Source organism: Dermacentor andersoni, chromosome 7 (assembly GCF_023375885.2).
Source record: "Dermacentor andersoni chromosome 7, qqDerAnde1_hic_scaffold, whole genome shotgun sequence".
NCBI classification, from domain to species: domain Eukaryota; kingdom Metazoa; phylum Arthropoda; class Arachnida; order Ixodida; family Ixodidae; genus Dermacentor; species Dermacentor andersoni.
In genome coordinates this window covers 160989631-161133475 of record NC_092820.1, presented here as the reverse complement: position 1 = coordinate 161133475, position 143845 = coordinate 160989631, and the positions used below count along the sequence as shown (strand labels likewise).

At 46.4% G+C, this 143845-nt stretch overlaps 6 protein-coding genes across 10 annotated transcripts in view; 2 read left to right on the top strand and 4 right to left on the bottom strand.

The window, feature by feature from the left end:
* Positions 1-40628: 40628 nt before the first annotated feature.
* On the bottom strand, positions 40629-78925 carry LOC126533170 (uncharacterized). Its single transcript, XM_055071622.2, has 17 exons — positions 78483-78925; positions 78300-78345; positions 70222-70403; positions 68944-68991; positions 66849-66989; positions 65006-65044; positions 60274-60402; positions 58568-58633; positions 55701-56024; positions 54845-54934; positions 50529-50666; positions 48711-48952; positions 46089-46186; positions 44890-45019; positions 42643-42810; positions 42250-42360; positions 40629-41298 (listed from the first exon to the last, which is right to left on the bottom strand). The coding sequence occupies exons 1-17, from the start codon at positions 78709-78711 to the stop codon at positions 41161-41163; spliced, it is 2319 nt and encodes a 772-aa protein (XP_054927597.1). The 5' UTR covers positions 78712-78925; the 3' UTR covers positions 40629-41160.
* A 428-nt stretch (positions 78926-79353) lies between these two features.
* Ccdc85 (coiled-coil domain-containing protein 85) lies at positions 79354-105189 on the top strand. Of its 4 annotated transcripts, none has more exons than XM_050180435.3 (9): positions 79356-79504; positions 82590-82890; positions 83771-84022; positions 85562-85904; positions 87918-87997; positions 89155-89325; positions 92177-92227; positions 93828-93929; positions 97862-105189. In XM_050180435.3, exons 2-9 carry the CDS (start codon positions 82639-82641, stop codon positions 97895-97897), a joined length of 1287 nt encoding a protein of 428 aa, XP_050036392.1. In that variant the 5' UTR covers positions 79356-79504; positions 82590-82638; the 3' UTR covers positions 97898-105189. The 4 variants fall into 4 exon arrangements, with proteins under 4 accessions (XP_054927852.1, XP_050036392.1, XP_054927851.1 ...); XM_055071876.2 differs by lacking the exon at positions 79356-79504 and adding an exon at positions 79878-80276; XM_055071875.2 differs by lacking the exon at positions 79356-79504 and having other exon boundaries at positions 80563-82890.
* LOC126533175 (uncharacterized) lies at positions 104349-108344 on the bottom strand. Its single transcript, XM_050180441.3, has 3 exons — positions 108027-108344; positions 107238-107366; positions 104349-105411 (listed from the first exon to the last, which is right to left on the bottom strand). Exons 1-3 carry the CDS (start codon positions 108102-108104, stop codon positions 105295-105297), a joined length of 324 nt encoding a protein of 107 aa, XP_050036398.1. The 5' UTR covers positions 108105-108344; the 3' UTR covers positions 104349-105294.
* Positions 108345-108397: 53 nt separating this feature from the next.
* Positions 108398-113705, top strand: LOC126533174 (protein dpy-30 homolog). Its single transcript, XM_050180440.3, has 4 exons — positions 108398-108493; positions 110485-110573; positions 110701-110849; positions 113056-113705. The coding sequence occupies exons 1-4, from the start codon at positions 108484-108486 to the stop codon at positions 113147-113149; spliced, it is 342 nt and encodes a 113-aa protein (XP_050036397.1). The 5' UTR covers positions 108398-108483; the 3' UTR covers positions 113150-113705.
* Positions 113706-129665, bottom strand: Polr3F (RNA polymerase III subunit F). The gene is made up of 11 exons (XM_055071878.2): positions 129573-129665; positions 129415-129490; positions 129196-129313; positions 129030-129100; positions 128898-128965; positions 128688-128800; positions 126020-126163; positions 124661-124768; positions 122394-122603; positions 118695-118800; positions 113706-113775 (listed from the first exon to the last, which is right to left on the bottom strand). The coding sequence occupies exons 1-11, from the start codon at positions 129595-129597 to the stop codon at positions 113768-113770; spliced, it is 1047 nt and encodes a 348-aa protein (XP_054927853.1). The 5' UTR covers positions 129598-129665; the 3' UTR covers positions 113706-113767.
* Positions 129666-142293: 12628 nt separating this feature from the next.
* Positions 142294-143845, bottom strand: part of LOC126533321 (uncharacterized) — a 5339-nt gene continuing 3787 nt past the window's right edge. The window contains exons 5-7 of one of the 2 annotated variants that reach the window (XM_055071595.2): positions 143376-143516; positions 142973-143155; positions 142294-142807 (exon numbers count right to left, since the gene is read on the bottom strand). In XM_055071595.2, coding sequence (XP_054927570.1) covers positions 142606-142807; positions 142973-143155; positions 143376-143516 — 526 coding nt within the window. In that variant the 3' untranslated portion in view covers positions 142294-142605. The remainder of the gene's footprint in view (positions 142808-142972; positions 143156-143375; positions 143517-143845) is intronic. The other variant, XM_072289133.1, reaches the window with a different exon arrangement.

Below are 143845 nucleotides of genomic sequence, written 5' to 3'. Positions count from 1 at the left end.
ATGGGGTACATCTCAGAAAAATTCGATTTTCAAATATCATTGCTCTGTTTAGCAACGTTGAAGGTGACTTGCAGATGATTAAGGACTTTAACCGACGAAGTGTACAAGAAAGGTAGGAGATTAATATACTGAAGACTAATGTAACGTTTAACGGAGTGGCAAGAGAACAATAATTCATGCTGTGCAATCAGCCGCTTGAATTTGTGCAAGAGTACGTTTATCTAGGTCAACTACTCACAGGGGACCCTGATCGTGAGAGCGAAATACAGAAAACTAAAAATTGTTTCAATCGCGTACGACAACTAGGCATTGTCGAGTCATGGTCGGCCGCTTACAGCTATCCTTAAAACGAAGAGTATACAATCACTGCATTCTACCGGTACTAACATATGGCGCAGAAGCCTGGCGGTTAACAAACCAGCTTCATAAGAGGCTAAGCACTGCACAACGAGCGGAGGAACGAAAAATGTTAGGCGCAACTTTAAGAGAAAAGGAGACAGCGGTGAGGAACGGAAAGCTAAAAGGGGTGGTTGCGATATTATAATAGAGATCAAAAGGAATAAATTGAGTTTGACCGGCCATGTGAGTACATTGCTACAGTAAGTATATAACCGGTGAGCCTCTATAGAGTTACAGAATATCACCTGGGATAATGTAAACGCAGTCGTGGACGACCGAACAATCAGTGCGACGAAATTGGGAAATTTGCTGGTGTATATATACATGAAGTCCGCTGGGGCAAGACAGGATTTTTGTATCTATTGTAGGAATTAAGGAAGGGTTGTTGATGATAATGACGATAACGCATAAAATAAGGAAGGTAGACACAAAAGGATAGGCAGACGGCTGCCAGCTTTGAAAGCTTGCACTGGGTGAAGGGATCAGGGCGATAAATTATAGGAGGCAAAAAAAAGTACAAGAACACCAAGGAAAGAACTACACTAGGAGTGAAACAGTGCATGCTGAAGTGCTACAGATGTTTGCGAACGCCAGTTCTTAGAAGCGAGCACTCCGTTGCATGAACGTCCACGGTTATAAATACGCTCAAAACTAAACATTTCCTGTAACGTACTGGTAATTAAATATTCGGTATTAACAGGAAAAAAAAAGCTAGGACAGAACGCAGTTATTGACTGAGGCTTCCTCTGGTGACACAGGAATGAGCCAACCGAACTACGTAGAAGTTTGTTGCGAACAATTGTTAGTTCATATATGCATGCATGAAGCAACTGCTAGTCGGCTACAAAGTATTCCCGCTCGAAGCTGAGCTATACGCGGGTATATGGAACACAGGCAACGACAACAGGGCTACCATCGTTCTTTTTTTTCGTCGCGTCTCGGGGTATGTTCGATATAACAGTATCGAAATTTAAACATCCAAGTTGAACAAACCGCTAAGAGAGGCGGACTGCAAGCTCGCACGGGAGCTTAAGCGGAGAAAGATTACCCGGCAGCGCGGGTGGATATACGAAGAACCTTCACGCCACTTTCGACGAAAGACCTTCAAGACGTTCCGCCGCACACCAGGTCCGCGGGAGAACTTCCAAAACACGCGCGCGCATACATAATGAGTTAATCCAAAGTGCCCAGCGCACTCTTAGATGGCGGTACTTCGAAGTCGAACGCCGTTCCCATGCTCAATTAATCCGGAAGGTACCATGCAAAGGAAGTAGCGTTATTCCTATAGCTTCGCCTGGCTTGCATGCGTGTAAGGTCTCAACACATTAGCGCGCGGATAATAGATTAAACAATTTATGCGCGCCCGCCCGTGTGCTTGGACCTCCGGCGAGCACGCACCACGAGGAACACCGCGGAGGCACGTGCTGTAATTACGCGCTAAAAACCTCGAAGCTCCAATCTCCGCGTCGTGATCCATCATCGCACCAGCCTATCTATCTATCTAAAAAAAATATGGCGCCAGACACGCCGGTTTGTGGTCGACGAAGGACTGCGTAGCGCGCAACGGAACTTCGACGACTAAACATAACAGAAAACAAAAGGGGGGGTAGAACAGATTATACGTTCCGCACCTCGAAGACCTACAAGCCCGCCAATGCACCTAGCGGGCGGCGGAGCTGAGAATTGGACGCATTTCGTGTCACACAGGGAGCAATAAAGAATACAACCGCAACGGGCTTACAAACCAATGGTTGCGCCTATGGATTTTATCCTCCGTGGAACGAAATCGCTTGCAGCAGGCATGGTTTGTTCGACAGTTCGAGGACGCGCGCAGCGCGAAGAGCAAATTTCGAAACATGGCCCGCGGTCGGGCCATGCAGAATCGATTTGGCCGCGTTTGAGAGACGCTCATTCACGCGTCCTTCGTTCCGGATGAAAGAAACAATTCACGTGTATTACGAGGCACGAATAACCTGATCTTGATCTATACCTTCGAGCGTCTACACCGGACCAGGAAGAGCGCTGATTATGCGTTGATTCGGCTCGCACGAACTTCTCCGGAAGCGTCGATTAGACTCCCTCTGCTCTACGAGTGCTTAAGTTTTGTAAATCACCGTCGAATCGCGCTCAGAACACAAGGCACCGCTACAGCCTTCCGTAAAGGTAACAGAGACCTGCGTTGTTTAGGTCCTTCCGGTTTTGAAATCGTGCTATATTTTGCCTTTCGGCACCAAATATTGAAATTTTCGATTCGCCGATTTGATGTGGTAGGCGCTCGTACGTTGAAGTGTTTGAATGACCGATTCTTTCAAAATTAATGAGGCGAGCTTGGTGCTCCCCTGTAGCAAGTAGTAGATGACATCCTGCGTTCACGTTCAACACAGCTCAAGATCGCAATTGATTACTGCCCACCGACGAATGGCCTTACACAGAGCGGCTTAATAGAACGCTCACAGGCATGCTGTATACAGTCATGCACGTTTCGTCTGATCACTGCGATTGGGACTTCGTCTTGCCTTACGTCACCTTCGCATACAATTTGTCACGGCACAGTTATGCACCGTTTTGCCTCTTGTTCTGTCGCCACCCTGCTTTGCCATTTGATACGTTGCCACCCTTTCTCCCGCCTCCTACAGGTACTCTTATGCAGAATATAGGACCGGGCTCCGGGCTCGCGCTGCTCATCTCAAGCTTCGTGGAAAGCTCGGCACGACAGCCAACGCAGATACGTGAGTTATACTACAAGTTCTCTGGACGCCATGCCGCCACTTAAATAAGCCGTTTCGAGAAGCTTTTCCTCGCTCTAGACCAGTTCTTACAAGGTTTTAATAGGGGTCAAGTCGGTGATGGGATTAACCCGCTAGACCATGTCTCACCCTCTGCCGCGCCTCCAATCGATGTAGTTCACTTTTTTTTGGACTCGCACAGCATTCCTGCGCTAATTTCTCAGTGTCCTAGCAAGCGTCGTGACCGCGCGTCCGGAGCCAGAGGGCGATGTTACGAACGACATGATAAATTAGCTAATCGTTAAAGAACAGCGTTCTGCCAACGCTAGCCGTTCACCATGCGTTCCTTTTTTCCTGCGTACTTGTTATACTATTATGTAGATAGCCTCGAATGCATTTCTCTTTACACCCGCCGCGGATGGGTTGACGGCTATGGTGCTGCGCTGCTATAAGTATGAGGTCGCGAAATCATACCACGGCCCCGACAGCTGCGTTTCCATGGGGACGAAATGCGAAAACGCCCGTGTCCTGTGCATTGGGGGCACATTAAGGATCCCTAATTAGTGGTCAAATATAGTGCGGAGTCCCCCCACTACGGCGTGCCTCATAATCAAAATCGCGGTATTGGCACGTAAATCCCCAGAATTCAATTTTTCTTCTATTTTAGCTTTTGTTTATTTACTAACAATACCGTGTGTTAGACGCGGCCACATGCAATCACACGCTGGCTTACGTGGACATGTTTCTCATGCCGCGTTCTTGTTGGCGACATATTTTTTAAAAACGTCAACCGTGCAGCGTGAGAGCGAAGGGAGTGCTTGGGATTCCTCTTTTTTTTTTTTGCAGGGGCACAAAACTGCCGATTCCCTATTTATCTGACTCTTTCGAGTGTTCTCGTAAACTCTCAAGTGAAAGCTCGGTGTATACGGAGCGAAAGTGCTCACTCTTGCAAGGAATGCCACAGCATCTCTGTCTCAATACGTGCTGCATCATTGCCATGTGCACTGTAACAGGCACACCCTTAAAAGAAAATAAGGGTGTAAAATTCACCATAATCCGCATCCTTACACCCTTTTTCGATATAAGGGTATGAGTTATAGATCGACTTACACCCTTATTCACGTTTACGGGTGTACACTATTTTACAGTGTGCTGCGTACTGCAGTGCGCACTGGTGGAGCACGTTCACTCTGATGGGTACAAGCGAAGTAAAGCGTCCGTGCGGCGCTGCGTAACTGAAAGCGCCACCACGCACCTAAAGAAAAAGTCTAATTCTCGAAAAAATGAAGTTATCAATTCGTATTTGATTGATAATTCAGAAAGACCCCTTTGGGAACATATTCGAAAAGTTTGAGCAGCGTGGTTTAATAACACTCATCGCTCCGATTGTTTCAGTGATACGTCCCCACGGAAATAATCAAATTGCTCGGGAACCAGGAACCATAATGTGGGCCCATATTCACGAACAAAAAAAAAGGCATTGCTCTACAGCTCTTCGTAAGAACAGATACCTACTAATGGTGATGTAACGGCTATTACGAAGTGAAAATTATTCGAACTCGGCCCCTGGGGGCGAATTCATGAAGATTGTATTTTGTAATTGCTGCTTTCCATTGGTCGGCCGCTTTCGCTAATGATATGCCCAGCGTTTGGATTACCCGCCGTGGTTGCTCAGTGGCTATGGTGTTAGGCTGCTGAGCACGAGGTCGCGGGATCGAATCCCGGCCACGGCGGCCGCATTTCGATGGGGGCGAAATGCGAAAACACCCGTGTACTTAGATTTAGGTGCACGTTAAAGAACCCCTGGTGGTCGAAATTTCCGGAGTCCCCCACTACGGCGTGCCTCATAATCAGAAAGTGGTTTTGGCACGTAAAACCCCACAATTTTTTATTTAGCGTTTGGATCGGCTGGAATTTGCTCTTACGAACGACTCTATAGCCTACAACTCTATAGCAAAATGCTATTAGCCTTTTGCGAATAGTTTTCCCTGAAGTATAGTCGTCGCTATAGGCGAGCAGTACGCGCACGGAGAATGGCAACAAGGCGGTCTGCGGAAACCGAGCCATGGGCAATCGAGGCCGCGCGCGTGGTGCTTGATAAACAAGCTTCCGCAAACGAAAGGAGCAGCATAATTGGGAGGGAAACACCTCGCGCTGCCTGGGCGAGGCGCTTACTTAATGTCCAAATTAATGAGCCGCGCATAGTTCACGCGCCTCCGCGGCTTACAGAACGAAGAAGGGCAGCCAGAATGCGCCGGGGGCAATCTGGCGACGGCATATATCGCGCGCGGTAGCCCAAACCCATTAACACTCGCGCACACGCATACACAGCACACCGCCGCGGCAAGCCCTAATTCGAGCAGGGGCCGCCGTGCGTTCCGTTTATTTCATCTTTGCAATGTAGCGCGGCTCCGAAGGTGCGGTCGCTTTCCTCCGCGAGGAAATGTAGTCCGACGTGGCAAACGCTATTACCGCAGCGCTTCTCAGTGCGCGAGACGGTATCGGAGACGTCATTTTGGATGACCAATCACAACTAGCCTGTCGATCTTTTCTCTGTTGTTCTAGCTGCGTGTGAAGAAAATGACGAGATACGTTGCCTCAACATTCCCCTGGTTGAAGAAATAGTCGGGGGCGCTCCTAGCTCCGCGAGGGAATGTAGTTCGCCGCCGCAAACACTATTACCGTGGCGAGCGCGTGAGACAGTCTCGGACACGTGCCTCTCGAAGACCAATCACAACGAGCCTGTCAATTTCTTCTTTGATGTTCTGAGTGGGAAGAAAATTACGAGTAACGTTGCCTCAATATTTTCCTAGTTGACAAAGTTCGGGGCGCATTTTGAATATGTGGTGTAAGTACAATGTAGTACACTCGGTAACAACTTACGAATTAAGTAGAAGCTCCACCCACAAAACGGCATTGCACCTATTCCTCTGTGTCCTTCCGCGTTCCCAAACATAGTTCCTCGAGCACTGATCATATTGAAAAAAGTAAGCTGCCCTCCACCATGACGTACGTCATGGAAATCAGCGAACGTAATTGACTGGCGCATCTATACTAACTATTTGAGCTGAAAAGTGGTGCATTCACCCGTGCATTAATTCTTAGGTTGCCTCCGCCAATAGATGTGTTTACAGACTCCGAGTCCTTGAAAATTTGCAAACCCTGCTTTGTTTGCACAGTGCTTTCCTCGTCTCCTTGTGTCTGTGGGCAATAGTGTAAGCTTAGTCATGTATTCTCTCTTGTTTTTCAACCGTCTTGTGATAATTGACCTGATCATATATTTATTTTCTATTGATGAATGTAATCATTCATTATGTTAGCTTGCTTCCTACGATGTGTTGTTTTTAATGGAACTTACTTGTTTGTACTGGCTGCTGAGTTCTAATTGGTTCCTGTGATTTATGACGCCACACCATTGGTATTCATCATGGTCATTCATTTCTTCGCAGTGCGCATTTTTTTTTTTTTTTTTGTCGACCACTGCAAGCTGCCAGAATAAATGTGTGTTTAGAGCTCATGAACCTCAAGAGCAATGAACTACTAATGAACCTCACTGAGCAAGCGACTTTCATCTTTCACTAGTTGTAAGAGCTCTTCAATTGTAGCAGTTCTGCAACGCAGCCTTATACTTCAAACTTGCTCGGGTATCTTCCTCTGGAGCGAGGCACTTGACCGGCACGCTACCAGTTACTGACGCTATGAAACTCATCGTCCCCCGTCGCCTGCTAAAATTCGCTCAGAATGTGCTACTCTGATTGAAAACGAAATGGCCGACATAAAATACTGTTTACTCGCCTTCGCTAGAAACCCATGCCGAGATCTTAGTTTGTTGGGCTGGAAACGTGACGTTTTATAGTTAGTTTTGTTATCCACAGGTGACGTGACAGTCGACGGACCCCCACGTTGTTCGCCAATCACTGCTCAAGGCCTCTGAAACGTGCAGCCTTACGGGGAGGGGTTTCTCAAGCCTTATGATTGAGGAGCTCCGGTCGGAACCGTGAGAAACTCGCGTGCAAACGATCTGCCCGAGCGAATCGCCCAAGACGTAAAGCAGTGGCTCTGCGGCCCGCGCTAAATGCGGTTGCAAAGCGATACAAACGCACCACCGTATACATTCTACGCGTAATCTGGTCGGCTGGCTCGGACAAGAGCAATTTGCATCCGGGACACGGTAGCACTAAGCTGCTACTGCAGGCTGCGCCGATTCATTTTACCCGAGTGCCCCGCGAAACGGTGGCGTAGCGGCTACTGAGGAAGGGCGGGATTTATTGGCAGCGTCCGCCCTTGCGGCGGCTTCTTTGATCTCGTGCGATCATTAGTCCATAGGTCTGATTCATGCATGCCCTGCCGGGTGCGCAGACGAGCCGCTACATCTGGACCTCGTGAGTGCCTTATGTTACTTGCCCGAATCTGTCATAACACAGGATCGAATTAACCCCACAGAGCCCAAACACCATTCCAGATCAAGGAAAATTAGAACGACTTGATCACCCCCTTATTCTGATCACGAAGAGCACACTGCCATCAAAAACAAAACAAAACAAAAAAAGCAACATATGAGGTATAAATTAGTACAGTAAATAAATTATTAGCAACTCGTTTGCTAAGCTCTTCACTATGAAAGCTTTCCTCCAGCGTGTCATAAACGCTACTATGAATTTTTGCGCTGTTTCCAGTGCTCACCTTAGAATTTTGATGCATCAAACTCAGCCACCGTCGCATGATCTAACTCATAGTGGAATACATATACTCAAGGCACTGCAGAACTGCAGACTCCATTCAAAGATAGCCGAGGTGCTAGGATGGCACTTCCTGCATATTCTAGTGGGTCCTCATAATTACAGAATAATTAAAAATTGATTTATGAACATTTTCTCATAAGAATGAGGTGACCAGCTCTAATGACATGAACAAGTTAGTTATTGGCTGCAAGCGTTGCGAGAAGGAAAAACAAACTTCGTTTGCCATTGCTACCGGAGCGCAGCACATCGAACACGCCGTCAAACGTGGTAGCGCCTTCACTGAAATGGTCGTGTCAAACATAAGTAAAAATGCAGTCACATTGAACATATGCAGGCGTTTCATTTTACCCTCAGAATAATGTCCGGGCTTTTTCTTTTTCCATATAAACTATGAGGAAGTTTGAGGAGCGTTCGAACCGTCGCCGTTGGCGCCGCCGCCGCCGACGTGCTGACACGGTATCGACCCACATGCGCGGCCCGCGCGCGGAATATCTATTTATTATGTATTTATTACATAAACCCGCATTCGCTCCAAGAGCATTATAGCGAGGGGAAACATACACATATTTTACACACTTGCATATGTAAAATACAAAACAAAGTGTCGCACAAAGCGAACAAGGGTTGATAAGCAGGTAAACAAAAGCAAAATATCGCTAGTATCGAGGTATCATACCCGTATAAAACAAAAGAAGTACAGGATCAGGTAAAAGCAGCGCTATAGAGCTTGAACAGACATATAAAACTGATAATTCGATGCCATGCTTACAACGGTTTCAAGAAGCTTGTTCCATTCAGGTGTTGTTCGCTGAAAGAATGAATACTTGAGCTAATTGCTTCTGGGCAGTTGTCTCCCGAACTTTGAAACCAGAGTCACGGCGATTTGAAATGTAATGTGGTACAAGCATGTCGCTCGTTTTATCTATGCCAGACTGCGCATGAAAAATATAATGTAAGAACTTCAGCTTAAGATAACGCCTACGATCGTTCAAAGTCTGCAGTTGTAACCGAGTTTTTATAGTGGTGACGCTACTTTTGCGACGATAGTCACTGACGATCTACCTTGCTGCTCGATTTTGCACGCGCTCCGGCAAATTTATAATCTTCTATTGATAAGGATGCCACGGTACACACGCGTACTCGAGGATAGGACGAACGCATGACATGTAGAACAACTTGTTGATGCTTTCAGGGCACGCGTGCAAAGCGCGAGCCAAGAAAAGCAAAGGTTCCTGTTCGCGTTATTTGCGGTTTTCTTTATGTGCTCATTCCATAAAAGGCTATCCGTAAAGTATACACCAAGGTACTTTGCCTCTTTTACATTTGATAGACTGACATTGTTGATAACATAGGAACTTGGGGAGTCTAGCTTTTTCCTCGAGAATGCATTTAGTTATGTTTAGAGCCCTGCGCCAGGTACTACACCACTCAGAAATCTTGTTCAGGCCAGACTAAAGAATTTTTAAAGCATATGGAGTGTTAATTGGGCGTTCAACAATGCAGGGATCTGTATATAACCGGATTTTGGAAGTAATTCCTTTTGACATGTCACTGATGAGAATAAAAAAAGCATCAAAGGGCCTAACATTGATCCCTGCGATATGCCAGACGTGACCGGAACTGATGACGATTTCGAACCGTTAACAATGGTAAGCTGACTACGAGAAGAAAGGTAGCTTTCCATCCATTTAAACACATGTTCAGGAAGACCAAGGTGAGCTATAGCATTGCTAGTTTGTAAGTTAAGCAACAATGACTAACTAACGAACGCTCTTCTGGAGTATAAGAATACACAATCCGCCCCCAATCTTTTGTCAGTTGTAGACACAAGGGCGAAGTGGAATTCAACCAGTTGTGTGTCACAGGAGAAGCCCTGGAGAAATCCATGCTGGTTCTGGAAAAGATACCCGTGCTCACTGAGATGTTTAGCTATGTTGTTAGACCAAAAAATTATGGCTCTCCCGTAATCGACAGTAGATCCATGTAAGCATGAAATGGCTACCGGCAAAGCAGACTGGTTGGAGGTGATACTAGCCACAATCTTAAAATGGGTGCAGTGCATGTTCACAACGGCACACCCTACCCCACCACAGCATACGAACTTGTTTTGAACCGAACCTCGTTGCGAGTGACCTCTCGGCCAAACGGCCATCCGCGGCGTGCCGGACGCTGCCGGCTTGGTCACGCAGCGTGGCGCCATCTCTCAAGCCGCGGAACTCACGGACCGCTGGCGTTGAACAGGCAACACTGTCTCATGTTTTATTAACCCTCTGTCAAAGTGAACCTGTGGTGCTCTCATTGTCTTTATCAAAGGGAATGAATCAATCGATTCGTTGATTTGCTCCTATAGTCATCGCCATTATCGTCATTATCTCCATTTCCTTTTGCCCCACCTTAACCGAATGCAGAGTAGCTGGCACTGGTTGAGGACCACCTCTCAGTTTTTCCTTACAATAACACCCCTTTCTCTCTCTCCCCCATAAGCGTAAGACAAAGCTACAAGGATACAACAGGGAAGAAGACGGTGCCAAACCAAATGAAATCAAACTACAATAAAACCCTCGTTGCACCAAAGTTATATTATAGAAATTTAATTCGTCATAAGCGATAGCTTGCTAAAGTTACGAAGTTATAAGTTACAAAGTTACACGTAAAAAAGCTATAAGAGAGTCACAGTAACGCACGACGGCACACTCCAAAAGCGCGGGAGTTCAAAAAATGTATATTGAAACAAAGCTGCACACGAAATTGGCGGCACTGACAAAGGCGAAATTCTGATGACGCCAGCAAACAGTTGCCTCGTGTATAAATTATATTTGTCGGATATATTTAGTCCTTAGATACTGCCGCAACGTGGTGGGGTGGCCTCCGCAGCATTCATTGTCTCAGTATAGGTTAGATCGAACAAATGCACCTAACCATCGCATTTTGTGCACCTAGTGGTCCCATGCGAATTTCACGCTTTGCACTTCGTACTAAGCGGAGTGCCGGTGCAACCGCACTCCGCATGATCCGGTCGAAAACGCGTGCACTGCGGTCAAGACCGCGAAAAATTTCCAATAAATCAATATTTCGAGTAAAGCAATACTTTGATTAAGGTGATTTCATTATAACGAGGATATACTGCGTTGGGTTTAACCTCCCAAAAGCAACCCACGGGCAATGAAGGATTCCGCACAGTGGGGGCGGCTACAAATTTATTTCAGCCACTCGGGGTTGTTTATCGCAGACCTAAATTGAAGTTTACACGAGCGTTTTCCTTCTTGTTTTCATCCAGTCCTTATCGCAATACGACCGCAACGGCAGGGGATCGAATCCGCGACCTCGCGCTCAGCAACACAACGCCACTGCGGCGGGCAATACGGTGTCCCCCGCGCGTGAAATTCGAGCAATGTTTCATGTAACGGGTTCAGGCAGGATACCTGCAGTGCAACTCTTGGCCTACGGCGAATGCGCTGGTGCAGTACAACGAATGACTTCGCAATAGCGCGTCGTTAGGGAGGACGCCGGAGAAGGTGGTGCCATTAATTACTACCTCGCGCCGTAACTGATAGCCTAAACACGTTCGCACAATATACGCGAAGAGCGAGTACTTCGCGCGCGGCCTGCGTGCATGGCTCTGCTTGCGTAGAAGGGCCGCCGGCGGCCAATTCGAAGGCGAGCAGTTTCTCATTAAGTTGGCGAAAATTGAAACCGCGAGATAATTACAAGGTGTAACCAGACACACCTTCGGAGACGCCGGGACATTTTTGTCGGCGACGTCGTGAATCGTTAATAACGCGCGTCACGCGCCGACGATGTCGTGCGTGTATACACACGTGCGTGTACTCGACGCCGCCGCGATGATGTGGACCGGGGACGATGCGGGCGCGCGCGCGTTCTGTAAATATGTGCGCAAGCGCCGAGGATATCGCTTGGCACGGGCGGCGATGCGTAATTATATTGCAGTCCAAACACTTGCCATTTGTTATCGCGCTTTTGTGCCCGTGTGTTTGTGCTTGCGTACGCGCGTGCGTGTGCGTGTCTGTTTGCGCGTGAGTGCGTTTGAGATGCCAGTATTACGCACGAATAATATAATTTGTTATTAAAGCGCACGTCCTCGAGTATCTTCGCGTGGCACATAGAACATAGCCTATAGAGCCTCTTAATGGACTACTGACACTGATATTTGATTACTGACATACGATACTGACATATGATTACCGACATCACATTCGTTACTTTTCATGCATTTTATCACGTTAGGTGAACGTCCTGGACCTCTAAAATCGCATACAAAATACTGGCAAACGCGCGAGCGTCCTATAAGATTCACTGCAACGGCTTTTCTGCGAAGCAGTTTTGCTTTAGTTTCCCTCAATGTATATGTTTTGTGACGTCACGACTCAGAAGGTGGTCACGTGGGAGCAGGACGTCGCGACGTTTTGGCGTTCGCTCCGGCTCGCTATAGGTCTTTTGTTATGATGCTGCTGCCTTGCACCACCCGATGTAGCAGCACAACGTATATCCCTGCAACGAATATTCAAGTTGACACCAGTTTCGAGATACTCATCCCCAAAGGGTCTGAACGAAATACATAGGAGTTCTCGTTATTTTTGCGACAGAGTGCTTGAAACGGCGTCCTGATAAGACAGTAAGTGAAGCAGCGGCGCATATTCTGAAACCCGCGCGAACCTTAGAATTCGGTCTAAGTAGACATGCCTTGTAAACTCACCGGCTACAATTCGTAATTTTAAATATCTGATGTGAAGTAATTACTCGTAAAATTAATTAGTGATCTTTTTATTTGCCGATTATACATTTTGATTTCTCGTGCGACGAATGTCCGCTGCTTCGAGTAGTCCAGCTCAAGGAGTCCAATCCCGCTATCAGCCACGCGCGATATTGAGAAATTTTACTTTCATGCGCGTACGATCATATGAGACTTTTCCCGCTTGACGTGTGGGAGCACATGGGTTTTCATTTGAGACCCCCATATGTTAATATGGTTTTATTTTATATCTGGTTAGTAGTGTTTTCTTTTTTCGTTTTTTTTTTTTCTTTGCTATATGGAGTTTCGGCCCTTGCGCGATAACTTGTGCGGGGTTATGCGTCCCCGCACAGAATCCAAGAGTTTGAAGCTGTTTATGAGAAGATGGTGGCGTCAGCTGTCAAGCCTACATCTGTGAACTTCTTTTTCGTGTGTCTCTTTTTTTTTTTGTATTTCCTGCGATGACGAGTATGAGCGTGACGAAAGTGCTTCGAAGGTCGACTACACAAATTTCTGGCCTGCGTTACACGGACGAGAGTGAAATCCGGATATTACTATAGACGCACGCGATGGCTATATAGGCGTCGTAATTAACGACACGCGAGGCAGTCCAAGCTAACGCCATTGTATGGGACCGGTCCAGCGCGGGCGTGGTTACGAGGACAGGCGTCGAGCTTACGAATAGCGCAACTTTTGAGGCGAAGGCTACCCCACGCCGCTACAAACATTAATAACGCAAACACGCCTTCTACGCACGTTGGCGCACTCGCACACTTAACGTCGTTATTGTCAAGGCTATAACAGTTACCGAAGAAAAATGTTCGATCACATGTAAGAAACATAGCTGCTTACAGTGCTCCGTCTCACCAAATCCTTGCATTGGAGTGCAAAGCCTCAGGTTGCGTCAGCCAATTGGGAAAACAGCAAATAAAAATTGGCGAGAACCTTGATCAATAATATATATCAACAAAAGAGAGAGGGGGAAAGGAGGGAAAGGCAAGGATGTTAACTGTACTTCGTTCGGTTTGCTCCTGTACATGTGGGGAGGGGACAGGGCAAGGAAATTGAGACAGAAAATCAGAGTTCAGATCAATCGCACCCGCTATAGACAAGATGTAGCCTATCTAGCGAAATGAGCAAATTGAGATCGAGGCCCCCTTTTTTCGCGTTAAGAAAAAACGGCAGTTTCGCACTAAAGGCAATGAATTAGCACTGACACCGATAGCAAGGTGTAGCGTTGCGCGTTCAACTCCTCGGATGGTGCTTAAAGTATACACGCAGGTGTGACCATATGAGGATGGTACAAATGAGGGTAGCGCCGAAATTCTCGACAGCATTAAAGGCTTTAAAATGCAGTGTCTGTAATGGAAGCGCACAGGCGCCAATACGCAGCCCGTAAGGAGCTGCGCCGGTGAAACGACATGCTTTTTTTTTTTTTTTCAGATTGTGAGCACTAAAACTGTTTCATGCTTTTAATACTCTGACAATATTTAAGATAAAAGGCATGTGCTGTGAATGAAATGTTTTAAGATAATTGTTTTCGCGCTACGATATTAAAACATTCTGAGAAATAATTCAGCCCCATTTGAGCAGCTTTGGCGGGTGAATGAAATAGCAGCAATTTTGCATATATGGCATAGGTAAACATGCCTGGAAAGAGACAAGCCCACTTGTCGAAACGTTGGCTCGTTTCGCTAATAGGTAAGCATATACAGGATGTTCCAGCGAACACTTTCAAAATTTGTTAAAGGTTGCCTGTGGCAGATAGCTCAATTCTAGTTTATGAGTCGGTCTACTCGAAGCGGCGGAACTATTTGCACAAAAAATTGAAATGAAAAATAGACTAATTAACAATAATTCACTCATTAATGTTTTGGTTAACTATCTTATGACCCATATCGCAATTTACAAATTCTATCCGTGGACTTCGCAAGGCGCATCCACTTGGAACGAATTTTAAAGGTGACACCAGTTTCGAGATATAAGTTCCCGAATTTCGCGGAGAAATGCCCTGGTGTTCTAGTTACTTGTGCGCTTCAATGCATGAAACGACATTTTGTTAACAAATTAACTGGAACGCCAATGCATTTCTCTGCCGTATGCAAATAGCCGCATGCAAATAGCGTGTTTAGCCCGGCGATGAAGGTCGGTAGTAGCGCCTCCTGAGCGTCTCGACCTTTGAACATTACTGCGGTATCTCACCACATGTCAATCAAACCAGTCTTCCTTAAGAAATGCAAGAAGAAGACTTGAGGCTTTTTTGCAGGCTATATACTGACGCTTGCACATTACAAGGTGCTGCAGGCATGCGTGCGGAAGGTCATTCTCTTGAAGGTTCTCAAGCGGAACGTCCTTTTCCTCTCGGTATTTTAGGGAAGACCACAGACATTGTTGAACGTCCCCCGTCTCTTCGCACGCAGTGCAGTTAGGAGAGAGAGAGATAAAGCTTTATTATGTCCTTAATGGGGTCCAGGGGTGGCGAGAGTCGGGAGACTAACCGGCATTGCAGTTCGGAGTATCGACACACTCCATCTCGAGTAACCATGCTGGTGCATTAGCAAATCCTATCTTGTGAGCAAAGTGTTCGTACGTTACAAAACAGCCCTTCTCTCCAGCGCGCACATCGAGCGAGTTATCAGCGTCGCTACAAGATGTCTTCACAAGAAAACGAGGAAAGATGACGGAAGAGAATGTTGAAAATCAATTCTTAGTTAACATAAACAATGTGTAAAAGCCCTGCAGAGGACGCATCGAAAGAGCCAGTCCAGCTCGTTTTATTTGCTGTACTTGTGCAATGTTAACTAAGGTAGGGTGAAAAGTAACGTTAAATTAATCGATTAATTCTTCGTAATTGCTCGGTATACTTTCCTTGGGCTGTTATTACTAACGGCAATCAAATACGTTCCTTACAGAAGTAATTTTAACTGTAATCGGTTGCTTTTCTTTTTTTTTTTCTGTCACGTGCGCATGTCTGAAGCGTCCATATAATTCCTATCGCAATAAAAATTAAGGCTGCTTGATATCTTAAGACCGTGGTTGGCGCGGCTGTTGAGCGCTACAGGAAAAGCGAAATGGTCGCATAAAACTACCCCGCTTTGCACACATTCGTGGCTAAAAGTGCAAACTGAAAAAAAAAGAACTGCCTTTTTTTTTTCGCGCGGGAAGCCGAACCAGCAGTCCCCCGCAGTCCGAAAACATCTCCCAGTTCAAGGCGTGCAGTTCAGATCCGAGAGGGTGTTCTCTCACACCAACTAAGAGGTCCATTTACGCGCGACGCTTTTGCACTGCCCTAGGAGCACGCGCAACAATTCGCACCGACGCCCCTGTCAGGCACAATCAACGTCTTCACACGGATACGGCGCAGACCGACTCTTTCGGCTCGAAAGAGCCCGCGCGCCTCCAGGAAGAGACGTCTTGTGCCGATAGAGGGCCCACTGCGTTATGGGTATCCTAACAATTTATGATAACTCAAAGGAAAGCTCAGTACTTTTCGAAGCGAGATCTGGATGCCTTAGAACACGCACCTATAAAGCGAGATATAAGAAGGAAGAAGAAGCATGTGCTTGCTGCTGTGAAGCTGGGGAGACGATGGAGCATGTTTTATCAGAATGTGAAGACGTCTGCCCAGCGGTCGATTTAGGCACCACTGGCCTCCCTGAAGCCCTTGGGTTCAGCGAGAGCACGGGAAAAGTAAACGTGTCCGCAATAGAGATTAGTACGAGGCGACTGGAAGACTGGGGGAAGAAAAGTAGGGAAACGACAAAAAAAAACGGAGACGTACAAAGGCAAAGTTCACAATAGCGGGTCAGGAAATTTGGTTGTGGGAGCTCATCGTGTTTTTCTTTTTCCTTCTTCTTCTTTATTTTTTTGTCCTAGATAGGACATTAGGCAGTATAATAGCAAGAGCTTGGTGGCGCAACCCACCGCCCCGTCCCAAAGGGGACGCTCATAACATCCATCCATCCATCCATCCATCCATCCATCCATCCATCCATCCATCCATCCATCCATCCATCCATCCATTGATCCATCCATCCATCCTGTGTGGACTGTTACCACTGCTCTCCCCCCTTGTGAGTAGCCAGACAGTTACTCGGTGTTCAAGGTAGCCTGGCGGCTAGACTGACTGCGCTTCGCCGGGCGGGCGCGCACCGTCAGAGGTCCTTCGCGCCGAGCCGCTCGAATGGCGACGATCCATTAACGCGTCCGGGGCGCCGAAGGTGTTCGAGCACTTGCACGCTCGGCTGCGCGCATACACAGCCCAGGTCGGGCGCCCCGAACCGATGTCGGCCCCAGCGCAACCGGGCCCCCACCGACCGGTCGACGATATTAAGTGCGCGTCGTTCCGTCTCCGCGGTGCACCTGTAGCAGGCGTGCTTGAGCGTTGCCGGGCCACCGTAATTAGACGCCGTGGCCTTATAGTGCGGCAGAGTTCATTAAGTTTGAAGCATGGCTCGCCGAGCATTTTCTTTTTCTTCTTTTCCCCCTGCACGCTGCCGCAGAAGAATAAAAAATAAAACAAGACAAGAAGGGGAAAAGAAGCTGAGAAGGGGTAGGATCGAGGCCCGAATGCGAAGGCGAGGAGGAGGGTACGTGAACGTGGAGAATTTCGTCCGCAAACACACCCGCAATGGTCGGTGCTGCGGTACCTCAGGAGGGGCTATACCCCTTGCAAACACGAAGAATCCGGTGCTGCCCGCCAGGCTGGAGAGGGGGGGGGGGGGGGGCAGGCTGGGCCCCCTTCGTGTACGCACATAGAAGGACCGGACACCCGAAGCGAAGCACCGGCGCTGCCGCCGGGCTTGTTTAATTAAGAGCGCGCCGAGAGCCTGTACAATATACGCTACACGCGATGGTTCTAGGGCTTCGGGTCTCCTATATGAAAGGCCCGCCGCGCACGGCGGCACGTCGTTGGGACCTTACGAGCCCTACAGGGTTCATAAATCGTCGTCATTGACGCGTGCGCCAAACAAGCAGGGTGGCGTGCCAAGAGCTTCCGGATCGCGTGAACCGATGGTTAAGGGCCTGCGGGATATCCTGCGATAGAAGACGCACTGTTTACGGCGCCGCTGATACCAATTGACTGTAGGGTCTGGGGCTTCCTTTGTAAATTCTGGTGCGAAAACATGTTCCAAGCTTTACGGCCTCTAATAGCTACGCGTATTGGCTTCCGCTATCTTCCTATTCTCACCTACCGATGCATCTCAAGGTTACCAGAATCGAGGCAACGCGGCTGTCGCAGCACCTGAACGATGGGAACTGTGATATTTATATTTCAAAGAAGCAGCAATACCAAAATCGGGACTCGCTTCAATTGCTTTAGCGCGCCTGGCGCCTAAAACAGATACCTGAAGCCTAGTTTTAGGCACGATAGCGGCCAAAATAAGCACTATAATGTGTTCGCGATGCAAGACTTATTTTATGCATTGAATTCGTACAGCCCATCTTTATAGTAAGAAACATGATATACGAGAGGCCGCTTTTTCTTCTTCATCTTTCTTTTTGTCAATCCGCACACTGTTTCCAACATGCTTTATAGATTTGTTCCGACACTATGAACACGTATAGCGTATATTTAATATCCAAGCTTTTCTACTTACAATGGCGCCTCAAGTGTTGCTCGAGCAAGCACGAAAAGAATGGCAGTTTGGGTGAAATCCACAACACGATAGCAAGGTCTACATCGTCGCGCTCGAGTTCCTCCGGCGGTGTTCTAATCACAGTGGGCGAAACGTTGCCAAGATTCAACACGCCATAAAACTGCCAAGCAAGTGCTGCCACGCCGCAGAAACAGCTCCCTGGCTTCTACCAGGCGCCTCACAACGCTGTCGGGATGACGAGCGGCGGCGCTGCAGGCGTCCCATCACGACAGAGCACAATACATGGAGCCTTCATATATGTATACATTGCCGCTCAAGCATGGTGCATTTTGCCTGCGCATGGGGCTGGTATGGGGCAAGTAGCTTGGTAAGAAGGTTCCCTGGAGCGCGAGATAGGACCGACGAAAAACAGCGCATTGGCGTTTGTCGGCGCCCTGTGAAAGGACTGATACTTACTAGCGCGACACGGGAAGCAGAGAACGCAAAGAGAAGGAACACGAAGAAAGCTTTCAAACAAGCACGTTCCCTCTCTTCGTGTTGTCTGTTTCCCGTTTCGCTCCGCATGTAGCAGTCTCTAATAACGAACCAACCATAGGCCCGCAAGATGTACTGCTCAAAGAAATGATCAGGTACGCCTTCAACTTGAGGTTTGCAGTCCATCCTGCTCGGACTATGAAGTACATCCACCACGGCATGGTGTGCACAAAGCTGATCAGCATGAACGCTATGTAGCGTTTGTGCGCACAGAGCTCATGCCGGCAGCGGGAGGCAGAAGGCTGCTACCCCGGCTGCCGCTGCGAAGCCTACGAAGCGAAACTTGACGGCGAGTCCAGGGTCGGCTTTTTTTTTTTTTATTTTTTTTTTTTTGCAGCCAGACGCGCTGCGCTTAGTTCGCGTTTCTGGAGACCCCCGAAAACTCCGAGCTCGCGGCGTGACAGCACGACGGCGGCGAAAATTTACCCCGCGGGCGTATCTAGGGCATTGTAACACAAACTAGGCCACGAAATCTGAAGAAAGGTTAGTCCAGGAACTAAAATCCGTGCCTAATGGATTCCCGTCATCCATTGTTCCACTCAGAATACAGAAGAATTAAATGCTGCACATTTACTGATCTTTTAAAAGCTATAAGTACAGTAACGCATGATTGGCTTTCGAGGCCCTTTGGGTCAAAATAAAATTGTGAGCTGAAAACGAGCACTGAACATCGAGGGTAGTGTTGTATGGAGCATTGCTTTATTTTACTCTCTTTTTCTTTCTTCCTTTCTTTCTTTCTTTCTTTCCTTCCTTCTTTCTTTCTTTCTTTCTTTTTGTACTTTCGTATGATCGAAGGCTTCACGCACTCAGATTCTTGACTCTTCCGCTGTCCCCGTCTTTATTTGCGGTCAATATGATATGCAGTAAACGCCAACTAGCCCAAACTGAAGTTCTTCTGGAGAGATTCTTGCGTATTCGTGTTTAAGAATCCCCAAAATGTCAGTGAGCCAAAGCAAAAGAAATAAATGTTTTTCCGAGCGTGAGAAAAGCCCGCCAGTACACGCAATGTGCCTGGAGCGGCCAGTCGCGCGGCAATTTTACAAGTATATGCGGGCTTCTTTCACGCTCGGAAAAACGCTTTTATGCAGCGCGAATTGAGCAGCAGAAAGCTGTATCGGGAGTTTTTCATGTCGCTCTACAATTTTCTCATTGACACTTTTAATCTCGTAATTATAATATTTGAGAAGTTAATTATTATCTAATTAGGCGGAATGAAAAAATAATTTGAGTATCTCCAAGCGACGGCAAACAACATTACCTTTGTTTTGTCGAGCTACGTGGCATTTGTATATATTTAAACTCTGGCTAAGCTTAGCTGGGACACCCTGTATACACAACGAAGATAGGGACAGTGTTTATTGCTCATGTATGTATTGCCGATTTTAGATGATCCGCCAATTGTGGCTCGCGTATCAGTACAACCCACCACATTGCCTCAGTGGTCACGGCGCTACGATGCTAAGCACGAGGTCTCGGGTACGATTCCTGTGCACGGCGGCTGCACATCGATAGCACCGATGTGAAAAAAAAAATGAAAAAAAACGCTCGCTCACTTAGATTTAAGTGAACGTCAAAGAACCCCAGGTGGTCTAAATTATTTCAATGTCATCCGCTAAGGCCTACTTCATAATGACATCGTGATTTTCGTGCGTAAAAGCCCCGAATCTGGCGCTTCGTGATCAGCACAACCACCAAACGATAGGAGGTGCCGAAAAAAAATGGGACTGTGCAACTGCAGTCGACTTTTAGCGGACCTTGCAAGCACGCAGCGCCATCTACAGTCAAGTGTTTGTGGTACGTTACTGTCTACAGTGCATCTAATTCTGCGTCTTTCCCTCTGAAATCCCCGCCTGCAGTGTAATATGTAGTAGTATGCCCACAGTCGGAGGATACCTTTCGTCATCTTTTCCTTCGGCAGCACTAACGAGTGTCAGTCAGCCAGTTTACCGAGAGACCCTCGAAAGCCCAACCAACGTTCCCCGCGTATGCGCTTCTTTCCTAGGTCACTTTGCCAGGTGCATTTACACTAGCAACAGCGTCCGCCAGTGCTGCCAGGTCTTCTGGAAAGAAGCGAATGTGCTTTCGGAACACAGAGCCCTATAAAAAGCATTTTCACGTGCTATAAAAGCAAACAAAGGCATATGTAGATACAAAGGACCAAAATAGGCATTTACATGTATTATGAAGTCGTTGCTAAACCATGTGACCGTTATTTCGTGCTTATAAGTGTGGGACGCTGGTTGGCGTAAGCTAACAGGCATTTGCCTATAATCCAGCCTCTAGAGATCATTCATAAGACAGAACCAAAGAAAAAAGAAGCTTTAATAAACGTTGGTTACAGCACACACAAGGAAAAGGAAAAAGTGAGAAGAAAAAAACCCAAGTGGGCAAAAAGACTTCGAGCCAAGCAATGAAGAGCCCAAGGAAGGCTGGCACAACGGCGGCGGCGGCGGCGGCGGTGGTAGGGTCTCAGAAAACATCCGCTCGGAGGAGCCACAGAAGAAGACACGGACTGTCCAGGAGAGGTGGACCTCGCACGTCATCTGTCTTGGCGATCCGGCCGTAGCATGTGCACGCCCCGCTATCTTGAATGGGAAGCTGCGACGAGCTGTGCCGCCACACGTTGGCCCTCCTCGGTGACTGGCAGGCGGGCGCTGCCGGTCCATCACATGGAGTGGGTCACCTGCTGGACAATGAAAGCTGCCACGACGCCGGCCAGCACGCTGAACAGGACCACGTTGACGGCGAGACAGAGATGCTCCATCTTGTCCTTGGTCGCAGTGCGTCCGGATCGCTCGGGCAGCAGGGGCCGCAGCAGCGGCGTCACCATGTTCGTGTTGCTCGACAGTAGGCTGCGGTTGTCCTCGACGCTGACCTCGCCGGTTCCAACGTCCCCGCTGGTTCGCGACTGGAACGAGCGGATGCTGGAGCCTTCACCCGGAACACGAACGGCCATCTCGCCCGCGCCCTCGTTGCTCGCGCCGGCGAAGTACACGGATTTTTTCTTCTCTGGCAGTGCACCGCGAGGGTCCAACTGCTGTTGCTGATAAAACTGCTGCTGACTCTTCTGCTGCTGCAGCTGCTGCTGCTGAAGCTGTTGCTGAAGCTGCTGCTGTTGCAGTTGCTGATGGGACTGTTGCTGGAACTGGTTCTGCTGTTGGATCTGCTGCTGCTGCTGTTGCTGCTGTTGCTGCTGAGGTTGTTGGCGATGCTGTTGCTGCTGCATCATCAGCTGCTGTTGCTGCTGCTGTTGCTGCTGCTGTTGCTGCTGCTGCAGCTGCTGGCAGTAGTTTTCGTAGATTCGCAAGGCTTCCTGATAATCCGAGTACTCCTGCTGAGTCATGTTCATCAGCTGCTGCTGGTGTTGCAGCTGAAGCTGCTGCAGGTGTTGGGCGATCATTCGCTGCTTGACAACTTCGGGAGCCATGTACTCCTCGGCGCTGCCAGCTTTGTTCACAGGTGTGGCCGAGCGAGACGTCGACTCCGAGCTCGACGATGATTCTTCTTCTTCTTCTTCTTCATCCTCACTCGACGAAGACGACGACGAAGAACCCGAAGCCTCCTGGTTCTGCCGAGCGGCGACTTCGCCGAGCAAGGGCATCTCGGCTGCTTTCGAAGGCGGAGGAGATTCGTCAACATCCACTGTCGCGGGCAGCGGAGTGTCGGTGCCCGTCTGAGCGTCGCGAACGATGACGTACATCGAGTTAACGTCTTCGGGCGTCAGCTTCTGCTGAGACATGGTGGCGTACTTCGAGACTTCACCGCCAGAGTCTCCGGACGACTTGACGACCACGGTGTCTCCGGCCTCGCGACAGGCATCGTTGCCGCCGGCTTCCTGCATCATGTGCACCGCGTACTGTTGGTGGTGCGCCTGGTAGCGATTGTACATCCAGCGCTGGTCCCCGGTGTAAGCCGCCAGCTTCTTGCGATACTCGAGGTCGTCGTAGGCAACCATCGGGTGCATAAGCCCAGCCGAGTACGGGGCGTAGTAGCGCTGCTCGGCCTGCCGATCGTCCACGACGCGCTTGGGCTTGAAGGAGGACGAACTCGAGACCCTTCCGCCGGGGTCAGCTTTGCGGAGCATGTGCGGCGGGTAGTAGGGCTCCGCGTACTGTTGCTTCTGGGGCACGTCCTGCAAGCACACGGCACTGCGCGACGGATAGTACACGCGCTCACCTTCTTCGTCTGGAAAGTAGGACTGCTTGGGCAAGCTGCGGCTCATGCCGTGGGGTACCGGGGCTCTGTAGTCGATGCGCACGGCGCGCCCGGGGTCTCCCTTGGCCATCGGGCCTTCCACGGCGTACCCTCCGGACGAGTCCTCGCGCTGAAGCGCCGTGGATCCCATGGATCGCGACAGGTCCTTGGGCGCGTACCCAAAACTCTTGGACTGGGGAGGGTAGGGTCGCGGCAGGGGGTCCATCTGCTGGTGCGCCGCGAACTGCTGCGGGGGCGACTGTCTGTGGGCGTACTCCTCGCTGCGGTACGAAGCCTCCGAGTAGCCAGTGGGCAGAGAGGACCTGGCCGTGGCCCTCTTCTTGTCCCGCTGCCCCTGGTCAGTTGGAATGGCACTCAGGGAGTACGAATGAGTCATCTGGTGAGGTGCCTGCTCGCCGCCTCCGGTACCCGAGGCGCTCCTGGCGCTGTCCGGAGTGCGGCCGGAGGTGGTCGTTGCCGCGTCGGCGGCTCCCGTATTATCTCCTCCGCGGTTAGACGACGGCTCGCCGCTGGCCGACGCGGCCGAAGCCGAATTGACGTCGGCTATTGCCGAGTCGGGCGACACGTTGTACTGGCCCGCGGACGACGATTCCATGAGCTAAGGGTGTGTCTATGGCCGACCTGGAGAAGCTTGGCACGTCTCGGTCCTGCCCGGTAGCGGCTGCGAATGCGAGTAGGCGACGATCTGTGACGAACGGCGGCGCGGATAACCTAAGGCCCACAGACAGGGAGGGGCTAGGAAACGAGGCTGCAGCCGTTTAGGCTTCGCTTCTGCAGGAACAGCTTATTTCACGTGCGCGTGAAGCATCTGCGCGTGAGTGAGCGCTCTGGGCGGCTTCTCTTTCTTGTCTTTCTGGGCTGGGCGCTCGTCGCGTTCCGATTGCTCGTGGTGCCTGGTGGACAAAACCAAGGATAGGTCACCGAAGGTCAGGCCACGTCGATTCCAGCGCTGAAAAATCCGTACCGGACTCTGTGAGGCGATGTAATATAGCGTGATCAGCATTCCTTTGTACTATGTATACCTTTCTCCCTTAATTCTTTCCTTATTTCTACTTCTTCAAGCAAGCGTATCTGGCCTATTCGTCCAAAGTTGATGACTGATGATGATACTTAAAGATTGCAAATCTGCTAGTTTCGTTTTCTTTTTTTCCTTTCGGCGACATATTCGATTTAATACGTTGAGTAGGTTCGAGAAGTTCTTAACGTCCAAAGAGAACCTCCCGATTGGACACGTATGTTGGATGACCTTATTAATTTGAAAGAATCTTAATGTGAGATTTATCATAAGCATGGTGGTGGCGTTGTTTATATTGCACAGTGACTGCCTGTTTTATATTATTTTATCTTTATACTCCTGTCCACCTACTCCGCTTAGGCGTATAGGCCATCTTGCCAAATAACTCATTCGTTCTTTAGTTCCTTAATTCCTTCCTACTGTTGATTGACTGACATGAAACGCAATGTCTGCACACACTGAGTAGACCTAGTCCTAGGCAGTATAAATAATAATTAAAAGGAATGGGAGAAATGAAAAGCAGGGAGAATAATCGGACTAACTATCGAGTTGGTTATTCTTTGCACTAAGGGGAAGGGCAAATAGTAGAGAAAAAAGGAAGATATGAAAGGAGTCTTTCCGCGCAAACAAGGTAAATGCACCCAGCAATTACATTAATGAAATTTACGAGCCATAACCACGATATGATTACGAGACAGGCAGTAGTGTGAGACTCCAAATTATTTTGATCACCTGGGGTTCTTCAACCTGCACCTAAGTCTATTCATTCTAAACTGCGCCGAGTTACACTAATCGCAATAAATGACGCAAAAGTCGAACGCCTTTATAGCGAAGTGCTTGAGGTCTACGAAATCATTCGTTGTGCAAGTGACTTCGCTGCAAAGGTCGCGCACCTCACCGCTCAATATAAAACCGGAACGATCCTTCCTTCGCTTTTAAAGGTAATTTCGTAGGTTGTAAAAGCTTACGTCGTAGAGGCGCTCGATTGTATACTGCATCCGAGCGACAGTGGATCCGGCACTCATAGTTGCTGTCAGTAAATGTCTTGAAGCTTATATGACAGCCTAATGAACATACGCAGAGAGAGAGAACAAGGTAAGACGGGGAGGTTAGCCATAGGGTTGGCTACCCTGCTCGGCGGTGAAGGGGTCATGGATAGAAATAATTAGGAAGAAGCTAAAAAGAGATAGGGAGACATGGCTAACGCACACAGTACAGTACAGGTGCGGTACAGGTACAGGCCTCTTTTAGGGTCCGTTGATTTCACAAAAGTCATTACAGCATGCGTAGCTTTCTCGCTCGACGACGGACAAAAACAAGCATACCGAGAATTCGTTTGCCTCTGTGAAGGCTCGTCTGTCCAGTTGGCTGAGCGCGCTCCGAAGTGGCTGACGTTGAACGTCAGCCACTTCGGTGGTCGATGATCGGTGGTCGATGATCTCCTCGCACGGTGTACAAACTTTGCCGCAGCTATCGCAGCCATCACAGCTCCTGCAGCTGCAACCTCCATGCGCATTGGGTTAGACTACGGCATTCTTGTAACGGCAATGAGAATAGGATGCTACTGTTGCAGTTTTTGTATCGTACTCGATTCTAATGAGGATGTCCTTTTCTTCTATTTTGCTTTTGTAGTGAATGTTCCTGAAAAAAAAAGGAAAGTCCGCTAGAATCGTGTAGATACGGTGAGTATCGCGAAAGCAGATTACGTGGACGACTGAAGGAAAGGACGAGGACTTCAACGATGACTCACATACCAACGTCCGCCAATGAACCTTCAGCAACAAATTTATCTTGACCAGTCGAACTAATTATTACATTAGAAATGACCAACCTAACTTCATATGCTTATAAATACAGTTCGTGCCTGCTTTCGCCTGTTCATGGGACCAGAACCAGTGAACCCTTAAAGCCAGGCCACATTGGAATGGCATTGTATTTCGTCTTGTTTACTCCAGATTGTTTGTTTGATTGATTGTTTGATTGATTGTTTCATTGACTGAATAATAAAGATCCCAAAGCTACGTTTTTAAAGCGATGAATGCTTAGCGGAGGATGCTTCAACCATGATTTACTGGATTTATTTAATGTGCATCAATTTCTGAGCTTATGGACGTGATTCCTCTCCAATATTCTGGTTCACCAAGAATGTGGTCGACGCAGTTGGAAATCGAACCTTAGACCTCACTACCGAGTACCAGCGTGCGCTATATATAACCCGCTTAAGTCCTCTCGGCGAGTGTCTCACGCGCTGCTGGCCGGAAACGGGCCACGTCCCGCGGCTTACCCTTCCACTGCACAGAATTTGCAAGCCCGTTCGTCTCGTAAAGGGGGTACCGCAAAAATCTTGCGTGCACTATTTATCGGGCTCCCTAAGGCCGTTATTTCGGTTGTAAGTGTGCGCAGCGGACAATTACGCATGCCGGTGTCTGCTTTCGCTCTCAGGCAGTGTACACACGGGACCCGCCTGCTGCAACAGCAGCAACAGCGGCTGCGATTTGCCAAGCAATCCAAGACAATGGCTGGGTACGCCTCTGAAGCGACAATTGCGAACGTGTCCCAGACACGCCCCTTCATCAGCAGCGGTTAAGAGAGAGAAAGAAAGAAAGAAGGAAGGAAGGAAAGGAATAAAGAAAGACTGGAGTACCGAGAACCAAAAAAGAGACGGGCGAGCCTGAAAACGCCTTGACTCCCTCGACGCCGTCTCGTGGTACTCCCACGCAACCAGTTAAGCGTTCGAGCTAAACACAGAAACGAGAGGTCAGGAGAAGGGGGAAGGAAACAATGAGGAGCCCGCTATACACCAACGGCGCCGCAGACTCTTTGCAGAGTCAACAAGATGTCAGTTATCGTCTCCACATCGAACTGCTTTTTTTTTTTTTAGGTGGAATGGGCAAGGTCTACACGTACGCACGCTCCTTATTCGAGCGCCTTTCTTTGCGTTGACAGATGGGCTCCGCCCCGTTCTTCTTGAACGAGAAAGGTCGCGTCTGAGAACCTCGTCGCCTCGTGTACAAAGCCTCCAAGAAATACAAAGAGAGGGACGGGATTTAATGCGCTGCTTTTACATGAACGCATGAACGAACGAACCAACAAACGGACGAATGAGTGAATTAATTAATCAACGTTTTACTGTTAAAAAGCCGAGCTCACCTAAGCACTTCTTATGAGTTCTAAACGGCAAACCATTAACGTCCATTTGAACGCCGCTGAGCGGTCCTTCAAGTTATGGACTCCTCGCGGGCCCATTGCTCGTTAACCAAGTGGCAATTGGTGGCTTGGTAACTAATACAAACCAACACATTTCCACACCCCACTGCCTTCAGTCACTATCACCCAGGCGTATACACAAACACATGTAAGCACAGTAACAACAGAGCATACCTTCAACACATAATCTGGGCATGCCCAGAGAAACAATATAGTAACAGTAAATCAGAAGCACAACAGTCAACTTTAATAATGAAATATCAGCAATGGGAGACCGTGCTACTCGGCTCGGACCCGGATGTTCAAGCATGTCTAGTCCAAATGGCTGAAGACGCCGCCGCGGCCCAAGGGCTGCCGGCTGCCGTCTAAAGAGGGGAGGGGGAAGACTTCTTGTCATTACCCCCTCCCCTAACCACATTTCGTGCAAAATAAAATTATTTCTCTCTTTCGCGAGCAAGCGAGCCCGTTGAGACACCTGTTGAAACGCAGGCCAGAGCTTGCGCGGGCAAGGAATGGACGAATAACACAGAATTCAGAGAGCGAGAGCGAGAGTGACGTAGCGTACCACGATGCCCTCAGCGCTCACGCGGCACCTGGCGCGCTATCGCTGCAGCGGGTGTTCGCTTTCGTCCCCTCTGCTCCATCGAGGCGCGCTTGTGACGCGGCGTCGCAGCCAATGGGAATTTAGGTGCCGTTTTTCGTTTGTCCAGGCGACAGACGCCGGAATTTTCGCTCGATGGGTCATTTTATGCTTTCGCATCAATAATGTAGCCGCTATGCTAAGAAACCCTCAGTCCAAAGCTCCGCTGGTGCATTTTCTTCAGGCACTTCTGTGTGTAGTCCATCATGTAAGCGTTGGTCGTCCCGGCTCCTGTCGAGGGTTATCTATAAGCATTTATTGATACTGCTATCGTATTTGAATGGCTGACGCACCCATGCGATCACAGTGCAGATGAGAGGAGGCTGTTGGAGCACCTCCCCTGCCAGAGTTTTTGCTTCGACGAACAACGCCACACTGTTCTCGGTGAGCCTTTAGAGACCGGCCGATCGTCCGTTTGGCAAAGCTGAGGAGCTGGGAGCCGGGCCTCATCTCTCACCGGCCCAGAAAAAGCGACACGTGCTCTTATTCAGCACTTGAATACAGCGGGTTTTGAATACCACCAGGGTAGCACATTGTCTATGCACTGTAAAATGCTTTACACTCTTAAAAGTGAATAACGGCGTATATCGATACGTCTATATATCTAATACCATTACACTCAAAAAGGGTGCAATGGTGCGGGTTATATACCAATCATACGCACACTTTTTAATCGTAGGGATATAAATCTGCCTAACTCGCACCCTTAGATACTTTCGGGTGTAATGGCGTTAGATATAGACCGATTTACACCCTTGTTCACATTTAAGGCTGTCAATTACTTTACAGTTTATAGACAAGGTGCTATGCTGGATGGCATTCAAAACCTGTTGTCTTCACGTACCGAAGAAAAGCTCGCGTGGATTTTTCTGCGCTGGCGCGAGATCAGGCCAGGTATAAGGGTGTAAACTATTTCTACAGTATAGTGCGTTTTATTTCTATGAGCTACAGTCATAATCTGCCTCGCTCTCTTTCACTCCCCTATCGCCTTCACTAAACTGAAGCAGGGTCCTTCAATACTTTCTATGTATTGAAGGACCCTGGCGCTTCGTAACATACTTTGTAATAACGAAACTTGCTAGCTTTATGAACGCCGGGACGTGAACATAGTTTTATATTATTTCCGATAACGGCCGTTTCTTTTATTAGAAAACTATTCGATAAGTATTCGATTCGCTTTTGGCACTATTCCATTCGCATTCAATTCCTTCTCAAAAAATCCCTATTTGCACACCCCTATAGGCAGAGCAAATAGGAATTTGCACTACCTACCTCCGAGTGTTGTGATGTTACACTACCTCTGCAGGATGGGCCCGCGTTACAAACACGCGATGAGACCCTTTCGCGGACACACATCGTGCGACGCTCACTGGTATCAGGATCCGCTCGCCACTTTTTCTCACTTGAAATGGTTCTTCACTTTCAATATCTTAGGTAGTTGAAAAATCGCAAACAGGAGCACTCGCAACCACGCACGCACCCGCAGTAATATGGCCCGCACACACAGTGCTCTCTTAATTATTGAGGATTGGTTACCAACTAGCCCGACAGCAAGTTCTTTTGGAACACTTTGAACGTGTTTTAAGGAGTGTTTCCTTTTTTTAACGTTACGCGTTCTTTATGTTTTGTACTGCACAAATTTGCTTAAAATATGTACAGTATATACTTTTATTTATAGGCTCTAACGCAGGCTATTCATTTCTGCATCATACTGCCTCTGTGTTGAACCGGGGTGCATATCTGTCATGCCTTCTGTGGTTTTCTGCCTACACCACTCAAAATCGTTGTACCTTTTTTGCGCTGGATGATTGAATAAAGTGACTCCGACTTTTGATTACAGTCTCCGGGACCAGCACTGTCTCCGAGGTCTAGGCAATGAGGGTAGAGGAGTCAAAGAAAGCTTCGCTCCAGAAAGAACCAAAAGAACATTGGAAAGTGGAGCCCTTTTCACCGCCTCCCTTCTCCCATCCCAGATAAACTATTTTCCTGGCCTCGCAATCAGCTCCGCTTTCAAATCTCAACGCTCGGAAAAGCGCTCCATCACAGTCCGCGCTTGCCACCACGAAAAGGGGTTATGCATATACCGTACAAGCGCCCACGATGCTATAAAGTTACAGAAAGCTGAATTGAATCTCTCTCTGCATAAAAGCATCCCTTCCTGGTCTCTATGACGACCCGAAAACCCCCGTTACTTTATCGCAGTGCGCCTACGCTCGCATTAGAGACTTTTAGCGTGTCCGGTATTCGGGAAAACGCGGGCGGTTTTCCGGTTTAGCGGGGGCGTCAACGTGAGCGGCCAGATTGGTGGCGCCAGCTGGTGGCGCAAAGCTCAACCACACAAACACAGAGCTAATTACTGTATTCTGCTTAGCTGCTGGCGTAAATTTTCGACAGTGGCGTAATCGTGTTCACAATTACGCCGCTACCAAAAATTTTCACGAGTGGCGAAGCAGGATATGGTGAGTTACTGCAGTTTTAGCTATGCGTTTGTCTGGTTGAGCTCTACAACACCAGGCGGCTTCACCGCTCACGTTTACGCCCCGACCATCCGGTAATCCGCCCAAACCGCTCCCGTTTACCGGAATAGCGTACAAGCTAAAAGTCTCTATTGTCTCAAGCAGGGCGAGCGTTAAGTGCTCCGAATCTCGACAATTCTATTTTCGAAGGGCGCCGGCGGCGACCGGGCTGGTGTGTGTTCACCTCTACACGGACGGACGACGAGGTTATACGTACGAGCCTGCACAGGTAGATACAGAGATAGAGAGAGAGAGAAAGAGAGAGAGAGAGAGAAAGTTAAGCGGGCCTTTTTTTTTTTTTTCCCGTAGCAACATCAGCCGCTTGTTCCTTTAATGGCGCCCCCGGACCACAGAGGGCGGGCGGGCCGTGACTCCTCAACGAGACTGCTTCCATCATTCAAGGCTCTAGTGGAGCGAAAGGGCGGACCACATCTTCATCACGGGGCTGAGCGAGCAAAGAAAGACACAGCCTCCGCGCTAGAAGGGAAAAAAAGATTATAAAGAAATACTAAGGGATCCATCTAGGCAGACAGCGGTAAACAACCCGCACTAGACCGAGGGCGTGCGAAAGCGTAGGTACGGAGCATTTTTCTAGAGACTCCCTATGGACGGAGTCGATGACGTATAGAAGATATGTGCCCACTGCGGTGATTCGGTATGCGCCGCTCTGCCGTCGAGCAGGAAGGTTGCAGGTTCGATTCCCCGCTTCTGCGGGCAACTCCTGATGTCGGTGAAATTAAAAAAGAAAGAGTGCAGAACGGTGATTCCTTCAGTTCTAAACTTGATTCATCCAGCTGCCTCGATGAACGATTACAAGAGCACCACAACCGTGTCGTTAACTCTGTGTCCGGCCATCTCGGCATTCGTTGCCGCGACCATCGCTGCAGACCGATTTTTGAAGGCACACAAATCATCAGTCGCCACAAAATCGAACAAACTAGAGAGATAATTGAGGGCGCATGTAATACACAAGTCCTATGTGTATTGCTGTCTCTTCTGTCCCTCCTGTCTCTTCTGTTGTGTCGTGGTATGGTACATAAGCCTGGGGACGTATTATGTAAGATTCCACCTAGTGGACATGTCCATATCGTCTGCTGCTGAAGTGTTGATTGACTGTGGCGCCTGTCTGCTGCGGACGCGCACCACAGTCCAGCCAATCAGAAGTTCAACAGCAGACGAAATGGACATGTCCACTACGTGGGACCTTGCAGAACACCTCCCCAGGTCTGTGTGCGCAATACAATTGTCGCAAGTCAGCGCCTATTCCCTGTCTCTTCTCTCACCTCCTATATTTCGGTCGCAGCGCTGCTAACCAAAGATGCAACATTATACCCGTTCTTCCACATTTGCGTCTAAGCTAAAGGAAGGTTAGCTCAGCGAGCCAGCGGGCCAGCGTAGACGCCAGTGCGCATGCGCGGTACCACATGCACAGTGGCGTCTACGCTGGCCCGCTGGGCCTGCTAGCTCACAGAGCTATAACTCTCTAAAGTCATTTACTGCGACTGCATTTTCCGCCAACGTTTCGGCCCCGAACTTGGTGTAATGCTGCTGCAATCCTGAGCACACTCCGTGAAAGGTACGCAACGACAACAAACTGGATGACAACGGTTACAGTGGCGTGACCATGCCGCGACAATGACGCAGACGACGACTCGGTGACAGCGGTGACGGCGACGGCGTGATGACCATGAAGACGACAACGGCATTACGACGGCACGAAAATGACGCTGTGGCAAAGGTACGCCCATGGCGACGATTACAAATATGATGGTGGCGGCGTAACAAAGGCGACACGATGAAACCTTTCCCCGACTTTCAGGCTCAGCGACACTTTGTTGGCGGTTACACCTGACAACAGCTTGTCATCTCCAATGCAGTTCACCCATACTCTGTAGATTTCAGTACGCGCGTTAAAGAGCCCAAAGATTTAAAAGTAAATTAGATTCTGAGGTTTTACGTGCTAAAACAACAATTTGATTATGAGGCACGTCGTAGTGGGGGGCTCAGGGTTAATTTTGACCACCTGGGGTTCTTTAACGTGCCCCATTGGTTCACGGTACACGGGTGCTTTTAAATTCCCCCCCCCCCCCCCCCCCCCCCCATTGGAATGCGGCTGCCGTGGTCGGAATTCAACCCCACGCCCTCGGGCTTAGTACCGCAACACCATAGCCACTACTTTGGGCTCTCACCACGGCGGGTGAGAGCCCAAAGTTCAAACTGAAAAAAAAAAAAAGAAAGCGACGTGTGTAACACTCCGGCGTCACTGCTCTTATTAGTGCAACGTCATCTTCCTCACACAGAATTAACAATCACGTGACAATATGTTTAGTAGGTTAATTAAAGAAGACATTGAGGACAGAGGTAACAAACTCAGTAATATACGAGCATGTGACGAGAGGGTAGTCCAAGCCCGTGCTCCTTTAAAAAAAGTAAAAATGAAGTTAAACCGTCAGGACCTTTACTATGAGGTCTTGCCGAGGGCAAAGGTAACTTGCGCTTGCAACGGCCGATTGTTGAGACGGGCTCGAGCACATGCAAAAGACTGTGTCAATCGCGAAATCATTGAGGACGAAGTACAGGGTTCACAGTTTCCGTGCAATTGCATATTAAGACTCCGAAACTGTGCCAGGGACTGCAAAGTGTTTGGATTTTATTAGCGGCCATACCGCAAGTTTCTCACCTCATTACTCTCGAAAACTACACATCAGTGAATGACTTGCTGGTAGTGGTTCAGGCTGCATTTACGTCGCTACGTCGCTCACCGTCAAATGCCTTGTCGTTCTCTTCCCACTCACCTCACTTGTCTTCTTTGCAGCTTAACAGCTCGCTAAAACGATTCGCCTCATGCCGAGCTCCTTCCGTATACTTGCAAATAAGCTTTCTCTGCCGACTTTTAGAATCGACCAGTGTCATATCAGCGAACAGCAAAGCTAATCAGGCACGTTCTCCTCGCCGACATAGTAACAGTCAAGAAAATCTCGTGCGAATCGCGGCTCCTGCGGTGTTTGATGCGAGGGACGACATAACGACCAACTCTCGCCCCGCGAGAACGGCCCGCGCCCCTTGGGAACAAAAATACGCGAAGCATGCTGCGAATGACATCGCGCTTCTTGATGGCACCAAAACAGCGCCTCGTATATATATACACGTACATCCCAGCATCATCCTCGGGCGTGGCACCTAAAGACCGCGGATGCATCTGGAATGAATCGACCACAGTTTGTTTTCCTTCCTTCGTCGCGTACACGTACAACGCGAGACCCAAGCGAGGAAGGAGCCGAAATCGCAGCTGAAATAGCCTTCCCGTTCAGCAAAAACGAGCAACAGAGAACAACACCAGAAGCGACGGAAACCAATCATTAGGAAAGGGGGGGCAGCTCGCCGAACCGTTCCATTTGCGGGCATGGCCGTGTCCCCACCACCGCCGCTAAACACGACGCCGCCTTGAATCGAAGCCAGGGCATAAGTCACTCGGTCCCCCAAAGCGATGGCGGCCGCTGATAAGTGACGACAGGCGGCGCTCGAGCAGCCAGTAGCACGCCTCGATCAGTCTCCGGAAGCTTCCAGAGGGCGCGCTGAGCGCATCTAGCTTAAATCTAGCTGGCCCGCTCAGAACGAGGCAATCTTTGCTCCCCCACCAACCCACCGCAACTCGGGGGCTTCGATCTCGCTTCCCAATAGTCCGTCGCGTTTAGAAGACAAAGTGCGCGCAATGGGTAGTTTTAACGGAGCTACGTCCGTAAGTATAATGGCTCTCCCTCCTATATCAGTCGTTAAAGCTCAGCCGGTGGTTATAGCTGCTTCCCAGGAGAGTGCCGCATGCGGAGCGCGCATTCTATAAGCTTCTGGAAATCGGTCCCAATCCGCACCCGCGGTTGTCACTGCGTATAGTCTGCTGGAGAAGAAGTGGCCACAGAATGCTTGGTGCACGCGCAGTGGCGTACCGCCGCAATATTCCGCGGCAATCAGGTTGCGCAAAACGCGTTCGCGAAGACAGCAGCAGCAGCAGCAGCAGAAGCTAGCCTTGGAACTATCTGGACAAGCCCACTTACCTCCGCGGCCGATACAAATCACGCCACCACGTCGGCCGTGCTTCGAGCTAAGTTTGGCGCGCGCTACCCTGTAGTACGTGCGCTCATTTCCGTATACAGCGCTTGCTCGCAGAGTATGAACGAGCGCAAAAAGAAACCAGAGGCATTCTTTTACGGGAGCCAATCTGCAATCCGCGGCATCGTAATCGCGTCTATAACGCATGCAGCGTCCCAATCTCGTATTGGCTACATGCTCGATTGGCTACAGCAGTCCGAGCACCCAGTCGCGGATTCGATCCCCCCGCAACGTGGCCGCATTCTGACATGGGCGACAAGGAAGAAAAAAACGCTCGTGTATACTTAAGTTTATGAGTTGCTTTGAGACGCTCAACTCCACCGATCAATCAATCTGTCACTTTCGAGACCTTCTAGTTAGCGTCAGCCCCGGGTGCCCACACATGCGCACCGGCACGATACAATACTCGAATATCTTTCATCGAGATCACATAAGTCCTCGTTTATCATTTGGAACAGTCTTTCCAATCCGCTCCCCAACTCCACTCTTATTGTCCCGCTGATTTATCTCTCTCGCGATTCAGTTCCGCCGCGACCACATATTCGGTCGAGGTTACGTACGGCACTCGACCGCTGCGTCTAATAACTTCTCAACTATGTCGGCTTTTGTGAGGCTGTCTGCAGTGCTACTGACATCTGTCGTCGGTTTTCGTTCATATCACCGTGGTCGCCATCTTGGGGTGCTATAGCAGGTCGAGAAGCCACGTGATCAAGAAACGTGACAACAAGAAAGGCGCACGTCTCGATAACAGTGTTAAACCGGCGAAATACGGTCACCATCCAAAATCGAAAGAATGTAAGCGTCACAATATGGTGCACTCGCGTCACCGCGGACGCCACGTGTGCACCTACTGGTATGGTAAGAAGCCGAGTGTTAGACGTCACGTGAAAACTATCTACAAGCTGACAGCGATTCGACCGGTCACAACTTCTAGCAAACATTCGTTCCATCTCGCTGTGCACTCTAAACAGCATCCATTCCGCTGCACAGATATATACGTTCGAGAGCTGGAAAGCGCGCGCGCGCGCTCCAAGAGATCGACCCTGAAAAATGCTAGGCCGGCCCCCTTCACCGGTTTCCGGAGGTCGAGTACACTATCGAATCGGGCCGAACCGCCGTTACCGGTGAGGCAATTAGGGCGGCCGCGAATTCTCCGCCGGCACGCGACCGTGTTTCGAGAACGATATGTATACGAGACAACCGTCGGACAAACTACGCACGCTTGGCTCGACCGACATGCTCGACATGTGGTTTGGCACCAACGAACGACGGGTTGCTTGTTATTAGCCAGGCCCCGCCTGCTGCTGACGAATAGGTGACCTTCAGTTCGTGGAAGGCCTCCTGGAGAAGGTGTCGGTTTGCTAATTAAGAAAATCAACAGCCGCCTCGTATTCAGAACGCGCGAAACGAAGCCCGCAGTAAAAAAATAAACTGCTTTTACGTTGGAATTGCTCGCAATATGAATTCCAGCCAATCCTGATACTGGACAAGTAAGCGAATTTAGGCGACAGCTATGCCAACGTCAAAGAGCACGCACTTACGAAACCCTTTCTGAATCTGGGCCCAGATTTGCTGTAAAGCTAAAGATGTGGCCAAGTTGGTGCTATGTCTTCCATGGACGGATCAAAAAGGCAACGGTGTCGCAGTATTCGGCATAAATATTAGAGAGCTTTAGAATATCGCTTGTCGCCTTGCGTACGGTAAAGGGCCCCGGAAAAACTTTTTTTGAACAATGTAAGAAAACGTTGCCGTTCTGTTGTAGAGGCTGCTGTGAACATGTCAACCATATTTTACTGCACTGCACGCAGCAGGAAACTTGCAATCTCGTGTCATAAACAGCAAAAAATCGCTTGCTCTCGCTTCCGCAATGCCGTCGCGCAGCGCCATCAAAAGCAGTACCCCCCAACGCTATAGGCTAATTTCGTGATCGTGAGAAGATTCTCGGTAACTCATAACTGCTAATTTTTAGTTACATAAATGAGAAATATGCGTCTGCGATTTCAAAAAGGTAGAAAAATCATTTCATATTTCTACTGCGCGTAGTTGCGGTAGCTGCGCGTGGTCTCCTAAGTGACATTGGCGTGCTGCGTAGCGTATGTAGCCTCCACCGCGGTCGCCGCACTGCGAAATAATTTAAACCCTTTTCCACTTTTAAGTGTGTAAATTACATCGCACGGGGTGCCGCCACAAGCCTTTTCGCCGCCACGACACTCGACTTTTGGCTGAGGCTTTGCCCTCTTCGCTTCTCGCTGTGTAGCTTCCAGAGCGCTAGCGGAGACGAAAGGGGAGATAACGACAGATATAGGTGCGATAACCATACACTTACAGTTGAAGGATTCGAAAATGTTTAACGGCGTGAGATTCGTCCCTTAATACTGAGGCCCTTCAATAGTGAGGTCATTTTATGATTAGTTAGAAAATCCGTGAGCCATTCCATTCCACTCTGTGAAGGCTGATGACCAGCGAAACTGTTCAGCGCACGACACAGAGGTGACAGAATTTTGAACAAAGGTACGAACATATTTATTCCCTTGATCTGTGGTCATCGTGACGACATAGGTACGCACGTAAATTCACGTATCACCTCTGCTAATAAATGTGTCCGTCACGTAAGACAATGCATGGCCCATACCCCCTTAAGCAATGACTCATACCCCTCTAAACGCGGCCTCCCGATTACGACGACAGAAGAGGTGTGAAATTATATATACGCTGGAATGATGAGCGGCAACGGATCCAGCTGTGGAAGAAGACGACGACGACGAACGCGCGCGCATTGGCACGAGCGTGGTGGCGTGGTTGGCGCCGAGAATATTTTAACAGTCCTTTCTGAAAAAGATGTGCAAAACATTTTTCTTTTCAAAAACATCTGTTCTTACCCTTGTGCCTAGAACCTCCTTGGGTCCCAAGTGTGACAAGGGTATGTTCGAAGGCATGTTACAGGTCCCCGAGCCCACAGGTACATGTGCCATTGAGCTTGGACCCTTTCTGCACTATCACCAAGACCGACCTACATGATGATAGTTTCTGCATACGGACGCCATGAAATCCCGGATCTCAGCCATATACAGCTTCGCTGTAAAAGTGTTTAAGGGCGTTTTTAAACGGGTGCAAGCACCTTTGCGGGGTGTTACGGTGCGCGCCTCTTTACGACATGTAGTTCAACGTACAAATACGCAAATGTAACGAACACGTTAGAAGATAGGGCTCCATCTCCACAGGTGCTTGTGCCAAACATATCCAAGCTAGGACAATTCATAAGCAACCATTCTGTTTTAAGTGCGTAAGCATTTCTATGCCTACACAACGAGAATCCTGTCCGCCCGTCACGTAAGACGAATGCAATGGCCCCTACCCACGAAACAATGGCCCGTACCCCGTTTTTTAATACCATAGCATGTCATCGCAGCAGTTACTTCGACAATTGTCATCCGCTCCTTAACAGTATAACACTGTGCAATTCGATCACCATCGGCATTTCACCAAATAGCGAAATCTGAAAAGAGCGGAATGCTTGCACTCGAAGGTGAATGTAACATAATCGATCATTGCCGTATAAATCGAATCTGAAATACTAATTTAGCAATGGCAAAATTCATATAGAAAGCCGCGAGTACGTGTAACCCGACAAGCGAGAACAATGCGTCCGCTTTAGTGAAGAGAAGCGTGCTTTCCACCATGCTTACACTAAAATATTTTACACCCACAAAAGTTACCAAGGGTGTAAATCTGTAAATGCCTTGAGCATACCTTTCCATCCAAAAAGGGTGTAAGGTTGCAAGTTATAGACCGATTTACACCTTTTCTCACTTTAAGTGTGTAAATATTTACACCCTTAAACGGATGTACTAATTTAAGCGTGTAAATAATTTACACCGTTAAAAGTGAGCAAGGGTGCAAATATGAAATATCTCACACACTTCCACACAAAAATGGTGTATGGATGCCAGTAATAGATCGATTTACACGCTTTTTTCACTTGAAGGGTGTAAATTATTTTACAGTGTACGTTAAGTGCAACGGCCAAACCCGTGGTTTCCAAGTATAGTTCCAGAATTCCCTAACAGCCTTCATGCAGGAATCTGGGAGATGGTTTTGAGAATCCCAAAGGAGATTTCTATAGCATTCTTTTTAGTTGTGCCAATTTTTCAAGAATTGCTCGTGGCAGACAGCACAATTCTAACCCTTGAAATTATTACGATAATTATGTTTTAATTACTCACATTACGGCACATATTTCAGTTTACGAATTGTGGCCGGTGATATAGCAAGGCGTATCCACTCAAAACGAGTTCTCAGGACTAGGTGCCAGTTTCGTGATAATAATTTTCATCAATGTGTCCGACGAAATGCACCGGCATTCCAGTTATTATTGTGTTGTTTCAAATATAAAGCAGTGTTTTTTTTTTCAAAATTAGGTGGAACAACGATGCATTTTTACCGAAAGTTCCACAGCGCATATCTCGAAACCGATGACATACTCAGAATTCGTTCTAAGTCGATATGCTTTGCATACTCACTAGCTACAATTCATGAATTGAAATACGGGCCGCAATCTAATTAATTGGAAATGTTAATTAGCGAAATTATATTATTTATTCAATTAGGCATTTTGGTTTCTCGTAGACGTAATGGCCGCCTCGTAAAGTAATTTAGCTCTAGGGTTAGAATTGTGCTATTTGGCATAGACAATATTTAAAGATTTGGTGCAGCTAAACAAGGCACCCTGTATATGGATACGTACGATTCCATATCATCAGCATCATAAGTATAATCATCATCATCAGCGTAGCCAGGCTGATGATGCTGCTGCTGCTGATGATGATGATATGAAATCGACTCCTACGTATATCTACGCCTATCCTACGCGTGCAGGTTTCTAAATCCTTCGTCTTGCAGTGTATCATATGATGATGATGATGATGATTGCTGCTCCTGCTGCTATTATGACAGCCAGTAATAGGCACCACTGTTAACTACCGCCTACTACTAATACCAGTATTATGACTACAATAATGACGCTCTTTGAACTTTCATCGAAGGTCGTGGCCTCCCCTCGTGTCTGCAAGCAGCCGCCGCCGCCACTTGCGCTTACACATAAACGTTACGAGAGCGTGTCCACCCTGCTTGTCCGGTTGAAATTTGTCGGCCGGAGCATTTGTAAAGGCTAGCGTATTTCACCGACTAAGAGTCAAGTTGGTCTGGATCAACGCACTTGCAAGGAGCATGCAGGGTGACTCTGTTTGACGCGCTTGTCAAGGTGCATGTAGACACAACCGTCATGGGTCGGTGGTTCGCGACCTGCACCAAAGTCAACCACTGTGTTTTATTTGCCTCAACGTAACAGTAGCCAAAGCTTGTAGCGGTATCATGTAATGATTATCTCTCTCTGGTTTTATTCATTTGTTATCACCCGTCGCAGCGAGTAGCAGATACATTTGATAACGCACCGTCATCTTCATTATCGGTCAGCATAAAAAGGGCAAAAAGATTAAAATGAAACGAAACTTCAGAATGGTATTACATTTGGGCCGGCTGGTGCCTGACCATATGACAGCACAACGAGTGAACAGAACAAGAGTGGCCCGCACGCTCTTACTCGCGCCTGCGCATAAACGACTGGCGATCCCTCAAATGAACGTCTCGTCGCTCTCCCTACTTCTCCGACCCAGCTCTTCGCCATCCCGATGATGATGATGATGATGATGATGATGATGATGATGATGATGATGATGTAATGCGGCTAAGCCCTTTCCAACGAGCAGGCATCTCAACTGCATGCCCTTACTTTACTTGCTTTACGTACTAGTTAATTGAGCTAGCACTGTATGGCGGCACGTCAGAGGACGACGACGACACAGGTACTAACATCCCACCCAGTATATGGTGAACAATTTTAATTTTTATTATATCCTTAGTTTGTAACTATGGTTACATTTTTCCAGCATAAAGAGGCGTCATCTTATAGTAGGTTTACGTTCATACGACATCTACAAGCCACCTAACCTACCAATTTTCTCTGCAAGTGGTTACAATATCATGAGATCCCAGATAAGGCAGCCCCGTTTGGAGTAAGGTAAGAAGACCTTCCCTGCAAAATGAAAAACGAAAGTCACATCGATCATTCTGCAATATGCAACCCCTCCTCCCCCTCCCCTCCACCCTCGCGATCCCAAAAAGACTTCACGTAAATGCTGTCTGGTCGGACTGCCTCGTTCCGAGTTCTGGCCCTTCAGGCTCGTTAGACGAACGAAAATAACTGTTAGTGTTAATTGGCTAAGGTTAGCTTGTGCTGCTTTAGGCTATAGCAGGCTGGTAACTGCCACGGGAAAGAGTACAACGCGTTGCCTGCAGTTTTCAGAAACGGCAGGCTCAAGGCAAAAAGAGGCTTCGAAACTTCGCCGTTTTTCTTTCGTATGCGCACTGTACTGTACCAATGACGTAATCGCGCGGCGCGCGCCCTCTCTTCAAGGGACGTGGAGTCTCTGAAATGGAGATGACGTTCGTGCAGATGAATGAGGGTTGAGAAGGCGGTTGAGGCCGTCTTTTGCGGTGCCTCATGTACACGTCGTCGCCCGAGATCTTCCTCGAAGACAAGAATGGACGACGGTAAGCCTGCGTGCGCGTGTGTGTGTGTCTCTCTCTCTCGCTCGCTCGCTGTGTGTGCGGACTGCGGGCTAAAATAAAGTCCGGCAGCCCGGCCGACGCATCAGGACAGGATCGCCCTGCGAACGGCGGCCACCCGGAGGAACGGCGAGCCGTTGTTGCACGTGCCGGAAAAGTCATCCAGGTCCGTCCGGTACAGGGACACGCAGGTCTTGGGACTTGTGTGCTTCGTCTTCATTACCTGACAAACATTGCAGAGAGCGCCGCGCGCGAACCACGGACGCTTGAATCGACAGGTTGTGTTGTGTATAGAGGCGTCGTTAATATACGTACGTTATATAGCAACCGACACGAAAAAGAGCCGTGATCTTAAAAAGCAAGCGTAAAAAAAGGCAAGCACAAAAGAAAGCCCCGAAAGCGCAACGCAAACGCCGGCTATCATCTGAAGGATCGCAGTGTGGCTAAAAAAAGAAAGAAAGCTAAAGAATATCTATATACGTTTGCTCCAGCAAAAGCAGTGTCAACCCATCCAAACATGGACAAACGTGTTAGGTCTCGAAAGATTGCGGTTCAAACGTGACAATTTTTCTTCGTGGAGGATGATCGAAGGCAGATTGAAATCGTTCATATGACGTGCCTCGACCAGAAGACGTATGTCTTCATTCTCGCAAATTTTTTTTAAAACCCTAAGTCCTTGCAAATTCGCTCAGCTTTATGACGAAAAGGCGCCCTTTGTAGAGTCCTGGTTTGGGCGAGTTCGTATCTGTAATATTCAACGGAGGTTTTTTCGCGCAACAACTGTAAGTGACGACAACACGTGAAAGACAAACCCGAAAGCAAACTCCCACCCGAATGTCACCGTTAGATCTGGCGAGCGTCGAGTCGAGCTGAACCAACCCGACTGACACGGGATAGGTTGACCCAACCCGACCCACTTAAGGGCACGTGGTAATGCTGACGGATCGGGTCCGTGGTTCGCAGCCAGCGCCATTAACCAGACACGTGCTGTCCTATCTCTGGCTTACACGCAGTCTGTCGCAGTAATCTCGACCCGTCAGGTACGAGTTCATGTAAGCGCTGTCGAGTCGAGCTGTCTCAGAGCCCGATTTCTGACTCGACGCCGCTACTTCCGGGTTCTTGTAAACGTAGTCACAGCGAGAAAAGTCGATAGGCTCGAGCGAAAGAGACACACCTTGTTGACGATCGTGGTCTCGTCGTCGAACATGTACATCCGGGACTGTTCGGACTGAGTCACGGCTTCCGCCCACTCGTAGTACTTGAACTTCGACTTGGAATGACATACCTGCGGCCAAGCCCCACAGTCGCGACCGTAGGAATGTAAGTTCTAGTTGTATTCCAAACAGTGAACTTTTCCAAACGAATCGTATACGAATGTTCGAAAGAAAACATAATCTGGGTTTAGAATATGGACTCGAATGTCGAATAGTTTTCTTCTTTTAAGCGTGGCGAAAAAGGAACGTGGAGATGAAAAGCGCCACTTTTCTCTTCAAGGTGTCCATACAACTCTTGTACGAGACGCTGCCCCGATTTCGGAGGCCATGCTTGATCGAATGATCGTGCTTACGTCGGAGTAGGTGCACCAGGAGAAGTCGATGCAGTCCTGGGATGGCGCGTGGATGAGACCCTTCGGTACAATGTACATGAGCACGCCCATGAGCACCGAAATGCACGCCTTGGCGTGGGTACCCGAACCTGCCGCGTTTAGCGTCTCCACGTACTGCAACGCTGACCTCTGTAAATAATAATAATAATAATAATAATAATAATAATAATAATAATAATAATAATAAGCACCGCTGTCACCGATTCATTCGAACCCACGCGCATTTTTGTCGTCGATAGTACGAGGACAATGTCCCCTATTTTCTTTTTCATTACCCGCATCGGAGAGAGAGAGAGAGAAAGCAACGGTAGGAAAGGCAGGGAAGTCAACCAGACGAACGTCCGGTTTGCTACCCTAAATTAGGTGTAGGGAAAAGTGAAATAGAGAGAGAATTAAGAAGAGAATGAACGCTGCGCGCGGGGGGGGGGGGGGGGGATGCGCAGGAGGTCTGTAAACGGTCACTCAGGCCGGAGCACTTCCAAGAACTGCACTAGTGCACAGATAGGTAGTCGCGCCAGTGACGAGTGTTAAAACGGACGTTTGGGCAAGTTGGTATGCCATATTTCAAACAGACCAGCGCAGTTTTGACGGGGACAAGCAGGGAGAAACTACACGGACGAGCGCTCGTCCATGTCGTTTCTCCCTGCTTGCCCCCGTCAAAACCACGCTGTTCTGTTTCAAGTATGACGAGTGTGGCCACGGTTACAGTATCTTTCACTCAGAAAATGGTCTCGAGTACACCTGCATCGGAAATCTTCAAAAAGGTGAGGAGATTCAAGTCGTTCAAGGTTGGCGTTCGCGCAGAGATAATGTGTGTTTGTTCGTTTAGTTCAGATGCTAGGATAAGCGTAGACTAAAATTTCGTTGCTTCTTGGTTAAACGTTGAGGTCGTAACCGCCGAATAAGATATTCCAATATTTCCTATTTCCGTCCCAAAACCAATGGTACAAGGTCACACGCCGGGCACTATTTGCTCAGCAAATATATATATATGTAGAGAGAGAGAGAGAGAGATGTGCATCCGGTTCTTCATATTCATTAGAAATTTCTGAAACCTGACTGCTACAAGACTGTAGAGCGATCTTAGCAATCAAATAAAGCGATGTACCTTGGCCTGAGCGAGCAAGAGGTGATCTAAAAGGGGTCATCTAAAACAACAGCTTTTTAAACTTGGTGAAGCTGAGTTTTTTCGTCGCCAGTTCACGCGGTACTTAACCGTGTATCATCCGCCGTGGTGACGTAGCGACTTAGGCGTTGCGTTGCTAAGCCCGAGGTCGCGGGATCAAAACCCGGTGATGGCAGCCGCATTTCGATCGATGGGGGCGAAATGCAAGAACGTCCGTGCACCATGCATTGGGTGTACGTTGAAGGACCCCCAGGAGGCCAAAATTAATTCGGAGTCCCTCACTAAGGCGTGGCTCATAATCATATCGCGCTTCTGGCTCGTAAAAAAACGTGAATTTCTTTTTTTTACCATATATCGAGCAAACGTTCTGCTGCGTTCAGATTGACATTAAAAAGCTTCTGTTTCTCTCAGTAAAGACTCTGCTCGTGTAAGCCTCGGGTCTCATCTATGTATCCGAGGTTGACAAATATTGTTTTTGCACATGCACTGTAATGGTGTTCTTGAAGTTCGGCAGTGCATAAAAGCACCGAAGACCATTTAGCGTACTTCCTTCCTTTTGCTTTGATTATATCGAGCGGGATGTAATGCACACAGTATTGTAACGCACATTGTAATGATTGTATGCACATGTATTGATACATATTGCTGTTGTACGTGTGCCTACGGGTGAATATATCTGTTCTTTCAAAAGACCTGAGCTTTTTCCCAGTTGACTCAGAGGGTGCCGCGACCGCCCTAGAAGGCGTTGGTCCGGGGTTCGATCACCGGGCCAGGACGATTTTTTTTTTTCTTGAACTGCGAATCTTTCCTGCTGAGTAACCCGCATGCGTTTTCTTTGTAGCTTCGTGCTACAGTTGGGTAAATTACTAATTTTTCTTTCTTCCACCTTGCGGGCTTCCGCATAAGTAATTTGACATATTTACAATCTTTTCATATTCAGATGCCGTCAGTTTCGCGGCTGTGTCGTCCATAATGAATTGAAACTTGACGTCGCCAGCGGTGATACGATACCACTAAAGTGCCACAAAGCGAACTACCCTGAAGAGTGCGACGGAAATCTTGGTTACGAGGACAAAACGTACCGGAAACAGGTTGTTCTTTAGCTGGAGGACCTTGGGGTTGCGGGACGCGTTGAAAGCGGTGGGGAACAGGGAGACGCAGTTATCGGGGAACTGCTTGACGTGCGTCTCCAAGATCATGTAGTGGACTTGCCTGCGCCATAAGATGGAAGGACGATTCAGCGTTAATTTCACAGGCGGCGTTCCCGAGCGACCTCCCTCCCAAACACATTCCAAAGACGCCTAGCTTTAAAATCTGACGAGAACCAGTGTGCGCGTGAGTGTAGCATCCCGTAGCCATTAACGGCCAGCTGTATGGGAATTCTTCCGTGCTCGAAATTTCCTCCACCTTGCGGATTTACAGAGAACTCCTTTAGCAAACCGTGACCTCCGAGATTACCTCGGTGCAATGCGCTTGGAGGTGCACGGTTAATGCATTATTATGGTGAATTTTTTTTTTCTTCGTCCACTGGAGTGGCACATCTACTTGTACTGCAAAGTGTTACGAGCTAATCAAAACGAACTAAACGCTCTTCAAATAACAGTGCGAACTGAGACTTGCGAGAGCAAGTTCAGTTCTTTTTTTTTTTCACATGGTGCCGCTGATGTGCGTGCTCTTGCTCATAATAACCGCAGGCGCAAGTTGAACAAATTGTGCCACAAAAGTGCAGACACGACGCACTTTACAGAAGCCTCTGTGTTTGCGCCGGCGCGGTGTTGTGGAGCCATCCAGCAAGCAGTCGACGAACGACAATTGTTGCATCCGATATTCCTGCGACTGTACCTTTGCGTCTTTTCAGTATTTTTTTTCCTTTTGCGTGACTACACATATGACACATCAGAGGCTTCAGACAAGATTACGCAAACCAGCACAACCACTACATGCAACTTGCCATTGCAAGTAACCAGGCACAAGAAGTAAAACAGACACAACGAGGGGCACATACGAAGAGGACCAGTGTCCCTTCTTGCGTCTGTGTCAGCTTTTGTGAATATCGCTGTACCAAGTGAAATGCGCAAACAAGCGCATCAAAACTATTAAGGCGTAACGAGGTGGAGCATGTCTTCATACGAGAACCCAATGACGCGTCTACCGGGAAGCGACAAATAGGTGGAGGAACGTAAGTATGCAGACTGCTGTATTAAAGTATGAAAAAGTCAGCCAAGAACTAATATCAAAAAGAAAACGGTCAGAAAAATAAAGTCAGAACTGTTGTACTCACGATGAGAGAATCTTGAGTTTTGGTTGCAGCTCGTTCAAGTACGCCGAGGAAAACCCGAGAACAAACTCGAGACTAACTTGTTGGGCATCTTTGAACACCTGTTGCGACAAAAGAGAGCAAAGGAAATGATATTTGGCCCAAATGCTGCTCTGACTTACACCTCAAAGCTCTGATCGGCGAAGAGTTCGCGTAGCATCGGAGCAATCCAACACTAATGTATGCAAGTAAATGAACAAGGTAGCACACGCCTGACTTAGAAGGAAGAGTTACGCATGCGCAGAATGTAACGCCTTGTAAGTAAATTCAGTTTAAATTCTGGGGTTTTGTGTGTGAAAACCACGATCCGATTACGAGGCACGCAGTAGTGGCGGCACTCCGCATTAATTTTCCCCACCTGCGTTTCCCTAACGTGCGCAGGATGCACGACACAGGGGTGTTTAGCCATTTGGCCCCCATCTAAATGTGGCTGCCGCGGCAGGGATTTGATCCCGCAACCTCGCGCTTAGGCAGCGCAACGCCAAAGCCACTGTAAAGCAACATACCACGGCGGGTCCTGATAACCCCCCCATCCTGATAACAAGTCTGCTTGGCGCATACAGCTCGAAATTTAGACAATTAACTCATAGCCTTCTGCGCAAGACCATCACAAACCCTCAAGTGGAAGCGCTAACAAAGATCGTCAAAACAATACATCTACCAAAATCTGAGTTCACTAGTAACCTATACCAAAGGGGAGAAACACGTTCTGCTAATGTGCGGCTGACACACGTAATAAATTTGATTTATTACTATGGTTACTCGTGTAAGGCCCACACTCTTTCTTTACTTTCTTCTTTTCTAGATTTACTAGGTGCGCGAGGCAGACTTATGGCTACTCCTTGAAGGCTCGAACTATACTCAGACTGCTATGTACGAAAAAATAACTTGTAAGACAACGCCAACCACTCACGGCGGACTAAGAACACATGCAGTCGCGGAATGATATCTTTTTTTTTTTTTTTCAGAGACGGACAATGCCGCGAAAAGCTCCGAAAATAATCAGGCAGTTCGAAAAAAACAAAATGTGATGGCAAAATCGATTTCGTTGTTTATTTAGAGTGCCAGCACAGCAGAAAAATTAGTTTGCAGACTTTTGCTCATTCTTATGCTGTATTCAAATAAAAATTTTCTACATATTATGCAATCGCCGAGGCAGCGGGTGCGTTTCGCGTTCACCCACCAGAAAGGCAGATGCCGCTTTAGCTATACCACACACCAATCGATAACGAGAAGTTGTTACTGCGAGTTCGTTTTTTAGCGCTAAATATTCGTTTGTAGGTTGTACTGAAGTTCTCGTTCATGCCTAAAGGCGGCGCATTGCGCAGAGCGTGCCTAATGTGGCCCGAACCCTTCTTATAGGCGACGACCACGCCACTGGTCGAGCGCCGAATACGCATGGCTAGCACTGAAAAGCCGGAAAACCTTACGTTACGTGCACGCCACAGTGACACAGGCCAACCGCAGGAGACAAAAGAGCTGACGCCTGGACGTTACAGACACCGCATCGGCTGCTGTGATGCCGTTTGCACGGAAGTTTAGCCGGCCGACGAAGCAAAGCGCGCCGTTCTCCGTGGTACCTAGGCAAACGTACGCTTTGCGGTTAAACAGAGCTAAGATTCCCCAGCAAAACATTTCCACATTTCTCTCTGGGGCCATCTTGGGTCGGACAGACGCGAGTAAGAAGCTCTCGTGTTCGGTGCCGAGTGCTGAATACGGTGGTGACGATAATGCCATCGTTGACAGGACAACTATAGTTCTATCTAGTAGCGGCTCGCGGAAATTAACCAGCACGTGGTATGCAATCGACGCTTAGTGAAGCTTTATTTTTTCTATTTTTTCAAGCTTTCTCACGCTGAAATGGCCGCGCGGTCCTTGCACGAAGGCAGACCTTGTAAAGTAAGTATGGTATATGCCGTATGTTAATTGCACGATCCCTCCAGCAAGTTCGACTTGATCTAGAATAAATGACGATATATAGAGTATATTTTTTCTCTCATTTGATGGGGTGGGGGGGAGGAGTTAGCAATGATGATGACGTGGTGCCTTTCACTTTGTAAGTGGTCGCCGCATTTGCACATCTGTACGCGCCACCTATGATAAAGGTTGTTCCAAACACAAATTATTGGAAACAAGCTTATGACCCACTTCGGCGCCATTTCAATTTCTAATAATCAATATCGATCTCAAAAAAATGTATATAGATCTACAGGTTTACATCAGCACTGAAACAACTTCTCGTAACGCCCCCATAGGACTCCTACGAGCGGTGGTTGAACGATAGCAGCGCCAAGTTTACCTCTAGGACTCTCGATAAAAAATTCTATAGCATGAGCATGACCTCCGAGATTGCGCCAGGTTGTAGCCTCTGAGATTCGCGCCAGCATGCGCAATCTCGAAGGTCAGGGCAACCGTCAGCATGCCGCCCGATCTCGCCGGCCACGACCACAGAATGGCCTCCGAGATTGCGCCAGGTCGTGGCCTCCGAGATTTGCACCAGCGTGCGCAATCTCGAAGGCCAGGGCGTGGTAGTGGCCGGCGGGACCGCGCGACACACTAACGGTCGCCCCGCAAGCGCAGCCATACCAAGCTGAACTTGACGTAGAAGTCCGCGTTTTCGGGCGTCAGGATCTGCTCGACGAGGGCGAGGCCTGCGAGGTCATTGGCCTCCAGCCAGGCCGCCATGTCCCAAGCCGACTTGTGACCCGCCGACATCTCTGGCGCGTGCTGCGCCACAAACGCCGGCGACAGGGAGACCAAGTAGCGCGGACCCTCGGTGTTGTTGGCCCACTTGGACTTGCTCTTCAGGAACGAGGTGAAGCTCAGCGCTGCGAGGATGATCGACGCGTTAGTCCGCAATACAAAAAAAAAAACAGCCACTCACACCAAGAGAAGACGCTTGGTAAGCCAGAAAACACGCAAAAAAATGAAGGACGGATGGCGACGCTGCATTGAAATTCCCGCACCACCAGTTCACCATGACGTCACGGATTATCGATGAAAATGAATTACATCGTATTCCAATAAAGCCACAGACTGAACATACCAAGTTTCAAGAACCTTTACTGAACCACAACGGCCGAAATGTAAAAAAAAAATTGCTTTGTCTGTGTGACGTCAGACATACATTGTAACAGCCCTGGAATTTCGGCGCGAAATTCAAAACTGAAACTTGGACCGCTTACTTTCTAAGAATGAATCTATTACCGCGATATAAGCGAAATTAGAGTTCTCCAATAATGTTTTATCATTCTATACTGATTTAGTGTTTCCCTTCAGCGGTCCCTTTAAATCAAACGAAATCTATCATGTTCAAGTAAGCGAAAGCAGAAGGAATCCGAGCAACATCGATGGCCAACGAATCTTATGCGTCTGTGCGTGACAGGGCTGTAAATGCTGCTGCGCCAGTGTATATGATTAGAACCGTTTCATAACTTGTAATTCGGCTTCTCTGCAATGCACGCTCGCCCAAATTACGGCGGCACCGGGAATGGTACCAATGAAGACGAAGTGCTTGCTGCACATGATGGAGCTTCTCCCTCGAGCATGGAATTCATCCTGAGAGCCTCGCCTACTCTTCCAGAATCCTAAGACAAGCGAACTGTGCGTGCACGCGCCTATTAAAAAAAAAAAAAAAAAGAATATGCCGTCTTTAGCTCGACAAACTGCCTAGCGGGAAAGCTAACTTTACAATGGAATAGAAAATGATATGCGAGTGGCCAAGGGGCCCACGACCGATGTTCGATGGCCCGTTTAACAAGAAAAGCGAAACCATATAGGCAGGCCATGTAATGCGTATAGCACGTAGGCGGCAGACCATTAGAATGAGAGGAAGGGAAGCATACGAACGTAAATGGGTCGCAACAGAGGATGGAAGAATCAGTCGGAGTAATGAGGGGATAAAATTTTGCGCGTGTGGAATAGTGCCTATCGGCAGAGGACCGGGTCAAATTCAGATCCCTGAAGAGGCTTTTGTCCTGCCGTGTGACATAATTAGGCTGACACTGGCTGTGGTCGTCGTGGCAATAATTATGGCGATGCCGAGTAGGAGAAGGGTACATATAGTCGGGAATTATCGATGCTTCTCAATGCACCTAAGTACTGGGATCGTACGAGCCGTGAACTTTTAGACATACGACCTGAGGGAGGTTCAGCGAATGTTGTGCGCGCCTCCCATGTCCGCTGTCCACTGTCACGATAAATAACCACCGGCTATAAAAACTATCATACAATCAGAACTGATTTCCGGTGACTGTCGTTCCACTGTCACAGTCAAATAAACATTGGCTTCGGCGACACCAACTGCTTCCGGTCAATGACGAGATCGGTGACGTTACTTTCTCATTCATTGCCGCGCATGCGCGTTCCAATTACGCCAGGCTGAGAGAACGATACGTCACTCACAGGCCATGGGGGCGACAAAGCTCTTCTTGGCGAAGTCGAACTCGGCGTGCGTGTAGATTATGTGCGTGCAGTACTGGTGCGGGTATCGCAGCTCCTCCACGGCCAGCGATGACACAGTGCACAGCAGGGGGTGCGACACTGTCAACGACGAAGATGACCATGGTTGCCACAGAGTCATAGTTCAACGAACTGTTTCGTTAAGCAAAGCGCGGCAATGCTGACGGTATCAACATGACGACGACAACTCAATCCATGTTTAAGCACAATGCCAGTGCTAATTATTATTATTATCGTTATTGTTGTATTTCAATACATTTCTCAAGAACAATGTGCGATTATTGAGAACGACAGTAATGATGATGATGGCGACAATTAAATGTTTCCTTCAAGCAGATGAACAAGAGACGCTCAAAGACTGCACTTTATATAGTTTGGTCGGTGCCGCAGTGACCGCATGATGGTTTCTTCTCCTTTTCTTTAGTATATTTATTTTTTTACAGAATACCAGTCACTCAAAGAAAGTAAGGTATGATGTCATCCTGGTAACCGCGACCTAATAAAGCCATCTTTTTCTCTGACCGTATTAGAAACTGAAATAAAGTGACGGCAAAATGACGATACAGTCCAAAATGTGTTTGAAGCCTTACACTTTCTCGCTAACAATCTATTTTGTTCGTCTGGGTCACACTCCTTCGATAACGTAATAGCGGTACCCAAGCCGGGTCGCTATTTTCCAATAAACCATTTCATTTTCCATTATTCCCACTTACAACACATGACGCCAGCTAGGATGTAGGCGGTCGACCGATCGGACAGGGCGTGACGATTTTTTATCCTATGGTGACGGCGTCCCGCCACGGTACGAGCCAATGAGAACGGGTGGAAAGTGTGGAATAGCTATCGCTGCAAGACCTTACCTGCGATTTCGCTGAAATAATAACTATGCGTCCCACACACTAAAGTGCCTTAATTGGATGTCGCACGAAATGGACGTTGGCACGGGCAGAATCCTAAACATGCCTCGAAAAGACACGTGCTGGAAGCCAACACTTTTTCACGGTTCGGCGAAACCTCGCAGCTACTCGATCAAGGTAAAACTGTCCTTTTACGATAGCCACAACAGCACCAATACTGCCAATGAGATTCGCGTTTTTCACTAACTGCGAGGTAGGCTGACAAACTTCGGCGCCAGCTGAATTTGTCGATTCGATTCAACGCGCATGGTGTTGTAAGGAAGGGAAGGAAAGTTGGTGGCGTCGGCGCGGGCGGCACGAAGGCTTCACACGGCGCCAGCGCTGCAGTATACCGATCAGCCGCGCTGTGCCGCCACTTGCCTGACTGCCTGGCAGCGCCTGTACGCGTTTATTGATACTTTGCTGCAGCACCCAGGTGAACTACAGTGAAGCCTGAACGCGTGAAGATGGTCGTGAGCGAGGTAGTGGTAAAGTACCAGTTTTTTCACCTGTTTTTATTACATATGCAGCTAGTACCCAAGCGTGACACTGTTTGTTGAATTGTTCGAGTCTAGTGATAGCATGGATTGCGCGTTGCTTTATTTCACGTCGTAAGTTTGCATTCTGTGACTACTAGCTACATGAGGCACCACGAGTAAGATGTAATTTAAGTACTACAAATTGAAGTAGTGCAGTTTAGCGGCCGCAACCAATCTCCTTCTGCTGGCTCCCGGTGCAGAGCTCATGGGGGCGCAGCTGGGCAGTGAAAACGGGTGTGGAGGGGTAAAATGGAAAATAATTATTCGTCTAAAAAAATAAAAACACGAAAAGGCGCCAGCTACACTAGGATTATGTGCCGACTACACAAAATAAAAAAAAATATGAATATCTGTAGGAGAGTGCCCTTAGCAAAGCTTGGGTGATTCAGAACGTGGAGTTAAAATATGCATTAGAAACGTCGCCCCGGAGAGGTACATAACATGCTTCGCAGATACACCCGCGTAGCGCTCATTGTAACTGGTGCAGGAATACTTGCCCACCATGGGACCGACTGTGCTAGCGGATAGTTAATTAAAAATTAATTATGGGTTTTTACATGCCAAAACCACGATCTGATTATGGGGCAAGCCGTAGTGGGGAATTCGGGAAGCTTGGCCACCTGGGGTTCTTTAACGTGCACCTAAATCTATGTACACGGGTGTTTTCGCATTTCGCTCCCATCGAAATGCGGCCGCCGTGGCCGGGATTCGATCCCGCGACCTCGTGCTTAGCAGCCCAGCACCATAGCCACTAAGCAACCACGGTGGGTGAACAGTGAGTGATTAGCATAAATTTGTGCTGTAATTTTCTTACGAAAGCTCCTTTAATATACCGCATGTTCTACTGAGAGTGTATTCTTCTTCGAGGACACCTAAGCACGTCTTATGAGCTGTGAATGCGAAATCATTAATGTCCAATCGAGCGGCGCTGAGCGATCCTTCGAGTTTTGCGCTGCAAGTAATGCACCATAGCGGTGCGTGCTGCCCAAGCCAGCAAGCAGCAGCAGCAGCTTGCGGTGCCAACACCGTATGCCACCGACGCGGCGATGCCCTCTCCCCTCACGCAACACCTGGCGCGCTACAGCGGGAATTTTCTCTAGGTGGCGTTGGGTGCGCTCGTGCCGAGAACGAGGGTGACGTGGCATCACGGCGATGTCCTCTCCCCTCACCCAACACCTGGTGCACTTATGGAGCAGCAGGTGTTCCCTTTCCCCTGCTCTCCTCCATCGAGGAGCAGCTCGTGACGTGGCGTCGCAGCGAATGGCAATGTAGGAGCCGATTCGCTGCTGCAGACGACAGACGCCGGCTTTTTCGCTAAATGAGCCATTTGACGCTTTCGCACTAAAGTGCTTATATTTTATTTTTGTATGTACCTAAGCGGCTGCGCGTACGCAATGTGCGCCGCACGTACGTGACTATGCATACACTGTGCATACATACGCATACCGCTAAAGTTATATCTACGTGCTCAAAGTTTTCATTTCTTGTGTTTTATGTACACGTCTACTTGTTCATAATGTTAACGTGGGCAGTCATGTAATGAAAACTGCTTGCTCTGCTTGTATTTTCAGAAGTGTTCTTTTTCGAAATAACAATAAATTGCCCACTCCCGTTTTTGGTAACCCGCCGTAGCGGGTCACCGCCCCAGGCGGCGCTGACCCTTGCGAAGCCACTGGTTCGTCATATTAAGGCAGCAGCGCAGAAAGGACGGAAGACACCTAACTCTGACCCCCATGGGCGCTCAACTAACAACTATTTGCCTCTGTAGTATATGTCGGTCGCAGCAATAAAACTCGGATGTTCAGCGCCCGTGGCGTCGTGTTTAGGTTCCTGTGTCAATTTGTCCTTCCAGAGCTGCAGCTACGACAAGCTCCTTCTGCGGGAATCCACAGGGTGGATTAAATTTCGTGAAATTAAAAAGTGGCATTCCCGTGAGTACCACGAAGCTACTAGGGAATTAAACCACGCATGTTTCTTAGAACGAAAGCGTCGCAATTAAAGAAACTGTTAGTCTTGGTCCGGAGATCGGACCTGTATAGACCAACACTTTCCTCGATCCCCGAACCTGGGAGATTATTTCAATTGCTGTCACATCTTTCTGAGACGCCTTTTATGGACTTCATTCATGGGTTCTCGGGCGTAAGTCAGTTATTTTATTTCACTCAGCCATAATTGAGAACAGCACAAAAAAAGAAGTATATGCAGATCCCACCCACACTTAGGAGTCCATGTGAAGCGAACCTTTCGTGAAGTGGTCAATTAAATGCCATATTCAACTGTCATCTTCTGCACAGCGTTCTGCAGCATATACGTATGTAGCGATCACGTGTGTATGCCCAGCAAGTGGCCGAGACCCCTATCACTCAGGCGACGGCAGATTACACACTGCCTCCGCGAAGGGATCGTCCGCTTTACCCGACAAGAACACAACTTCAAGAAAGAAGACGTACGAATCTTCGCATTTGTAAAGGAATGATGACCGTGAAGGCCCACACCTAATTGTTGCATACATACTGTCGTTTCACTGCGTGATTCCGTAGAGAATATAGCAGGCCAGTGGTAAATCCATAATAGTATCAGAGATGGGGCTATAGATATAAGCTTGTTCGTTATAAACGAGTGCTGTCTCGCGTGTGAGAGAGCCATTCGGTAAGACGGCAGCAGCAACAGCAGCCACGGTCGCCAAATACCGGGAGGGTTCGCTAAAAATAGCTTAGCTCGAATACTCCGCTCTCTTCCTCATACCACGTCCACTCACGTCATACTTTTGTTATAGGACGTTCGGTTAAACGCGCGGTCTTGATTTTAACCGAGCACCACTCACTTTCCGGAAGCCGCTGGACTCCGACGGTAGGTTCCTGCGTCGTAGTCTTTGTCACCGTCGTCCGTGGCGACGTCGGTTGCGCATTTTTCCCTGCAAGAGCGCAGGTTAACGAGCAAACAACGCCGTTCTTCCTGTGCGACCTCTCACGTTCTTTGCGAAACAAAAGAAAATAATAAAAACGCTGCGAGTGCGGTCCTCGAGGCATTCGTTCATTGGCGCTTGCTAAGTACTTGAGGGTTTCAATGTACTTGAGGTTAAAGGGATTTGTTGTCGCCTTCTACCTAGATTTTCTAAGTCCTTTTTCTTTTTTGTACATTTCTTTGCCGACAAGGTGACAAGGCAGGTTAGGAAGGTGCACTCATCTAACTAGTCCTAACCAGTCCAAACAAAAAATTGGTTGCAGCAAGATGGGTATACTTGATCAACAGTGAGAGAACGAGGACAGCCTTAGTCTGAAGCCAACGTGTCGACAAGAGCTGACCTGCCTTCGTCAGGACTTCTCTTCGTTGTGGTTCATGAAGAAGACGAGTCCCTTTGTCGAGACGTTGGCTCCCCAGGTTGAGGCTTCCCTCATTCTCCAAACTGTTGCCTTGCAGGCAAGATCGCCGCGATCTCGCTAGTAGAACGTGCGTCGAAGAGACACGCTTTGAAAGCTTTGATGGTGATATAGGAAAGGAGGTTGGTAAAATAGGGATGGCTGCGCCAATCCACACGTTAACGCCCTAAATTGCTTACGACTGCAGTCCGAGGTCGGACTTGCTATTGGCTCTTGTTTCGGTCAAACTAGATGTGCGAAAAAGCGCACTTGCGGATTTTGCAATATCGTCCTTAGGGGGACTCGGAGGAAACCTCTCACCCGCCTTGACGCTCGTCCGAGACTTCGTCCGGGACTTCGCAGCAGGACGTCGAGTCGATGTGGCGACAAGGCGCTCTTCCTCGGCTTTGTTCTCCTCCTCAGAGTGTTGTTCACCCTCGGGGTGCTCCGCCGAAGGTTCTTCCGCTGAAGGTTCTTCCGCTGCGGGATGCTCCGCCGGAGGCTGTTCCACCGCAGGTTTTTCGTGCGCGGATTCCTCTTCGGGTTGTTCCTCTTCGGCCGGTTCATCTTCTTTTTTGTCGCGGCGTGGGAGACCGTCCCGCGCGCGCGTTTCCGGCGGAGTGGTCGAGCGCCGTTCCGTGGCGACTGCACACGGCACCAAACCAGCTGCCTTCAATTCGGAAGGCTGTGCTGCTCTGGCACAGCGATTTCTGCGCTTTATCTACGCAATGCCCGGGTGTTGCCAGATATTATTTTGTGAATTCCAACCGAGTATTATCTGAAGTGTGCTAACCTTCTGGGGCAGTGCTACAAGTAAACTTCAAATGAAGCAAGGACCACGCAGCGAGCAAATAGGGAAAATGAGGATGGCGGGAGGGGAGGGGCTTAACGGGATAGGAGAAAGGAAGACGGTAGTATCGATCAGAGAGGAAACATGGGCCAACTGAAACTGTATATTTGATTAGGAGAGAGAGAAATTTATGAAAGAAACGCTGGGCAGGGGCGGGAGTCGACCTCAGTTACTGTGTTCTAGTCTATTACTCAGCGGCGTTGGGGCACCTTTATTAAAGGAAAGAACTAGAGCAGACAAAAACTGGAGGACGCTTAAGCTTCGCCTTCAAGAGTGGAACGCGATAGCGTTTCCCTCGACCCGCCAAGCGGTGTAAGGCAATGCGTTACGGCGCAGCGATCACTTACGAGGCGCCCCACATCGGACTTTGCAACCACCAATCACGCTGTGAGCGCCGAGCAACGCAGCGTTCGGTGCGGCAACGAAACGTGCGCCTGAGCAAGCGGAACGAACCAAAGAACTCGGTGTCTCGGAGGGAGAAACGATCTACGCGAGCCAAACGTTGTGATCGGCACGGACAGCCGGGCCGCGACGCGCCTCGCATAGGTTCCCGCACGGCCTCAATGCACTCAAACGAGACGAAGGCGAGAAGCGGGCGAGTGGCGCGCCACCTGTCGGGGCAGCGCCGTACATTCCGAGGAGGGGGTCTTCAGTGTTTGCCGCAAGATGGCTCTGCGTGTGCGGCAAGCGCAGAAGAAATATAGCGGAAACGTACTTCGCTACGCGTTTAACTGCGACCTCTGTAATTTACAGGCTCATAATTACCGATATACACCGCAGTATAACGTTCTACGGCACGTTTCTAAGGCAACACAGCATTCACTAGAGGCACTTTTGTCTCGCTTTGACCCATCGAACTCATGGCTGAGTGGTGGCGTTTCCGTCTTGCACTCCGGAGACCCTGGTTCGATTCGCACCCAGCCCACCTTGCAAGCTGTTTTTATTTATGAATTGCCTTCCGGGATCTTTCGCTCACGGCCAACGCCGCCAACGCCGCCGACACCGGCGACACCGGCTTTTCTGCGACACGAGCTCCTTAACGCTGTCGTGTTATAATAGCTGGTCTCTAGTAACAAAATGGGGTGCCAAGGGGAGGGTTATATAGTAGATTAGGCGTTGTGATTACATCAGGAAATTTGCAGGCATAGCACGTGGTCAGCTAAAGCAGAACAGGGGTAACAGAAGTTTGCTTCAGGGAGAGGCCCTCGTCCGCCTGTGGACTTAAATAGATTCATTATCTTTGTTTTTTTAAGAGTGTGCGAAATAAAAACTAAGAAGTTCCATTTATATATATATATATATATATATATATATATATATATATATATATATATATATATATATATATATATATATATATATATATTCAGTTTTAGTGGGTGTACAGAAATGGGTACAACAGTCCTGCGTAAAGAAGGTTAGTCCCTGAGAGGCAAGCTAACTGGCAAAGTTGACTGCTCCTAAGCGGAATACTGCAGTGCTAATGCTCAGAGCGCTCCAATTCTTTACTGAACACTTGCATATGAATATTTCACGAACAAATATATCTTATAGGCATACAGATATTTAATGCAGTTTAAAGAGCTTATTTAATGCTGCGGTATGTCAGACATCACCGTAGGCTATTCGAGTAGTCCAGCTAAATAGCAAACCTACTAGTGCAGTTTTTTAGACCGCAGTTAGGCGCCCGTATCCGTGGCGAGCGCCGGCGTCGGCAACCGAGCGAACGACCACAGCAAAAGATGAAAGAGCGAGCGCGGAGTGCAGCGAAGGGTATGACGATAGGGTGAGAAGAAAAGGGTAGTGCGGCGACGATAGCTACGAGATGGCGCCAGAGTAGCGGGCGTCGTCTGGGAAGTTTGTCGGCAGCACCTGCTGTGAAACCCGCTGTCTTTAGCGATCTCCAGATTAGTGAGGCAGTCGCGCCACACTTCGCTCCGTTTGCAAGGTGCCGCACAAGACAGTGTCCGCGCTAGCCAATATATTGCGAAATGAAAAAAAAAACATATAGAGATACGCTTAAATTTCTCATTAGTGAGTATCGTAATAATCGGTGATTTCTTTTTTTTAGTAAACCCACTATAATTTAAAGGACATTCACAGTGTGTATATGTTTTATCGTTTACAAAATACCAAGGATTTAGACATTAGCGGCAGCATTGGTGACGCCATCTTGTGAGGCCGCGTTTAACCATATATAGCTAATTTAACTATAATTGGAACGTCTGCGGTCCACTTAGCTGACGCAATAAAGGCTTCTGCAGCAACGTAACCAATTGCAGTAATGGCGCACGTCAAATCGACGGGAACAATGTGAGGAGGAGCGAATAGACGATACCTTCGTTGCGTCGCCGTTTTCCCTTGGCTTCGCTGACTTTTTTCGTAGTCTGGCGACGGGTGGTCGCTAGAAAAAAGTGTACATGCTGGTTTAATGCAAGTTAGCTGTCACCGACAAGCGCTGCTCATGAGATGCGCAAGAAGCGGCAGCCAATGAGAGACGACGCCAGCACGTTGCGAAATCGCACACGCCGCTTTTTTTCTTTCTTTCTTTTTTCTTCGGACGTATGCAATACATTTCACTAAAGAAGAATGGTACCCAAGCCTAAATTGGTAAACTATACACTTGGGAAGTAACAAAAATATAGGTCGCACAGCAGCGTTCAGCGAAGTCTAGGAAAAAAATGCGATAGAACGAAATGGCGGTGGCGACGCAAATTTTAGGTTCCCGCACCAGTTCTCCGCGACGACCGTTGCTGCTGTGACAGCGCGTACTCGGAACTGTAAATTAGTGCCTTATCAATGAACAAAGAAAACTCAGACTAAATTCTGCAGGAAGTGAGGACGACCTAGCAACATTTCAGAACTGTCTGCGTATATACAAGAAGGGCCCAAACTGTCGAAAATGCTTTGGAATCACCGAAGACACAATGACCCACTGGTCCTGCCGCCTGGACGCCAAACTGAACAATAAATACATCGCATTTTGTTTTCTTCTGCGAGTAACCAACATTATATTTAGCGAATATAATGAAAACAGAATCTTGAAAAATACTTCGCATGTCTAAACAGACTTAACCGTTCTGTTTCGTGTCCTTTTAAATTATAGTTCTCTTGAGGCTGGTGATACAATTCCAGTTCTTCAAGTTGATTACTCGCGGAGGCGCAGACATTACTTGCTCGACAAACACTCTATATCCGCTAAATGCATGCTTAATTATTCCCTTTGGACCACATGTTGCAAATTCCTTAACTGAAGCCGGGCAGTTGTGAAGTCATCTTCACACTAGCAAAAATCCTAGACGACTGTCATCGCCCTGCCCTGAAGTCTCTCCTCGATTTTGTCAGAATGTCTGACGTCTTATGCTGGCAGTATAGATCCTGCTCCAGCAGCGCGCTTTGCCGTTCCAAGACCCCTTCTTTCCTTTCTCGTTCCCCGTACTTGCCCAAAGGCCCACCCATGAAAAAATTTAATAAAGAACTCATCGAACCAATCAACAGTACGATATGCTCGCTCTATTACCGATAAGCGATTCGAAATCATTTTTTTTTTTTTTTTAGAATTTCAGCCGAGTTCGTCTCTGAGAGCTTGTGGGTTATAAATGTACGTTTAGTTAATTAAAAGTAATAACACCCCAAGTGGCTTAGCCTACCCATAAACTCAAACTCCGGTAGCGTTGCTTTTGTGCGCCCTGGGTGTAATAGAACGTTTTAGATTAGGGAACGCAAGGCACCTTACGCATCTTGGCTATTGGTGAGACTCATGCGGATTGCTTATTATTATTCAAGTCGGACGCAAGCCTCTTGCGTCCCTTACTCTAAAGCTCTCTAACAGAAAGTTTCAGAAATTAGTGTCCCCAAGCGACTTTGCCTAGCCAAAAACGCGAACTCCTTTGTACCCTTTGCACACTGTTTTGAACGCCTGTGTGGGTCCCCTATTCCTTGAACTCCCTAATGTTCCTTAACATAGGGTTTCACATCTCTAAAGCTCCCCAGTAATCAGTCGGCCAAATGGCACAGTGCGCTATCGCGTTAGAGTTACTGCACCTTCAGACGTCGTGGTGGCCTCCTCGCCCTCTTCGCTGGCCTCAGACGCCGCCGTTTCTTCTTCGGCCGTGACGAGCGGCGGCGGCGCTGGTGTCGCCTTCGGCTGCCTTTTGGTATGAGCCGTTTGCTCTGCAGTTAACGCGCGCATCGAGTGTCAGGTGGCGCCAGTGGACTTTCCCCTGTGGCGAAGTTCCTCTATTGTGTCAAGCATCGAATGTTCTGTTCATCAATCCCGTTATCTCGAAGTGCAAAAAATTCGGGATGCAAGCGCGTACGCCTAGTCTCAGAGCTGAGTAATTCTGAAGAGTCTGCGCCAACAGTTAGCGAAAAAAACTGTCCTGTCCGTACAGCTGAGTGCCCTTGTTTTCGCGTTTATTTTATCTTACTTTAGCTAGCTCGTGATCCCGCAATGGGAGGAAGCTTTAGCTCGAGAGCTTCGACCTAAATACACGGTGTCGAAGAAACCGTCTTGCTAGGCAACCACTGCTGGAATTTAATCACGTTTGTTACATTCAAAAGGCAGCATGTACCCAATCATTAGTTATTTAAACCATGAATTGTTTTACAAAAATGGTTAAAGGTCGCCAAAAATACTGAAGCATCAAGTTTGCAACTCTAACTGAGCGATAAAAAAGCGATGTCACAGTTAGGTATAAGATGCATCAATTGAGATATCGAAAGCGGAAGAAATTGATGTGTCGTGCACGACTCTGAAACATGGCATTACTTTGGGAGTAGGATAAAGAACACGGTGCAAGATACATACGCTTTAGGTGGGCACACTTCTCCGTTTGCTTGCGAGGCGCGATCGACCAAAGTAACAGAATATCTTTCTCTATGGTAACAGCGTCGCTCGCCCGTCAGCGCACCGGCGACAGCAGCTACCTATCGGTGGAACGACACAACATTAAGACAGAAAAGGACTTATCTCCCGTTGCTATAGACCGTTTTTTCGTAGGCGCCGCCATATTGTGAACGCAGTGGCGCCGCCTATGAGCAGCGCCATACTGGCTTGGGTGAAAGCGGTCTTTTGCATGGCAGGTATACGCTCGGCGGTAGGTTTTGGCGTTTGTTTTCGCGGCCGTGTGGTCTGTTTAGCATGACGTGCGTCTTCTACGTAGTAAACGGTTCCGTGAGACGTGCTGAAGTGGTTTAATGCGTCATGGCCGGAATTTCTGCTGGCGTTGAGGTGGACGGAACACGCAGCGCGATGTGTGCGCGCATATTTGAGCCTACAATCAGCCTCGGGGATCAATTGTGTATTTCGAATGTTCCTATCACTAATGCGACCTATTGCAATATTATCCCCTATTTCTAAGCTGCGGTTTAGGAGCCATGAAACATACGCGACGATCGTAACAGCGTGCACATGGGTACCGTTCTGCTACAATAGGAGCTGTGCTGTTATACTTTGACAAGCGTTGAAAATGTTCGCTGCAGGTTACATTGCGTGACTACTTGGTTGGATGGATGAGGTTTCCACTCACGAATAAAATAGTTTTGGCTATTAATAGCAGCATACCTTACAGTCTGAATTAAGCTTGTCCAGCAAAGCGATGGTTTATGAACTGCGCGAGTGTCCTAAGCAGTAGTAGGTGCTGGATTACAGATATCTTTGTTCGCTACAGCGCATGGTCCAAGCATACGGCATCAGCGGTTATATATTTATAAACGTTGAGCGGCGTTAGCCCGTTTTCTGATGCTTTTTAGAGAAAGAGGATGATAACAGAATTTTTTTTTCTCGTTGTGTTCGTTCAGTTCTCTACGACACACTCACACGTATTACGGAAATCTTGCGCTCAAAAACAGCCATCGCATTCTTTTTATGCGAACCCTCGCGTATATTATGGCTGTATACAGGCCAAAGAGGCAATGCCGAAGCACACAGCTTATATATGTATCGTGCTGGCTCACCAAGCGCAGTGATCGCTGTGTTCAGCAGCGCCATGCGCTTCAAGCAGCAAGGCTAGCGTAGACATATGGTAATTTCAAGCATACTAGACTTGAGATGCGTGAGAACGATGCCAGTGTATCACAAATATTTGATAGCGCCTGCCGCTCAGATGTTCCGTGGTTGCCTTCTGAGGTTGGCCGTGCACGAGCATGCGCTCTTATGTTTTATGTTTTACTCCCTACGCCAATCGATCAGACAGTGAGCTGATTTACCATTTAATGCTGGTAATGCAGAGACGCCGGTTTTTTTTTATTGAATGAAAATCGATATAAGCAAAATAGTAAACAACACATACGCGCACCGCGACTGATAATGCGCGTACACCGCGGCTGATTATGCACGTCACATTTTTGCGCCCCCAAGAAATATTTCTGCCTACAGTAGTTACCGATGCACCGAAAGGCTTCCCTGACGACCTTATATGAACGAACATGGCGTAAATTTCACAAAGTAAGATCTAAAACACCTCGAAATCGTTCCGCAGCACGCGACAGCAGTACTTTCAGGCAGCGCCGCGCCGGATCGCCCAAGCCAGAGAGGAGGAAAGGCTCTCCGCGCGCCCTATCCTCCTCGCCCGATGAAAAGGTCTATAGCGACCGCCGCTTCGCGGCAAATCCGAAATGATTAAGTGACGCGGCGAAAGTAGGTCACTGGCGGAGAAGGAAAGGCGCCTGTCACGTGCTCCCGACGATAGCGGCTATACATCTGTGAGGTGACACAGCAGAAAGAGCGCCCGCAGATTTCCCTAGGAAGCGTCGGCAACGGTAGATAAAACCTTTTCTGTCTTGAAAGTGCGTCGCCGCGCCGATAGATGTCCGCTGGCGTCACCAGACCGAGGGGCGCGCGCCGTTGCTGCATTATATGGTCGATCGCGCCTCGCCAGTATGTTCACCTAAATAATTTGTAATCTTACACCGTGATTAAAACGCTCGTGAGCATTTCCGTGGGCTGTAAACCAATACATCACATTTTTCCGCTCAAGATTCTCTAAAAGGTTCAGTTTACTGAACTCCAACATCCTTTTTTTTTCTTTTTTCTTTTTTTGCAGACCTATGAGTTTTTACACTTTGTGCTTCAGTTGTCTTTTCCTAATTTCTTTTTTAACTTGTCCATTTGTGGCAAATTTTATCGAAAGGCTGATGCCCTGAACCAAAATTCTGCTTGACAAACTCGGTAGAATTTAGCTGTCGCTCTCAAATGCAATAAATTTCATTCATATCAGTAATAGGTTATCTAGCGAGAACATTTCCCGAGACGATAATGAATCCAGTTACTCTAGGAAGATGTTATATTTAGGTGATCAAGTCTTTTTTTTTTTTTACATATATTGATGAAAATTTCAAATGCAAAAAAAAAGACGGAACTTCAGATACCATGTTCTGAAATTTGCAACTTGTGTCACAATTCTGCAGACCGCATCTATGAAGACATTCAAAGCAGATAAGATCGATCCATTATTCAAATCACCAGCAATTCGCGAGCAGGGCTTTGCTAAACACCCGTAAGCATTGCAACAATTACACGTAACCTATAAACTCATACACCACATTCGTCCCTTTTTGATGCTCTAATAGATGCAGCTGACAAAAGTGTGATATCTGTTTTTGCAGAAATGCACAATCACGTGCTTCGTTTTCTTTTCTTTCTTTTTTTTATTCATGGAGAATTACGGCTTCTCTTTTTTATTGTTTCATTTTTTAATGTATGAGGTTTCTATGAAACGTCTGCGTTTTTACAGATGCTAGGATTCAACTTTCTCCCTCGAGTGCAAGACCTTTCCTTCAAGTCGGTCCGGCAGTTGTCTCGCGAGAGCATTTCTGCATTTTACGCTCATTTACGCTTTTACACTAAAGCTTCGATCCTCTTAAACTGTGATTTGGTTTTTGCAGATTGGATGAGCGTCACAGCTGAATGACTCGTCGATTGTGGAATCATACGCGGTTGAATAACATCTGTTGCTTTCAAAAGTAAATTTGGTCGAAAGTCGAAGCTCGTATACCCGTCATTCTTCCTTCTTTCTTTTTTTGCGTCCTTCTTTGCTTCCCGCGTGGTAAATCAGAGAAAACTCGCGTTACGGCGGGGTTGTTTCTGACGCATTCTGGTTGCGCACAGCGTCGAAAGATGTTGCCAGTTGTCGCTGCAGACCAGAATAGTTCGTGGAAATCGTGTCTATATGAATGGCGATTGATAATGAGCTCGTGTAACGAGAGGTAAGCTTACGACCTGTCATGAGCAATCATCTAAAACATTTGCGACAAAAAAAAAAACGTAGTGTACGACAAAAAGTGCATAAAACGATTTAATGTCGTTGAAATTGTGGTTGGCTTAATAAAAAAGTCATCATAGAGAAATATATATATATATATATATATATATATATATGCGACTACCTTCAACAAGTATTAATTTCAATGGACTTCGCCACAACAAGTTGTTTTGTTGTAAGTTCAGCTACTTGTATGTTTGTTTTTTGGGCTCCTGATAACAGAGTGTCGAGTTAGATTCGCGTAAGCATGCTATTCCAGAACTGATATCAGCTTGTGCGTTTCCCACCGAGACTTGCAGAGTGAACTTTCAACAAACGGTGTCTTCCACGCGCTTCACCATTATCACTTTTCTTTTTCCTACAAAGTAGAATTAATTCGCGCTCTTCATTGGCTTGAATAAGCATTAGTGCACCTAATAGTCTGCCATCGTGTACGTGGCTCTGCTACCATGATGCCAGAGAACGTTCCTTTATAAACAGGTTTAAGAAACGAAACACCAAAGAGTGCTTACTTTTGCTGCCTTGCCTTGCCTGTGTTCTTCGGACTTTCGCTGCGATTTAGAAAACGAGAAGAACGAAATTTGAGATGAATCAAGAAATTGACCCTGCCAATGCGCTCAGTTACATGGCACTCACGTAATGCAAGGAAAGCAAGTCGCGTTGCTTCTTATGGCTTCACGGTTCCACAGCTATGCCACGCAGTAAAGCACATGGTGAAGCGGTTTAGAATACGAGTGGAAGCAGCGTCATAAACGGACGACACTGCGCTGCTTGCAAGTAACGTTTATTACGTACTACGCATGGAGTATAAATACACTTGCATAGGGAAAGGGAGGGGGAGGAGGGGGAGGGAGGAGGGACAAAATGGTAAGAACATATAACTGTGTCTGTCAAACTGTCAGTCGTCGCGCACGTGAACATCCACACAAAATGTTGATCTCTTTATCAACCAGATTAACTGAAGCTGCTGTAATGGACGCTCTTCTTTGTTACTGTTTGCTTTGCTTCGTCGATTTGGCGTGTCCTGTGGTTTTATACTTCCATAGGGGGCTTTCGTTAAGATACCGCAAGCACCCGACAATCTTTGCAATGCAGTGCCAGTTTGCTGCCTACTCCATATTTTAAAGAAGTTGCGTGCACCTGCTGCCTGATCTTCATACAACGGCCCGTTTGTCTAAAGTATAATTTGCCCCAAGACAGCCAAGATGTATAATACTTCGGTGGTACAGGCGGCATTCTCTGTCCATTTTTGTTATGCCGTGCGTTCTTACGTCCCGTGTTTTTGCCTCGTTTGGCCAAATGGAGCCTATATGTACACCCGGGCACAATATATTACGCACCATGAAATCGGAGAAAAAGCTGAATATTTCCGCAACCTTACAACGCAGCTTGGTATCTGCATTTCTGGCCTCGTCTAGAATATGCTGACAACATTGTCGTATACAATTCTACTGGCTACTGCTACAGGCTGCTCGGGAATTGAGCGTTTTCCGAGATCCCGTGGTCCGTAAACTTTTGTGGCCGGGTGTACACGTACCAGTCACCCCGCGTCGACGCCTTCGTTCAGTGCTTAGGAACACGACCATGCACTTGCTCTGGTCTGTCTCCGCTCTTCGGGCTCATTAGCAAAGCCGGCGCTCAGTGCAAAGAAAACAACTTGCGTTATCGGCTTCATGATTACACAGCGACGCAGCGTAGCAAAAAGCGTGCGGTATAAGGCTTAACAAAACATTAGAGACTTAGCGTGTCCGCTATTCCGGCAAACCGGGACGGTTTGGGCAGATTATCGGATGGGCGGGGGCATAAACGTGAGCGGCCGGAGCGGTGCAGCCGCCTGGTGTTGTAGAGCTCAATCAGACAAATACAGAGCTAAAATTGCAGTAACCTACTTTATTCTGATTCGCTGCTGGTGCAAATTTTCGGCAGCGGCGTAATTGTGCTCAACCACCTAAACACAGAGCCAATTACTATATTCTTCATAGCTGGGGTGTAAGTTCTCGACAGCGGCCTTATTGTGGACACAATTACGCCGCTGCCGAGAAGTTACATCCCAGCTAAGAAAAATATAGTAATTCGCTCTGTTTATGTGGTTGATCTTTGCACCACCAGCTGGCGCCACGAATGCGGCCACTCACGGTTACGCCCCCGACCATTCGGTAATCCACCCAAACCGCCCCGGTTTGCCGGAATAGCGGACACGCTAGAAGTCTCTATTACATGGGGTTTTACGTGCCAAAACCGCGAAGTTATTATGAAGCGCGGCCGAAGATTTGATCCTGCGACCTCGTGATTAGCAACGTGCACGCGGTGACATGTGCTCATGGAACCACATCAGGGCGACGCGGTCACACTCACGCGGCTTGGTCTGTGTGCGCTCGTCGGACTCCGGCTCGTCGTCTACGCCGAGGTTCGAAGGTTGGTCGTGGTCGTGCGACGCACCTCCGCTGCTTCCGCCTTGCACTCCACTCGGCAAGACCACGGGCGGAGAAGCTGATTCTGCGACAGTTTCAGTCTTATAGGTTATACTATATATATACAGGCACAGATCATGTATATATAGACAATATATAGACAACACTTTTGTTGTGTGTGTACTCTCTCCATCGACCGTCTGTATACGGAACTGAAGTTTAGTAAACTCAGCAAAGAGTCAATTGGCCAGTACTGACACGTGACGAAGAGCAACCGCTTTATAACTCGATGCTATAGAACATCGCATGCATAATGCGGAAGGTGTGGTTCACCGACGGCTGTTGACTATTTAATTCTGTGTTCTCATTTCAATTTGCCTTGTTTCGCGCATTTCAATGAAGAAAGAACAGATAATTTCATCTACACTTTCCTTTGCTTCATGTGGTTGGAAGCAATTATAATAACTTGCTTTTATTTTGAACGCAGTCACTTTGAAATGTAATCAGCCCTAACGTACTTTCCGCGCTTATAGTTTAAGCATGTACCTACAGGTATAGTATTCGCGGGTATAGAGGTATTATATACCTCTATACCGAATACCGTAGTAGAGGAATACCGAATGCAGTAGAGCATCGCTACTGGTTCAACCGTAGGACATAGAACTCTTACAGCAATGGCCGACTATGCCATACTTAGCTGAAGACGTAAAGACATTGGCAGCGACATGATTATTAACATATATTGGCATATTATTGATTCTTTTTTATTTTTCCTTTAATGAAAACGCTTAGGTTACGCAAAAACGTTTATAACGTGTTGCAGTTGAGCAAAGCGTCACACGACATCGCAACCTGCGCAGCTGCTGTCGTTTATGTGCAGTTGTACAAATAACACAACACTCGTCTAACAACATGCACGTATACCGCAGATATTTGTGCTTGCGTTGCTGTTACAGTCCTTTTCGATGGTTTCCTGCGTTCGTTAATTAAAACATACGTTTTGTCAGCTAGAAGGTCCCGCAGTCAACCAGATTATGAGTGGTTGTGCTTCTCCTCTAAGAGTTTCTTCGATGCCCACATTTTCGACGCCAAGCGTAACTGTTATTTTCAGTTTTGACGACTTTCCTTGTACAGTTGAAATGAAAAAGAGAACCGGCTAGATGATGTAAACGTACGGAATTTTAAAAAGGAAAGTCTGCAATGAGAACTCCGCTGTCATGCACTATAAAATAATTTACGCTCTTAAAACTGAGAAAGGGTACACCTTTCACATGTACTCTCACATGTACACCAAAAAGGGTGTAATCCTCTGAGTTAAATCCCGATTTACACTCTTATTCATGGTTAAGGGTGTAAATTATATTACAGTGTAATAAAGCCAGAGCCCCCTTCATTCCTCCCCTCTAAACATGCACCTGACATCGAATTCTCCGTGCCCATTACCCTGTACGATTATACGGGATACAGTATGAAAACCCGCATGTCCCCATATAAACCATGTTATCAATAAAGGGAAAATCAGACACCAACACCCGTTTGTGACAATTGCTACAAAGGAAACCCATACGGGTTCCTCGAATGAAAAGCCTCACAGTTGAAAAATTCGTCCTGGTCCGGGACTCGAACCCGGGATGTCTGATATTCCCTTTATTAATTACTTCTCTCCACCTTGCGGGTTTCCGTAGAACTATTACGCCACACTCTTGACTTTGCTTCGTGTTGTCGACAAATTCGACTTCGCCCTGCCATCTGCTAGCCGCCTGGTTAGCTCAGATGGTAGGGCGGCTGCTCCGGAAAGGCGGTGGTCCCGGGTTGGAGTCCCGGACCAGAACGAATTTTTCTTCAACTGTGAGGCTTTTCTTTCGAGGAACCCGTATGGGTTTCCTTTGTAGCAATTGCTACGAACGGGTGTATGTCTGACTTTCCCTTCATTAAACCATGTTATCATATGGCATTATGGTAAGGGGTCCATATTGTTTTCGCTATACGTTCTTTTGTTTTATTAAAATGTTGTAAGAGCTGCGGAGCGCAACACTTGCCTTCTTCCTCTTTCGCGAGCGGGAGGCCCGTGCCCAATATGTCCAGATCTGCGAAGAACACAATCGTGTACACCGATGCGCTCGTTGCGACAAATGCCAACGGCATTAGATTGCAAGTGCTTTTTATTTTCATCACGTCAAAGAAGTTTTCTTTTTTTTTTTTTGCATTCTGAGCGTCTTCTGGCACGCTTAATATGGTTCAATGCAGTTATAAACTCTGAAATAATTTCGAATAAGCAAAAGAAAAGGAATCAAAGAATTTAAGGAAGCCCGCAAGAGCGCTCGAAAAATGCCGCGCGACTGGTCGCTCGGCACTTTCTTTTGTTTTACGGGCTATCTTAAACGCTCGAAAAAAAAAAACATTTATGTAGCACGTATTGAGCAACAGAAAAATGTATCGGTAAGGTTTCATGATGGCCTACAATTTTCTGATTGACAATTCTGCTTTGATTATAATATTTGAGAAGTTAATTAAAATAACTAATCACGCTTTTTAGGCGAAATAAAAAAAAATTGTCTCATTTATTCCAAGCGATGGCGAACATTGCCTCCATGGGTCTGTCCAGCGACGAGATACTCGCATATCTTCTTTTTTTTTTGGGGGGGGGGGGGGGGGGGCACAAGTTACGTGGGACACCCTGTATGATTCAGGGACACTGCGCGGCTCCTCGAGACCACAGCGCCAGCTTTAGGTTAGGCGACGGAAAGGGTCGTTCGGCCTGCGGGTGACATACTCTCAAAAGCCGTACGCCACGCTTCTACCATGCATTCTGTATGCCCCCTTTGTTCCCCGTCGTGTTTCTGCACGCGCGACCTGTCTTTCCGGGGGCGGAGGAAAGGGCGTCACGTCTCCGCGACGCCTGAAGAAGCGGAATTTGCAAAGCGACGGCGATATGGAAAGCCTTGAACCCCGAGGGCCTAAAACCCCTTAAACTTCGTAAAGTAGCGACACTCTCCTCTTCCGCCTTCACTCCTCCTCGTTTCCACTCTCTTTCATGCTCCCTCCTCGACCGTGGCGGCGCCTACACTGCTCGCGCGTAGCAACGGCGCCAACATGCGCTCCTCGCCACTCCGTAGACGCTTCTCGAGCAAAAATGGCGCTGATGCACGGCGCGAGGGCCCACGTGATGCTATTAGGCCAATAGCGACGCGGCGTCGGCCTCGGCCAGAGCGCGCGAGGAGGAGACGGCATTCTACAAAGCGTGCCACTACTTTACGAAGTTTAAGGGGCTTTACAAGGGCCATCGCTGCAGGAAGAAGGCGAAGCGATACACGCACGCGACGTGGTTGTCCTGAGCGCCATGGCGCAAGCCAGGATCCCGCCGACGACCACGAGCGCGATGAATGCGCCGCCGACGTAGATGGCCGAGTCCGGGATCACCGCATCCAGCCGACGACTCGTGCTGCTCAGGGCTTCCTCGTTCAGCGCCGACGAGTCCAGCAGCTGCGTGTCAGACACCCTGTGCGCGCGCAGCGCCAAAGCAGAGGTCCACGGCAACGCGTGAGCTTCGACAGCGCAGATCTCCCGACTTCACAGTCTTTTGATAAGACGCTCCCCCCCCCCCCCCCCACCCCGTATACTCCTCGGACCCGTAATGAAATGGTAAAACCTCGCTATAACCAAATTGAAGGGGGAGCCAGAATTACTTCGTTAAACTCATTGCTTCCTTATAGCCCTTATAGCATGTGCTGCAACTTGAATATGCAAGAGAATTTCACTTAATTCCTTATATACGTTATTTCGCTATATACAGTTTCGTTATACGAGGTTAGAGTGGTGATATAAGATAGCTTTTAAATTGTTATCAACAACAGACCTCCTACAAACCTGAAGAACGCTATTCCGTGATCAGGTGGCACGGGCGCATGCTCACAGCAGCTAGTACCTCGACGGAGAGTCCATGGCCGCGATTTTGTAGCGGTGCTTTCCGCTTGATTCTATGCCACTTTCGTCATCCAGCGTTCACGACCGGCTGAGCTCACTGGTAACGCGGGTGAAACGTAGTTCTAACCCCTCAAGCAGCGCGGAAAGCGCGAAAAGGAATAGCATCGGGAACATGCATCGCTGCAAAATCGCAGTTCCATTTTCCAGTTTTCTTCAGATAAAAGCACCCGTTCTTTGCCTAAACATAGAAACAGGGTAAGCATCACGTGGCGGTTCGTTTCCTTGACTTTTCACCCTCTATTGCCGCGTCACCCGGCGACATCTAAAATATAGTGCCTACATCTAGCTTTATTTTACAACAGGATAGTGATTCGTTAGCATTCTTAGGGTACTTCACGCAATAATTGGTGTGCAAATCCATGCCCCATAGGGTGACGCACTCTGTATTTAAAATGCGGATCTTAAAGGCTATGCTTTTACTGGCTGAATGCGGCGGGAGTGATTGTGGGAGCAGGAAACACGTCATATACGTCTGGCTTTGGATATCACTCATTTCTGGGGCTATGTATGTATATATGTATCCGTTTATGTTTGTATCTATGTATGTTTGTATCTATATATGTTTGGATCTAACTGTTCTCGCGCTTACTTGGTTCATTGGGTAGTCAGTGTTCGAATGGATAGCGCATCGGGCTGCTGGGCTGAGGGAACAGGGTTCGAAACCAACCATTCGACCCACTTGGGTCACTGAGTGTGTGGCACTGTGAAAGAGCTTCGCTGAAGGGCGGCATATATATTAGTACACATTAGCACATAATCAATGACCCAAGGCGGACACTAGTTTTCATTTACAGGTTTAATATTGAAAATGAAGGAAGCCCATGACCCCGAGGGATGACAAGGGGTCTGAAGGGGTCACATTCCTGCCGTTCGGATACGGTAGGCGACTAGACGAATTGGCGTCATATCAGGAAATTTGTAGGAGGACGGGGCATATATATATACCTTATAGCACTTGGAGATGTCCATTTAAGGGAACACATAAAGGCGTATACAATCGACTCCCCTTAATTCGACCCTTGCGGGTATGAAATGTTCGGTCGAGTTATCCGAAAGGTCGAATTAACAAACGGCGAAAAATTAATGAATTCAAATGATTTTTGATTGCTTGAAGTTGTAATCTATGTTTCTTTTTTCTTCATCTTGAAACCAGCATGAGGTGAAGAGAGCTTATGTATTCAAAAGTTGCTTCAGCGTGAACGCGACTTCAAACGAGAGTGAACGAATACATGTCTTCACGGGTGGAGGGAACGTCGGCCACGAAAACAAAAATAAATTTGAATAAAACAGCTTCACGCCCAGGGAAGCAGTAGCGCCTTACTGCAGCATTCTCGCTGTAATTATAAGCTGTAGTTTAGCAGCATTGAGTAGTCTCGAAACATGAGACGCTCCTATAACAACGTGGGTACCGTTCTGCTGTGGTGGAAAAGTGGTGTTTGCTTTGACAAGGGTTCAAATTGTTATATGTAGATACACTGCGCGACTACTTCATAATCGTTGCACGAGGTTTCCTTTCACGAATAAAATAGCTTTGCTTAGTTATAACAACATACCGTACAGCGCCCAAAGCAGTGATAGATGCTAGGCTATAGCTATGTTTCTCCTATGTAACGCATGGTCGAAGCATGCGGCATGACCATGCGAGGTCTTATCACTGCGCTAACGAGTGTTTTTTCTTTATTTTATTTTCTTTTAAGAAGAGTATGAAAACCGATATTTCTCCCGTTCTTGTTCATCTCCTCCTTACGACGCACTCACCCGTTTATCGGAAATTGTGTCCTCACAAATAGCCGTCGGGTACCTTTAATGCGGTCCCCTTTGGATATTACTGCATTACAGGGCCAAAAGGCAATGCCGAAGCACTTAACTTATACCCATCATGCTGGTTCGCCAACCGCAGTGACCCCTATACTGAGCAACGCCATCGGCGTCATATAGGAAGCTAACGTATAGACATGGCACAGTGACCTCAGGTCTACTAGACTTGCGTTGCGTGAGAACGATGTCGGTAGCTGACGCAAATATTTTATAACGATTGCCGCTTAGATGTTTCGGGGTACCATTGGGCTGGCCGTACAAGAGCCCTCCTATGTTTTTGTTCTTACGCCAAGCGATCGGATAATGAGAATGTTTTCCAATTCACCCTGGCAATTCAGAAACACCGCTGCTCTTCACCGAATAAAAAATATACAGACGCTACGCGCTGCAAGAATCGATATAAGCGAAGCTTTGTCTGCTGTTCCCGTTCATTGGCGTTACTTGGCTGGGATATACCGACGTCATACGACAGTCGTGACGAGATGTGAAATGTTACCTTGCCTGCTCCGCTCGACGCTTTATTCTGGGTTGTAGCGTTGTATAGCTCACAAAACTGCCTCCTCTCTCTGCATATATATTCCCTCGCTAACCTTCTCCCCATCTCCTCCCTCTACTGTCGTTGCTGTTGCGGGTGAGCACGGAGACAGAAAAGCGCGGCAGCTCCTGCACAGCGTTTGTGAGGGGTCACGCCTAGCTAGGCGTCCACAGGGAATTGTGCAGATGCGATGCGGCGTAAATTTTGACACGAGCTTCTCTGGCCGTCTTTCCTTTGTGCCACACTCCTTCCATATTCCAACGCAGAAAATCAGATGTCGACGTCGTCGCTTGGTGCACAATCATTCTGAACCACAACCGCGCAGGCCCTCCAAGTGGCACATACCTTGCCTTACATTCTTTACAAAGTCGTTCCTCGGAATTTTGAGAATGACAGCTCATAAACAAATGTCACAAAACAAAGCATCGACAGCGCATGCCTTTTATGTTTTTGTGACATGGCCACGTCTCGACTACGTCCTGACGTGGCCGGCGTTAGCGGCATACCGGACAGCAGCAGCCGCAGCAGCCCACAGCAGCAGCAGTGGGAAAGTCGAAGGAAGAGGTAAAGAAAGCTTCGCTTTAAAACTGACATAGCCATAATTGTTCGTCAGATGCCCGGGCACCACGGCTGATGATGCGCGTCGCATGTCTGCACAGTCGTGTGAGATTTCAGCATACTGTAGTTACTGCTGCGCCCACAGGCTACACAGTGGTTCTTCGCTGACCTCGTATGACTGACATCGCGTAAATTTCACGGAGAACGAGCTAAAACATTGCCAAATCGTTCGGCAGCACACCACAGCTCGCCCAAGCGAGAAAGGAGGAAAGGCTCGCCGTGACCCCTTTCCTCTTCGCCCGATGACAAGGTCACGTCGGAAATTGTACTCGGTGCCATGACACCATGATAATGCCGGTGATAACTCCGCGTTTCAAGATAAATTTCAGCCCCAAATTAAAATATCGTATACGTGTTTCCCAACCTTCATGCTCACTAAGTTTCATCCTTATACGCGCAAGTAGCCCGTAGGAGAGTTTCCGCAACTTCTAAAATATGTGCCCGTGCTCTTTTAAGAGGAAGCACAGCCTTGTTAGTAAATTACGCTTAGAGCATGCTTTGTAAGCCAGTGAGGACGCAGGAAGGAAAACACCATGAAGCTTTCGCACCAGTTGGCCGTCACGTCATTGATTTTGAGAGCGTTTATAATCGTGACTAATCAATTTCACCAGCAATGAAGGACTTCACAGCATTCTATAAAAGTAACCACAAAAGCTCCATCCTAGTAAATTCAGATAAATCTTATTGTCTCAGGACGGCCCAAATACGGAGGAGATGGGAAGGGGGAGATAATAAAATACATGACGTCACAATAACGTAACGGTGCTGCTGTTTCGCCGCGACATTTAAAAAAGAAAAACGTTCTAGATAACGAGAACAAATTATTCCTGCGTAATGAATAAGAGTGGAGTTTTGAAAGAAAATGTAACCATGCAGGGGAGGTATTCTGTAAGAGTCCACATAGTGGACATGTCCATTTCGTCTGCTGTTGAAGTTCTGATTGGTTCGGCTGGGCTGCGCATCCGCAGCAACCAGGCGTCACAGCCAATCAGCACTTCAGCAGGAGACGAAATGGACATGTCCACTAGGTGGACTCTCGCAGAATTGGCGGCGAGGAGTTACGGAGTCGCCATCTATCGGAAGCGCCTCGCTGGCGTAGTATGAGGGATCACGTGGCGCGCTCCTCATAGGTTTTGCTGTCAGCGCTCACTGAAAACACCACGCGCGAGCTCTCCCGGACATTTCTGTAAGTACTTTCGAAACGAGATAAGTTTCTCACTGTCTAAATAAGCTTGGGCAAACTGAAAGCACACAATCGTTTACAGACGCTATCTCTTTTCCGAATACGTACAGTGAACGCCACTGCGCGCGGTCGCCGCGATGGAGTCTCCCGAACCGGCTTCTTGCGTGAAAGGTAGGTAAACGCTGAGAGCAAACTATGTGAAATATGTTCTTATAGTGTTTGTATAACTAAATGGAGTGTAATAGAACGAAGCCTCAATGCAGCGATCGCGCAGATTCGCAGCGACCGACTGCGCGTCTGCATGCTTGTCCGCGCACTGTTTTGCTTTCTCCGCGCGCGCGTTTTCGCACCGTGCCATGAGCTTTAGGCCGCAGAATATGAGCATGTGACAGTATACAAGCAACCATTGTTGCGTGGGCGCTATCACAGCTGTTCAAAAATAATTTCATTGTAGACACTTCGACGCCTGATGTGCCGTCGCGACGATTCAATATTTTTTTTTCTTCTAAATTCTTTGACCTTTCAATACTATTTCTCGAGTTGCGTCGCACTGTATGTTTATCGGTGTTCTCAGCGTGCAATTTCCCGCTGCTCCTTTTTTTGTAATCCAGTGCATTTATTCATAACACAAACATGACCATATGCCATGCTTTTTTTTAAATATGCTTCTTACCGCTGCCTTTCCACTCCACTGAACTTGCCAGTATCTATAGCATCGACAAGTTCATAGACCAAACCGTCACGACATTAGTCGGGCAGCGGACTCGGGCGAGCGTCTCAGTGCGCGTTTTCAGAACATCGCAGACCGGGCGCCGTTGCAGAAATCTTCCTCGCGTCTGTGCTTGCTGCATACCCGAGTTGTAGCCGATGACTGTTTGCCGGTTTTATGTTTCGCGAGCCAAGCTTCACGCAGCTTCTTGTCCTGCGGCTACGTGTGAACAAGGCTGACACCGGCCTCCGTTACGTGCGTCCGGCCCTGCGGCACCGAGCAGTAGCCTACCATGTTGCGCGCCTTCAAAGGCAGCCACTACCTATTGTAGTGCTTTCAAGCGTCGTAAAGGAGACACTCGAAGCGGGAAAATGTCGCCGCTAAATGAGGACCGCAGCGTACGAGGGAATTTAAACTCGTTTTCAGCTCGCTTCGGCGCGCCTGAAGCAGCCGACGCGGCCGCTATGTCCACGTGATCCCTCCTAGCACGTCACGCCGACGGTGGCGCCAGCTTTTCCGGTGGTGGAGCTCGAGGCCAATAGCTCCCCAGTAGCCATTTAACGTTGATATTTCTGTGCTCTTTAATCTGGGCCCTCGCTATCTTACACCCGTGCCACGCGGGCGAGGTCTTAAACTGTTAATGGCATCAACCTTGCCCGTGTGGCATGGGTAAAAGGTTTCCTAATGTCATTATATTTCGATCGCCGCTACATGCGCATACTTAATGACGTTAAGCGCCGCGATGGCGATAGCTGCAGTGAAACGGTTAAGTTTGCTTGCCAATCGTAATACAATAAAAAACAATTATCTAGGGAGCACATGTTTAAGAAATGGCATGATAAGCATTAATCGGCGTATTGTATGTAGTTTACTTCAGGAATGTCATTGTTTCACCCAGCCGTAAACTGTTTGAAGCCAAAGCTATCTCGATGGTCAATCCATAGCGTAGCCAAAGCACTGGAATTGGAAAAATAGCGCTCACAGCTTCAAAGCTCTCAAGTAGCGTTCCTGAAGAGTTTGACTGTGTGCTCCAGTTTGTTCTGGCGTATGTGCTTCTTCGAGTCAAGCATCGTCGAGAAATTCGAAGGCTGTATGAGGCCAACAAGGCAAGGAGCCGCCGCCGTGCAATCGAACAGCTTCTCCTGGCTAACGCACTCACGATTAGTGCTCTAGCCGTGAGTAGCGGCAAGATCGCCTGCTGATATCTATGAAAATAAAGAGCTCCTTTAAAACAGTGAAGAATATATTAGTTGTTTTTATCTACAAGTTTGCTTAATTTCGTGAGAATATGGTCACTACGGCCACGGCGGGAACATTGTAAACGAGAGTACGCATTCGACGGCCAAGTGAGTTGTAATAATTGTAAGAACGCACTATACGCCGCGAGAAAGAGCAATTTTTTTTAAAGAAAGTGAAGAATATATTAATTGTTATTCATTAAGAATCCGTTTAGTCTCGGCAGAATGTGGAGACATTGAGATCGAGAGTACGCATTTGATGGCCAAGTGAGTTACGAGAACGCACATACGTCGCGAATAGCATGTTCGTGTGGCACACCGCGAATGACATTAAAGTTTCAGGCATTAGCGAGTTAATGTCATTTTCTGTGCCCGTGTGGCAGGGGTATTAATCACTATCACTTAGTATTAATCATTTTTTCTTTAAAATGCGAAAACATGTAAAACAACTTCGTTCTTACCACTTGGTAGCCTGATTTAAAAATGCGACGTTTACGTCGACGTCAGTTCGTTAAGCGCGTCACTGCATTTCAAGTACATATGTTTAAAAGGTACTGCCTGAGCTAAACCTTTCTTTTAATTTTGCAAGTGCTGCTGCAGCTGCTGATAATCTCGAGACGGGCAGCATTACAGCCCTTCATCACAGAATGATGATGATCCTACGGTGCTTTTTTTTTCCTTTGTAGCGTGTGGGCGTGGCTCTCAAACCCGAGCAGTACACTGTAGACCCGTGCTGTAGCACGGCTGTACTGTATGTAGCGTAGGCTATACTGTATGGCGCCGGAATGTGGGAGTTCCACTTTCGTTGTTTTCTTCTTACACCCTAAAAACAGTTGCAGCCTTCGGGGTGTATATTTGCCACACAACGATAATCGTCATCTGTCTTCTCCGCATTTCTTTTCTTTAACGCGGCGAGCCCGGTACTTTCCAGTAACGAACGGCATGAGCGGTATCAGCATGGCATAGCATTCCCGACAGGAAAGTATAACGAGTGCAGCGTTTTCAAGAAAGGAAATGTGGGCAATACAGATGACGATTATCGTTGTGTGGCAAATTTACATTCCAAAGGGTTTAAACTTTTCTTAGAGTGTATAGTAATAAATATAATATGGTGAAATTTGCGAAAATTGTATTTTAAATAAATACGTTATCAGTCTAGAATGAGCCTAGACTGACTTTAGCGATTCAAATGGTGTCTATGTCGCACAATGTGAACACGAGTACAATACATGTGCACCAAGCCAAATTTTAATCGAACTGAACGGCATTTACCGCGTGATCGACAGTTGTATAATGAATAGAGTACTCACGCTGACGCCTGTGACAGCTGCGACTGCGACTGTTCAGTAGATTCCGCTGCAAAGGAATTCAAGAATGCTCATTGCACCACCCTAAGTACGCGGTTCGCAATTACAGGCACCTCAAAAAAATAACGAACCGGAGTGTTTATTGTACCCAGAAGTGGAGAATGAATCGATTTAAAAGATACTTACAGTCGTCCATGGCATCGGATGGGCCGCCGCTCGCGGCTGCAGCATTCAGGCACCGGCACCTCCTCCTCCTCGTCTTTGACGCATCAAGTTTGGATTGTCGGTTTTTCAAAGCGTTTATTGCGCATGTGAACGTGTCAAAATAATCAGAGGTCCGCGAGCGATATTTTTTTAAGCTTTCCTTGAAAAGGTCCGAAACGCTCTGTGACCGCTCGAGTCCGTTGAAATGCATTTTTGAAGCTGGCACGCAGATGCCCCAACAGCAGCCGGCGAACGGCCGTCGTTTGAATGTTTCGTGACGCGCGTCCCTTTTGCAGCGTCTTGGCGAAGCGTCCACGAAGCCCGGTTTGTGATTTATCACAATCTGAGGCTTATGTTGGACGCTCCAAGGCCGTGCACTTTGCTCGAGGCGTGACCCCAAGTCAAATTGCCGGGCGCGCTCGGAACGAAAACAAAAACTACGATCGAAAAAAAAAGCCGCCATCTTTGCTGTTCATTGTAGTGGGCTTCCTCCCTACAAAAATAACCCTGTCTGAGAAAGAACAATGTTCTGCTGCTTTTATTTGTAATCAATAGTACATACTAATTAAAAGATGTAATAATTTTGTTTCGAATTTCGATACGAGCATACAAGCGTCAAGAAGCAAATGTATTTTTTAACTGCCAGTTCAAAAAGTCTTGTTCAAAATTAAACCACTTTTTTAGCCAGAAATTGACCATTAAGAGATTGAAGCGCCATCTATGTGAATACATATAAATTGTTTTTTGTAATTTTAAAAGCAAAATATGTACATCGTAACTCTTCGAGCTTTTCCACGGTTCGCGAGCGTTTGTAAATGTGTGGGCCGAATATTGCAGCAAAGTTCGTGGTTATTACCGCTGCAGAACTCCGTGATGCTGCACGCCGGATAGAACAGCCGCATACCTTCGTTTTCGTTGTTTACTTTTCGTTGCCATGTTGACCGTATGTAAATACACGAATCGGATCGAAAACCTCACGCAACCGCGCGACACTTTGGAGACACGTAAGTCACGTGGAGCTGTCGATCGCCGTTGACCGTCCGTGCACGCTTCTGTAATCGTTGGCAGCGCGATCGTGCTCGAATTAACAGTCTTTTCGTTGTCGTGACACGTTGTTGTAGTGGTTGAAAGTTCGCTTGGCGCGCGCTGCTAGGCTTTTTCGCGCTCGCGTAGCAGTACCTGTTGCGTCGCCTTTTGCGAAGCGATATCGGAGCACGTGCTGCCGTACGAGCTTCGCATTTTATTGCGATCAGTGCCAAATATTTCGTTCTTGCGAGCCGTCCGAGTTGCGGGTGGTGTGCCCTGGAGGCCGCGCTGAAAGCGGTGTCAAAAGTTACTTGCGGGGCATAACCCCGCCGCAACCGAGTTCGTCGAAACGAGCGGGCGGGCGGGCAAGCGTGCGTGATCGCTTTTTACTTTGATTTGTTGATCGTTACTATTTGAAACACGTACGACGACGCGCCGCTGGTTTCGCACGCTCCCGGTCTCCCTGACCTATTTGGATTTGGCAACTTTGGTGCATAAGGTTTTGAAGAAGAGTGTGTTGCCGCCGACTGCGACGGAGCTGCGGAGATAAAAATAAAAAAGTGCGAAATAAAAGCGACACGACTTGTGCAATTACGCGAAAAGCCGGCGGCGGTGCCACAAGTGCGTAGTACACGAGTACGCGTTCGTCGCGAACCTGAACCTAGGTGACCCGTGCCGTTCGACGCGTCGTACGCGGCCTCAGTGCATCTCTTTTTTTTACTGGCGTTACGTTGAGACGGCTGCTCCCAGGTTCGTACGAAATTTGTCTCGCCCGGTATGACGGGCTCGCTACTCGCGCGTATGCAGCTCTGTGACTCCAGAAACGCTTACATGTGCTGAAAGTTCTGTAGAGAGACTGATAATATCTCTCTGTGCTATCCGGATGAGTGTGGCATGGAATCGACAGTATTGACTGCATGCAAGCGACCTGTGGTGCGACTACATCTTTACGAACTTTAGCATGCGTTACGCTGCGCCCAATGCGCATGCGCACTACCGGTAACTGTATGCTAAATAATCGGTGACGGTGCGCGTCGTATTTGGAAACGCTAAATGACAGCGCCAGCAACTACATTTCAAGAAGCCACTTCACATATAAGACCCTTGATTTGACAACTATTTTCGTAAATGAGCAGAAATTCTGGTATCAGCACATGTGAATGAATGGAAGCGCAACCATGTTAGCAACACAGTTTCTGATCTCAACAGTTTGTTGTTCGCGCGTGTTCATACTGAGGACGGCGTGACTTCTGTTTCTGTTGGCACTGTACTGAAACTTTGTTCCAAGCAGGGTAATGTCAGGTAGTTGTTGCTGCTTCAAAGCCACAAAAGTTGTGATGCCCTTGTGAAAAAATAACTGACAAGCTGAACTGTGATAACAGCCCATTCTCACTTGATGGCAGCTTACATTTGATAACTTGTAGAGGTAACTCAATTAAATGAATTAGCTTGATTTCAGCGTACTCGCCTCCAAGAGAAGTGAGTGACAGTGCAAGTGGCTGAAAGGTGCATTTCGGCACATGTGCAGAGCCGGACAATTTAAGACGTCCATTGATGGACTGACTTTTAATCTCAATCAGTCGAACATAAGCAATCGCTTGGCACAGGTGACTTAACACGGTGGCACTGGGAATACACCCTTCCATTGCAAAACACATAATTCGTTTCAACACTCAGCCACAACTACATTCAGAACTGCTGTGTACTTGTAAATATCAGTGCACATCAAGGCACATGTGTGGCTCAAGTCAATCTGGAGCCCTCCACTGTGTCATACCTTAAAAGGGCTCTGAAGCACTTTTTTAACTGATCACAGAATGGCCTCACTATTAAGAGTGTCATCTCGTGAATTTCACGGCACAAAAATTTTTCGCATCCTTCAACTATGAGTGGAGTTATTGCACAAATACCCGGCCTTGTCACTCTTTTCGTCTCCACTAGCATGCTGCAAGCTACACAGCAGAGAAGCCAAGGGGGCAAAGCCCTGGCCAAAAGTTGCGTTGCGGCGCCCCATGGCAGCCTACGCAGCACGCCCCTGCCATCTCAGAGGCCATGCACAGCAGACACAGCTATGCACAGTGCAAAAATAAACTGATTTTTCTCTCTTTTTGAGATCTCGGACACATATAATTTTTATTCATGGAACTCAAAATTAGCCATTATGCATTACAGGGAACACTCTAGCGGTCACGAAATCAGCCTATAGTGTTGGTGGGTCCAGTTGCTTTTGATCACGCTGCATGACAACAGTGCAGAAGCGAGAGCAAGCAATTTTTCACCGTGTTTGACAGGAGATAATAAATTCCCTGCTGCATGCAGTACAGTAATATTTGGTTCCCATGTTCACAGCAGCCTCTACAACAGATCAAAAACATTTTCTTACTATGTTCAAAAAAGTGTTTCAGGGCCCTTTTAACGGCCCAGGTGGCTATGTTCCCAATCATTCCTTTTAGGGGATTCATTTATTTTTGCATCACTCAACATTCTCCAGTCACTTCACTGGAGTGATAGGTGTCGTGTCAGCACAGTTGAGGATTACATGACATGGAAGAGATGTTCGTGCTAGGTGCATCGGCCACAACTCTTTTCGTCAAGTCCACTTCCATTAGTTTAGCCAGTCAATATTTACTGATAGGGTGTTAGGTGATAGGTGTGGTGTCAAGACAATTAACAGGGATGCAGAATGTTCCTCTCAGACCACACAGCCAGCTCTCATCGTGTTAGTTCTCTTGTTCTTTGCTGACTGACCAATTGACAGCTTTTAGCTCGATGACATCCACACAACCCTGCTGGCATCACATTGTGTAAAGGAGAAACTGGCAGAGGCCAGAAAGGAACATGAGAAGTCGTTTTTTTTTTTTTTTAATTTTGACTGCCTTGCTGCGCACAGCGCTGCCATGATTGGCAAAGATGATCATCACAGTATTTTGTACACGAAGAGCGTGTTTATTTAAAATTTGTTCACAATGTCAGTGATAGGTCAGGGGCCCTTTAATGTTCCGTCTACACACGGCATGCTAGTCCGTGTTGATTGTGAGCCTTCTTTCCCATCTACACTTGCAGCAAGCTGCGGCTGGTAACTAACCACCCTGTCGTCAGCCCCAGACCATGAATGATCCGGAACACAGCCAAGGGTCCGGACGGTTGGGACAAGCCACCGGCAGCGGCCAAGCCTGCAGGCGGCCCAGAGCCACCACAAGGCATGGCTGCGGTGGCGACACCTAGGGGACGACCAAGCAACGAGGAGCTGCTGCGCAAGCCGCCCCAGGAGATCCTCCGCTGGCTGCAGAAGGTCGAAGCGGAGAACCTCAAGCTCATGTACGACCATGGTGCGATGATGCAGGATGTCAACCGCCGCATGCAGGTGAGGGAAGACAAGTGGGACAAAATGGTGATTTGGTTTAGTTGATTGATGTTCATGTTGAATTTTCTTTAAAACTCAACAACAAACACGAGAATGTTGGAGACAAAAATGAAATAGGGCAAGCGTTTCACTGGCAACTAATAGTTTTTTGCAGCAAAGCTGTTAAGGGGAGCTCTGCAATGGTTTTCATGCGGCAACTGTGAAAGCCAGCAAACTGCGCTCAGACTGCTTTGCAGAATAACATAACCACTAGTGGCTGACGATGAAAACATTTATTCAGTCCTCGTTTCCCAAGTTCACATCATTGGCACTCTCTCAAAACTGTGGTTGTCCTCTGTGCCTTCCGTTACTGTTTGAGATTCTCTTCTCCATCACCTTGAAGCTCTCTATGATGGTGTAGAGCAAAAGCGCACACCATGTGTTCAATATCCACATGCACATTTTGCAGTGATGCTCTCTTAATGCACCTGAAAGTGCAATGCAGCTTAACCTACTGAACAACAATTCATCACAAAGCAGACAAGTACATACACTGGATCTATGCCGCATGATGAGCATGATCACAATTCGGTAGGACACATTGACGATGAAAATGCAATTATCCATTGGACAGTAACTAGTGCTATCTAGTAGTGGCTTGCAGACAGTAAACAGCAAGCAACAGGTCACAGCTACAGTCTCGGAAGCCATGCATGCGGGAATGTACGTGAAGCTTAGTGAAACTTTTTCTCCCAAATATTTGCGCTCCAAAGTGGGGGTCCGGTCCTTAAAGAAGGGCGGGCCTTATCTGAATAATTAAGGCTGACTCGGGTCTTATTGCGCAAGTATTGTCTGGTGACTTTTCTAAGCAGTTCATCTTGCATGGTGCCTCTTGCCCCAGGTGCACCTGATGGAGATCCGCCAGTTGCGCGAGGTGAACGAGCGGCTGCAGCGCGACAGCCAGGAACTGCGCGATCTCTGCTGTTTTCTGGACGACGACCGGCAGAAGGGGCGCAAGCTGGCCCGCGAATGGCAGCGCTTCGGTCGCTACACAGCGTCCGTCATGCGCCAGGAGGTGGCCGCCTACCAGGGCAAGCTGCGGGGCCTTGATGCGCGGCAGCAGGACCTCATCCGCGACAACATCCAGTTGAAGGTCAGTTGCAATGCTCAAGTTGTAGGGCAAATCCAGACGGGCGTGCCCCATGTATTTCGCAGCCAGGTTGGTTGTGCGAAGCCATTGACGTTAGAAACCACTGCTGATCTCAAAATGCATTGTTTTGATAATGCTTTATTTTTCGCTGCACCAATTCACACAAAAATGAAGACAGACTGCTATTCATGGCGTCCATACTGCGGAGCGCATGATATGGTCTGGCCGTCTTGCATGCATTGCAGCGGCAGCAAGGAGCGGGCTCCGAGTTTAACTTGCCTTGTACCGCAGCTCTTGATCGCGCTACAGGTTTGTTGTGAAGTGAGGTCACTTGTTGTGAAAGTTAAAATTACGTCAGCGGTTTATTCTGCTGTGCACTGCTTTGTGTGCAATAACTGAAGCCGATGTTTGTGCCACTGGCGGCGGGGCCCACTTGGGCCGGGCGGCCAGCACAACGAGAAGCTGGCTGGCTGGCTCTCCGCCATTGTGCCGGCCGTTAATCTCGTGCAGGTAACTACCATTATTCAGTAACCAGCATCCGGAAAACAGCAGACAGCAAGGCACCGTGCCGTATCGCTGTATGGTTACAGTGAAACCTCGTTAATTCGTATTTCACGGGGCTGAAAATTATCTCCGAATTAATCTAATGTCGAATTATTGGGGGTATCAAGAAAACAATGAGAAAATGCATACTATGTCAACAAACTTTTATTTACTGAATTAATCAGCAAATCCTGTTTCTTTTTTGCACAAAAGCAGTGTGGAAGCTGCAATTCTCGTCTCATGACTGATTAGCGCTTGCAGCGGCGAAGGCCTCCTTGTGACTTCCTTTACAGTGCGGCCGCGGCGCATCTTCATCTGAGACGCTTTTCACTACCTCGCGCACATCCCGATTATTTTTTTCGCCAGTCTTGCTGGGTCGCTGCCCACAGCGATGCAGACGGGGCTCTTCATCCTTGACAGCTTCGCACTGAGTAAAAACGAAACTACTGTTTGCCACAACCATTGCAAAAGAAACTACGGCTGCTGTCAGCGTCATCATGGATGGCGACTATGCAGTGTTGAAGGCATGCGGCCAATGCGTTATTGGCTATCGGATTCGCTATCAGATTTTTATTTTTTATTTTTATAAACAGCTTCTTTCAGAGCCACCTCAGTGATGTATTGGCAGAGTTGTGCAAGTCCGATACTCTGTCCGTGACCCTCTCCATCTGAGAAATACCTATAAAATGGTGCATTTTCTGCGTGCATTCGGTTTTTCGGACGTTTTCGCTGTACTTGGGAGTCTGAAATATCTGACGTTGACGGTATGTAAGGTTTTGCCATTTCACAACACACCATGGCCCTAATTTTGTATCGAATGGACCTAGGATAAATGGGCTTTTCAAGCTGGATTATTACAGTCTGTTGTAATAAGCACCAGCCGTATAAGTGGAACCAATATGTCCAAGGTACAGCACTTGGCATTACAAAAGTGACAGGTTTCCTGCTTAACTATTTCACAAACTGACAAGGTTCGTCAATTTCTGCTGCCTCCGCCAGGAACTCTGCCTCTACCTGGATCAGGAGCGGTCGCAGACGCTCTGCACAAACTGTGGCGGTGTTCTGCCCGAGGGCCGACGCGATGATGGCGATGGCAGCTCGTCCTCGACCATCACCACTCAGGATGAGCTCCCTTCCCCTTTGCCTTCTTCCCCACCTCCACGACCCTCACCATCACTGCCTCCTGTGCCTTCCAGTGGCATACCCAATGGCACGGCGAACGGCCACGTACGACCGCCCTCCGTTGTCCCAAACGGAAGCCGGCTGCCCAGCCGGAGCCAGCCGCCCATGAGAACGCCTGCCATCAAGGAGGCGATCCATCGGCATAGAACCGTCATCAATGGTGAGAGCATTTCTCAACATCTTGTCGCAGTGTAATGACGGTGAAATGGCAGAAACGCCGCCGCCGGTAAGAGTGGATAAAGGGCCCCTCACTAGGTTTGGCCATTTTAAACAGACAAGCGCAGCGCATTCTTCACACACTGATGGTTTTTTTCTGCAAAGCTTTACAGGCATGCGTGCCCGTGTAAACGGCTGAAATTTCAAGCCACACGCCGTGATGTAAATGCAGTTCCCGCGACTTTGGTAAATCGTCCAATGAGGAACGGCAACTCTGCCACCGAAAATGTGCCGCACAGCTAAAAGGGAAGAGAAGGGGAAATAATAATTAAAAAAAATAACAGAGGTGAGGCACATCACGTGAATGTGATGTAGTCCCATGGCTCCGGTATATGAGAAGGAGGGAAAGGAATGTTGCCTGCGGACGCTATTCGAGGCAGAGTGTGCTGCCGTTGGCAGTCGTACTTACCTCATGGCAATATGGTAACCAGGCATTCAATTCCTTCTATCTGCCCCAAAGATAAGCAGAATTGAAAAATTATGTCGATAGAACTATCTTTAGACACCGTTTTAGAACTTCCAGTGTATCACTAAAATATGCATTGGGATTTATTGAGGCGCCCTTTAAAAACAATCTAACTTCCATATTGGACAAGCTTGTGGCCAGAGAGGAAATGTTTAGGCGACACACACAGCGGCAAGCATGACCATCAATCATTGAAGCTAATCTCACTGCTCTGGTCTGTCAAATATGTGCATGTGCGTCATTGTACGATCTAGAGCAATTGCTGGTTCTTGAGCAGATTAGAGATTGTAGAACAATAGTTGTATCACAAATTGCATGAAGCACTTTGTTTTGTGTCTGTATGTGCTCTTTCAGTCATGTTTTATAACATTAGTGCACAAACTAGCCCACTGTCAGACTTTTCCGTTTGAGAGAAAAAGAGGAACTTCCGTAAAAAGACTGACAACCTAATTTCATGGTACCTATTTCTTTAATGCAATGGAAAGCTTACTGGTCACAGTGTCTAATTGGGAAGTGGTAATGCGGAAAACGTTGTGGAACATTTTTTATCAGAATTTTTTTATCTGCAGTGAGGATGTAGTCGTTCACTGGAAGCATGCTGAAAACGGTGATAGGTGAGCGCGATAGCGATTATATGGCAGCATGTGGGAGGCAGATATATGGGGCCATAACTGTGAGAAAGTATTATTTTGTTCATCAAGTCGATGTTCCTGTGATTCATGTTTTCCGAAGTGAGTAAGTATTTCTGCGATAATAGCTTTGTGTTTTCTTGGTTTCCTGTCCAACTGCTTTGGTATATAACCACACAAAATGAAACTACACGTAACGAATACGAAACAATGCTTTTACACGTGATACGAAGTTCAGCGTGTTGCCATAGCCATGCGTGTGCTTTTGATTTCTGAAGCATAGCGTAAAGCGCAAGTGTCTAATAATATAGCAACTGCAATTTTAAGCAATAATTATGTTATACTTAGTAACAGCCAACTTACGTACAGTCATTTCATAGACTACATCTGAAGTACCAAGATTTCACGGCCAGGCCCCGCCACTTAGTGGTTTTTGAGACTTCCTCTGCCAATTTATTATTATAATTCCTACTTACATCGCGAACAGTGTGCTGGATTCTATCACTGTAAGTCGCGGTCATTTCATTTCCATCAAGGTCTCGCAACACATTCTGGCAGTCCCTTTAATGACATTCTCCTAGGAACACTAATTCCATTCTACTATATGTTTGTAACACAAACTGTATTTCAGTCTCTTTGCAGAGGGCATACTGTTCAGCATGACTTGCAGTCATGATAATTGCTTGGATAAAGTGTTCAACCAAGTTGAACACATGCTTTGGCTGAATAAAACATTGAATATTTCGTTAATTCACTCATTTGTGGGGAACAATTGTGTCTGAGATGCCAAATATGACTGCATAAAAGCTTTGCTCGTGCTCTGTAGTATCGACTAATAACCTTGGCATTTCTTTTTTGGCAGAGCAAGTCTTGCGGTATATTCGGAATTTGGAGAAACGCATCGAGATTCTGGAAGCTGAGAAGGGCGTCGTCAAAAACATTGTAAGTGGCCTTTTATTTTTTTTCCTTGTGCAGTATGCAGCCACTTGCAGTATGACCATTTCATATTACCTTTAACATTTTATTGAATTTGATCTGCTAGCATATTTATGGAACACTTGTCTATGGCACGCTGATTGAAAGAGTAACTAGTACTAACATGGAAATTAGTCCAGTATTGCCACATTTACAAGCAGAAGTGCTAGTAGATGTGTTAAGCCGGTGCAGCAGAGCACTGAACTGTCCTTTCTCGACTTACCTGCTTAGTAAGTGTAATAGAGTATCTCCTTATTATAGTGCCGGACACATGAGGCGGTAGCACCACAGGGCGGCGCCACCTCCAACCTGGTGTGCCCATATTTATTGTTGAAGCGTGGTGCATTTCTTTTCCCCTGTTTGTGCCTTGTGCATGTAAATAGTGTTTACAAAAATGAGCCTGATTTACTGATATCATACGCCTTGCCAGCAGTGCTGCAAACGCAAACGTGAAATGCTCCGCAGTGGGTGCTTTCTGCAGAAAAACTTGCGCATCAATTGAGCATGGACTAGTTGTCGTAAGTTTGTCTTAACAGAATCGATCTGCGATGTGTGATCATTGCTGGTTCTTGTGGCTCCTGGGCAATGTGTTCACTGTCATTATCCGCTTGCAGAGGCAAGACTCCTCTAATGTTTCTGTAGCGTCAGCCTTGCAGGTTTCCGCATTAACGTCGACGCTAGCATAGTTTTTTATGCCCACAGAAATGCCATTTGCGTCTCGTGTAGCTAGCAGAGTCTGCTCCTCCAAGTCTACTGATCTGGGCCTCCAACTGTCACTGGCGGCTGCGAAAGTGTCCAAATTGCATGTCCAGTTCGATAACGAAATGTTTCGAATTCAGAACGATTGCATGAAATGTGAGAGGGGACAGCAATGTGGGTTGTGTTAAGCGGATTTTTTTTCCGCCACGGGTCAGTGAGAAACCAATCGAATATTCATTGTTGAGCCTATCCAAAAGTTCAGCCTAATTGGGTTTAGCTTTAACAGGAGTCTACTGCAATTGGAGATTGCCAGAAGAGACCTGTGTCCTGCAGTGAACGCAGAATAGCATAGGATGATTGAAGCTTGTTCAAGTGACATTATTTAGTTGTTGTTTTTTTTCTTTTTTCCACCGCATGTATTGCAGCCTCTTGAGGAAGTTCTGCATAAGCCACCACAGCAGCCGCAGGGAGGGCTCGATAAAAAGTACCAAAGTGGAATTCCCCGTGGTCCTCAATATCGGAAACCTGAAGACGCTGGTCACATTCTGCCGCCACCCGTGTCACACGGCACTGGAAAAAATACCTCAGATAACACGGTCAGTACATTTATTTATTTGTTTATTTATTTGTTTATTTATTTATTTATTTACTTACTTACTTATTGTACTTCAAAGGCCCTCAACTGAAGGTGTTACACAAGGGAGTGGCAGGGGCAATAGCGAAAATAATCTTGTTTCGAAAGAAAGAAAATGTAAAAGCAGACTCTATACAGTGCAGTATACAGGATGTTTCAGCAAACACTCTCAAAAAATGTTTTTTTATTGGCTGTGCCAAATAGCACAATTCTAGCTCACGAGCTGGTCTACTCGAAGAGGCGGACATTACTTGAACGAAAAATTGAAATGCATCATCAAGTAATTAACAAAAATTCACTAATTCAGTTTCCAACTTAATTACCATATCGCACATATTGTAATTGACCAATTCTAGCAGGTGAGACTGCAAGGCATATCCACTTGGAAGCACAAAAGTAACTGAAACGCCAATGCATTTCTCAGAAAAGTTCAGGCATTATTATATCGAAATTTGTGTCATCCTGAGAATTAGATTCAATTGATCTGCCTTGCCAACTCCCTGGCTAGAATTTGTGAATTGCAATTTGTGCCTTAAGGTAATTAGTTGAAAACTTAATTAGCTAATCTTTGTTAATTATTAGATTATCCAGTTAAATTATTATTATATTTTTCAAGTAATGTCCGCCTCTTCTAGTGGACCAGCTCATGGACTGGAATTGTGCTGTCTGCCATAGGCAACCTTTAAAAGATTTTTGAAAGCGTTCGTTGAAACACCCGGTACTATTATGTTATGAAAAAATATGAAGTGCAAGCAGAAAGTCTAAGTGTCAACGACGACTGTCTCAACACAAACAAATCTGAGAGGAAAATAAAGTAAAAAACAAAAGATTAGAATGTTACAACAGTAAGCAAGGTTGGAGAAATTTTCAAAATCAGTTTTTGTGGCAATATGACATCACAAGCTGTTACAGTTGATATTGGTGCAGGGGAATGAAGGACCATGCATAATGTGATGTATTGCATGGGACACGTCTCACTTTGAAGGTATGATCGGTCAGGGAAAAAGTAATGATGCAAGGGTTGAATCTTAACATTGCCCCCTTCATGTGTCAAATAGTTCTGAAGTGGATGGTCTGATGAATTCTTGTCTAAGAAAACAAAACGGACGCTGACCAAGATGAACAAGTTATTAAAAACTTGACATTTTGTCCCCCCCCCCCCACAGGAACCTTGTTCACAACAAGTTCCTTATTATGAACAAGGCTCTTATGTGGAGGCCAAGACGTCTAGTTCCTTGTGAGTAAAGCTTCCTTGTGAGAACCGAAAGGTCTAAGTTTTTAATAATTTGCTCATCTTAGTCGGCGTCTGTTTTGTTTTGTTCTCGAACTAGTTCTGTGTCTTGAAAATTTGTTTTAAAGATGCCAGCAAGTACGGTATTTACTCGAATCTAACGCACACCTTTTTCCAATAAAACGGGTCCAGAAATTGCGTGCGCATGAGAATCGAGTACGACCCTAAATCTGCATTACTATATCGCCATTCGGCATTTCATTATGGCTGCCTCGTACTTGCTTCGAGCCTAGATGCCGTAACTTCCTCCATATGCTGCAGTATGTGTGCTTAGGCAACGCTTCCTTTGGCTTAGGTTAGTGCACCATCCGTCTTGCCGTTTTCCGCGTTTGCTCTATCAGCATGGAAGTGGCGACTGCAAAGACATGCCGAGTTCATCACGATGCCGCAATTAAAAGGAAAGCGATAACGTGTATGGAGACTGATGGGAATTGGGCCACGTCACAGGTGTTCAGAGTTCTCGAAACTTGCATGCGGGACTGCCGCAAACAGGGAAGGCACTTTACACCGGCGGCTGCTACGTACGGCGTTGCCACGCTGTGTTCTCGTCGTTTAGTTCGCGTTGAAGCGAGAGGCTGCACAAAGGTCAATTTCCTCACTCCTGCTATCGCTCTTCCTTGCTCTAGCGTTATGATAAAGAGTTTCTGCGGTTATTGAGTTAGACATGTTTATGTTTGCTTGTGCGTACGTGACACCATGCTTGTTAACTTAGTTAGTAAACAGATGTTTAAAAGTTTAAGTTTATACAGCCAATGAAACTACTATCCTTCCTTTCGTATAGCTGTCTACTAATTTGCTATCATAATCGATGCTTTGCCTTTCGGGCGAAACTGTGACTTTTTTTATTTATTGCAACTTTAGCGCATTGGGAGTGTAAGTTTTTTCCAAATGAGCGAAAGTTGTATTTCTGTATGAAAGAATGAGGTGCACAGTAGTACTGTAAAGGACTTTTCTTTTTTTAGGTGACGGCAAACGGGTGCGCGTTACAGTTGAGGGTGCATCAGAATCGAGTAAATATGGTATTTCAATGCACCGCTGTGATAACTGCTGTGGTAGCGTAATTTGTAAAGCGCTGCACTCTTAATGCAGAGGAAGTGGGTTTAGCGCCCAAATGCAGGAAATTCTCTTTTCGTCGATTTTCCATCTCTATTTTGCTTATCATTACTACCTTTCGATTAAATGTAACTGTTAATACTCCCTGTGCTTTCTCAGGCTTCATTGTCTGCTTTCTGTACATGGCTGTAATGAACAACAAAATAATATTTAGCCCCTCCGATCCCTTCTTTTCGTACAATTTTCTAGCAGACTCTTTTGCTGCAAGTGCAACTTCGCTACTTTAGGGTTTGAGGAACGGACAGAATGGTTGGGTGATGGAAGGTTCTTGCTGAAGGGAAAGGTGCACGATTTCTTAATGTAGCTGTCAGTAATAAGGTAACAGTAATTAACATGACTGTGCAAGTGTGCTCATGACCTCTTGCATTCAGTGCCGCAGACAACTTGATCTTGAGCTTGTTGTTTCCAGGAACCATATGTGGGTGTGGCAAGGCCGGAGGCAGTGGTACACGCCATGAAGGTGAGCAAATGCTACCTGTGAGCCATTTTTTTTTTTTTTTTTAAGTGCGAAGCATTCTTTGCCTTCTTCTTGTCACTTTGCAGTAGGTAGGTAGGTTGGTGTGTCATCCGCTCTGAGAAAAAATGATGCGGGAACTGAGCCTCTGCCATCGAGCGCACTGTCCAGGTGCTCTAACCATTATGTCACGATTGCACTCACTACTTCTCTTGCTCACAAGCCAGCTAATTCTTTCAAAGACTCAGCATGTGCGTCCTGTGCCACTTTTTCACCTTCTACGAACTTTGGCTATCGTGTTCACGGCAGTTTCCTGCCGATCGCTTGCAAACCCTGCTTCATGCACACATCCCTCAGTGCAGCCTGTGCACGTCATCTCGCGCCGGATGTCAGTGTATTCCTCTACGGGTGCAAATGTATATCAAGGGTGAACTTCCTGCAACAGCATGCTGCTTGACACTCCCACCGGCCTAGGCCTAAGTTGCCTAAGCGACTCTTTGGGAGTCGGCAGCCAAAGTTGCTGTTTGGTGCAGAGTCGACGAAATAAATGCCTCGCAGTGGCTATGTGGCACCTGGAAAGTGGAGGAACCACCTCGCCAACGAAAGTGCGGGCCTGCATCCCGTTGTATGCTTCAGTTCCCCGACACACTCAGCTGCTTGGTCTACCTGTTTTGCACATGCACAACCTTTGAAAAAAATGTTTTGGTTGTACAGTTGAACCCACTTAGAATGGTACCGGTTTTGACAACATATCGGTTATAACCATGAAAAGCTGCTGCACCGTCAACTTTTGTATGTGTTCTATGGGGAAATAATCCGCTTCCTACAATGTCCCCATGCCGCATTATCAGCTATAACGATGAAGTCTGGCTGCTGGCAAGCTTCGCATAAAGCAGGCAAGGCTGACGGACATGCGGTTTTCTTGCGCAAGCCAGCAGGAAGTATGTGGCGAGATGCTTGTGGCGATCACGTCCCAGCGTTTTTTCTGGATTTCTCAAGCTGAGATGCTGCCGCGGCAACCTTCCTGCATTTTTTAAAAGACGCCTTTTGGATCCACCAAAGCGATGTCTTGGCGGAGCTTCTATGTCACTTGCCACCCGTGACCCCTCTTTGCAGTTATAGCAGTGCCATTCTTGAATGCCGACAGCCACGGCTTGTTAACAACACGCGATCGGAGTGTGAAGGAAGCAAAGTTAAACAGTTAAATGAGTCAACACAATCAGAATCCGCATGGAGAAAGGTGGTGGGGAGAACTGGCCTCCCCGCCATTATGGTTTTCTCAGAACAGCTATGCCATCCCCCATTGTTTTTTCATGCAACCCGGTTATAATGATTATCGGTTATAATAATGGAATTTTTGTGGCACTTGAATCTTCTTATAAGTGGGTCTGACTGTAGTGCAAAAATTCGTAGCTCTGGCTACTTAACATTATTAAGTGGTCTGTCTATGCTGTACTAACTAGTATGACAATTTTGAATGCAAGGCACTTCTTTTCCTAGAATTGTACAATTGATTAACTAGCCACTGCACATTTGCTCTTGCTAATAAAGTTATGTAGCTGTAAATTTGAGGTGCGTTTCTCATATTTATAATCGTAAAATGCAGGTCCTTGAGGTTCACGAGCAACTCGACAAGGCTTTGGACAGTGAGCTGGAGTATGAAGAACTTGCTGAAGGAGAGAAGGCACTTGTGCGCGAAATGTGCAATGTAAGTATCTGGTAGCTGGGAGTGCCATTTGAACTATTTCGGTGGCTCTAAAGTATACTCAAAAGGAGTATCAATTGCCAAGTATTCAAGCTTGGCGAGCCGCAGAGCCGTGGCGGCCATCATTGCTTGAATGCTGGTGTGCTACGGCGAGCGTGTGCTTAAGGCCAGGCTTTGCGTACACTTGCCAATGTGTGCTAGCTTGCACCTACATGCCTATGAGCCTGCTATGCCTCAGGAGGAACGGTGGTCAGCATCCACAAAGGATGCTCGCCAGAATAGCACCAGTGCGTACTTGACTCCTTGTTAGAGGTCACTTCATCCCAAGTTTAACTGATAGTGCTTCTACGTGATGATCAAAAACAACAGATGTATTCGTATCCTTTGTTGAGTCAAAATCAGTGTAAGAAAAGAAGAAAGCACTTCATTTGCATAATTTCAGCCGATGAAAGAGAAAGCCAGAGTTCACAACACCTTAGCAGCGTATCTGTCGCGGTTAACCACTGCATCCCCTTGGCCCCCTTGCCACCGAGGCACTTAGGCTGCCGCATCCTCTGATCGGTCTCTGTCGGTCACGCAGCTTCAGATGTGTGCCAGCGTGAGCACTCACATCTGAATAGTGCAGATGGCCATGCCTGCACGCACCGTCAGGCATACGTTTAGCCCGGGCTTTAGCCTTCATGAGTCACTGAGCTATGTACTGCAAGGAAAACAGTAGTAGTGCCAATGTGAAGATAACAAAGCTTTATTTGTGCTCAACTTTCGGCGACGAGCCGACACTGTACTGGTCCCAGCCGGGTAGGCCGGGAAGTAAAGGTCTCCTGCGCGAAGGACGAGTACACAGAATGAGCTCCCATGGCTGTGCTGCATAGTTTTATGGTGGCTTAAGAACCAGTTCAAGAGAGCGTAGGGCAACACCCCTTGGCACTAGCTTCCCGCAAGTGCGGCTGAGTGTAGTGGGACAGTGCTTGAGCACTAGACCCTGCCCTTCAGCTTAACATTTTGAAAGGAACGACAAAGTGTGTACATGTTTGCTGTGGGTGACACATCATATACAAGAGATCAAGCCCCAGTGATTCCGAAAGGGACCACCATCGGACAAGTGTAAACCATGTGTGCATCCTGCACTACCCAGTATATACTAGACAGTTTACAGAAGTCTGCACGTCGGCTTTCCCTCAAAGCTCAATTCTAGCATAAAGAAAAGCGTGTGGCAGTTCAGCGGGAAAGTTTTGAGTGTCACTGGTAAAGGTTGCATAGCCTCCTTCTGTCCACTCTTGCCCATCTCAAATACAAAGCAGCGCCACAATTTTTCATTCTTTTGTTGCATGTATTCTGCTGAAGCAACCTTCAATGTCAACCAGAATCCACTAAATACTTTCGTCAATCTGATGAAAATCGGCTATTAAAATGTTAACTTGAAATTTGCAAACAGAAATGTTGCTATTTAGTGGACACTAAAGGCAAATACGAAGTCAACGTGGACTGTTTATATACCATTCCAGAAACCTCGCAACGCTTGTTTCGTGCCAAGAAAAGACTTCATTTATGAGAAAATTGCATCTGAAGGGTCCTAAAACCTTTATCACATTTTAAATCTACCGCCACCGAACCGGGGAGTGGTGACATTGCATACGCCATTTCCACCTGCTATCAGTGAGTAAAACCGCACGCAACAGACGGCGGTACCGAGCCAAGACAGAGCGGTAGATTCACCACTGCAGCTGCTTTTTGGTAAAGTGGCATAGACCGTTCGGGCATCATTGCATCATCACATGGAAGTTGAATTCTTTGCTACTAGCAGTTCTTGCGAGTTTCGCAAGCCAGCAAAACCAGCGCAGCACTACGCGATAGCTACTGAAACACGAAAGTGTGGGCGGCGCAGAGTCGAGCAAAAGTGAAACCCTTCGACCGTCCGCATCGTTGTCAGGGTTATTTCAATGAGTACTTTTTTGTGAAAGTGGAATAGAAGTGGACAAGTAACATTTTATTTCATCTTATAGTACAATACAAGGATGTTTTGTGCAATGATTGGTTGAGTACTAGTGACAGAATTCAACTGAAGAGCGCTTTCTTCATCGGGCAAGTACTTGCATGTCCCGGAAGAGCCTCTAATCACGTCCTGCAGTTACCTCAGCTTCTCGATTATTAGGGATCTGTTTGCAATAATATTGATACCTTAGAGATTCTCAAGCAGTAATCTATCACTTTAGCTTGACTTAATATTTGCCCTTTAGGGTCCCTTTAAAACTACATTTTAACCGTAAAATAAGTCTTCAATTGTCATCTGGAGTGTGCTTTCTCTAGCCTTCTCCTCCAAAACAGGCCCAGTCACTGGAAGGTTGGAGCTTCGGGCATGCTTGAATCGCAGTAAAAGTGCCTTCTTGAGGTCCACATTGGTTGGCTACATGCATCCTTTTCCTATCGGGGGCGAATGTGCCGCTGTTGTATGCCTTCTCAATCTTGTCACGATCCTTCAGAGTGCTCAAGAGAGTGCACTTTGGGATGCCATGCCTTTTCGCAATAACCGTCTTTGACTCTTGGGCATGCTTTACATCTTCCAAGAACTTCATCTTGGCATTTAAAGGAAACGCATTATGGGGCTGCTTTTTAGCAATTCCTTTCATAAAATGGTGCCCACACAAATGGTGTAGCATAAAATGGTGTCCACACAAGAAAGTGCTTTATCTCTCATGCTCACTCCCATGCACCGATTTCGGAAAAACCCGAGCCAAAGGTGAAGGTTTGATCCATTGCTGAAAAGATGCGGCCCGCCGGAAGCCAAGACCCAACCGTGTCCTTCATTTCTACCTAAAAGGAGCAGGAAGGAGCCCCCAGCACGCACTTAATCACATTGCCGCGCTCATCTACGTACCACCAGCCCCGCCTCATCTTTCTAGGGCACGCTTGATCACATCAGCGTGTTCACCTACCGTTTTTTGGTGAACAAGTCTTCAGCCACCCACACCTGTCATAGAAGCACTAGTCCTAACAACCAAGGCAATGTTGCTGTGACAGAAGTTCAGTGCTTGCCTGCGTGGTGCCAAGCGGAAACTGCTGCAAGAAGTTTGCTGCTCGTGGAGTGGCTCATCAATGACCACACCAGAGATTGTACCACTCACAGGATAGACAGAGGACCATATAATTGGCTTGCAGGTCCACAGGCTACCAGCCGTAAACTACAGCAAATGTGCCTTTAAGTTTGTCTGTGCACTTTATGGAAGGAGTGGGTCAAGCTCGCGTGTGGGTAGAAAATACCGAGCTGAATTAGCACAACACCACCTTAACTACCGGTGTAGTGCAGTTGGCGCAATCAAAGTTACATGTGACATCTGCACTCCATGGAATCTTCACGGTGCGCGACACTCGTTGAGCTTTGCGATGAGCCAACAGAAAATGCCCCGTAGCCTCAACAATCATGCTATTGAAGTACACTTAGCTACAACAATAAATTTACTTTCGTAATGGCCATAGTGCTGGCATTGCAAAAAAAACAGGTTGAAATTGCATTTTTGCATAAATGTATGTGAATAACAACACTCAGAAGTCAACTGTTTCCTGCAGATAAAGCTGCTTGCATCTTTCCAAGTAAATGCACCCCCACCCACGCTCATTTTTTTACGAGTTAACTTCTGGCTCTTAGGTCAAGGTTTTATGCAACATTACAACTATTCACTTCGTACCAATAAATTTATAATTGCATCAGCCTTGTAGAAAGTGCTGTGGCAGTCTCTTTTCACCGATATATGTGGTGTACAACAGTTGTACTATTTAAAATATTCTATTAGAAATTAGTATTCGACTCATATCATTATATGCCTAAACTCAATTTTAAGCCTCAAGTTCTGTTCCCCCATACCTAGAAAAATGTGATTCACCAGATACCCAGGCTGAATACTAATCTGCAACATTCAACCTTTCTCGTTTTTACATAGGTTGTCTGGCGGAAACTTGAAGATGGGCCAGTATGATGCAACTGCGAGAGTGTCGTCAAGGCATGCTGAACTTCTTGCCATGCATCCGATTTCGGCGAGTTTTGGTTGCTGTGGTTTGGGCTGGGATGTCGGGCCAGTGCCATGTGTGGCCGTGCTGGTTCCTGTCACTGCAATGTGCTACAGTGTCCGTATTGTTGAGCATCCATGAACTTCCATTGTGAAAGTTTTTGTTTGAAAACTTAGCAGGTTTGTCATAAGAGCGTTTGTTCTTTGATGGGAACGCGCATGTCCAATTGCCGATATCATGTGGCTTCTATGCACATTTAGAAGAACTTTTTGCTGAGCGATTTGGTGCTTGGCTCTGTTTTAGGAAGAGTTGCACCTAAGAACGAACGAACACAGGAAAAAGACGAGGTAGATATGCGTGTGATGACTGCATGTGCATTATGTTTTAATTATGGCAATTGACAGTCTTCTACAAAACTGCCACCAGGAGCATTCTTCCAATTTGCTGGACTGCCACCTCTATCGTCCTCTATGCCACCTCTATCCGTTCGATGACGTGCCATCTACAACTGTTAGCACAGTGCAAATATTTGGAGCTTTGAAATCGGTTTTGCTGCAAGAAGACACTACAATGGTCTGACACACAAAGTGGTCGCACACCTTCTTTGTGTTTGGGAACTCACATTTTATGAGTTCCTAAAATGCGTTAAACATATTAGGCCGTAATGTATTTTGGAAACACATTTCCAGAGTTTCCAAAACATACATGGCATGCTTTTCGGAAACACCTTGAACATAGTTTCAATTACACTTTCTGCATTGTCTCCCCAATGCCTTTTCTACGTGTTTCCAAAACATGCAATGAAATGCTTCCAAAACTTGTTCTAAACACAGTGAACCTGTGTTTCTGAACACATCTTCCTCTAGGTCAGTATAGTGGAAAACGCATTTCCTCTGCGGAATTCAAGAGTTGGTTCTGCACGTTTCACCACCCTAACACAGAGCACATGAAACCTCCCTAATTAACGTGTTCCTCATCCTTGTTCAAGTTCTTCAGTTCAGGAACTTCTTCATCATCATTGCGACTCTCCCCTTCTGGCCACCAACTTCGGTCTTTCCGTCTTGCCATTGTACATTCAGCTTCATGCATAGCAGGCAAATTTATGAAGTCTAGAAAGAGTTCTGTCACCGCATGCATTCGTGACCTAAACTAGTATGTCTCACATGAATCAATGCCTGAATTATATGAATGAACGGTATATGTACACGCGATGTGAGTCTGTGTACATTGTCTCATACACTTGGGCTGCAATTCTAATGTAAGCTGAGGTTTTTTTTTTCCCAGAGTCGCTAGCCTCCAAGTCCACCCCCCGCCTTATATGCAAGGCTGATAGATTCAGTTACATCCAACTTTTAGATGGCAATGCAAATCGTATCAATAAACCTTGGCAAGTGAGACAGTACCATATTATTGTGCACTTAACCTGCACCGGTTATTGTAATTACTCGGTATTTCAAGCAATTCCCGCCGAGTCTAAATAATGTGCAGGCTACTCTATGTCACCTTATTATGTTAGTGTACATACTGATGTTTTTTCTCAGCTGCACCTTTGCCTTATAATCTTGATTGCCTTATAAATCAAATCAATACAATATGTAGCGATTATTACGTGGTAGGAATTCCCAATTTAAAAGTGTATTTGCCAACAGCCGAGAGAAGCGGCACGTTTCTATGACCATAGACCATGGCGCACCACTTGTGCCCAGAAGGTAGTTCTGGAAGCACAGTGGCACACAAATAATTTGCGATCTGACATGATCTTATGTGCACTAATTGCAGTTGTAACGTATGAAGCGGTTATTCTGAAGAAAGCACCGCAGATCGAAAATAAGTTTACTGCGGAATGCACGGAGTCAGATGTCTGTGACCGCACTATTTGCAGAATTATCGCGGCTTGCCTGCTAAGTAGGAAAGGAGTACTACGGTACTCTCATTCATTCTGCGCTCTTAGTTTCAATCGTGCATTCCCCCTCGGCCACTATTTTCATGATAACGTTGGCCATCCTTCCGTCCTTCTCATCACAAATGCTCGCAATTAACATAATTCTGCACAAGCAAAACCACAACAGTCATGACCATCAAAAATGACGCTGGCGAGCATTCATAGAGATATCCTTTGTTGAACTTATTCATTATCTATTGTGCCGTCTTTCCTTTTGCTCTTTGTTACGTTTACCTAAGATATTGATTCTTGTGAGCTCAGGGGCAACTGATCCTCTTATCGGCATACAAGTACTGTGTTCTTTTACGTCATGCTCTCTTTTTAAAAGAGTGCCGCTTGAAGCAGTAGCTGGAAGAATCAAAACACAAGCAATCTCTGCATATATTTTTCTCCTATTTACACCTGTGCACTTTGTTATTCTTCACCGCATCTTCTCGCGTTTTGAAAACATGTTATGAAAAGCGTTAGCCACTACGTCGGGATGCTTTCTGACAAGGACTGAAGTGCATTTCGTTCTACTCGTATGATAGCGCAGTAGCGTTTCAGCTTTTGCTTGAAGTTCTTTAGGATTGTTTTCGAGATCTGTAGACAGCGTCATCACATCGCTTTTAATAGTATTATATTTTTGAATGCTATTTCTGTTTATGATTTATCTTTTGTATGGAAACAGTTGTAGAAAACTATCAGTCTATTTCAATAAGGTGAAACCCAGTTACAATGAACTCGAACACAGTGAGGCGTGTCATACGTTGAACTACCTGAATATTCTTAGATGTTAAGTACCAAATTCATTGCTTATATTCAAACTGTGTGTTGTACGTGTCAACCTCTTTTGATGACTCACTGTTAGGAAAGCTCTTGCTTGCCTACTGTTGATATTGTAGTAGTGGTTGTATATTGAGCATGGTCTTCACCAACGATACATAAAGTGGGGGAACACTGCGAAGACACCCATGTGCTTGGATTTATGTGCACATTAAGAAACCTCAAGTAGCCAGAAATAACCTGTAGCCCTCCAATTGCTATTTTTACAATAGTACAGTTACTTTCACATGTAGCCCAATTCTCCTTCCAAATTTATTTCACGCATCCATGATGTGCGATAACTTTGCAGACTGGTGAGCTGTTGTCACTGCAGGCTAAAGAATGGCTACCGGCATCTTAAATTAGTTTGTGAAATTTCAATTTTATTCAGTCATAGAGCCTATGTGCGAAAGCATTGTTCCCCCTCATGATCCTTACGTAAAGCTGTTCCTCTGAATTGTATTCATGCATGGTGCATCTTATTCCTGCATTTAAGGGGGGGGCCTAGTTTCTCATTTTTAATTTTTCCATTTAATTTCATTCCATTTTCAATTCCATTCCATGTAATTTTTCTGTCAGATTTGTTTTATTAATGTTTATAATGAATTTATGATCAGTGATCAAGAATGTAATCTCGGTGATCGTATTTTTGATCGTGAATCTAATCAGTGATCGTGTTTGTTTGTTTTCAGAATATGTTTAAGACACTGGACAAATTGAACAAATTTTTATATATGATCACTTCTTCGTTGTCCGGGGGTTTGGCCATATTCTTTATGAAACATACCAATCAAATTTTATAGATGACTGGCATAAAAATGCAACAACACTGACCCAAATCACGTAGGCCTATTCATGGAAATTTGAAGCTGTAGCATCATTCCATGTGAAAAGTATTATACACAACATTTCTGGGCACATCAAATTTCTATGAATCACATTTTTTTTATGTAAGTGGGTTTGGCTTCGTTACCTATGATGTGTACAAAAGTAATCTTTTTTATGAGTGTAAATGGCATGAAAATGCAATAACATTTGCCCAAAGCATGTAAGCACATCGCTAGAAAGTTAAACTGCATAGCAGCATCTGATTGTAAAAGTATTATACAGAATGAACTTTTCCCTTTTATGTTTGTGTTATCACCTGTAAGAAAGAAAGATCTCTCGTGATTTGATGTGATGAACTCATTATATTTTGCTATCAAACCTGACCAGACGCACCATCGCTGACCAAAGTTTGAGTGTGGCGATGTTATGTTTTTTTGTGCATTGTTTTTTATTATTCCTCTGAGACAGCCACAAAGGTTCTAGGGATTTTATTGCCCACTTTTTTTTGTCAGTTGCCGAAAAGTGCCTTGCCTTTCCGGGCGTTTTGTGCCCAACTTGAATCCTGTGTAAATATATAGGTTGTGAACTCTTCTGTAGGCAAATGTTTGGAAGGTAGCGGAAAGAAAACAACCAGGGTATTTGTAGTTGTTCTTTCAAGGAGGTGTGTTGTCTCGTAGCGGCGACTGATCGTGTTTGTTTGTTTTTTAACCAGAAGAGGGCGTTGAGATGCTCGCGAGTGCCATTAGAAGAAAGACAAAGCCTGCACGATTCTCAGCTGGAAATGCATCGTCTCGGCCCTGTGTTGTCAAGCACAGTCTCTTTTTCGAGCCGACGCCGAATGCATTCCTTCTTGTAGCAACAAGAGAAAGTGACCTAGACATCTTTTTTTACACATTGCAGCAGTTGATGGGTGTTTTGTTAGACACATCTGCACACGCGAATGTGCTGATGAAGCTGATGAAAGGATAATTTGGTACTAGGCGAGGGGTAGGCAACAGCTTCTCTCTAAGAAGAGTATACTGTTCTTCATTGAGAACCAGGGAAGCGCGACATTGAGGCCTCTTGGTGTCGATGAACTCGCAATAAGAAGATGAGTGAGTGTATGTCTTTACAGTTGTCTAAATGCTCTGTGTAGACAACTATGGAGTTGACGGCTGTTGGAGATTGTGACAAATTCGGTGAACTACTGTTCATCGACTACAAAGTGTGCATTGTCGGCTTACTGGTAAGTGCCGACCTGCAACTTAAAGCTGCAGAGATCAGGGTAAAACAATGTTTATTGGTTTTCTGTCAAAGCTTAAAGAACAAATGGTTAGGGGCAGTGGTTTAGGCTGGCATATGTAATACTGGTGTCACACATACACTTCCGATCACAATCAGGGCTCACCCGGATCGCATTTTTTTATCATTGCTACACTGTCCGACGATCCAGATTAAATTGATATCATCTTCTGATCGTCGGCGACTCGCAGAACTGCATAATGCCTTGGCTAAAAATTTAGATTTGCAAAGTATGGTTAAACTTGGGTAATATTTGAATTTTACAGCTTACTATTGCTGATAACAATGTTTTTAAATGTTTTTTTTATTGGGCTGCCTTCACTTGACCTTGGCGTTTTTAGAATACTGTGCTAGAGGGTGCAGACATCAGCCTACAATCATGATCGTCCAGATCCCGCAGGATCGCAATTGCAAATGACAGTGTAGCAACACGATCCAGATCCAGCTCATTCCGGATGGGCCCCAATCGCAATAAGTGTACATGTGACACCAGCATAATACAAGAGGCAACAAAGGATTGGGGGTAGGCTTCTGCTCAAGCCCGTCATCTGCTGCACTGTTTGCGTATGTACGGTCCAAGAGAACTAAAATGTTGCCGTTTCTTTTTAAGTTCTGTGGAGTTTAGTAGTAGACTGAAGGGATTCTGGAGGGCCTTTCTTAGCATTGTGACCATAAGTGCTGTCTGATACCATTTGAAGTGGCCTCAAACCATTCAGATAACTGGCGAATACTGCAATTTCTGGACAAATGTCTCATTTCCCTTCATGGCACACAATTTCAAGAACACAACAGTGCTTACGAGTGCTAAGAACATGTTTGTACTGCGGTATCACCGAGAATTGTAAAAAAGTAGTATTGGTAACAGCGGCGTTATGGCAACAAACTCCACTGTGCGGTATTTTGCACTGAAGTTTGGTACCAGCTTATTACAGTGCCCAGAGCGGCGATAGTCTAAGACAGAAGTCGAGTGTCTGTATATTGTAGTAGGCTTTGCAGGAGGAAAGATTTCTGGCAACGAACCCTTTTGAAAACTGTTAAGTTGGCTTTCTAGCAAAGCTGCAGTAATCACTAGATAGGTTTTAAGTATAAAGTTGTATCAGTGTGTACGCAAAGTGACCTCGAGAGCATCCTCAAAGGAACGATGACACCTCGCACTTCGCCATCACATTAAAGAGGGAACAGAAACAAGAATTAAGTCAATTGAGTTAGGTTAATCTATAACTCTAAATTAAGAAATGATTGCCCGAAAGAAAATTCACCACTGCATTAGAGACGAACACTTTTGTAAACTAGACGACACAGACGCAAGAGGTAGGATTGGTCCCACTACTTTGGAAATACAGAGCCAGCTTTTGCCGACACAAATAATTCTGTCAATAATTTATCAGTGCCAGGAGGGTTTGTGTAACCTTAAAAATTAAAACTTAACATTTTTCAAAGCGGTTCGTTACCACCAGGATGGCATGCTGTTGAACTGCTGAGAAAAAAAAACAAAAAAAGCTTCATTCTGTGGTGTATTCGATGTTGACAACCAGTGGAGTGACTGATAATGTATGCACAATGTATTCTTCTTTGCTGAAATTTTATTACTGAACAGAATTGTCTCCAGAACATGTACATACACATGCGAGCAAGTAGTATTCCTATATATTTCTCTTTTCATATACATATACATACAACAAACAATCACACATGTGCCACATATAAAGAGCCCTTTTGTGCCTTACAACAGATGAGCGTGTATTTTTGTTGCGTGTTACAGTAGTGCCACAGAGTTTAAAAGGTTGTTCCTGTGTTTTTTTTTTTCAATCATTTCGAGATAGATAATATACTTAAGAACGGCATCACGAAGACAGCATGTACAAACAGTTGTATACGTAACAAGGACAGTGCCTCATACGGTAAGCTGCAGATTAAATTTTTTTTTTCCCCAGAAAGCTATTCGAAATGCACAACCTGTGCTATTTGCAAAATTTCAAATTTTTCTTGCAAGAGAATTATCATCCAGGAGACAGCCACTGATGATAGCGATCAGAACTGCAACAAGGCGATCAGCACAGCAATGGCCAATGATATAAAACAAAAAAAGTTTTGTCAAATTTGCTTTGAGCCTCTGTGCTTCAACGACAAATTACAGCCTTGCAGTATATATATATTTTTTTTGGTAGCTTCCCTTTTCTTTCTTGTCTGAATGTCATGGAAGAACAGCTTAGCGAAGTATTTTTTTTCTTTTACGATTAATGACTAGTAAAGTGCAATGGCAAGAAACTGTCCTCCACTTGACAAATCTGCAGCTAACCTTTGAAAAAAGTTCGGGATCTTACGCTGAATCAAATCACGTATGCAAAGGTCTGTGTGTCGTGATGGTTTTGGAACACGGAGAATAAAAGCTATGCAATCATTGCACTTCCTGCATTTGTTTTGTTTGTGCCCAAGTTGACTGCACGACATGCTGCAGCGAAGAAGCAGGCAGTATGGGAATCACAGTGGAAACGCAGCGCTTCAGGTGGGTCACTGGATCTTCTGAACAAATGCATCTATCTGGGTCTGTACCTCTTTGAGGATTTGTTCTTCTGTGGCCCTCGGGTTTTTCTTGACGTATTCTGCTATGGCAAGCAGGGCTTCATTCTGCGTAAAAGGACAAAACGTTTTTTTTTTTTTTTTTCAGTCTTTCAAACCGACACTTTTTTCGCCTTAACCCCCTTCGGGTGTGACGGCATTCAGTACACAAGTTGCACTTCTTGCTGAATAGACAGCTTATATAGCATTAGCAACCACAATACGTGAGTGGCTATAGCATTGTGCTGCTAAGCTCAAGGTCTCTAGTGCTATTCCCGACGTGGCGGCCACAAGCTATGAAAGGCAGAATGCGAACATGTACGCCGGCCATGCATTGTGCTGTGTATCATAATCATGCAACGATTTTGGCTACTAAAACCCCAGAATTTAACTAGTTATATAGCCCCGAATTGTAACCAACAAAGTGGCGCCAGTGAGCACACACATGGTGTATGTAATCGATTACATAAAATTTGCATAGGTAGCGTCTGCTCATGGGGATCTCTAGAGCACACAGAACTCTTAATGGAATGCGAACCCTATGATCGTAAATGGTTTCATTGCTCTTCTTGTATTTGGTCTACCTGCCTTTATGTGCCTATTTTTGATCAATCCTTCAGAATGGTCTTGTGTCACTGTGACAAAGAGGTATACAAGCCTTAAATGTCTTTATATGTGTTGTACTGGCCTGTGCAGTGTGTGTGCACCTCATAAACATTCTTTCCTCGACAAGTACCGTACAAAACCTTTGTCCTCTGAACAGTGTGCGCCGACCGCCACGGGCAATAAGGCCACACGTGAATCACCAGCTGTTGCTTCGACATCACTGCATCAGACAAGCTTTGAATCATTTAGATTCTAACACCGCATTGAATCTGCATGCTTTTCTTACTGAAGGGTCATGAGGCAGTAGCCGTATACAAGAGAATCAGCTTGGTACGATCTCTTGCATTTGTGGCCCTACAAAAGCCAAGATACTTTGGATAGCTGGCATCCAATTCCTAAAAATAAAATTAAATGCTGGAGTTTCACATGTGAGAAACATGATCTCATTGTGAGGCATACCGCAGTGGCAGACTACAGACTAAACCATCACCTGGGTGACCACCTTGCTTTGCTGCATCCAAGTGTGTAGCCCCGATTGCAGTGCTTCAAAAATAAAATAGTACTCTATACAGGGTTGGCACCAATTCTAAAACCACAATTTTGTTATTTCAGAAGTTCTAACTATCAATGCTTATGGAAACTGTCGGCCTTCTACCAACGAAAGGCATCTCGTTTTTTGAGCACCAACGCTTTGAGAGATTTAGCACTTCCAAACGAACAGCATGTCGTTTAGGTGTTGGATGCAACGAAATTTTGTGTCCGCTTAGACGATTCGCTACTTTAATTTTGCGAATTGGTACGTACAACCACAATCAAATTTCTTGAATGCCACTCGCTCCCTTCTGCAGCCTGTGCACATAAGCCAACCACAATTGAGGAACTCGATTCCGGTCGGGTTAAGTCACAATTGAAAGTGCACCGTGTGGCACCTGTATATAATATGCTGGCTGATTTATCAATCGACACTGCCATCAATTCTAAATGACAGGCTAGGTGGGGCCAGCCGCCGCCCGTACAAAGGGTGTAGCCGCCATCCATCCATCCATCCACACCCATTTCACGTCTGGCAATGAGCTGCCAGACACTCGCTGTGGCAAGGTGCAATTGCTCAAACTGGCAGTCTGACTGCGGTATTACCGTCACCAGCACGAAAGCCATGAACAGTGGGCAAATTTGTCCACGGTCAGTATGATCCGCGCAGGGAGAATTGTGCGCGGAGAATTCTTTGATGTGTCAAGCCTTTGCACTCGGCCCACATCAGTGCATTCTGCACACACCAGTTGCATTACCCTGTGTGCTTCAATCTCGTCTTCTCTGCTGAGCTTCTTCCAGAGGTGTTGCAGGAGCCTCGCACCAACTACCGTTTTGTAGAACTTGTCCGCGTTTTCAACTTTTTCCAGGGACAAAAACAAGCCAATCTGAAGAGAAAGTAGTAACACGATAAAAGTGAGCTTTGAAGTAATGTACGGGCGCCCGTAAGCTTCAGCCAGAAAAAAACAAATACACAAAAAGCTTCCTACGTAGCAGACGTAAAATCACACTGAACATCGCACTACAGGCATACTACCCGAACAGTAGCACCGGACATTCTCTACAAGAGCATGCAGAGATGCAGTACGGTCGTCTACACGTCTAGAGCGCCGAAGCAGCGCGTTGCAATGCAAATAGACCAAGTATGCGTTACCTGCCGGTTTCAGACAAGATGCTTGTGAACAGCGGAAGCTACGAGGTCAGGTAGACCGCACGTTAATAAGTTCAGGTACCTTGGACATCCGAGACTATGGCTAACAGCGCTCGAGCGTTCTAGACATAAGTGTAGACATCTGTACATATACCTTGCCGTGACGTCGACTGGAGCGTGCTTCGGCTACGTCTAGACGGAATGGCGACAAAAAAAATAATAGCGCTAATGAACGAAAATCACAGGACACAATACGAAAACGAAGAAAAGGACATCAATGCAACCGGAGCAGCAGTGCCGTAACAACAATCTCTGGTGCCGGTGGACTCCCATGCAATGCTCCGTTGCTGGGATGCTCAAGCAGGCTGAGAGGGAAAAAATGTACTCGCTGTCTGACCTGTTCTAGCAACTCAAGATTGTCAGCGCTTACTTGCTGAAGCAAATCGCCACCGTCTCTTAGTAACGGCGAACCCATAACGTAGGGGTAGCTACGCTCGTCCTGAGCAAAAGATGCGACGTCGACTGCGTTGCGAAGAGATGTTTGACGTTTGACGTGGTTTGACCAGTTTGACTCGGTAATGTGGGTTAAACTGAGTTAAACATTCTAGCGCGCAGACAACGCTGACCAGAAACAACGCCCGCCCTTTGCGACAGCTTCCACAGACAGCTCAGAGTGCTCACAGAACAGTTTCAGAATCAGAACGCTTAGGCTGCGGAGGCTGCGGCACCTGGCGGCACGATGCAAGGCAAGTGCAAGGCAATGCCTCCTCAGGGGCGGTTAAAACTGCAACCGAAGCCAAGACAAGACAACAGGACTTGGCTTCCGGGACGCATTTTCCGTATTATATTGGATCATGGCGGAAGGTAAGATGCTGCCTGGCCGTCGGACGCTTCGATAAACAAATTTCGATTATTGGGTCATTATTCTGGAAGTCGATATTCACGGGCTTACGCCTTTTGATTCTAAACACGTGTTCACTTGTGATGCGTTTTTAATCTCATCGCTTCCCTTGCTTGGTTGAGAAACAGCTGCATGAAATGGCCGACTGATGCGATGGGTAACACTGAACTTAGTGTCACACATTACTGCCCCCCCCTCCTCTGGCTTCTGGATTGGATTGGCGCGGCTCGCTACGCGCTTACGCGCGCTTTTCTGAGCGCAGATTGATGTGCGCCTGGTTTCTGCACTAGGCTTTTATACAGTCGCTTTTTCGAGCGCAGATTGGTGTGCGTCTGGTTTGTGCACTGCGCTTTTTTACGATCGCTTGTCGCTGCTTTCCTTTTCTCTGGCTTGATTCGGTGCGGCTTGGTGCAGGCGCACATACTTGGTGTGCGCCTGCTTTTTTTTTGCGCTGGTCTTCGAACACATCGCTCGCTGCTCGCGCTTATATATAAGGAAGTGCTGCGCCGCGGGCGTACCGTGTACGTAAGCGCGCCAGAAAACTGCGCCTTGTTTTCCATTACTTTGTCATGTACGTTACCACTGAGTAGCACCGAGCGATCGCTTCTAAAAACGCAGAAATGAGTCTTTGCAGCGCGTGTGGCCATTAATTGACTCCCACCACAGCCATGTGAGGTGCGACTCCAGCAGCGGTGCAGTTACCCTGCAGCCGGCGGAGAGGAGGTGGCGCTTCAGTTTATTAACTTGCTAGTTTTTGCGTGTGAACGCCCGTGATAGCTCGTGAAGTCGTGCGGGACGAGCTGCTGGCGCGACACCCACTCGGTGGCCCCGAAGGATTGCGGAAATTGATGAATGCCTCCTTCGCGGCAAGCGAAAACACAATCGGGGCCGCCTGATGACGGGTGACAAGGTTCCGCCGAGCCGGCAAAATCACGGCGGCATTGCAGACCTTGGACCATCGGTATTCGGCATGACCTGCGTGACCACCGGGCAGTTCCGACTATTCAAGGTCGACAGACGAGACGCGGCGGCGCTAGGCCCCATTATTGCAGCCAACGTTGAACCGGGGACCACCATCCACAGTGATGAATGGGCCGCATTCAACTGCATCCCGAACTTAGTGGATGCTAACGGAGTGGGCCTCAATCTGCAATGGGAAACTAAACCAGACAGCATGAAATTTGTGGACCCGATCACGGGCGTCCACACGCAAAAAATGGAAAGTTATTGGCATGCAGAAAGTGAAGCGCCACCTCCTCACCGCCTGGAGTCGCACCTCACATGGCTGTGTTGGGTAGTCAATTAATGGCCACACGCGGTGCAAAGACTCATTTCTGCGTTTGTTAGAAGCGATCGCTCGGCGCTACCCAGTGTGAAGGTACATGACAAAGTAATGAAAAACAAAGCGCAGTGTTCTGACCCTTTGCTTTTGTATGAATGTTTCCCGGCATTGCTGCTCGCTTACGTACACGGTACGCCAGCGGCGCAGCGTTTTCTTACATATAAGCGCGAGCAGCGAGCGATGTGTTCAAAGACCAGCGCAAGAAAGCAGGCGCACACCAAATATGCGCGCCTGCACCTAGCCGCGCCGAATCAAACCAGAGAAAAGGAAAGCAGCGACAAGTGATCGTATAAGAGCCTAGTGCAAAAACCAGACGCACACCAATCTGCGCTCGGAAAAGTGATGGTGTAAATACCTAGTGCAGAAACCAGGCGCACATCAATCTGCGCTCGGAAAAGCGCGCGCAAGCACGTAGCAAGCCGCGCCAATCCAATCCAGAAGCCAAAGGAGAGGGGGGAAGTAATGTGTGACACTAAGTTCAGTGTTACCGATGCGATGTGCCTTTTATTGTTGGTGCTGTAGAACAATCAGCAGCGCTGCTTCGTCGGCCAGCTTGTCAGATAGAAGTCCAGCCCTGTAGAGTGCCGCCGCACTTTTTTTTTCACGCTTCAGACCAGAACAACGCTGCCAAGACAGAAGTGGCCGACGAAGTCCGCGCTGCTACGGACACCGTCACTACCGGCGCATCGGAAAACACTCAGGTGAAATTTGCTTGCACGCCATTGCAAAATCCGGTAGTCTTAATCACGCACGTGCCCCTGCGTTTACTAACAGACGCACAGGGTTCAGAATACTGGACGCCTGTAACGTGTTTCTTTTCGCCCTTAGGCAAGCGCCGACAAGGAGAACATCGGCGCTAGCTTACCGAAGAAGTCCAAAATGGACACCGACTTCCACTCCCTACCAACGAGGCAGTATCTAGACCAGACTGTCGTGCCCATTCTTCTTCAGGCACTATCGACGCTTGCCAAGGAGCGGTGAGTGCAGTGGAACTTGGGGATGAACGTCCGTGTTCTGCGGTGATGCTCCGACGTTCTTGCTGCAAAATGTGGGCGGTACATGCACGACGGAGCCGTTCGAATTGCTGTGTACTGCTCATGTTTGCCGGCGTATGGCATGAAATGTTTGCATTTAATAACCGCTAGGTAGTGGATGAAACTGGCTGAACCGTGTACGTCTGACAGTAAAGTATGTTAGCTACGTGCAGCCCCAATCGCGCGTACTCGGGGGCGCTCGTACGATGAGCAATGCAGGGCGTAGCAGCATTTACTGGTGCCTGTTGTGGCGCTGATAAATTTTTTGTTGTTATCGCGAAAATTTGTCTTGCCTGCATGCGGAACTGCGGCGCAGTAGCCATCGTAGCGCCCTCCGCAGCCTTGCAGCTTCCATTAAAATCAGTAATCTGTTATTGTCATATTATAAGACATCGTTTTCTCCGTCTCATGTGTACGTCGTACGTTGCGCGTCATGTTGACTTAGAGCTTGCCTGAAAACGTTGGCACTTGCCGGAGGTTTAAGGGGACGTGCCTGTGCACACCAAGAATATTATATCGGATTTTCCCGAGCAGAGCGTCATTTGTGGATGTCAGGTTCTTGGTGTTCCACCCCCTGGCTACGCCACTGCCTCCAGTATCCCGTAACGCCACTGCCTGTACCGGAATATAGGATATGCCAAAGCTCTCTATTATTGGCTGACTCTGCTGCTTTCATAGTTTGCCAGAGGTAAAGGAAGTGGCATACATCAGACTTTTCACAAACGAAAGTTACTGACAAGTAAACAGGACAGCCAAGAAAAGAAATGAACACTATGTTTACACTTTTGCCCATGGCGAAAGCTCTACTTGGTGCATTTGAATTGGTGAATTTCAGTTACCTGAACTTGTCTTGCTCTGTTGATGACTTGCCCTGGGCAGTGTTTTTTTTTTTTTTTTTTTTTTTTTTTTTTTTTTTTACAATTTGTTCCTGCCAACAATAGTGTAAAGGTCTTAATAGAACAGAATATTGGGCTAGTTTATTTACACTAAGCATGATGGAAGTAGCACAAGGAAACTGCACACAAGAACAAAAGGACACAGTGCGCTACACTTCCAAGTGAGGTTTGTTGGGAAAAAATGTGCAAACCTGTTTAATGTTTTTCCTAACAAACCTCACTTGAAAGTGTAGCAGTTTGTGTGTTCTTGTTCTTGTGTGCAATTTCGTTGCACCACTTCCATTATGCTTGGCTTAGAGGTCTATGGACCAACATGTATAGTTATTGCAGTAGTCTGCCAATGCCGACAAACTATTTCAAACTGTAAAAATGGTTTAAATTTGTTCATTTTGCTGCCGTTATGTTTTCTAACCTTCATATCCATCCATGTGTTCTCCTTTTTACACACAAAATTGTGCTCGAGTTTCTACAATGTTTAACTGTAATATAACGAATTATCTGATATAACAAAGTAAATGTAAGATGTTTCTTCCCAATATAAACATGTAATGAATGTATGCTTATAACGAATGTCAGGTATAACAAAAGTATTTTCCTGTTGGATGCAACTGCTTTATAACAACGTTCTATTGCACTTCACGAAAATGTCAGTACTCGGAAGAATCTGGTGCCGGGCCTGTTGGTACATAGCTTGACAAACGACGAAACCCAGCCTTCGAAGACACATACACAAGATGAGAGAAAAACACACCCAGCGTGTGTTTTTCTCATCTTGTGTATGCGTCTTCGAAGGCTGGGTTTCGTCGTTTGTTTGTCAAGTAGTGTCAGTACTCTTTCTAAACTTTAAGTGGCACTTAAGGGAAGTATTAAGTTCAGCTATATTGAAGATATTACAGGGAATTCGTAGTGAGAACGGACATATTGTCAGCAAGAAAATGACTAATTAGACTATAGCACCTCTTGGGCAATGCCAGCTATGGCTCATTCACAGAGCAGCAGCAGACAGGGAGATGACCTCTTTATTTTTTTGGCACCGGCAACTGAAATTTGAGAAGCAGCAGTAGTATCTTCAGTTGCAATCTAACTCAACATTTTCCTCTAAGTGGCCCTTTAGGGCCGTTGCCTGTGAAACTTATTTCAGTGGGTTAACAATGGCGACTTGGTAGTGTGTGCTACGTTCACAAGATGCTGTTAAAACTTTGTCAGAACTGCTGCTAAGGTGTTCAACAGCCCTGCCATCCATCTTCTTGCAGGCCCCCCAACCCGATCGAATACCTGGCAAACTACCTGATGAAAAATAAGTCTCAGTTCGAGCATGGGAGTCACTCTGTCAACGGCCAGAACTGAAGCAGGGGTGGGACTGGGGAGAGAGATATGTTGTGTATATTTTTCCTTTATGTAATTATTTACAAGCATGTGGACGACGTTGCTTTATTGCTTTCCCTTGGTGCCACAGTTTTTCTTTCCGTCTGATTTTGAAGCATTTATTTTACAAAGTGTGCCAGAAGCGAAGTCTGTCCGTTTGAATTGTGCACTCGCTTCGAGAACCACAGAAGAATTGCACATGCGTGACACACTCCAACCATTTTGAAAGCTCGGGGAGCATTTTAGAAAAAATCTGGTAAAAAGAAAAGACACACGGTGATTTTAATTGTGCAAGCAATGGAGCTAGTGCAAATCACACGGCCAATGTGTGCGCACAATTGTTTCTTGGCAAAAAACAACCCGCCCATGTAATGCGGCTGCTGCCGAATGAGGCTTGTTTTTTCTTGGACATAATGTTGATGTCCTCCTTGTTCACTGCAAAGGGTTAGCAGATCATGAAGTTTCCAAGATAGTTGCGAAGAGAGAAGGGCGGGGGTAATGAGGATAAAATATTGTCAATAAAGTAAGTTGAAACAAATGTGTTGGTACTGTTTTAATTTGTCTTCTTAACTGTACAAGGTGTTGCTGCTGTTCCTCTTGTCAGAACACTGGAAAGGAAGGAAGTTTTAAGCAACATTTTTTATCAGCAAGCGAACAGTTTGCTCTGTGGTTGTGGCAGCCATGAAGCTTCCTACAAAAATGATTTGAGGGAACAGTGGCCCTGCAATGATGGTTTGTAGCAGTACATGGATTTGTCTGCTCTTTGAGCTTGTGACATCTATTATGCTTCATCCTAAACTTCAGAATACTCGCACCTCCTTCAACACAGCAAGGCAATCGGTCTTTGCAAACTTGCATTTATATAGTGCAATATTTTATTGAACATCGTCAATTTGCAATATGGCACAGCCATCTGAAGCAGCAAAGACTAGGCAAATCCATGAGACAGTGTGGCAGCAGCAACTTGCGGCTATGATGTACCTAGGGGTCACTGTGCTAGCACAATACTTGCCAGCGATCCCTGCCGTGAGGAGTTGCTGGAGAAATACTTCTGCATTTTACAGGATGAACAACAACACAGACAGACACAAGAACATTCAAATGGCTACCCTGTCCAAGGAGAGGAAAAGGAATATGCTGTAAGCACATGGTCAAATGCATTCCCAAAAGCACAAGTCCCTTCTGGGCCTGCTAAACCTGTCATTGTGCCATAATATCGCTCATTTCCGACTCAAGAAGTTGCTTCAAAAATACCTGTCTACTCAACAGCTTTCCCTGGCACACTTTAACTTCACAATTAATTTCACTTAATTTTCACGTTTGAATGAGAAGCCCGAACATCATTCCATCTCAAGAATAATAAACACTTTATCACCTTTATTTCTAGCCATGGAGAGCACATTTGCACAAAAAATTTGGTGGTGATGTAGCGGTAAATGTGAGAAAAATGCATTAGCATTACGCTGCGCCACTTCTATGTCCCAGATCCACGATTCAAACTGTGTTCATCACATTGAAAAGTGTCGTTCAGGAGCTCACTCCACATTGCCTCTTCAAGGAGTGAAGTGCAACTGACTGTGGTCTGGTGCAGACAACCATCAGTTGCATGATGTATATATTGTTGCTATTGATCCTCTCGACAGTGCTTCGTTACGGCTATGTTCCACAGAGCATATTCGCCTCCCTCATCTTGCTGTTACCTACGTAGGTGTTTCCTCTGTTACACATAGACCAGATACTGAATACATCGTATTCCCTAATCTAGATGTCCTGCTCTTGCATAACTCCACGTTTCCTCACACCGTCATTACCATTATGGACAACACGTTCCGTCTTCCACTTGCGAAGTTTAGACTTTGTACGCAAGCTCTCCCTTGCGGCATATCGCTGTCATAAATCATGCCAGCCCGAGACTATCACACTTCGGCTTTAACTTGTGACAACTCCTCACGTGCAACTCTTGCTTCCCCTCCTGCCCCTTCAGACTTTAATGCCTTAAAGAAAATGATTACTCCCGACCATTCCGCTCCAGTGTGCTCATAAACTGCGCTGCCTCCTTGCCTTGTACTGGGACATATTTGACCTTGGAGACCATCCTCCAGGACAAACATCTGTTGTCAAGCATTAAATTAACACCAGTGATGTGCGACCCTACCACGTCTCACCCACTGAATGACACATCATCAAACACGAAGTTGACAAGATGCTTTCTTACGACATCATTGAACCTTCTTGCAGCCCACGGGCATCCCCTGTTGTACTAGTTCAAAAGAAGGACAACAATTGGCAATGTTGCGTGGATTATCGGGACCTCAACAAGGTAACAAAGAGGGACGTCTATCCGCTACCACAAACTGACGATGCCCTGGACTGCCTCCATGGAGCACAATATGGACATTTGTCCATAGACCTTCACTCCGGCTACTGGCAAATTGCCATCGATGACATGGACTGCGAGAAGACGGCTTTTATTACTCCTGACTGCCTTTATCAGTTCAAAGTGATGCCTTTCGGTTTATGTAATGCCCCAGCCATATTTGAACAAATGTTGGACACCCTCCTACACGGTTTCAAGTGTTCCATCTGTATCTGCTACCTGGACGGTATGATCATTTTTTCTCTGACTTTGCGACACACTTTGAACATCTACCGACGATCCTATCTGTTTTCTGTCAGGCGAGGCTACAACTAAATTTATTCAAATGCCACTTCAGTCGTCATGAAATTTCTGTGCTCGGACATCTCATAGATTTTTCTGGTGTAAGTCCTGATCAAGATCATATGCAGGCAGTGAAGGACTTTCCTGTGCCAATGTGTGCCAAGGACGTTCGCAGCTTCTTGGGTCTCTGCTCCTGCTTTCGTCAGTTCGTACAAAATTTTGCGGACGTCACTCTTACTCGGCTCTTCAAGAAAGGTGCTGTCTTCATTTGGGGCCCTCGGAAAGCTGGTGCACCGAGCTGATCTCTTCTAAGCTCTCCCGTTCCCTCTCTAACATATGACTAGCTTCCCACACTTCACAAACATACACTTTTTTCCACTTTGACACCTAATGCATTAAAAAGAAACAATAAAAATGTTGCTTCAGTTAAACATTAATTGGTTTGGTGGGCTATCCACAACTGAAACTTCACTCCAGCGTGCGTGTCAAATGCTACTAGGGGTTTTGCATTAAAGGCCCTTTAAACCATCAATGACATTTTTTTATGACATTCTAAATAAATATGCACCATGTACAGTATACCGTGACAGTCACACATGGCGAGGACAGCAGCGCTACCTGCCATGGGGAACCCATGAATTCAAAAAACAATCCTGTGTTCTTCTCCAGGCTTTTCCGGTCACTTCTTTCCACGTTGTAACACCGGCAGGGTGCTCTGCATGATGTCACCAGGGCAAAAAGCTGTCGATTGGTCAGCCAACAGGGGATGATGGCACCAACATGACAACAGCCAGCTGTGTGTTCAGAGAATGGAATGGGGCTAAGCCCGTTGTGGGCCAGTGAACCTTTAATGAAGCTTCCACTCAGGTGTGCGGAGAGCAATTAGGGGCAGAGAACGGAGGAGCCTTTCTTTGGATGTGTTTGTATCTTTTGCTGTGCTGTATGGAGTTGCTGAGAATATATGGCGACGAGGAGAATGCAGCAGTGGAGAGGGCAGCAAAGGCAGGTGATAAACTTTGTCGGATCAGCGGTGACCTCGGAGACGTGACGAAAGGCGGGTGGGTGGCAACATCGACGACATAGATGCTGTTTTGCCAGCCAGTTTCTATTTCAAGGAGCATTCCAAGGGAAACTAACTGTTCGCGTAGCTCCCACATGAACTCCGCTATTCAAAATTTGATCGTTGGGATAGGTAGCGTGGAGGACGGGCCCCAAAATACGTATTTGCTCTAGCCACTTATTGTTGATAGTTAGAAAGTTAACTACAGTAAATTTGCTAATTACGCACATAATTGCGGACAAGAGGCTGCCAATCAATAAACTCGAATGGTAAACATAACGTTACCATGATTTACATTTTTCTAACATAAAAAATTTTGTGCAGCTAAAAAGAAAAGCACCCTGTATATCAAAATGCAGCTAATTAGGTGGTCTTTCATGCAGAAATAAATAGACTTAAAAGTTATTTATATAATACTAAGAAAGAAATCTCTGAGTGAAAATTTGCTGAGAGAACATAAAAAAAGTTGGAAAAGGCATGGATATACAAGTAAAAAACAACAAGAAAGAAAAATCTAAGATTTACAAAATGTGCTACATTCCCTCGTTTCTTGCTTACGAAAATTTGGTGCACTTATCTACAACTGTCTTTTTTTGTGTGAACTCTGGTGCCTGTGGCCAGCACTCAGTTTCCGCGGTTCTTGTGTCACTCGAGGAAACAGTTCCAGGCAGTGGTAAAACACAAATGAACCAAGCCTGTGCTGCAAAAGACATTCATTTTGAGCTCGATTTTCTTTTATTCATAGTGCAGCTTGCAGTATTTGCGCTTTACCACTTTTTCTGGCTTGTGGAGCACGCGTTTCGTGTAGGGTGGTGGAGGAGTGTGAGCTCACTTGGCACAGTCAAGATTCAGAAGCTGTTGAATGAGCTCTTCTCTTAAAGCCAGGCGGTCAAACCCGGCATTGCCTACTAGCTCGGGAATCACTGGGTGCAATGTGCGGTGCGCTTGGAATAGTACAAAACTTTTCACACACGCAATATTGACGCAATGGAAGAAGGGAGTCTTCCACCACCACACGCTTCTCATTAGAACGTTATAGTAGCCAATTAATTATTTGATCTAATTTATCAACGCCTAGCATGCCAACATTATAATCATGGACCAGCAAAGGTTTTGTCACAGCTATCAGAGTCCAGGCATTTCCCCGTTTTCCCTTCCTTTTCAGTGACCGGGTCGTTTGGTGCATGAACTGTGCTCCTCATGTTGACAACACGCCGGTTTTCCCACTGAAGGTAAGGTACAGGATGTTATAATTGCACAACCATTGAATGCTGCCAAGACAAGTCTTTTTTCCCCGTCGTGCGCCTTTCAGTTCGGCAGGAAATGCTCAGCAATTCCTTGCGTGTGGTTCCGCAAGCCAATGTTTTTCGGTCGAGGAAATGACCACACAAGCATGCAGAAGTGTAAAAATTACCCATGAACATCATGTACCCCTGAACAAGATATTTGTCACACAGCTGTCAAACTACATCGAAAGCCAACCCATGGGGCCCTGGCTACTCACACCTGCCGGTATATATACTAAACTGCATAATTCCAGCACACACAAAACCGTCAATCATATACGGTCGATGGCCTATAGGCACTGTCCTGAAAGTGTTAACGAAATTCCGAGTTGTCATCCTTTGCAGATTAGCAATCAGAGTTCTACATTGAACAGCACTGTGGGTTGGTGTTATATCTAAGCTAGGGACGTTTTATTAATTGGTTAAGCAATTCGTTAGACTTCTACATCAAGCAAAGCTGTGGGGCAAGGTTATCTAACAGCTAGGGACATCTGGTTAACTCTCATCGCAGGCTGTACATACCGTCCTCAAACGTCCCGTTATCGTCGAAGTCTTCAGACAGCCACTTCTTGAAGTACTGGCACGTAGCTGGGGAAACCGCACCACCCTCATAGCAGTTGTGGATCACCTGAAAGATGAGCTTCATTAATGCTATTGCTATCCCGCAACACATAGCATGTGCATTATCAGTTCCGTGCCAGGTGTTCTAACCACTGCAGCATGGATGTTCAGTGTTGAAGTGACAAAAAAATTGGGAGTGCGTTACTATGCAGCTCAACGCATGGGCAGCAAGCTAATTAGGTGCACTACTTTGTGCACACTCTGTAGAGGACTACAGTTCGGTGTCTTAAGCATTTAAACACCTTTCGCGACAGCGGAAAGGCAGGTTACTTGGAGTGCGCAGCCACATTGCTTGTGTAATGAACCATAAACCGGAGACATTTGTCGGAGGGAGGAACAGTAAATAAACAGCCTCTACACATCCCAATATTGTGTCAACACATGAGTGACAAACGCTATATGAAGTGCTTGCATAAATGCATTTACCGAAGTAAACATGACATCACCTCAGCTATCATTACTATGTCTCAATAAGTGAACAGTTCCAAACAGTCACATAGCTTCTTTGTTACATTTAGAATTGTACACAGCACCTAGACAAAAAGCTCGTTATAGTATTCATATGCAGGGTGTCCCAGCTAACTTGTCAACGTTTCAGAAAACTATACAGGTGCACCAATTGAGAAGATTAAGGGAATCAAGCAGCATTATTAAAAAAACTTTTTTACAACCATATGAAGCCAACATAGAATGAAGCCAAAGTTAGCATATGGGAAAAAGACTCATGTTTAACTGAAATGTAGAAATAATAAGGAAAAGGGAAATGAAAGTGGATGAAAAGACAACTTGTCGCAGGTGAAAGCTCAACCAACATCTTCCACATAACACACGCAATGCTCTATTATTGAGCTGCTGCGGCAGCCATCCTCCCATCCACTTTCTTGTGCATTGGTGCATGCGTAATAGACCTAGCCCCGGGAGTGTTGGCCAGCGCCCCCTTATGGCCATGGTGGCAGATGGAACTACACGAGGATGAGACTACTAAAAGCATGTTGTTGGTCACTCTATGGAGAAAACCATGTGCTTTTATTGCACTACCTTTAGTTATTTCAATTAGTGAAGATTAATTCATGAACTGCAAAAGCATAGGCATTTGAGTTGGTTGGTACAGAATTTCAGAAGTGGCGCAAAAGAACAAGATGTAAGATGATGATGATGAATGTGGTATTTTCTGGCACAAGGGCCAAATATGGCCAAAGAGCACTAGGCCGGTGATAATGAGTTCGCGGTGGAGCTATGAATAATGAGAGGTAAATGTTACGCGGCTGTAAAGGGGCCTAAAAAGCAGTCGCTGTAACGTGCATAAAACCTATATGAGATAAAATTATGCCAATGGTTAATGAGCTGTGCTATGGGCACAAAAAATGCATTGTGAAACGATGATATAGTAAAATGTCAGATGTAAACATTTGCAAGAAGCACTACTTCCTTCACAAAGCCCTTGAAACACAAGGACCTGGAGGCATGTGCTATACAAAACTACTGTCACAGTGGCATCCTCTCGTATGAGGATGTGCTATGAAATTATGGGGCTAAAAACATGCAATTCTACATCATTCAAGAATCCTATAACTGCTTTGGTGTCAAAGAACGAATCTGCGCTGAGAAACATTACAGGATGGAGAGGGGCTTGCTGGCGGTATGCTATAGGAATATGTTTCTCTCAGCATCAGCTTCCCGACGCTCCAAGAAGACGTGGAGGATGATCGGTCAGCCTCTCGCCACATCTATCACAGTTTGGAAGCTCATTTCCATTCAGTAAAATATTATGGGTGCTAATGGTGTGTAATCACATGTAGCTTATTATTTGTGTCAGCGTCCCACAAGCGTTGCCAGTGGCTTTGCAACTTCTTTCGTAAGAAAGGCTTCAGATCTGTGGCAAGGACTGCAGTGGTAGGAGTAGCTTGCAATGTAATTGATGAGGCTATTTGGTCTGCTAGCACATTCCACCAGACAATCCACCTGATCTTGCAGGCTATCATTTTGGCTACTTACAAAGGGTAGGGGATGTGACTCCCGACCTATTAACTTATTTACCCTGTTCCATAGTCTTGTTTCATCGGTGTACGAATTTATACTGGAGACTTAACAAAGTGCTACTGTCTGCCCCTTTCCTACAACCAGTTTTTTTTTTTTGTGCTGTTTCTGCTCAAGTAATTGATCAACTCCACAAATCATAGATTTAGAGAATTTTAATGAGGAAATTGTAGAGAATTCTTGAGAACACCTTAAGAAATATTTGAAGTCCTATGCAAGCAGTTTGTCTGCATCACAAACAAAGCCTCTGAAATATGCAAAAAAAGAAAATTTACGGCCTGCTTGCCTGTCGCAATCGCAGTGCTTTCAGTCATACTGCCTACAAACATACAGCACATTTAAGCTAGCTGCCCTGCCACCGAGAAAGTGACACAGCAGCAAAGATTTCAGGTTCCTCATTCTGCTCATCAGAATTGCGGACAGCAGTGCCTGTAGCTTTCAGCAGTGCAACCGATAAAGACCGCTTGCATGAATTTTGAAGCCAATATCTGCACCACGGTTTTATCACTTTCTCCGTGATGTGGGGATTGAGGTGCCCTCCACCGTGTCGTACCCCAGTTCGTGCGTGGTGCTTAGTTCGTTCAATGGGAACTTCCGTGCCAGTGGCAACATGGCAGACACTGCTTGCACGCCAGAGCAAGCTTCCCATGGAAACTGTGCTTCTCCCTCCCGGCGTTGAGTCACCGCACAAGCATACATCACTGTGACGTGCACTGATTGGCCTTCTGAGTGGTGGCTCCCGAGCACCCTCTCCACCCAAGCTCTCTTCTGCTGAGCACTTCATGGCTTCATCACAACGGCAGATGCTCACAGGCCCGCAACAGTTTGGTTACCTGAGACATTTGCTCCCACAGCGTCTCGTTCTTGCGCTTGGTGTACCGCTACCTCGTTAGCTCTAGTGCAGCAGGCACGCCTACTCGATCGGTCTTGCAGTGAGCCTTTGCCCGTAAGTGCCGTGACTGTCAGGTTGTATTGTATCTTGGGTTAATAAACCTGAGTTTGTTGGAAATCTGATTCAAGAGCCTTCTCTGCGCCGTGTCGGAGAGTCGACAAAGCCTGTCGTAGCACCTTTGTGCATTGCGGAGTAGGGGAGCATCATGCCCTATCCCGACTATTGCTCAAAGGGTGAGCCGCATGCAAACCCATCTCCAAAGCTGCAGCGCACTAGGTTAAAACATTCTTTGTTTATGTGCAGCAGGCTTGAGAGCACTGAAATTGAACCCCACAAAGGCATAGTCACAAGGATTTGTTCATAATTCTGGAGCTTTCTTTATCATGCACTGCAGAATCTGACATTTCCTGGAACAGTTTGCAACTTTCTGATTGGGTGTTTTCCTTAACTTTGTTATTTGTGAAATTAATTAAGTAATCTTGGCTAACTAATCAACCACACAGAATGCCACAAATTGGCAAAATTTTTCACTAGAGTCTCGGACATGCTTTTAGCTGCATCCTGCTATCGCGCACCAGAATAGTTTTAAAACTTGGCTAAAGTTAGCGGGGCACCCTAAAGACTAGATTGCAGATACTACTAAATAAGTGCGAGATGAAAAAATGTCTCACCGGACATGTTCCACAGGGCATGCGCATAAGGCCCGCGCTGTCAATCAATGGCTCGACGGCACGGTAGAGATTCACCAAGTCTTCTCCAGGAGAACTGTCCTTTGAAGAGCCTCCTAGGCTGCTCGAGCCACAGATGACTGTCCTTTCCACTTTCCCATCATAGATGAGCGTGTTCAGGATCATTTCAATGTCCTCCACACTTAGCTGAACCTAAAGGAGGACAAACACCAATCAACACCTTTCATGAGTTACGCCCTGGGATGATATCTTGTAATTTCATTCAATTCTGCTCAATTCTATTCTTTTAACCCCTACCTCAACAAATGGCCAATCCTGACTTCAGCAAGGACATAGCTTCATGTGAGCCAACAACAGAAGACAAAAATCTGAGGACACCCAAGCACTTCTTACTTAGTTATGAACTCCTCACGGGCAAGTGAGTGCGTTCAGGCACTTGGTGCATTTTGATTTGGCATTACAGAGGCGCAGCTAGAACGCAGGCGAGAGCTTGCGAGGAAAAGGGACGCGCGGATAACACAGCGAGGATGATTTGGCATTGCGGTGATGCCCTCTTCCCTCACACAACACCTAGCAAGCTAGTACTGTGGCAGCAGGTGTTCCCCTTCGCCTGCTCAGCTCTGTCGAGCCGCGCTCGTGATGTGGCGTTACAGCCAATGGGAATTTAGGTGCCGTTTTTCTGCTACAGACGCCGGAGGCCAGCTTTTCGCTCAATGAGCCATTTGATGTTTTCGCGTCAAAAGAATTAAATATCAAAGTAATTGTTACAGAAACTTGGCCCCCAGTAGATCTTTGCCTGAACTATTGCAAGGGGGAGCAGCTTGGTGTCAAATTCCCCTGGAAGAATGCCCATCTGTTTGGACAAACAAGAAGCCCAGGCTGAATTTACTGCCAGGCAACCAATGTACTACAATGTCTACCACATTTTCTTGCCTATGGTTAGAAAACCTGAGTGTTTAAGAAGCAGTAAACGAGGAACAGTTAAAACACAGCCTTGTGCTCATGTGTATGATTTCTTTTTTACAATGAGAAGTCACCCAGTAAAACTAACTCTTCAATACGCTTCACTCCGTAGGTGCATTGCTTTACTCACTACTTCTTTGTGTGGCCGATCTAAAGAAGTACTTTCTCCTGTCAGCAAAAGTTATTTGTCCCTGTGAACTACAGGTTGATTGATTTTTATCATTTTCCTTGTTTAGACACACTTTGCAAAGATGTGAGTAGGCCCTTAAGCTTAAGGTTAGTTTGAGCCCAAAGGTATAAAATAATAATGGCAATTTGGACAATACTATAAGCAACGCTGCACTAAAAATCATAACTATTACCATGTGCCGTCATTTTGACATTTGCCTGGGTTCATTTTCACAGCATTTTATCGGTGTTATCACGGAGTGTGAGGCGCACCTACAGTATCCTAAATGTCTTGAATATTGTGACCAATTACTATATACACTAAAGGAGCCATGCCTGATCTGATTGTGCACGCATCGCGAATAGTGTTGTACGTTCTGAACTGTGTGCAAGCACCATTTCAAACTGGAGTCTATGTTAAGCCATGTATAAATAGCAGATGAATTCAACCCATCAGATAAGATTTGACAACCAAACACTGCGCTTCACTGCTACCATTATGATATGAGTGCTGCTTGCCTTTCTGGATATAAGTTCGCCCAAAAGGAGTTAAATATTTAACTCACACTTGTGGCAGCATTAGTTAAGATTCCAACAGCTCTACTATGCGACAATGTACAAGAATTATAAGTAAAGGCTCTGCACACTTATTGTATAATCACTCAAAAAAGAACAGCATGCATAGTTGTACATATAACACAAATGCAATACTACTATCACTTTTGCAAGATTTTATGTGTCTGCATTGCATTTGTCCAAGTTCCTGGCACTGTGCACAGATATAGAGCTCAGCACAGCACCAGAAACACTGGTGGCCATATACGCCAACACATCCGGTGCCAAGTCATGCGAAATCTTGCGAAAGTGATTGACCAAGTCATAGCACTCCAGATCATAGTCGAGCACAAAACGAACCCATTGCAACCTTCACGAAACATGCACCGTTGCCATCTTGTATGACGCTGCGCCTGACGGCTCCGACAGTAGGCTGTTGCCAATACCGTGAACGTGGTTTTGGTTTTGTATCCAATCGTAACACTTAGGCAATTTTTGGATCCATTTTCTCAGAAAGAAGATGCGCATCAGATACGGGTAAATACAGTAACCGCAACACATACCTTACTGATGCCGAGCTTCTTGATGAATTCCCACACCTCTTTTGAAGAGGCGAAGGAAGCATTTTTCTCCAACAAGGGGTCACTTGTCGTCTCCTTGGCAACTGCAAGCTGAGAAGGCATCAATCAAAGAGTGGCATATATGCCAACTTCTATGATATTATCGTACAATGCCTACTTTAGAGCTTGATTAGGACTATAGTGTAGACACTGGCAATTTTTAGAATTTTTATTTCTGGCACTTTAGGAGAATGGTAAACCGAGTGAGTTGCCATTCATTCATTATTCCTACAGCACAAAGATACAGGGAAGACAAACATGTGCACACCATCAGAAGTAATCAGAAACAAGATCAAAACGACCGATGCAGTCTTGTAATTTGTGTCTCACCTTGCAATTTCGGCATTTGCGCTGTAGGAATAATGAGCCCAGTTTAGGGCAATCTTCATTTCAATAGAATACAAACACAGTTAAGCCTCGTTGTAAAAGTCATGAATATAGCTATTTATCGGATATAACAACAGGATTTTTGTGCAGGATACAGCTACATTATAACAAGGCTTAACAGTACAGCTATCAGCCCATCTTTCAAATCCAAAATATTTAGACATGCTCATTTATTCGGTACACAGCACCGACACCTACTGAAGTTTTATGGTGGCAACGAAAATTTCAGAACATTTCATGAGCAAAGTTAATAAATAATTGCACTTGTCTGTGGTGCAGATCATTCCGTAGCTGCAAAATTTGGGCAGAGTGCCCGTTCGCAGCATCCTTATCGAACAAAGTCTGCAAACTTTTTAATGAACCGTCAATATGGAAAGTTGGGCGAGTTGATATGCATTCATGGTAATGGATACAGTGCAAAAAATACAAGGATGACAGAAGAGCAGACACCACAGCAAGGTGCCTAGACATAGGCAGGCAATCACTTGAGAATGGAAGCCTACTACCGTATATCAGCAAACATTGTGATGTATGTGCGAGCCAAGTGCGGATTGTTCTGTCCAGGAGACAAGCTTTTTAGGCGGTTTTTACTGATTTGCCAGACACAGTGTTGTTAACAATCCATTGTCATGTTTCTAGTAGATAAGCCCATATTAATTTAGCATTTGAGCAATAAAAATTCATTGTGAGTCAGTGCTTGCGGTGTCTGCTCTTCTGTCATCCCATTTTTCTTGCTGCACCCATTACTACCATAAAAGGTCAACATCTTCAGCAACTAAACAGTTTATAGTATTTTTCATGAAATTTCAGCCTTTTGCGGCATCAACTAGAGCATTTCTCAAGTTTTAAGGCCGGTAGGTTTGCATTGGATTAGACTGGATTAACCTCCGGGAACGTGTCCTTATGTCAAGTCACCTTCTTCACGAGGAACCTGTGGCACTGTTGATTCAGAACTTCCACAAACTCGGACTCAAACTCTTGCTCACTGTACCACGCACCACCCGTCACAGAACGGTCAGGTTCGAGGTTGTACAGCATGTACACTTTCTTTTTGGAGGCCTGCAAAAACGAAACGGTGATAACGTCAACGAAGTTTGAAAATAGACTGGTCCATTAATGTAAATTCGTTTCACCAGCCTAACTTCGGGCAGGGGTGATAGAATGGGGAGCATGGAGACTCCTGATTAACTCTTTCCGTACCATCAGGCATCATTAGTGCAATGGTACGGAAACCCGCTAATGATGGTTTGAGACACCGCTTTCAAGACCTTCTGCACCACTCACGGACACACTGCGCTATTGAACGTGAAGGAGGAGAACTATATTTTTCTTTTCTAAGCAGTTTGCTTTTTCTCCCCAGGCGGTGATTTTTTAATGCACTTCGAAGTTTTACAATCGTCAAAGCAGAAATAAAGAATGCCCAACTCTGGCAGCAGCCCCCTGTGCACTTCGAAAGATCGGAGATCTTGCAATTCCTCTGCATATGCAGCCGATTTTATCGATGAATCGAGCAGCAGCTAGCTTGAGGATGCTGCCTTTTCCGTCGGACTGACTTCGAGAGTGACGATGACGGAAGCCAGCCCTGAACATCGGCGGCCGCAGCCCGCCATGCCTAAGTGTAGTGCTTGCACTTATTGCAGTGGAACGCCTAGGTGATCAATGAAAAATTTTGATTCTTTTGAAGATAGTGCCTATTCGACGGCAATATATTTTGTATATCTCATAATTTTTGTTACATTCTTTACTTAGTAGATAGAAGCGTGTTTTTACAAATTTTGTTCAATTTTATCCCTTAATCTTGATAATGGCAATATATACACTTTTTATGACATATATCTCGTTAATGAAACATTTATGTGTGAAAAGCGCATTCATTCTGCTTTTTGTTTATGCATTACATAAAGTACTGAGTGCAGCAGATCCTTGAGAAAAAGAAATCTGGTGTAAGCTATAAAAACACCTATTTTCCCCATGGTGGGGGAAGAGTTAAGGACAAAGATTTACTGAATCAATGCAGAAATTTCTACATTACTACAGAGAAACGTAAAAAGCAAGAAAAAGACAAGAAAATGAATTGCAATAAGCTGTGTGAAAAAAATTCATTTGGAAACAGTGTACTAACAACACGAACAACAATAACAAAAAGGATTTTAAAAAAATGGCAGACATAAGCAGTTACAAGAGCAGCAGGTTCTCACGGAAGACAGAGTCATCTTCTAAAGAACAACACGATGTTACACAATGTCATTACAGATCACACAACACATGCTGTTACAGTGGTCGCAATAAAGTAGGAGTAACTCGCCAAGAAAGACTTTGTCTTTAAAAGAGAAAACATTTCTGGAATGGAGAGACAATACAATTTTTTTTAATTGTTTCTGTGCCCTTGTTAGGGGCACGTGAATAGTTGAAATTTCTAATACAATTCGAATATCTATTGCTATTCGATTAGAAAATTCACTATCTGAAATTGACAAATATTCATTTTTATTTCCTGCCAAATAGAACGTAAAAACAACACTTATCAGAATTTACAGGAAAAAAAACGCTGATGCAAATGACAAGGGTTCTGAGTTATTTTGCTGTAGGACAGCTGTGATTGTTATGCAATGCACCAGTTTCCTGAGCAAATGCACCGAGCAAATAACTTCTCTGTAATTTTTAGTCATAAGTCATTAAGATAGATATGGACGCTTTGCCTTTAGCCAGACTACGAACTTCTTGTCTCAGTTTAGGCAGTTTAATTTATTATTCAGACAATACTTCACCAGGTCTGCATCCTTTAAAATGGTGTACGGATCTGTATTACTACGTTTAGCTCCTGCAGCTAAACAAACATACTATGTCCCTGTTGTAATGGTAAGTGCATTCGTTTCACCACTTTCACTGTCATGGTACACCAGATACCATAACCTTTCATGTGTTTCACATTCAAAGCCCCTCAGTTGGCTGGGCATCTACATAGTTGTGAACGGCATTACATGTTTCAAATAATGTAAATAAACCTTTTTTTTTTTTTTTTACAGAAGAGAATTTCCAAAAAAGCTTGCATTCCATTTCCATTTCATTTTGTCTGAATTTAGAAAATATTCAGTTTTCTATTCGTTGTCCAAAGGTAGCTTGCCTAGAAAATTAGACTATTTGAACATCCTTCATTCTTGATTTCTTGTGAGCCTCCCTAACATGTATCACGACACCCGTCCTTTACGACTGAAATTGTAGTCCTTGTTTCCTATTTTTGTTGTCATGTTGTTGCTTACGTCCTTACATTTTTATTCATTTTTCGATATTTTAACCAAAATCTTTTGTTCTATGTGTACAAGATGGTCTCACTGACAGCAGGGCATAGGTCTTTCTGGTCATGTGCATACATAAATTCTTATATAACATTGATAACTGGTGTTGTCAGTTAGCAGTGTTCGAAGGTCATGCTCTCTCATGTTATGCTGGCGAAGCCATGCAGTTGATAAGGGTATGATTAAACCACTCTTACGGACTCGTTTGTATTGCAGATGAACAGGGACAGATTGCTATGACAGAAACCAGAAGTCAAGGCACAGTAAAGGGGAGAGCGACCACTCACCGATACAGATTTGACAGCTTTGATCAATTTCTTGCTCTCAAGGCTCTTCAAAATCTTGTTCAGTGAGGTCAAAACAAGACCGCTCTTTATCCGGATGTCGCGAATCCAAATCCCTGCAGAACAGAAGGGCCCGACGTGTACGGATTATGCACGCAGGAGGTGATATTACCAAACGCAAGACGCGCCACACTATCTTCGTTTCAATCGCACCTTTGTCTCCGGCCTCTTCCACGATCTTGTACACGACCTTTTCTTCTCTGTCGGAGCCCTTGCATTTGCTGAGAACGACAAAGGAAAAAGTTGAGCCACACGTCTAAATATGTTGTCCCAACAGCGACTTACTTGTCGGCGTCAGAGTTTTTCAGACGATACAGCAGTTGCTGATTCTTCTGCTTCAGGATCTCGAGCTTACCCTGCATTAAAAAACATGAAGCCGTCACACGGTCTCATACGCAGGGGAGCGAAATATATACGCGTGGCAGTGTAAGAGCAGCGACTAATTAGCTACCTGTGCCAGCAAGCTGTTGAAAGCCGCGACTCGGACGGTGGGTTCAACGTTGGGAATGTGCATTTGCACGATCTTGTCCGTGATGCCCGTCGGGTTGGCCGTGCAGAGTTCGACGATCCTGCATTCCCATAATTTTATTGAGCATAAAGCACAAATGTGTTGACGGCGAGAGTGGTCGGGAAGACAAATGCGTCGACAGAGCTCGGAAAGCATGCTTACTTTTGCTCTATCTCTGAAGCGTCGAGCTTCTCGACTTTCACCGTGACGCCCTGTGCCATCTTTACAATTGTAACCGCTGAGAAGTTCAGAAGCAAATGAGCACCCCCAAAGATGTCAAAAAGCTGACAGCGTGTATGGCGAAAATGGAATAGGCATACCCGTCAGGTGGCAATATTTACACATGTGTTTTAGAGAGCAGCCGGCGAACCGGCCATGAACCGGCTCCCAGTCTGGACATGGATCGACATGGATCGCGTCCACCGCCGAAGCGTATAGCCGAACGGCCCATACCAGCCACGCCGAGCCGCACCAAATATGACCGCCGCTACAAGACCCGATAATGTTTGTGAATTAATAAAAATTACTTTCATTTGTATGTTGAAACCTACGCCCTCTGGATTTAAAATATAAATCCTAAAGGCTATGTTGCTACTCGTTAAATGCGGAGGAAGCAATTTTGAGAGCCGGAAACATGCGTAGCCCATATTGTATGCATCTCTATGGAGCAAATGTAGGGTTTCGAACACCACCTATATGGTCAAAATTCCTTTCACTTTCTATTGTTAAAGCTTTAGCCGTATTATTTTACCAAAGCAAGTCTTTTTTTCTTTTTTCTCTGACCCATCATTACCAGCGTCTCCTCCGTGCCCTCCTCCCCAGGGTCCTTCATATTTCGCTGCGTACGTTCTAAAAAAGATTTTGAGCTTATTGCTGCACTGTTCTTGCTGAACTTTTCCAGAAAGATCGTATTTCGGAGTTCACGTCGTTTAACTAATAGCTCTGCGGAAACGCGCAAGGTGCAGAGAAGTAATTAATTAAGGGAAAATGAGACATCCGCCCAATCGTAGCAATTCTACAAAGGAAATCCATACAAGTTCCTCGAAAGAAAAGCCTCACGTCATTTAGTATAACACTTGATTGGACAGTTAGGCGGCTGTACTTTAAGAAAGAAAGTGCAATTTACCTGCACTTGTGGACTTGTTAGTCATCAGCAAGGATTCCAGCTTCATAGGCGCTCACTCCCGCCACGCGCGCAACCAATCGGAGCCGTTTCGCTTCCGCCTGGGAGGGAAAGGACAGGAAAGAGTGTCGCGTGCGCTGCGCCGGGTTTGTTTCCGTTCAGTCTCGGAAAGCGGATGAGGCGGCCACGCGTTGCGCGTTCTCCCGAGGAACAGGCAACCTTCGACGAACGGTGGCGAGAACTCGCCCGTGAAAGGGCTCGCAGTCGGCGCGCCGATTTAGCCGTTATAGCCGTCCGAGCCCAGAAAATCCGACAGCAACGAAAAGGAGATCCCGATCTGAGTGAGCCGAGGCCGAAACAATGCGGCACCGTTACCTGTGGGTTACTTAACTGTGACGAAGGTCGGGTGCATGCAGGATACAGTGAACTAGAAGTATTTTCTAGTGCACTGTAATGCAGGACAACCTTCGCTTACCCCCATTTTCTGGTACACTCTTAAGCAAAATTACACCCTTTTGCCACACAACAATAATCGTCATCTGTCTTGGCCGCATTTCCTTTCTGTAACGCGGCAAGCCCAGTACTTCCAAGTCGCGAACGGCATGCCCGTTATCAGCATGATAGAGCATTCTCGACAGGAAAGTAGCGAGCGCAGCGTTTTCAAGGAAGGAAACGCAAGCAAGACAGATGGCGTTTATTGATGTGTGGCAAATGTATACACCCCAAAGGGTGTACGTTTGCTTAAGAGTGTAGGGGAAGGGTCGGTCTTTCTTTTTTCTAACGTACGCAGCGAAATAAGCAGGGCCTTGTACATAACCTAGGTCGCACTGATTATATATATATATATATATATATATATATATATATATATATGTGTGTGTGTGTGTGTGTGTGTGTGTGTGTGTGTAATTCAAGGAAAAGTTCTGTAGGTCCAGTGCATAGGTAGTTGAAGAAACGAAGGAGCACACTTACGAAAATTGCATTTTTAAGCATTCTTGTTTATATATGGCCACTCGAGGTGCGCTCACGCCATCGGCGCCGAAATTGCATTAAAAATGCAATTTTCGTAAGTGTGCTCCTTCGTTTCTTCAATTTATATATATATATATATATATATATATATATATATATATATATATATATATATATATATATATATATATATATATATATAAATGAATAAATATGTGTGTGTGTGTGTGTGTCACCAGTTTTTCTTTTTTTTTTTCACACGCACGCGCACAAAATGCTCTTACCGTCAGAAAAGGCTTGCTTAAACGGAAGACGGGTGGTGAAGCGGTTTTGACGTTCCTGCATCAGTTCGCCATGACTTCATGGATTTTGACGCAGTCTTCTCGGGCCGTTGTTCATGTGTCATCTGTAAATATGTTCTACATTGTATTATAAAGTGCCAACTGAGCGTCTCTCGAGACATCTCAACCCTCCACGCGCGAGCCGCGCTTGCACCGTCGATACCAGGACAGCACGGCGTCGGCACCGATGGCGTGAACGCACCTCGAGTGGCCATTTATAGACAAGAATGCTGCTCGCGTACTTTCTAGAGCTCTGTTCCCACGTGTGGCGCAGCCGCAGCAATGCAGAGATTGCATGCAGTAGCGATGGCAACTTTCTGTGACAATGAAGCGAAAGCTACGGAAGCGCAGCAAAGCGCGCACAAGTAAAGGCTCTCCTGAAATCATTCTCGCATTTTCATCCGCGTTAGTTTATTAGTTGCTGGGGAAGATAAAATGTAAATACCACATTTACCACAGCATAAGAAAAAGAAGGAAGAAAGAAAAAAGGAACCAGCTCACTGAGTGTTAAATCTGACTTATTTTCCTGCTTTTCTCTTCAGCGTCTGCGCAAATGCGTAACCTTCGCACGTGGAAGCTGGAAGCTACAGTGAATTACTGAGGGCGTTGTGACGCTTTGTTTTACTTTATTGTCGTTTTGTTCCCTCTTTATTTCCCCCTCTCTCCCCTTTTTTTCTGTTTTGTATTTCTACTGGGGCAAGGGGAGGGTAGAAGGAAGGGGTGTTAGCCTTCCTGGACATTCACGTAATAGAACATTACAAGTCGGTAACGTGTCAGTATTCAGTCTTTAAGGCGAGTCGGGGATTTCGTCTGGGTGCTTCTATTAGTTCTTCCGAATTTGTTAAAGCTTTCACGTACCAATTAGTCGTTGCCCATGTATGTACTTCGATGTTGCCGTCGGCAGCAAGTCAGCCGCAGTGCTGGAGCCATGCTGCGTCGCCACTCCATGGCGGAGGAACCGTGATGGACGGATTGTAGAGAAGACAAACGTAGAGGCAAAGCACGTACCCAAAGCAAGTGGTTGATTTGGCTCCGTGAACTCCCACGCAGGTTGTGGAGACCCGCCATGACAGCGAGTTCTTAGCACATCGTATGCTCCCGTATAGTAACATTGTATATATACCACCGTAACGACAGCGAGTTTTAGCACATCGTATTCACGTATAGTGACGTATATGTACCGCCTTCATCCAGTCACGCTCAAACGTGGACCGGGACTACGTTATTACGCTACTTCGACGTGCTAAAGCTCCCCTGACGTCGCAACCAACAAACGTACGAGGGGAGATATAGACAACAACCACTGATAGCGCGCTATACGTTATTCGTGATGAACACACGCCGTTTGCCTGATCTGCAGCGTCTCGAGCCCGCCGTTGTGCGTTTCGCGAGCGCGCCGATTTACCTGTGCGTCAGCGCAAACACCTTACGTTTCTTGGCTCCCAGTCGTGGCGCCCCGTAGGACGATGGTCCAGAGTCATCTGTAAAGTAGCAAGCTTGCAGTCAACTGCCAGGCTTCTTACCGTGCGCACAATATAGAGGCGGTATCAATTTTCAATTCGGAGTATACATACTGGCACGCGCACTTGTTTATCCTTTCTTCCCGGTGAACGCATTTCACCGGCAAACAAACAGTGTTAAAAATTATCGCTCAGCGCAAGACATTGTACGTGCTTTATCTGTTATCGGAAGTTTCTCGAATGTTATCGTGGGTTCTATGTGTTGTCTGTTGTATACCGCCAACCCTGTGTAATAAGGTTGTACGCGCGACACGAATTGTGCAGTGCGATAGTACTTTCTGGAAGACGGGGGGGCACCAACGATTACGTTAGAACCTTCGACGAGTCATGCATGCATAAAAGCCTACTGTCTTGGTACACATCAGATTTTCGACGACCACCCGCCGTGGTTGCTCAGTGGCTATGGTGTTGGGCTGCTGAGCACGAGGTCGCGGGATCGAATCCCGGCTACGGCGGCCGCATTTCGATGGAGGCGAAATGCGAAAACACCCGTGTACTTAGATTTAGGTGCCCGTTTAAAACCCCCAGGTGGTCGAAATTTCCGGAGTCCTCCACTACGGCGTGCCTCATAATCACAGAGGGGGTTTTAACGCGTGAAACCCCATAATTTGATTTTTCTTTTATATATTTTTGACGATCGACGAGTGCGCTCGCCCCCTGTCATTGTGCTAAGAGTTACGTGTTTCGCTGGGCACAGGCTAGCCCAATAAACAAGTAAACTCATCAATTTTACTTGGAGTCTTTCTTAGCCTTCACTACAATGCGACAGCGCGCTCTGGCAAAAACTGCCTACCGGAGTGATCGTAAGTCATGTTGCAATCATAGACTTTCCTACAAAAACTACTAGAGGAAACTTTGGCGCCAGTGTCATCGGGAGCTGCAAGCATGGTGGTTAGGTTAGCATGGGAATGTTGGGTACTGCATGGATTCGCCTAAACTTAGTAACTTGAGGTTAAGCGCAAGAGAGCACGTAGGCCAACAGACGCGGACGAATCCGCAGCGCTGCAGCACCAGCTAGCCCACCAGTCTGTTCTTTTAAACTTAGTCCTTGCATGTGTTCACACGGATTTGTGACTTTGCAATGTGTTCGCGCGCCTCCAACAGGATATTGTGCTTTGTATAAGCTTTGTATAGCTACATCATCAAAAAACTACGTCTTTTACCTAGTCCGAAATTTCGTTGCACTTCACCTTTAAAACTCTGCATATATAAATCATCAAAACCTGTGTCTATTACACAGTCCGAAATTTCTTTGCAGTTCACCCTTAAAACGTTGTGCATCTACATCAAGGAACTACGTCTTTCACTCGATCCGAAATTTCGTTGCAGTTCACATTTAAAACTGCTTTGACTACCGCAAGTGGGTGAATCACCCGTGCTCACCGGTCATAAGGATGTAGACGATGGCACCCATGACGGCCACAATGGCGATGACCAGGGCCGCCACGATGACGATGACCATCCGCCGGCTCCCCTCAGGGTAGATGCTTCCCCGTGGTGGCCTAGGCAACGCAGAAGCGTGTGTATGACCAATGAGCAGCGGAAACAGGCAGCACCTTCCCGCGAACCGCGAAGAGCAGCGGCAACCATTCGTGACCATTATAAGTTTCGAACCGAAGTATCCCTCTTCTTTTGTTCTGTTATTGCGTTACTGCCTAATCTCCGCTTTACTCAGTCGTGTTTATTACATCTTCTAGTTACCTAGTTTTGTTCGTGGCATTCTTATCAAATCCCTGTGTTACTTAATTGTGTTACTTATTTTCATGCATTCAGTTGTAGCTAATCCCATATTACTGTTATGTCATTCTCGCCTAACTCCTATATGCTATATCTGTTTATTAATGTGTGCAGGTGCAGTGCTTTTTTTTTCTTTCTTTTTTCTCAGTTCTGTGTACCCCCGTGCTACCAATGTTTCTATTTGAATCTACGCAAATACCCCCATCAGACAATGCTTCTAAACTGGTAACTGTGACATACTTTGAATAAATAAGTAATCCGTAGCTAGTTGATTAATATGCTTACAAAAAAATTTAGTCCGAGCATGAACTTCAATGGGTCGCAGTTGGACTGTATTTTGCTGCTGAAACCTCGTGGTGTACAATTGGTTTTGACTGGACGTCATTACAACTTCTTGGCGTAAGAAAGTTTTTAAATCGGCCTCACTTCGCGTTCATCTGGCGCGCAGCTAAAGGGTCCTTGTTGAGATCTATATGTTGGCAAGCCGAGGTTTTCAAAGGCACCAATGGAAATGCGCAAACTTCAAGTGATCTTAATTAGGGGTGTTCGAATAGGGAAATTTCCGAGTCAAATTGAAGATGAATATTCGAGAAAGACGACGTTCGAATACAAATCAAATACCGAATAGTTCTTCATTTCCAAGGAAAGCGAGATGTACAGTTTGTGTGAAGCCCGTGGAATAAAGAAAGAAAGAAACAGCTTATTTACATGATTCTATATATGTCTGTAGAACCAATCACAACTTGACATACAGTGAACTGACATACTTGTAAATGACAGAGTATCTTTTATTTACGCACTATGACATTCATATGTACAGTGCCATTGAAGGACGTAAGTATATGGTACATGAAGCACCACAAGCTCTTGTTTTTCTTTTCATCGGTATGGAAGAATGGTGAGACTGCCCAAACGATAAATTGGTTTACTTAAATCGAGACAACAATGAGCCGCCTTATTCTTATCGAATTAAAGGAAATTATTAAGCAGAAGTTATCTGCCCCGTTTTATTCGCAGCAGCCGCGGCTATCCAGCCGCAGAATCATTCGTAACAGACTCCACTTACATTGGTCTTTCTTCCTTGTGACTCCATAAGTGTTGTTATTTCTTATACTCAATCAGAAATGAATATTCGGATATTCTGAAGAGTAAATTCTCAAGTCGAATACGAATCAAATAGTCCTCGCTATTCGATCCGTTTTCCAAATTTCGAGTATTCGCAGATATACCTTTACACTCTCAATGGGAGCTTAAATTTCGCTTAGTTCTTAATAGAACTACATTACACGTGTATGCTTAAGATTTAGCCCAAGATGGTCCAAATTAAGCTCGAGTCCTCCATTACGGCGTCCCTGGTCACCCACTGCGGGCTTTCGAGAGATTAAAACCCACAATTCAATTACATATTTGAAATTACATTGATGAGCAGTATGCAGTGTAACAACGAACTGAGTTCTTGGGGTGAGATATACTTCTGTGGTTAGGCACATGGCCAATTGAGCTCAGTATATATATATATATATATATATATATATATATATATATATATAGCCACCTTTCTTCTCGTTCATTACATAACGAGGGTCTCGAATCCGGCGACATTGATGCGTCCAGGTAGCATGTGTGGGTTTATTGACCAGTTGCCTTCACCCGAAAAGATCACGTACTCGTGACGCCTGCGGCAGAAAGGATGTTCCACATCCGCCGCCAAGGTTTGTGAGTGGTGGCGCTGGCTAAGACTCCCAAGGTTAGTTCTAGTAGTAAAGACATAAATACCCAAGAAAGGGGATGAGGAAATGGCACCGCAGTAGCTCAATTGGTTAGAGCATCGCACGCGTAATGCGAAGACGTGGTATCGTTCCCCACCTGCGGCAAGTTGTTTTTTCATCCACTTTCATTTCCATTAATACGGGGCTTCAAATCAGTGCTAAACAAATCGGCAACTGGTAAAATAAGTGTTGCTGATTTGTTTTGGAACGGTGTCACTGCTCGGTGGTTCAAATTCAACTGGCATATAACATTTAGCGAAATGATATAGGCACCACCTTGCCAATAAATTTATTCGTACATGACTGAGCTCCTCGATTTCAGTATCACAAACAGGATGATATTTCTTCTTTTACTATTTAGTGGAGGGCGGTGGGGAAAGGGAGGGGGGTGTTAGTAGGAGGAGGATGAAATATGGTACACTGGATGTTTAGTGCCGCCGTATACAATGCTCTTCTCGGGCACAGAGCAGCGACTATGCAGGGTTGAGCAGACGTGTAGTCGGTGTACGTATGTATTTCTATTTAGGGGTGTGCTAATATTTGAAATCTCGCATGCGAATGGAATAGTATCTGCTATTCGACTGGAGAATTCACAAACATCGTCGAATATATTCGTTTCTTTCGAATATAAGTGAGTGAAGTCTCGAGGATAGAGAACGAATTAAGAGAGTGAGGACTGAGTCCTCAGTCCAAAAAGTGGAGTGAGGTGTGACGGGAGTAAAGGAGTGATATTGAAGCAGGAGAGCTGCGGCTACTGCGCTGAGTCACCACTTTCTTAGTCACCGCACGATGCAGATAACTTCCATTTCAGTCGTTTAATAAGAATGGCTCACAAGGTAATCTATATATATACGAATTTGTTTCGTTTGTATGTGCGCATATGTCTCGATTGATTATTTGGCTATAGTATCGCCACGTCAAAGTTCCTTTAAGACAATGCTCAGTGCTAGTACAGCACTCCGCTTTTTTTTAACGAACATTGCACGCACGTCTGGCGACACAATGTCCCCCCGATTCATTACTGCCATTGTCCCGATGCCCAAAATAACTGAAATCGGTCGTTTCTTATTTACAGGCTATGCCCTTGTTCGGACATTCAATTGCGAACAGCGTTACATGCATGTACCAAATAATGTATATACGAATCATTCTTAAACAAACGGACAAAGCAGAAACCTCACTTTTCGCTTTGTTTTATCGACTGTTCGTATTCAATTCGATTAGGAAATCTCACTATGTGTGCGTCCATATGCTTTTCATTAGAGGTGGTCACTATTGGTAACCGGACGGTCGCAAAGTATATTGCCTCCTTATAACGAACTTTAGTGACTCTGCCGTACACAATTAGTACTTGTCGTGGTGGCTGTGCTCACCTCACCGTTCTTGTTGCTCGTCGTCCCGGAGAGCCACCTCTGCCTGCGGGACTTGTGAAAAGACGTCATCGCGGGGTGAAATGTCCGTACATCCACACAACCAGGTGCGACGGGGGGGTACAGCCTTGGTCGAAACAAACGGAGCCACTGCAGTCATGACTACGGCTGACTGAAAAGCCCGTTGCCAGTTTCTTAATGACTTAGCATTAGGAGTGTCAAAGTGACCGCGCAATGGTGACGGTGTCACCGCACGGTGGTATAGGGGTGCCGTTTTGCATGCGTTTCCCGCGGCAGCTATAGCGTTTTGAGGTGCTGTCGTTGAGGCTCTGCAGCGCCTCTGGTCGAAGACTCTGCGTCCAGAGCCGGTCGCAGACGCAGCACGTGGTATCAGAACTGGTCCTTGATGGAGTGGCACTCGATGTACTGGTTGGCTCCCGCGCATACGGCCAGGCAACGTTGATAAGGGGAACGCCACATAGTGCATGCAACATGGGGCCACAAATAACCTCCCCAAGCATGCTAAGCGCATTATTGGATACCCACTGGGATTGATTACACATATTTCTTTTTAATCGCGGGCCTGTTGCGCAATTCTTTCTCTCTTCTTTGTTTTGTCAAGTGGGCTGCCAGGAGAGACGGAAATGCGCGAAAAATCTCAATGTCTATAGGTGGCTAATTACCAAAGTTTAGTAATTCACTTTTCTTGTAGTTCGTCACTTTAGGCCGCACGTTCCGATGGCAAACTTGAAGACGAGCATTAGTGAAGTCGTGTCTGTAGAAATACTGCGACTATAGCGGCAGTTTCGGGACGTCCAATGAACTTAACGCAAGCTTTAGGACTAAACATGTCGAAAGTGATGCTAGTCTTAAGGTTCCTGTTAAGAAAACGTCACTTCATTACAGCGCGGCCTCAATCGACGCGGTCACGCATACGAGGCGCTAGCCTTCATCGTGGCTTCGTTTGTTTTTGCAAAGGCTGTACCACAATAACAAGTGCTAAAGCAAGAGACTTAACGTAACTTCAACACTTCTCGAAATCTCTCGGTCTCTTGCATGTACTTCGAAGAATAATTGTTAACTTCTGTAGTAAGGGAAATAATTTTCCTATAGTACCATACTGGTCACTGCAATCATTAAAGGCGCTCTTTGACTGCCAGCCGATGTTCATCGTCTCTTGGCTTCTCTAATGACCCAAATGCCTACAAGGCAATAGACCTCCTTCGGAAGTATACTTGGCTCTTTGTTTTGAATTTGAAGTAAACTGCATTTTGCAAGTATCCTCCTAGTAACGACCTTCTCAAGCACTTTAAGGAATTAGGTAGGATCTTGTATCCTGCTATATATATATATATATATATATATATATATATATATATATATATATATATATATATATATATATATATATATATATATATATATATATATATATATATACACATATATATACCAGAAGAAAGGGGGTTTAACCGAGGGGCCCGATTTTTATTAGTCATATCATAAGAAGCCAACAAACATTGACACCAAGGAGTCAATGTTTGTTGGCTTCTTATGATATGACTAATATATATATATATATATATATATATATATATATATATATATATATATATATATATATATATATATATATAAAGCGCGTTGTAAGTAGATGATTGACTTACTTGACACCCGATTCCACTCCGACTATCCTGGGCATGCGATTGAACAGAAAAAATTAACGACGGCACATCCATTGAACAATTTATATGTATACGTATTATGGATGCCGTGTGATCACAGGGGTGTTGTCTACTAACCTGGAGCTGTTCCTGTCTGAAAAAAAGAAAATGCACGGCAAAAAAACAAGGGGGGGGGGGGGGGGGGAGCAGAAAAAGGATATAGTACGTCAACAATGAGAAGGACATAGAAAAGGGTATACTACTATGTCACGTTAGGCTATAGTAGATTACATTTCTGTAATAGCATGCAGGTCATGAAAAAACGACCAAAGGAGGATTGTTGCAGCTTTCTGTGACGTCAAAGGTCGTGGCACTGACCAGCGGAGACTGGATGATACTGCGCTCTCAGAGGAGGCTTTCGTAGTCCAGTAAGGCTGAGAGCTTTCAACAACGCTCATTTCTCGCCGTGCTTTAGCGAATAGTCACGGTAGCGACGAAAAACAGAGGCGGATGACGTCACAGGTTGTTGCAATGATCGACCAACCGATTAAAGCCGAGGCTGCAGTGTTCTCAGTATGAAGCGTTGTGAAATGCTCAAAGCCCTCCACCGAAAATTCACCGACTTGCTAAAGAAATATTGATGTATTAAGTTACACGAACTGCAGTGAAATAGTGGACCCCGATGGACGTCGTAATGGATGATTCCGTATCGCTTTTGACCCCCTGAAGAACATTAACGAGCACTATACGCAGGTGCACGAGGTCGCGGGATCGAATCCCGACCACGGCGGCCGCATTTCGATGGGGGCGAAATACGAAAACACCCGTGTACTTAGATTTAGGTGCACGTTAAAGAACCTCAGGTGGTCAAAATTTCCGGAGACCTCCACTACGGCGTGCCTCATAATCAGAAAGTGGTTTTGGCACGTAAAAACCCATAATTTTTATACGCAGGTTTTCGCATCCCATCCACACGGCAGATACACAAGCTATGGTTACTGCAGAAATGCGACTTATTTTTTTAACTCCTTTTAAAAATAAAAGTGCAGAGACAAGAACAACAGGCAGGGGCAAATCGGATCGCCTGTAAATATGTGATACCCCGATTAATGAGGTGCCGTACTCACCACCAATCGCCATTCTGTGATTTCTTCTTCTTCCCTTCTGTGATTCTGGTCACGTGGAAGTCGCGGAGGGCTGTCGTGCATGTTATTGCGTCTTTTTTTTTTTACCGACGACAGATTTGGCGTTGCCACTTTGAAACTGCGGCCATATTCACAAGCTGACCTCGGCTGGACACTTCTTCTCGACCGTCGAGTTAGAATTATATTATACTATTCTGTTATATTATACTACTACTATACTATTACTACTACTACTACTGTACTATTATACTATTATATTATATTATACTATTCGCCGCTATGTAGGTGCGCGCGAACATTCACAACTTTTGAAAAAGAATAGAAAATTGTCAGACTTATCAGGCTAAGCCACGATTATTTGCGCATCATGTTTCATTCGGACGTGGCATTCGGCCGTGGGCATTGTTTGCACTATTTGTGCTCTATTCGTGGATCCAGCAACCGATTGTCTTCCGAGGCAATCACAATACGCTTCAGTGGCACGTTATTTGATATAATAAATAGTGGCGCCACTATGCTGTCGCCATTCCAACTAGAGAAATGCACTTTCTTCCGCTTCGGCCATCGTCGAAAACCATACACCCATTTCCGGGTTAGTCTCAAAAATACATAACGGGGAGAATAGTGCCGCTTAAAAATTTCGTTTTGATATAATGCGCGCGACCACTTATGCTACGAAGTGTCCAGACGTATATGCTCATAGTCTCCAACGTGTGCTATGAAACGGACACATAAAAGGAAAATGTATTTGAATTGTGTGAGTGAATGACTCTTCTATAATGCAAACGCACACACACAAACACACACATGACAACAATGACACCTGTTCGCCACGAAGTCATGAATTTTGACGGCGCCTGTAACTTTTGCTGAACCTCAATGGCCGAAAAAAAAGTACTTTGTTTCCACGCGAAATTCATAAAATCGAACTTTCTACCTTCATTTTTCTATCAACATATTACGGCGAAATTCGTATTCGATTAGCAACGAGACAAGCAGGCTTTTGGGGCATGCCAAAAGTGCATTCAGAGCAGGAAAGTATGTTTTTGAACCATCTTGAGCTGACGTATATACGAACGCTGGAAATCATCACTTTGTGGAAAGAAAAGAAAGTCGCGTTTCTGGATGTCTGTAAGAGCGACGTGCGGCACTACAACGTGCAAGATCGGACTCTGCACTTCACTGACCACTGCTAACATTAAAAAAGAAACTCCGCCATCGATATTAGCAGCACAATATTCAGAAAACACCATTTGGTGCAGCTTTAGAGCACATCTGCGATAATGTGATCTGCAGCCTTTCAGGGCAGTCTGAAGCAGCATTTGCATCGCTGTTTAAAATGCAAGCCGCTAGACTGCAAGCATGCCTGCTTTTGCCGAAGACGCAGGAAACATTGCGAATCCACATAGTACTTTTTATTTCAGTAGAATCGACAACACCGATTCATTAACACTGATTCACTACAACACTGGTTCATTATAGATGTCGTTACTAGCTATGTACATTGAATATTAACATTTGTAGCTGTAGTAATATACAGCTGCGGATTGACGAGGATGTATGCACCTGTAGCACCACCGGTAGCTGATGCCTGTGCGATCCTTGTTCGTGCGTTGACGAAGTGCCTTTGTAGACATGGAGCACAGCGGCGACACTGCCGATGGTTGCGGTCGGCGGTCGCCGTGGTCCATGATCGCCGGCATGAACAGGATTTAGATTCTGGTAGCGGCCCCGCTCACAGACTCGGAAACCTGAGCGATCCTGGTCTGCGCCATCTTGACGAGCGTCTCGGTGGACTGGGAGCACGTCGGGTAGCGCTCGTGGCACCGGGTGCGGTCAGCGGACACATGGCCGGTGAGGGCGGCGTCGCGGTACGGCATCCAGGGGGCTCCGGAGTCGTCCTTGGACAGAGATCTGTCGAGAAAACAGCGAGAAGTGGGGGGCCATAATTAGGGGATTACCTGGCACACATTCTCCACTCTATACAGCACATTTCTGTGAGCAGGCACAATGACCTCTCCACGTGAACATCGTCTGCGTAGCATCATGTACAATTAACAAGTATAAGGTGAGACTCACGTCATGAAATCGGCGACGTTCCTGCCCTGGGGCCCGGCAAGGCTAGGCTGGGCAGCCACCTCGCAGACCACGCGCAGAACGCAACGCTCGGCGTCGTAGCTGGTCACGTACTCGAAGATGTTCTTCAGCATCTGCGGGTTCATCCCTGCTGCGGCGGCGTCGGTCACGGGGGCCTCCCTGCGCCTGCGCGGTTTTGAATGTGTTTATGCAGTGTCGAAATTTCACTGCATATTGGTGTTGCAAATGAAAGCAAAATTGCACCTCACATCATCGCTTCATCGGAGGCATGCTTGTTGCCGAGATACTTGAACAAGGACCCGTGAGCAATGCACACGATTTGCGATTCGGCGCGGTTCTCGCTATGGTCTAGAAGTAGAAGTTAACGTTACCGCACATCCATTACCGTGCTCGTATAGACAGCGCGCTTCCGCTAGGAGTCACCACGGTCGTTTGGCCTTCAGCGTCACCAAGCGAGCGGCGCCGTAGACGGTGCAGGCGACGCCTGTGGATCAGCTCCGTAGGGCATGCATTTCGCGCGGGGAGTCTGCAAGTGCAAGAGAAAGTGGGTCCTTGCTGGCGGCCACGAGTGCGTACAGTTTCACGACTGTTACGCGAAGTTCGAATATTGCGGTAAAACTTCAAAGCACGCATGCACCCAATGTTCGCAGATGCGTAAACGCCGACTTCTTTCCCCAAACGTCTGTCGAATCTTACCAAACCAAACCGCACTTCTGATAAATCCAAAATGGTGATATTTCTTGAACCCAACTTAAAGATAGAAGGATGAGGAGTCATTCAGGCTGGTAAGCTAGTTTTCCCGATTGGCAAGATGGCGTCTACGGGGACAACCGCAAGCCTTGGCGCATGCGTGCT

Coding starts and splice junctions, on each gene's coding strand:
- LOC126533170 (XM_055071622.2), bottom strand. CDS start 78,711: ATGCATTTCAACGGACTCGAGCGGTCACAGAGCGTTTCGGACCTTTTC. Junction 70,404..78,299: donor CAGCTGTCACAGGCGTCAGC/GTGAGTACTCTA, acceptor GCGCGCGCACAG/GGTGTCTGACACGCAGCTGC. Junction 46,187..48,710: donor TCTACGTCAAGTTCAGCTTG/GTATGGCTGCGC, acceptor TTGTCGCAACAG/GTGTTCAAAGATGCCCAACA.
- Ccdc85 (XM_050180435.3), top strand. CDS start 82,639: ATGATCCGGAACACAGCCAAGGGTCCGGACGGTTGGGACAAGCCACCG. Junction 82,891..83,770: donor ATGTCAACCGCCGCATGCAG/GTGAGGGAAGAC, acceptor CTCTTGCCCCAG/GTGCACCTGATGGAGATCCG. Junction 89,326..92,176: donor AAAATACCTCAGATAACACG/GTCAGTACATTT, acceptor TGTTGTTTCCAG/GAACCATATGTGGGTGTGGC.
- LOC126533175 (XM_050180441.3), bottom strand. CDS start 108,104: ATGGGTTCGCCGTTACTAAGAGACGGTGGCGATTTGCTTCAGCAAGTA. Junction 107,367..108,026: donor ATCTTGAGTTGCTAGAACAG/GTCAGACAGCGA, acceptor CTTTCTCTTCAG/ATTGGCTTGTTTTTGTCCCT. Junction 105,412..107,237: donor ACGAGATTGAAGCACACAGG/GTAATGCAACTG, acceptor CCTTTTACGCAG/AATGAAGCCCTGCTTGCCAT.
- LOC126533174 (XM_050180440.3), top strand. Junction 110,574..110,700: donor GCGCATCGGAAAACACTCAG/GTGAAATTTGCT, acceptor TTTCGCCCTTAG/GCAAGCGCCGACAAGGAGAA. Junction 110,850..113,055: donor TCGACGCTTGCCAAGGAGCG/GTGAGTGCAGTG, acceptor ATCTTCTTGCAG/GCCCCCCAACCCGATCGAAT.
- Polr3F (XM_055071878.2), bottom strand. CDS start 129,597: ATGTGTAAATATTGCCACCTGACGG. Junction 129,314..129,414: donor GCTTCAGAGATAGAGCAAAA/GTAAGCATGCTT, acceptor ATGGGAATGCAG/GATCGTCGAACTCTGCACGG. Junction 122,604..124,660: donor AGAAGCTCGGCATCAGTAAG/GTATGTGTTGCG, acceptor GTCCTCCTTTAG/GTTCAGCTAAGTGTGGAGGA.